Genomic DNA, 144,179 nt, shown 5'->3' with positions numbered 1-144,179 from the left:
ACTTGCTCATTTTCTTTTGTTATTTTGTATGTATGATTTTAGTTACTTTATGTTCTTTGTTGTGTATGTCTGTTTTCCATGTCTGGTCTTTGTCCCTGGATTACATTCTTTTGATTACCGCTATAACCTTGGTTTCCTTGATTACTCTTACATCGTACTATAAATATAATATAAATATAATAATTACACAATAAACAATAAAACATAATTAATCGTGCAATCTCTGTCTATACTTGAAAATTAGATTTTATGCTTCAATTTCTTTGTAACTTAAATAATATGTTGATTATTTCATTTTTTCTGCACAAACTGAACGCAAACTTTGTCAATGCTTAAAACCATTCTCATAATTTAGATGTAGATAAGGCATAACAAAAAGTTTTTAACCGAAATGTCAGTCGTCCATTTGTCAGAAAAATCAATCAAAATTTGGATAATTAAATACTTTGCAACATTTTTTTTCTGTATTTCAGTTAAAATCGTAAGGAAGTTAAATTGGTTGTCGTCATTCCTCAGTTCAAAGGGATAGCACGAGGTTGCATGTAGTGGAGTTTTTCTCTGCTAACGGCCACAGTCGGAAATAGGTCTTGTAGAACATGATTATCTGTTATCTTTCTGCTCTTTTACAATCATTTTGTAAGACTTACAATTTGTTTTGTAGCTGGTATATTTTTTACATATTTAACTGATTCTTCGCGCTTTACTGTGATAAAATCTAATTAAATTGTGATTTTTTTAAAGCTTGTTTATGATGTACATTTTTTCAGTTTGAATACCGTATATTTACAACAGAAAAGTTCTGATCTAGCCTTATTTAAAACATAAAATATTTGTTATTTTCTCACATATGACGAATCATACTTCATTCTTTACTGAAATATGTAACAGTAAAATCTATATATTTATACCCCACAATATTGTATATTATTTCCAGTACGCCGTTTGTTTTTAATTTTAAAACAACTTGTCAAAATTAATTTTAATTAGCTCTATGTTTACAGTGTTATTCATGATTAAAAGTTACGAAAACCAATAATGATTATCTTGAGCATTTGCCGTCATTTGTCCGAACACCATTTGCAATATTTGCAAGGATCTTTTTATCAATGTATTTGTCACATCATGACAAAAACAAGCCAGAGGAATATATTTATAATACATCATTTAAAAAAAACATTGCTTTCTTCATTGATGTATAAAGAACCTATTTTATCCCGCAACTAGGATTTCTACTTTACAAATACAGGGTGTCAAATAACGCAGAGCTTTATTCCGCCACAGCATAACAACATCTCCTGGTTTCCTTTTCAGTTATGAGAAACTTCAAAAACGGGAAACATGTGACAAGTTTTAAGGTGCACGAACCGAAACTACGCCCAGAAGATTGCTGAAAAAAATCAACTATTTTGGGCAAATTTCGCATGTTTTATTTAGAAAATTTGGTTGCAGGATACACACAGTATATTGATATTGAAAAACATATCAATATATTTTATTTGTACTAGCACCGAAACAGTCAGATTAGCTCGAGAAACCCTCAAGATCCTACTGTTAACTAAATCTCGTAAAATAAATTTGATATTTTCCGGCAATATACATGTTTTATATCTTTGCGTAATAGTAAATAGTAATGTTTGTTGATATAAGAACAAGATACAAATATATAGTTCTTGGTAGAGATTCCTCATACTTTGTAAGAAATAATTCAGAGTATAAATATACAGAGGAAGATGTTTACAAAATGCTGGAATTTTTAATCGACAACATATTTGTCCGGTGTGGTGGACGTGTTTTTCAACAAACGGTCGGCATTCCAATGGGAACTAATTAGGCTCCTTTACTTGCTGACCTATTTCTTCACTCTTATGAGGCTAACTTTATAGCTGATCTGATCAGAAAGAAAGAATATCGTTTGGCTATATCCTTCAATCTCAGTTTTCGTTATATTGATGACGTATTATCTTTAAACAATCCTAATTTCGGGGATTTGATACATCGCATCTACCCAAAAGAACTTGAGTTAAAGGATACTACAGACACTGTGAAGTCAGCCTCATATCTTGACTTTGAAATCGATGGTAAAGGAAAACTATTGACCAAACTTTACGACAAACGTGATGACTTTTCATTCAGAATTGTTAACTTTCCTTTCACCTGTGGCAACATCCCTTCGGCTTCTGCGTATGAAGCATATCACAACTCATACGTTATGCCAGAGCTTGCCGAAACTACGCAGACTTTTTGTATCGCGCTAGAACTCTAACAAATAGGCTTCTGGGACAGGGTTATGTTGCTACAAGATTGAAGTCATCACTACAGAAGTTTTATGGTCGTCATCATGAACTCGTGGATCGTTATGGTGTATCCATCAGCACCATGAAAACTGATGTATACAACGGGTCATAGATTTCCTTTCCTCGGTTGTCTACCCCGGACTTGACTTTTTATGAGCAACTCGGCGGGTGTTTCTAAAAAAGCAGAGGACGCTTACCCTACCAGTGCACCTGGTCCATGCTCCCAGTTTTTAGCGGAGTCCGAGTTGCTTATTTACTTTTGTTTTTTTTTGTATGTATGATTTTAGTTACTATATGTTCTTTGTTGTGTCTATGTCTGTTTTCCATGTCTGATCTTTGTCCCTGGATCACATTCTTTTGATTACCGCTATAACCTTGGTTCCCTTGATTACTCTTTCAATATTACATTAATTTGTTAAGGAATCTGTAGTATCCAAAACGATCTCTCTCAAATATTTCTAATTATATAGTAAAGGGTTATTGTATTTATTTTGGTGAAAATTATCTTTTGCAGAGTATTGAGCTAGAAAATTCTTACGATATAAATATCTGCTAAAGTAAAGAATACAGCATAAAGTTTCAGTTATCACACACTTTTCCATCCCCCTCCCCGAAAAAAAAATGTTTGATGTTCAAGCTAGACTAAGATCACAATTAGTTACATTGTTATTGTATCTTTCCATTTCACTACATTACATATAGGCATAAGAGTTAGTGATATCTCATCAGCCTACAGAGAGGACAGTGCCTTTCAGTACAAGGTGTTGGTTTTAGTCCTGTATGTTTACCATTTCTATTATCGTAGTATGAGTATGCAACAGCACATGATTGTGAGGTTTTAGTCAACATTTCATTAATTAAAACAGCTTCTGGTACAGGTGAGTGGTCATGGCCATAGAACCAGTGCTGTCCATCATTCTCTTTATCAGTAAGGGCTTTTATGCCTGAAATAAGTTTAAATTGCAAATTACCTGAGATGAAATGCAAGTGTTTTATGCCGAACTTGATATTTTTTCAATTTGTCACGTACTTTAATGATAATTCCCAAACTCCAACATGCTTTCAGCAAGGTGACGAATTATGTTCTGGTAGTTTTTTAAACCGTATAAATTCTACAATTATTGACTATGTAAAAAGAATATTTATTTGAATGGTATGACCAAATTCCCTAATCCTAATGAACGAACTTTGACATGAGTCCAAGGGAAAAAGTCGTACAAGATTAACATACTCGGATGTAATGCAAAAATCTGTTCGTTGAATAAATGCGTTAAAAAGGAGGGGAAATGGGGAAAAGAATATCAGCTACATTTAATCAGACTTAATATTTTGAAATCGGGACAAAAAACGAACGAAATAAAATATAAAATCAAGAGAATGGTTTTGTAGTGAACAAAGTGCCGATTTTAGGGATTATTTTGGTGTTCCTCGGGACATCTAGGCATTACAAAAGGGTTTAAAGCAGACAAATGTACCACACTTTAATCCTCCATATTTCAAGTGTGAGTTCCTAGTGTCTTCGTTTTGTGAGTCCTTTATTTCCAGATGAATGGTTTGACCGAAGCCATGAACAACAATGACAATCTACATAGACTTAATAATTGTAACAATGTCATCTCAAACCTGACTCTAAACTCAAAGTAATGTGTAATGTTTATGACAATGAATACACGCGGATAACAAAGAAAAATATGGTTTTGTTTAGAATATAGAGAGTAAGTATGTAAAAATACTAGAAATTTTATCCAACATTCATGTTTTGAATCAGATTTCTCCTTAGTTAGAAGCTAAAATCCCTGATTTTTTTGGCAATGAACATTATTTATGTAATTTCACACTTTAAAGTTTAAAAGTAATCAATGGAACAAGATCCTAGCTGAAATCAAAAGAATGATTTGGACAAAGACCAGACATGAAAAACAAACACAACAAAGAACATAAAGTAGCAAAAATGATACACACAACAAAAGTAAATGAGCAACTCGGACTCCGGTAGGTAAACGTCCTCTGCTTTTTCAGAAAAACACGCCGAGTTGCTCATAAAAAATCAAGCCTCGGGGTAGACGAAAGAGGAAAGGAAAACTATGACACCTTGAACAAATCAGTTTTCATTATGCAGATGGATACGCCGTAACCATCCACGAGTTCATGAATACGATCATAACAATTCTGTAGTGATGACTTCAATCTTGTAGCAATATAATCCTGTCCCACAAGACTAATTGTAAGAAGTCTAGCGCGATACAAAAAGTCTGTGTAGTTACTTCAAGCTCTGGCATAACATATGAGTTGTGATATGAAAACCTCGTATGCAGGTGCTGAAGGGATGTTGCCACAGATGAAAGGAAAATTGACAAATCTGAAAGAAAAGTCATTACGTTTGTCGTAAAGTTTGGTCAATAGTTTTCCTTTATCATTGATCTCTTAGTGTGGGTCAAGATATGTGGCTGACTTTACAGTGTCTGTAGTATCATTCATCTCAAGTTCTTTGGGTCAAATCCCCGAAACTATGGTTGTTTAACGAGAATACGTCATTATTATAGTGGAGACTGAAATTAAAAGATCTACCTAAACGATGATCTTTCTTTCGGATCAGATCAGCTATAAAGTCAGCCTCATAAGAGTGAAGGAATATGTCAGGAAATAGAGGAGCTTAATTTGTTCCACTGGAAAGCCGACTGTTTGTTGAAAAACGCGTCCACCACATTGGACAAATTTGTTATCGATCAAATATTCCAGCAGTTTGAAAATTTATATATTGTATATTTTAGTTATTGTTTAACGAAGATCTCTACCAAGAACTATATATTTGTATCTTGGTGTACCATCTTTTTTCGAGAAACAACGATGTATGATGCTTTCGAGTTGGAATTTTAACTGAGCATGTGGAATAGAAGTATACAGTGTTGAAAAAAAAACGTGGGTTTTAATGCCATTATATTCTGACAATAATCTTGAATTGAGGGTCTCAAAAAGTTCTTTCGAATTTTTCAGAATCCACATTTAATTAATACCTCTTCGGGAATAACAAGTGTTGTGGTAAGACTGGAGACCCTATTTGACAACTGTGAGTATAGTTAAATGTTTTGAAAGCGGTTTGGTGGTACATTTTGCAGATCCAGCTATGTAACTTTGTTTGTATGGATTCTTGTGGACTTTAGGAATCCAGTACATAGACGGTAAATCACAATCATCGTCCTTGGTAGAGAGACCAAACAAAGATAGCACAGATCTATATTTCTCCACTATATATTTTTTGCAGAATGTGGTGGAATGTATTGGTCTTATCACTACTATTATTTTCTACGTCTACCTCTGATAATACACATTGGATATAATGGGTTTTACAGACAAAACAATGTTGTTTTGGGCGTTGTCTGCTGGTACGACAACTTATTTGTCATGTATAATAGACAATGTTTTGCTACATCGAAGTATTTGAAAACTGATGTTGCATTGACACTCATTGATCTACTTAAAACTTTCATTTGTTTCAAAATTAAAGACCTCGTGACCTTTACCCACTCTGACAGAGAATGAATGTCTTCTTGCTCTCGCTTTATCCATTTCTTGCGTAGTCCTCCATGGCATCCACAGAAACTTTAAAGTTATAATTCCAATTTATGGAGCGTGGTTCACAATACTTATGACCTTTAGAATGGACTTTACGAAGAGTTCCGTTTTCGTTTATGCTTAAATCTCCCGTAATGATGTGACCGGAAGGGCTTTATTTGAATGGAGAATGGAGTTTTTGCAACAACAGTCAGGTAGTTTTACCTTGAAGTCCTCCATCTCGACGTTCTGCAATAGCCTTTTATAATTGAAAATTTAGAATGCAATAAGTGAAGTAAAGGAATATGAAATAATCGGAATTTATTTATCCTTGATATATAGGGGAATTTTGTTGGTTACATTTTTGTGATGGAGGATGTTAGCGAAATTTTTTAAAAAAATGGTGATCAACGGTAGTTGAAGAAATGATCGGTTTTCTTCATCTTGACCTTTTACATAAACTGGTTTAAAGAAACCAATATACAAAATGATGGCAACAAGCCTGTATAATGATTAGGTAGGTTCAGAAACAAGAGTGTTAGGACTTGTTTTGTTTAATGGAGTGTATTAGGGTGAGAGGTATAGAACACACTTTAGTTCGAATGTGATGAAGTCCAAGAGGTTTTTGTATGAAAGAAAGGAGACCATCTATGGAGACATCATGCATCTTAGGTGACATATAGTGGCGATGGCCATGACTCCTTTCCCGTCTTGGGTTTTTATCAAATAAATTCATCACATTTATGCTATTGTTATATTGGTTTGAAAGGTTTCCTAAACTTTTGATGTTGTCATTGCACCCTTAAGGTATTGTAGCACCTAGTCTGCGTATCCAGTATTCCTCTCTTTCCCTACGATAGTTTTTTTACTTAACACAGAACTGTTCATTGGATGTTAATGTGTTTCAAGAATACTTACTTTCATGTAAACAATTTCATTTGAAGGATTTATGTTATATTAAAACAAAGTTAACTTGTATGCTAGGTAGCAAAGTATATAAACTAGTTTTGTCAACAAAAAGAGTATGAAGATACTGGTTCAACACATAATTCTAAATAATATAACCTCAAGATCCCATGCACCAATTTCGGAACACCTTTTGTGATGATTAAGGAAATGTGTTTTTTAGTAGCAAATACGGTTTAAATAATATTACGTATGTTATAATTTGTTTGATTTTTTTACTTGACATGTTATGTGTGATGATTTTACTCTGAAAAAGATCGAATTACAAAAAACCCGCATACTTTTGTACTTGTACTAAATTTTAAAAATACGTTTCTAATTACTTCGACTGCTCTTGAAAAAAGTATTGACCGGATTTTTGCTTTGGACTGGAAAGACACTAACTCCCCACATTGTTCACGGCAGAAGAGCTAAGCAATAAATCATTTTCAACAATGATCTTCTAAATTATATTAACATATAAATATTATACATCATATAGAAAAAATAATTATAAACTATTACGCATAATTGAATTTTTTCAATGAGTAGATAATCTAAAAAGTTAATGACATCACAGCCACATAATAAGTTAGTGTATGAGATGATAGATTTATTTTTATTTAATCAGAAAGCGTGTTATATATCTGAAATTGAATTACAAACGCCAATATCAGTAATAATCTTTTCAAGGGCTTTTCAGATTATTGCGAAAAAAAAGAGAAATTCAATTGTCAAGTGACATAGAAATCCGAGATAACGAGGACAGAAACAACAGACAGAGTGTAGGCATCGACAACGAAACACAACAAACATCTAGAGAAAACAATTATCTATCAAAAAGTGTAGAACTCTTCTCGTGAACACATTTAGTCATATCACTAGTAAAACAAGTCGAATATCATTTTATATTGGCTTCAATAGGCTTATGCAAAGGGCAAGTAACTCATTAAATATGGTCTCGCTTTCAAATTAAATATGTGCAGCGTTCAAACTTTTACACTTTATTCGGATAATTATTTCTATTCCAAAAAATAGGATTTGTCTACAAAAAAGATAGTTAATCACAAAAACCTATAGTACCTCTGCGCTTGATTTCGTTCTCTCTTGCGTACCATGCATATAACAGTCGTCATAAGCCCACGTATAATATTGAGGAAAGATGCACCCATTGTAATGCCTAATTTTACAGTCTGAAAACAAAATATAATCAATAATAGGACTACATTCTACATTTTCCAAGTTTAGTTACAATGGTGCTAAAATGTTCTGATGGTATTAAAGCCACTGTTATAAATTTCACTAGTTTGTTTGTTGTTACATTACCTTGCATAAAAAGTTATTACAATTAATCAAACTGTTTATCCTTAAAATAACTAGTATTTAACCGATATTTTACATAGATTACCGAACATAAACGAAGAACCAATGTTAGAAAAAGGAACGGATATGGTTAAATTCAACCAATGCAACAGTGTAGTACCTTAATACAGAACAGTTATATCACCAAGAGGTCTTCTATAAGTGTCAAGTAAGCTCTGAAAGATCCGACATATAAACTAATTAAATCCATGGTAACAGAACAATGGGATTCCTTAAAAATTAAACTAAATTAAACTAAATGTCAAATAAAAATAACGAGACACCTCTCATGACTATGGACAGGTACGCGTCTACAGTGAGGGTAAAACAATTTATAAGTCCTTAACCTATCTAGGCTCAATAACATCATTCTTAAAATAAATACAAATTACAGTCTGGAACAGTTGGGTATGGGTCTACAACCGTCGGTGGTCTGGCTGTTGTGGTCGGCGGTATGGGCGTGGTTGTTGGTGCCTGTACTGCTGTCTGTTGGGCCGTTTGTGTTGGCGATGGTGAACTTTTCATCAGTGGATAAGCATTACATCTATCTCCGGTACAACACCCACCATTAAAGGAAAAATAATTATCTCTTCGACCAAGTATGTGGCTTGCAGGAGATTGAAGCATTTTGCAAAGCTGAAATTTGAGTGATGTCTTTTATCATCTTAACAACTTGTGATTTAGACACTTTAAACCAGAGTTAAATTTTAAATATCCGTCATAGACATGAATAAATATGAATAATGACATTTAATATTAAATATAACTTACATTTACATCCATACATCCAAGTTGAACAGCAGGTCTCAAATCGGATCCAAGTTTCTCCATACTATAACAGGTCTATAAAGGAAAAACATACGTGGTAAATATCGAATTTTTGGTTGAATTTTGTTGTAAATTTCTACTTAAGCATTTGATATGTACTTTCACAAAGAGTTTAAGTGAATTTCATGTAGAAATCACGTTAATTCCACGTGAGGTTCGTGTAAATTTCATGAGAAGCTAGATTCAACTGAATTTCACGTGAACAATATTTTGCTGTGTAAAGTTAAAACCTAATTAAGATAACATTAAGATTAACATTGATAAGACTTCCAATAATGATAATAATTACACATCAGATACTCGATGTTACTACCAACCTTGCCGGCACCACATCCTATAGTAGTAGTACAAAGACTTTGGTCTTTTACTTCATGACAATTAAGGCACGTGACTGCAAATAATAAGGTGTAATAACCAATTAGTTCCTTCTCGTATGGCAAGCCATATTGGACGGAAATGAGTATTTTCTAATATTAAAAAATGATTTATTAATATTAAAAATTCATTTTCCTATATTACAAATTTGATTTCCTATATTACAAATTAGATTTATAATATCACAAAACACTTTTTTATATAAAAAAAATCGACTGAATTCTAACATTAAAAAAACAATTTTTTAATATTAGAAATTGATTTTCTAATATTATAAAATTGATTTGTTGTATTCAGTTACGATTTTTCAATATTAGAAAATCATTTTGTAATATTACAAAATGTGACTTTTGCAATATTGCAAAGTGATTTTCTAATATTACAAATTCATTTTCTAATATTACTTCAATTTGTAATATTACAAAATGTGTGATGTTTTATAATATTACTAATTCAGGTTTGCAATATTAGAAAATGAATTTTTAATATTACAAAATGAATTTCTAATATTAAAAAAATCTTTTCTAATATTAAAAAAATCTTTTCTTATATGAAAAAATGATTTTGTAATATTAAAAATTCATTTTCTAATATTATAAAATATTGATTTTTGTCCACTTTGGCTTGCCATATTCTCGTTAATTTACAATAATACAACAATGTATATCGAATAAGATATGTTATGTGATTGCGAAATCAGAATTTCACGAATAAAATATCACTGAAGACATGCTGATCCTTGTATTGCTTATAATGAACTCGGCTTCTGATTTCAATAGTTTGGGTTTTGAATAGTTCTTGTATACAAATAAATCTAGAATATTCCAACATGTTTGATTTTAATGCTGCTGATGAGAGGTTACTCCTTGAAACACGTGTAGCGAAGATAGAAATATGCAATAAATATGATTGGTATTTTTTTGTATTCAAGTACTAGTCCACATAAAGTTAAGACAAAGTCCGGTGTAGAAAAAAAAAACATAGATCTACATGTGCTATGCATTTATGTGACAATAGTCCTTTCTGTACTTAGATCTCTACTTTTGAGAAAAATACACTCTAACTTCAAACTAAAATCAAACAAATCAAACCAAATAAAGAACGATAACTCTTGCAAAGTGCTAAGTTCATCTACAATCTATATAAATTTTATTTCAAAAGCAGAACCCCCAAATGAAAAAGTAAGACTGATTATGTGATCTATAACGGTTTCTGAACAAGAAACAAAACTGAGTTCGGGGGAGGTTTGACATGCATGACGTCTGATTTTAATGAAGACTGGAAAGGCAAGTTTCTGTCAACGATTTTGTGAAAGTTACCAAAATTCTTTTTCATTTCGCAATTATGTGTTAAAAATACTTATTCAATATTAAACAGTCCTGGCTAAAACTGATGTCACTGACTGGGATTATTGTCGAAATTTTCTGGTACTGGTAAACGTTAATTTATAATATTTATAATATAAATTTCTATTTTCATACACCCACTTAATAACTTTACTTATATTTTACAGATTTCAAAAAACAAAAAATAATAATAATAATGTGATAATACAATATGATTTGCATAGATTTGCAAAATATATTCATTCAAACAAAACTTACTACATTTGTTACACATTTTAGGACACAGTTTCGTCGCAATGCACTGATCACTGCAAGGATCTGTCATGTGAAGGGACAGATTATTACAGATTAAATCGTCTCTGTTGCTGCAATCATTACTTCTTCCCCAGCTGTAGGATGCTGTTCCGTGAAGAAAAGTCATAGTAAGCATTCAATCATTACTTCTTCCCCAGCTTGAGGATGCTGTGTAATAAAGGCAAGTCATACTAAGCATTCAATCACTTTAAAATGTACGGGTTTTTTTTCACAACAAATGTATCAGGTTTTATAACGCATAGAAACAATGGTTATAACAATATAGAAAAAAAAAGTAAAAAATGGCTTATTATGGCCCAGGTTAATTACTCAATTCACGTTTTCAATATTTTCCGTGGAAATACAAAACGATTGCCTTTATATAAAGAAGACTTCAGCAATAAAAAGAACCGCAGACGTCCTATTGCTTGTCAAGAAATAAAAATCGAAATCACTAACATTTAAACTACATGTAAATGTCTTACAATATAAATGTATATTATATTAATTAACACAAGTATATTAACCATACAATGACTATAACGGATAATCTGCACTTTTCATTGTGAATGTAGATGAGAAATAGGGATTACCTATGGGGAAAGGTACATGTATTTTAAATGATAAAAGACAGGGAAATATTTGTTTATTTTTAAGTATATTTAATTTGATTACAAACAATAGTTCAAACTATCAATGAAAAAACATTAAAACATATATATAAGTAATGGAGAATGCCTCTCTTCTTGTTGACCTATTCCTTCACTCTTATGAGGCTGACTTTATATTTGTTCTGATCCAAAAGAAGGGACATCGTTTAGATAGATCCTCTAATCTCAGTTTCCGCTATATAGATGAGTATTATCGTTAAACAATCATAGTTTCGGGGATTTGACACAATGCATTTATCCAAAAGAAACTGATATTACAGACACTGCGAAGTCAGCCTCATATCTAGACCTAAATTTATAGATCAATGATAAAGGAAATCTACCGACCAAACTATACGACAAACGCCATGACTTTCCGTTCCGTATTGTCAACTTTACTTTCATCTGTGGCAGCATCTCTACAGCACCTGCCTTTAGAGTTTTCCTATCACAACTCATATGTTATGCCAGAGCTTGCCGAAACTACGCAGACATTTTGTATCGCGCTAGAATTTGGTAACAATCTTATTAACATTAGACATTTCGATTGTTCCTTTCAGTCACCTTTGCTGTGTAATATTATTAGCATTCATTCATTCTAGAGACTATGCCTACTGATTACCTATAATGTTTGTACAAAATAACATTTTTCCTGTTAATGAAAGAGTAATCAAGGGAACCAAGATTCTATCGAAAATCAAAAGAATGTAACCAAGGGACAAAGACCAGACATGGAAAACAGACACACAAAAAGAACATAAAAACCAAAATAGTACATACAAAGTAACAAAAGTAAAAAAGCAACTCAGATTTCTCTAAAAATATGGGAGCATGGACCAGGAGCACCGGTAGGGTAAGCGTCCTTTGTTTTTCTAGAAATATCCACCGAGTTCCTAATAAAAGTCCAGGGTAGACGAAAGAGAAAAGGAAAACTATGACACGATGGACAACACTGTTTTCATGGTACAGATGGATACACCGTAACCATCCACGAGTTTGTGATGACGGCCATAAAACTTCTGTAGTGTTGTCTTCAATCTTGCAGCAACATAACCCTGTTCCAAAAGTCTAATTGTAAGAAATCTAGCGCAGAACAAAAAGTCGGCAAGCTCTGGCATAACGTATGAGTTGTGATATGATAACTCCATAAAGGGATGTTGCCACAGATGACAGGAAAGTTGACAATACAGACTGAAAAGTCATCGCGTTTGTCTTATTTTTGTTTGGTCAATGATTTTCCCTACCATCGATCTCTAAGTATAGGTCAAGATATGAGGCTGACTTCACAAATGTCTGCAGTATCCTTTACCTAAAAGTTCTTTTGGGTAGATGCCAAGAATAAAATCCAGAAACTAGCATCGTTTAACGATGATACGTCATCTATATAGCGCACACGGAGATTAAAATGACAACGGCGAAGAAAAAGGAGCATTAATATTTTGCAATTGTGTTCACTGACAGAATCAGTGCAGTTCAGCAATTGTTGAATTAATACATTACTTACGACATTGTCCACAAGACCGTTTACAGTGTTTAACCAGACAAGAATCAAAACATAACTCTGGAATTTTGTTTATCATCATGCTACACAGAGACTGGTCTATATCATCACACTGTTGAGTTTTAAGTTGTGCAGCAGACAACACTAGAGCAACTTCCAATATGAAAAGATGTATTTAGTATTCAGCTTTAAAACTTTGAAGGATTTAATTAGAAAACTTGTGATTTAAGACAAGCACTTGGTCTGGATGCAGTGATCTTTTTGTAATTTGTTTCGATATGGTTAGTTATCTACCTAATTGTTCTACTGAGTTTGATAAACAAAGTAATTCATCATGATTCATGATTCACCCTATACGAAAGACGCAGTTTTAATCGAGGGTTACACTTTTTCTCCCTTTTTCGTTAAAGTAGACAACAGTTTAATTAAATAAGGAAACGATATTTTTATCAATGTCCGAGAAATGTAAAACTCTTACCCCATAGTACTGCAAAACAAACTTCTACTTTCATATCCATGTTTACTGTCAGTTGATTTGGCACCAGGTAAACTATGGTTATCAGCGTATTGTCAAAATATATTTTTGGAACTAAATAACCCAAATTAAGGCCAAAATCTCGATGTGCAACTCAATGTTATTTACCCCATTGACACGGACGACTGCAATGTATCATTGGTATAGAGTAAAGATCATTATACTATAACGTGCTTCAAAGGTCTTTAGATGTGTTGATAAACATATGCCTAACGTCAAAAACTAATAACAGTCTTATTTCCGACATTATAGATTAGTTTTATTCAATTTTACCGACATCACAATACAATTTTTCTCCATGAAGGTCGTCATTTCGTGCAACACAGAGGCTGCTTCTTTTTAAAAAAAAATAAAAAACCAATAGTACTATTGGAATTGCAATAAATCACGGAAACTTTATTTTATTATTGCTTTACCATGGAGTGGTCATTTATATTTAAACCTCCCTATTGCTCGGAGATAACCCATTACGATATAAATTGCCAGAACGTGATAAAACAATGATACAATTGAACTTCCGTAATTTATTTCTTAAATTACAGGTAGGACTCTTGTGATTTTTTCATTATGAAACAGTTAGTGTTATATATGTAAAACGGCTACTCATGTTGATAAGGATTAATTAAACGTTCCTGATAGATAATTGTAGATGAGAATCTTGCTGATATAAAACAACAAAACACCAACAAAGTACCTGAAAATAACGCTGGGTGGCTAATCACAAAACATAACTTGATATCTTCTTAAAATTAAGTGTTCATAGCTCATATGAGTATTTCAAAATATGTGGAAAAGTAAATATATAAACAAGTCCTATATATTTAGATTCGGGTTACATACAGAAACAATAATGAAAAGCTCTCAAGAGGCTTAATGTCTTCCATACAACACCTAAGACACATTCTACTCAGGCAAAATCTTAAAAATATTGCTTTTAAATATAACGAATGATACAATTTATACCCCAGTGAATTGTTTTAAAAACAAAAATGCCGTTTCAATTTTAAACAACTTGTCATGCTTAATTATTCATGATGAAACATTCTGAAAATTTATACTATCAAGAGGATTTGTCGCAAGCTTTAATCAACCTTAAAACAAAATTACTTATTTGCAATCTTAACAAGGATATTTCTATCAATGTAGTTGTGGCATCACGACGCAAAAAAAGCAGTGGAATTTGTGTATTAAAAAAATCTTTTATATAGATATGTAATTGACCTATTCTCCGTTTTACTGCAAAAAAAAACTGTTTTAGCATGGAACCAATAATAAAGCAGATAACCAGTATATGATGTATGATTTATTATTCATAAGTTATTTTGTTTAACGATGCTTTTAAAAAATCCGACAGGCCTTGTGGTAACAGTAAATCATTCAAGGGTTATAAAGATAAACAATAACGTATCAATTCATTGCCCGGATGTTAGATGTCAATTGTATACTAAGTGAATAATTCTAAGAAAGTTGAATGTTCTGTACGAAATCTTTCTATTTTTACATTTGTTCTACAACAGTATATACCATCTGATCCCTTTAAACAGTCTAAACCAATGTATCTGATCCCTTTATTACAGCCTACACCAGTGTACCAGAACCTTATTGAAGACGATTTACTACCAAATGTAGTTACGATTAATACAATTCAGAAAGTACAAATACAATATTTGCTTATTTATAGCAATGAAAAATTCCGACAAAACGATCGTGCAGTAATGTATTTTTAGGGAAACTACACTATTATAGTAGGAAAAGTACCGACGCATTCCGAAACTGACTATCATATAATTGTACAATTATAACGGATTCCTGACTCACAATGTATCACTCTATTAAGTAATAGGCTCTGCTATGCAGTGTTAAAAATCACGGGGTATGAGCACTATTCATTGCAGAGCAAAGCTGTTTCCCGCCGGTATACTTTGCTAATTTGCATAAAGGGTGGGGTTTTACACTGAGTATGGTGGACGTTTTAATCTTTGGAATAATGTGTAGGAGATTGATAATTGTATAGTAGTAAAATTTAGATGAAAATGGCGATTGCCGGCTATTCAAATGGAAATTTATGTTGCTGAAATTTCAAATTGTATATTATGTAGATGATATTAATGTCGTGATACAAAAATTTCAGAATTATGGGCGGCGTTGAAAAAGAATTTGGAAGGGAGATGTATACTGAATTAACTCCAATAGGAAGTTTTGGTTGTAATAAGAACTTGTTCCATACTATCTAATTTTTTTAAAGAATTTTGTTATCTTTACAAGCACAAAAAGGTGTCTCAAATATTCCTAATTATATAATAAAAGGGTTATTTCATTTATACTGAAGAATGTTATCTTTCGCCGAGTATCGTATTTTTATGAGCAACTCGGCGGGTGTTTCTAGAAAAGTAGAGGACGCCTACCCTACCGGTGCATCTGGTCCATACTCCCAGTTTTTAGGGGAGTCCGAGTTGCTCATCTGCTTGTGTTACTTTGTATGTATGATTTTAGTTACTTTATGATCTTTGTTGTGTATGTCTGCTTCCCATGTCTGGTCTTTGTCCCTGGATTACATTCTTTTGATTACTACTATAACCTTGGTTCCCTTGATTTCTCTTGAACTCAAAGATTCTCATAATATGATATCTGCTATGAACAATACTTACATGTACCAATAAAAATCAAATAACAGCGTCTTCTATCTACGACTTTTAAGATTTAAAGTTTATTTCAATAAATGTAAAGATGAAAGCATAAACAGATTTCCATGTACCCTATTAATTATTAGCATAGTTAGTGATATCTCAGCAGCCTACAGAAAGGACGGTGCCTTTCAGTACAAGGTGTAGTTTTTAGTCCGGAATACTGATAATTTCTATCATCGTAGTATGTGTAGGCTACGACACATGATCGTGACGTTTTAGCCAACATTTCATTGGTTAAAAGAGATGCTGGTACAGGTGAGTGGTCATGGCCATAGAACCAATGTCGTCCATCACTCTCAATATCAGTAAGGGCTTCTACGCCTGAAATTAGTACATATCGAAATCACAGAAATAAAAGAAGCTATTAGTATTTTCTATGCTTTTATTTTTTATGTTTGATTTTATTGTCATCTTCTTTTTTTTATAATACCTAACTTCCCATATACTTTTAGCACGATGACAAATTATGTTCCGGTAGTTAACTTTAAACCATATAAACTCTACAAGTATAGACTATATAAAAATATTCATCAGTATCATATGGCTAAGTATTACTAATAATCTTTGATTTCAGACGTCAGACAAAAAAGTATCACTAAACACCAACACTCATTATCAACTGACACTTTGATGTCTTACGGAATAGCAGTTACATTAATTACTCAGAGTGAAGTGTATAAGAGATTATTAAATATTTGGAATGCTTAACAAAACTAGAAAAACGGTGTATGAAGAATAACGGATACGAGATGGCTACCCCGCGTCCCAACGTTCATACATGACAAAGCCCATATTTTGCTATATGTGAACCCCCAAATTGATTTGTATCAACATATTTTAAAAAAAAGTGCACAATGGAAACATCTAATAATGATTCTGTGAAAGTTTCATTAAATTTTATTCTGTGGTGTAGGAGGAGTAACAAAAAAATAGACCACATCAGCGTAACGGAAGAAAATAAGAAAGGAAGAATACCCTATAACTATATACCATCATTTTACAAGAGGGGATAAAGGAGGATGAAATAAAATATATACTCAGTGGAATACTTTTGAAAGTGAAATAAGTGCCATTTTCAAGGTGTTCCGGATGACGATTAGGCATTACCTCGGGGTTTACATATAAGCTAAAAAGCCACTTCAATCTCCGATATTTCAAGAGGGGTGTCCCTGGTGTACTCCGATCATGTCAAAAAGGCCTTTTATCAAATATACAAGTAGGCCTATGGACTCAATGACTGGATTTCTTTGTCCATATAGTCAATAGAACGAAGCAAACTTGACTCTAAACTCAAAGTAATTACAACTGAAGAAATATATATGACAAAATGCGTGAAAAAAATACCACATGGTTTAGATAAACAGATAAACATTTCCTTTTGAAGGATTTATGTTATATCAAACTAAAGTTGAAAGAAGTTTTATAGAAATGGCTTAATCAATAGAAAGTTTCTTCTAAAATATCTGGAAAGAAAATGGAAGGATATAGATTCAAACATAGTTTCAATAAATATACCACGCACCCATCATTGCATTACTTTAAGAAGTTATTACAGTGAAACAAACTTCTGTTGCTATTCATTTTAGGTTGAAATTTATTTTTTCATTTGACATGTTATATGTGGTGATTTTATTCTGAAAAAAAAATCGAGTTGCAGAAATAAAAAAATGTTTATTGATAAGCCAATACTTACTTCGACTGCTCTTGAAAAAATAAGTAAGTATTGATCGAATTTTGGCATTGGACTGGAAAGATACTAATTCCCCACATTGTTCACGGCAGAAAAGCTACATAATAAATAATCTTCAACAGTGATCTTAGAAATTATATTCACTGTGATAAAATGTATAGAAAAAGAAATTATAAACTATTTGTAAACATAACGTATATACATTGTATGCATTTAGATTTAATTAACGTAGTGCACGCCAAGTTAATCTCAAAGGGACAGAAAACATAACAGTAAGTCCTTGTATTTTAATCATTTTAGATAATCTCAAAAGATCAATCAAATCCCAGTTACAATAATATGGTCTATGTTTGGTTTATTCAGAATACATGTAACTTCTAAACGACATATACAGTAAAACTCTTTATCAGAGGCTATTCATATCATTGCAAAACCAGGAATTCAAATGTCATGTGACAAAGACAAAACAAAGAGAAAAACGAGGACAGATACAAGCACTATATAGGACTCGACAAAGACACAACAAACATCTGGAGAAAAGAGTTATCTATTAAAAGTGTCATTCATTGTCTATATCTTAACTCATATCACTAATAAACAAATTATTTCATATTGACTCCAATTTGGCATTTCGAAAGTGCATGTAACTCATTAAATCTAGCAGCGCTTTCAAATAAATTTGTTGTGTAGTGTAGAAACTTTTACACCTTTTTCATTATATTAGTATTTCAAGTACAAAAACAGGATTTGACAACTAAAAAAATTGTTATTACATAAAATATTTAATAGTACCTCTGCGCTTGTTTTCGTTCTCCCTTGAGTACCAAGCATATAACAGTCGTCATAAGCCCACGTATAATACTGAGGACAGATGTACCCAGAGTAATGTCTTATTTTACAGTCTGAAAACAAAACACAATCCATATTTTTTTTGTATTAACAACTTTTGATGTTTCGCGAGCATAGGTAAAATGGCGCTTTAAACATTCAAGTGTTTTTTAAGTGTTGTTTAGTGTTACCGGTAGTGAGGATTTACATTTGATGTACACTTTGAATTGTAATGTTCAGCATTAATATTAGGAAGTATTGTTCTAGTAATTACACGGTAACATTATAGAAGTGTTTTGATAATGTTAAATCTTCTGTATTACATTTTACTGGTTCGGATATTGTTAAAAAACCTTCCCTAAAAAGCTATCACAGTAAATCATATAGTTTAGATTTTATACTTAAAATCATTAACTGGTATTTTACACGGATTAACAATGTTTTGTATCGAACTTAAGGAACAACCACTGATAGGCTCAGTTACATTTTTCATAAGTTAAATAAAAATTACAATCTGGAACAGTTGGGTATGGGTCTACAACCGTCGGTGGTCTGGCTGTTGTGGTCGGCGGGGAGGGCGTCGTTGTCGGTGCCCGTACTGTTGTCTGTTGGGGCGTCTGCGTTGGTGATGGTGAAATTTTCGTCAGTGGATAAGCATTACATCTATCTCCAGTACAACATCCACCATTAAAGGAAAAATAACTTTCCCTTCGACCAAGTATGTGGCTTGCAGGAGATTGAAGCATTTGACAGAGCTGAAATATGAGTGATGTGTTTTTGTCATTTTGACAACGTTTGAGTTAGACAGTTAAGCTAAAGATTAATTTTTAAATATTTTTCATAAATATGAATCAATACAAATGTAGAAATTAAATATTAAATAATCCTCACATTTTTGTCCATACATCCAAGTTGAATAGCAGGTCTCAAATCGGATCCAAGTTTCTCCATACTATAACAGGTCTATAAAGGAGAAACATACATGTACATGGTAAATATCAAAAACTTTTGTAGAATTTTGTTGTACGTTTGATACTACACAAGAACATTACTTCACATAGTTTTCACACGTTTTTCACATGATTTTTACCCTAACTGAGAAAATGAAATTTGTGACAGTCCACGTGAAATTCGGTTGAATCAAGTTAACCCGTGAAATTCACGTGATTTTTTTCATATAGAGTTCATGTTAAGAGAATTCCATGAGGATCACACGATAATTCCATGTGAAGCTTAAAAAAGTACACATCAGATAATTGATAATGTTACTACCAACCTTGCCGGCATCACATCCTATAGTAGTAGTACAATGACTTTGGTCTTTAACTTCATAACAATTAAGGCACGTGACTGCAAATAATGAAGTTTAATATGAAGATGAAACATTAAATGCTCCCGAAGAAACAACTTTGTCAACCATGCTATTAAAAATAACAATTGTAAAATGTGTTATGGTATACGTTTTTTTTTGTCCTTATCCGTTCTCCTATTGTCAAGGTCTGAAATATGTATGGGCCTAAATGTCCGACTTTGGTAAGGAACTGTGGGTTGTCATGGTTGTCATGGTCCGAAATGTCTTTGGTCGAAATGTCCGGTATCGATAAGCTGATTACGCCATTTTCGTAAACATTCATGTTTTGACCATCCCAATCTTGGAAAAAGCTAAGACTCTATTTGTATCAAATCGTCGAAGTTTGCTAATGTTTCCTAGACTAGTGTTGTTCTCAATTGCATTCACCAAGTACACAATAATGAAGCAGCCATGATGCGGTTTTTAAGCTCCCGAATTTTACACACAGGAACCGGAAATTCACGTTTTTTTTCTGACAATACGTATACACTGAACCCAGTTGGTAATACAACTATTTACTCAGGAGCGTAACAACCAACTGATCATTAGTTAAGATAAATAATATTATTATTTAATTGAACCCCTTCACTGAACGCACTTGAAGTAAAGTAGAAATATATGATACAATGAACATGATACATATATGTGAAAATCTGCATCACATGCAGTATCAACAGTCAACCTATACCATTCCGCGTGCCGGTGACCCTTAGGGTTGAAATAGATGATTCGGGTTTATATCACAACTGAAACAGGTTTTGACGTGTTATATTCAGTATATAAATTTGATAGATTTGCAAAATATATTCATCTGAACAAAACTTACCACACTTGTTACACATTTTAGGACACAGTTTCGTCGCAATGCACTGATCACTGCAAGGATCTGTCATGTGAAGGGACAGATTATTGCATATTAAATCATCTCTGTTGGTGCAATCATTACTTCTTCCCCAGCTTGAGGATGCTGTTCCGTGAAGAAAAGTCATAGTAAGCATTCAATCATTTAAAGCAGTTATTTGTTCTAGACACAACAAATATATAAGGTTTCATGACATGTGGAAACAATGTTCGTAAAATAATAGAACAATAACTAACTAAATGTGTTTTTTTCCTTAAAAGTTGAATATTGAACTTCAGGACCGAGTTTAAATAATAAGTAACGCAATCCATGAATATTTTCAATATTTGTCTGGAATAAAACAAAACGATGTTTCTTAACGATAAAAATGGGATATTGAGGGAACTAAGATTTAAACGCTAATCAAAGAAATATAGCTTAAGGATTACGACAGGGAAACTAGACACTCAAAATAAAGATCACCCTTTAAAAAAGGTTTACGTCTCCAACATTGAATCAAAGGATTTTAAAATTTATTTTTTCATGAAATTCCCAATGAAGTCTACAGAAAGAAAATATTTTTTACGTAATTTCTTAAAATTGAATTTCCATGTTCATGAAAAAAGCAAAAACTTGTAATTGAATTTACACGTAAATGGAAGAATTAAGTGAAACACAAACACCAAAAATATAGCGAATGACAACTCCTCTGCTAAAACCCCTGAAGAGAAAATTGTTGGTTTCAAGAAGAAAACCCAAGGTGAAGCAGAATCTTGTTACCACAGGGAAAAAAACTGTATAATTATTACAGTCGTCAATCAACTTACAACTGCTACTACTACTACTGCTAGAACTACTGGAACTACTAGAACTACTGCAGCTAGAACTGCTACTAGAACTACTGCTACTGGAACTGCCACTGCTAGTTCCAGAACTTGAACTACTGCTACCGGAACTGCCGCTGCTAGTTCCAGAACTTGAACTGCTATTACTACTGCAGCTTGTAATTGTTAGTTTGAGTAATGCTGGTGGTACATTATTGCATCTATCAGAATTACAGCACCCTGCTTCTGTGTGTGATCTCTTCACACCAGAGTACTGGAGACAAGTCTAATCCATGAAAAATGTTTTAATAAATGTAAAAATAAAGGGTGTCACCAGCACAAAAGACCGATTAAAAACATTTGAACAAACTGCACAATATATACATAGAAAATAAAACTGCTTGTTGTATATCAATTTATATAAGTGTAATGTATTGGAAGTATTATAATTGAATTTTTATGCACATTTAAAGTATTGATCATAGGAGTTCACTGATACCAAGCCATTCAAGCCGCTATAAAACTACAAGCAGTACAAACCATCCTCAGCTATACAGAGCCTTTTAGAACCAGATTTTCGGATTAACAAAAATGAAAGCACATAACTTGACATACAACCCGCTTTAGAACCACATAAAACTAAGTGGAAATAACCGCTCTCCAGCCATGTGTATACTGAGCTATACAAAACGCAACAGAACCACGTAATACCAAGCCATACATGGCTACAACACTTCAATTATTGATTCCATGTGGTTCCTAAGTGTGATTAATTTTTCTGCTAATTCCCAAACCCCAAAATAATGCCTATATTTCCTCTGTAACATCAAAATAATCCTTGAAACTGGCACTTGCTTTGCATCTACAATAATTCTTAGGGTATATATTTTATTTCATCCATTCTTTTACAAAGCATTCCAAAGATTTAAAGTCTATAATACGCTCCACTCTGAGTAGTTATTGAAAAAATATTCTTGCACGACATCCAAGTATCGGTTGGAATTTAGTGTCTGTCTAGTTTTACCTTTCGTCTGACTCAGGTCAAAGTTAATTAGACAGAGTAATTAAGGGGACCAAGATTCTAGCGGAAATAAAAAGAATGTTGTCCATGGACGAAGACCAGACATAGAAAACATAAAAAGGGAAAACTGATTTGTTCAAGGTGTCATAGTTTTCCTTTCCTCTTTCGTCTACCCTGGACTTGACTTTTTTTATGAGCAGCTCGGCAGGTAATTCTAGAAAAGTAGATGACGCTTACCCTACCGGTGTACCAGGTCCACGCTCCCAGTTTTTAGTAGAATCCGAGTTGCTCATTTGCTTTTGTTACTTTCCAATGGGAATATTCCAAACGGCATTCCAATGGGAACAAATTGTGCTCCTTTACTTGCTGACCTATTCCTTTACTCTTATGAGGCTGACTTTATAGCTGATCTGATCAGAAAGAAAGAATATCGTTTGGCTACTTCATTCAATCTCAGTTTCCGCTGTATAGATGACGTGTTATCTTTAAACAATCCTAATTTCGGGGATTTGATACATCGCATCTACCCAAAAGAACTTGAGATAAAGGATACTACAGACACTGGGAAGTCAGCCTCATATCTTGTCCTACACTTAGAAATTGATGGTAAAGGAAAACTATTGACCAAACTTTACGACAAACGTGATGATTTTTCATTCAGAATTGTCAACTTTCCTTTCATCTGTGGCAACATCCCTTCAGCATCTGCGTATGGAGTGTTCACATCACAACTCATACTTTATGCCAGAGCTTGTCGAATCTACGCAGACTTTTTGTATCGCGCTAGAACTCTAACAAATAGGCTTCTGGAACAGGGTTATGTTGCTACAAGATTGAAGTCATCACTACAGAAGTTTTATGGTCGTCATCATGAACTCGTGGATCGTTATGGTGTATCCATGTGTACCATGAAATCTGATTTATTCAACGGGTCATAGTTTTCTTTTCCTCGTTTATCTACCCTGGACTTGCCATTTTATGAGCAACTCGGCGGGTGTTTCTAGAAAAGCATAGGACGCTTACCCTACCGGTGCACCTGGTCCATGATCCCAGTTTTTAGTGGAGTCCGAGTTGCTCATTTGCTTTTGTTACTTTGTATGTATGATTTTAGTTACTTTATGTTCTTTGTTGTGTATGTCTGTTTTCCATGTCTGGTCTTTGTCCCTGGATTACATTCTTTTGATTACCGCTATAACTTTGGTTCCCTTGATTACTCTTCCACAAGATCGTTAGAATTTTTCAGGATCTACATTTAATTTAAATTAATACCACTACTGGAGTAACACGTGTCGTGGTAGGACTGGAGACCACCTTATACAGCTGTGAGTATAGAAGTTAAAAGTTTTGGAAGAGGTTGGGTGGTACATTTTGCAGATCCAGGTATGTATCGTTGTCTGTATGGATTCTTGTGGATTTTAGGAATCCAGTACATAGACGGTATATCACAATCATAAAGGGAGTGTAATAGAGTGATAGGTATATAATAGAGTTTAGTTAGATTGTAATGAAGTCCAAAGATTTTTTTTTGATGAAGGGAAGAAGACCATTTATGAAGACATCATTTATCTTAGGAGATGTATACTGGCGATGGCCTTGACTCCTTATCCGTCTTAGATTTTTGTCAAATAAATTCATCACATTTATGTTATTGTTATACTGGCTTGAAAGGTTTCCAATATATTTGATATAATGTCATTACACCCATAAGGCATTGTAGATCTTAGTCTGCGTATCCAGGTATTGAGCCACATGACGCCTTAGAACCACGTGATACCAAGCCATACATGACGTTTTAGAACCACGTGAGACAGAGCAAACGATAACGTTTTAGCACCACGTGAAAACAAGCCATACACGACGTTTATCAGCCACGTGAGACCTAGCAAAAGATAACGTGTTAGCACCACGTGATACAGCATCCTTTAGAACTACATGATACTAAGCAATATATACCGTTTTATAACAACATCGCCAACCATACAACCTGTTACAAAACCATATGATACCCAGCCACACATACCGCTTTTGAACCACATCCTAGTTTATAACCTTCTTTAAAACCATGTGATACAGAGCCGTAGCCCCGTGCAGGTCCGGGTGTTAAAAGAATAGGCCTGCAGCAGCGCTAAGCTTGTCGTAAAAGGCGACTAAATAGTGCTCAGAACCTTAGCTGGGGGCTAGGGCGCTCTGCTCACAGAGCAACTGGGATGTGTGCCCCAAGTGGTGGAATAGGGTACCCCTGGTGTGTTACATGCTGGTATTGTCAGGCTATAATACGGAAAACCTGACCGCAAACCATAGTGGTGCACCGTGTTGGGAAAGATGCCACGTTCCTCGCACGTTAAAGAACCCTACTGTGGTATTCTCCCGGAGTAGGAACCATAGGGCTCCGCCACAGGAGGCTAAATTGCCCGACCCTACCCACCTCTCCCTATTTCCAGTGGCAATCAAAATTTGTCGACCCCATTGTCCTTGTGTCCCATCCCTTTTTCATTTCATCATCATTTCATGTTCATTTTATCATCAATTTCATGTTAATCGTCTGAATATAGCTGAAATATTGCTGCTCGGACGTTAAACCCCAACAAACATGTTCATCGTCTGGATATAGCTGAAATATTGCTGCTCGGACGTTAAACCCCAACAAACAAACAACAAACATACAGAGCCGTACATACCGCTTTTGAACCACATCCTAGTTTATAACCTTCTTCAAAACCATGTGATACTGAGCCGTACATACCGCTTTTGAACCACATCCTAGCTTATAACCTTCTTTAAAACCATGCGATACTGGACCATACATACCGCTTTCGAAGCACATCCTTGTTTATAACCTTCTTGAAAGTGTTCATCAAATGTCTGTACGGCAAAACAGAACTAAAATAAGAAATAAAAAGGTGAAAATCAATTGGATGAATTTTTTGTTTAATGAAAGAAAAGAAAACTATAAATTTAAGCAAATAAAATAAAACCTAAATGATCTTTGCTGTGTGCTATTTGTTGGAGATAAATGAATGGTCAGCCTTTTAGGGTAGGCTTCTTGTAAGTTCCTTTCTTCCATGTTTGTTTATAATGTGTGAAGTGGGGGTACATGTATTTAGTTTCTGTGTGCTATATTTATTTAGTTTCTGTGTGCTATTTTTATTTAGTTTCTGTGTGCTATTTTATTTAGTTTCTGTGTGCTACATGTATTTAGTTTCTGTGTGCTATTTTTATTTAGTTTCTGTGTGCTACATGTATTTAGTTTCTGCGTGCTATTTTTATTTAGTTTCTGTGTGCTACATTTAGTTTCTGTGTGCTATTTTTATTTAGTTTCTGTGTGCTACATGTATTTAGTTTCTGTGTGCTATTTTTATTTAGTTTCTGTGTGCTACATGTATTTAGTTTCTGTGTGCTATTTTTATTTAGTTTCTGTGTGCTATTTTTATTTAGTTTCTGTGTGCTACATGTATTTAGTTTCTGTGTGCTATTTTTATTTAGTTTCTGTGTGCTATTCTCTGACTTTGACTTAATTTAAGTAGCCCGTCATATAGTTTCCCTAAAAATAGATTCGAATATTTTTTTTTCTTTTACAGTCATCTATATTGTTTGTACATTAAGTAAATATAAAAAGCTTCAGAACATTGTCAAAAATTATGATAATAGCGGTAAAAATAAAGAGATCAGCGAAGTTTCCGACATTGTCTGTTGAATATTATTAGTGTTTTACCTAAATGACACATGTTGTTACTGATAAAGAGATGGGTGACACCACCGACACTGATGCATGTCGTTACTGATAAAGAGATGGGTGACCCCACCGACACTGATGCATATCGTTACAGATAGAGAGATTAGCGACATAAAGGATATTGTCTGATGAACTTGATCAGTGTATTACTTAATCGACACTTCTGCATTTTGTTACTGATAAAGAGATGGACAACATTGCAAAATTGTCTAATGAGTATTATAAGGGATTACCTCACCGGCACTGCCTGGTGAGTATTAAGAGCGTGGTTCCTCACCAACAATGCTTCATGTCGTAACTGATCAAGAGATCAGCGACATTACCGAGACTGCCTGATGAATGTTATCAGTGTGTTACCACGCCGACACTATTGCGTGTCGTATTTGTTAAAGAGGTAAGAGACATTACAGAGACTGTATGATGAATGCTACCAGTGTGTTACATCACCGACACTATTGCGTGTCGTAACTGTTAAAGAGGTAAGCGACATTACCGAGACTGTATGATGAATGCTATCAGTGTGTTACCTCACCGACATTATTGCGTGTCGTAACTGTTCAAGCGGTAAGCGACATTACCGAGACTGTCTGATGAATGTTATCATTGTTTTACCTCATCGACACTGCTGCTTGTCGTTACTGATCAAGAGATCAGCGACATAACCGACATTTTCCGATGAATATTCTCAGTGTATTACCTCATCGACACTGCTGCATGTCGTTACTGTACTGCATTGAGATACATCGGCCACGTTACTACATTCATAACATTGAAGAGCTGGAAAATGATGAAAAAAACTTACATGTAAAATTGATTGGAGAAAATGAATATCAAACAGTTGTTACAATACTTAAGTTATATAGGAAGTTTTGTATTATATTGATGTTAAAATGAAAGGCTATATTGACATGGTCAATTATCACAACTAGCCATTCGCTAGAGGTTTAATATTTTCCTAAGTTTTCTAAACAGTTACCGAAGAAACCATTTCTTGATCAATCTCGCGTGTTGAAATTTCTTATTTTTAGTATACCTAATAGTGACATTATTCAAACTCTTTATACTGTAAGAACAAGGCAGGATGTTGTATATTTTGTACATCGAAGACATATGCTTGACGAACAAAAATCGTTTATCATATTAATATCGAGGTATTTAAGTACTAATTCATGTAAAACTCCGACACTGACAATGGAAAAGGTTATACAGAGTACAGAAACCCACCCAACAACAGATGCTTTTTGGTCTACATTCGCCGTATTTTTATTTTACTAAAGTCCTTTTTGTACACAGATATGTACCATTAATAAGTACATATAATGTACATCTCCCTCTTAAGTAAACCAATCAAGACTGATCTCTTGTAAAGTCCAAATCTATATCTTTTTTTTTTATCCCGAAAGTGCAACAACCAAATGATAAATGAACTAAGACTTGTTATGTGGTATATAACTGTTTCTGGATAAGAGTGAAATCTGTGTGTTTTAACATGCATGTGTCCATTCCTGTCTGATAGCCACTTAAACCGGCTCCCCTATTAGTGGAATTTCAAAATTTCTAATTTTCTCATTTCAGAGAATATGAAAACTATTTCATGTGCATTCATCGTGGTAATGTGGCGCATTGTGAACTCCTTGTTTTTTTTTAATATAGGCATTCTAGAGTAAAAGAAAGGCATCGAAAAGGGAAGATAACTCCATTACCAGAAAATTATCAAATATCACAGTTATGGTTTTATTTCAAGTTTTAAAGGATTTTTTGGTCCAACTATTTTTTGGATAGGTGCTTAGTATTAAAATGCAAATACAATTTCCGTATTTGAATTTTAATTCCAATCCATCGATTTGATATGACCGACTATTCAAATTTAGAAAAAGGAGGGTGGCCTGACAATATCCCGCATATTTCTGTAATAGCCAAATGATCCCATATTTTTTTCTCTTCAAAATGTATCAATTTGGTGTCTGTAAAACAATATTTGATGAGTCTTATTAGTATTAATTATTCATGTGTTAATTTTGGCAAAATGGGCCTCAACAACGGGAATTTAAAAAAAAAATTAGTAAATGCAGATTATAGGATATATTCTATTATTTACATGTGAAAAGTAGTTTACGCTAAATAAATTACAACAATAAAGGCGTTTGAGAAGGATTTTAATTCGTATGTATTCTACATATATACATGTATTACACAATCTAAAAGAAATTTATAAAATAAAATTCCCTATTTTTGGGCCCCCTCTATGAGAAAATAAATCTGGTAACCCCTTATTTTTTTCATTTTTGGAATAAGGGTAAAAAGTTGAAAAATATAAATTAAAATAAAAACTAATAATAATAATGTGTGCCCCTTAAATGATGGAGCCACCTTAATACTTATACTTAAATTTACTTACGGCAGACACCACACGACTTTTTACAGTACTTGGCCAGACACGGGTCGGAACAAATATCCGGTAATTTGTTAACCATTAGATAACATAGAGTAACATCTATATCCTGACATACTGATGATACTCCACAAACCAACAGTGATAAAACAAGCCACACTACTAAAACAGAAACCGATAAACATGTATGTAATGGACAGTATCCAATATTATTTGTGGGAATCGTTCATTAAACTTTTAAATTTTTAATTATCAAAAGAAATTTCACAAGATCCTATCACCAACTAAACTGATATTGAAATTATTTAAGTTTATTTCATATTTCATATTTCATACATTGGGCCTGGAGTGCCAGATGCTTATGAAACCAGATTTCATATGGCTGATTAAAATGAACATCGAAAATAATGTTACTGTAGATCTACAAAGGATTCAACAAAATATGTCAACTTAAGTAATATGTAAATTATCTGCATACATGCGAACGCTCTCATTAATATAAACTAGCCAGTTGACGTTTTGAAATACGTCAAATTACGCAAGTATTTGAATATGGCACTTACCCGTAGACATGTTTATGGAAAACTAGTCTTATCTCTACCACAAGGTCATATAGACTGACCAGACTTACTTAGCCGGTCACTATCTTGGACCATACAAAGTTTAAATTCTGGTTGGATGGAATTGACAGAACTATTACTGAAGGTCATAGATTTGGATTGTCCAGTTAAGCAGCACTTTGAAATGTTTGTTCATATATTAATTCTTTTCATGCGATTTTTGTGCGGAATTGCACTTTAATTTCTAGTGAAGGTTCGATTGACATGTAAATGAACTTCACATGTACGTAATTGTCCAATGAAATTCAAAGCAATATTTGTTTCTTCATATCAAATGAAAGTCAAGTAAAATTCCTTATTTTCGATTTTGATGAACTTATGGTCTGTCTGTCATAGAAAACCAACAAAAATTGAAAAAAAAATCTTTTTTGTAAAATAAAAGTTTTATATACTCTCATTCACTTCACTTAAATACATATATAATAAACGCTACCACTGTTTAATTAAATAAATGGTAGAGGACGAAGCACTCGTTACGATATTTAATGCGAAAAAGTCAAGCTTGGTAGCACTGAGAGCCTAATTCTAGTCTTACAGGAAGCCACGTCTTTCGAAGCCTCCCATACAAAGTTCGATGTTTTCGCATCATCTTCACTAAAAAGCGTTCATGATATGGTTTTCAATAAAAAATTTTAATTCAGATCTTTTTTTTTTCGTTTACGGCATGCCATAAGAGTAGGCTTTAACCAGAAAGTCTTGAGTACGAAGACTATTATACCGGTCTCACTACTTAGCGACAAGAAGTGTCAAGAAGTAATACATACATGTAATTAATATAAATTATCTATATTTAATTTCGTCCTCTTTCAGGCTATATCTATGTCATATAATTTAAAGAGTAAATGACCACCTTTGGGAAAACAATTTAACGAAGATAATTCGGTACAGGAAGTGAGGTTACTGATCGGTAGTTAGGTGGAAGTTCAATCATCATAAATTTTCTCTGAAGATATTTCTGACATGCTGATATTGGAGAACTGATTACGCATTACAATCCGGTTCGGAAAAGCGCTTTTTTATATCAAAGCTGGTATCTATGATAAGCAAAGTAAAGAAATTTTATTCCGTGATTACAAGGAAGAAGTCGTAATCATCATTTAGTTTTATCACTTTTTATAATCATTGAAATAATTAAAATATTTATAGTTCGTGATTCTCAAAGAAAAGTATCAGCATTGACATTGTTTTGACATTTAAAGAAGTCTATCGTCTGGTACGTAAAAGTCGATGACATCTTAAAGATGCTTTAAAAAACTTGCGGTGTTTACTGAAGAACAGTGATCAGTTAATATGGGGTGCGGTCTAACAACATTTGAGACAGTTTTTATAACGTTTCAGATAACCATTATGATAATAATTGTTTGCGGTAGTTCATTGGTATTAATCGCCTTTGGAAAATTCAACCATTTACAGACATCATCAGGAAAGTTTGTTGCAAATTTATCGGCCTCGGACTTATGTCTCGGATTATCGTTACCATTTCAGATTTCATTCTTTTTCTTTCCTTCATTGAATCTCAGTAAGGAAGCTTGTCTGTTACGATATGAAGTGATAATATTCACGAGCACCTCGTCTTTGATATCACTCCTGTTTACTGTTATTGACCGCCATATTGCTGTTACCTACCCGCTCCGGTATACCATGATCATGTCCGATAGAACAGCTGATATCCTGATAGGTGTAGTATGGATTTACGCATTAAGCATCTCTTGTCCTCCATTACTGGGATATAATACATTTGACACAGCACCGCTTTGTGCATATGAACTTGTTATGGCCAAACCGTACCGTTTGATAGTGGCGCTACATTTCATTTGTCTACCGACAATAATGTTTATAATTTATTGTAGGATTTTCTACATGGCATGGTCGCACAGGAGAACAATAATGGCACAGCAGACTGGTGGATCGTATGTTGTCAACACTTCCCTCAAACGGGAAACTAAAACAGCCGTTGTGATGGCAACCGTTATGCTGTTTTTCACGCTTTGCTGGTTACCTTTCTCAACAATTCAGGTTGCCCAAGCAGTTGAATTTAGCGTTCATAGAGCGTTTATCTCAAATTTTCTCGTATTTCTTGGTCTTTTCAATTCGATAATGAACCCTTTTATCTATGTATGGAAGAACAAACAATATAAAGAGGCATTTAGAAAGATATTGTGTTTCTGGAGAAATCCAAATGTAGTAACTGATGTGCAAATACATGTAGCATCTACATCGCTGAAACGACCAACAAGATAACCGTCTCCTATAATATTGAGAAACCCTTCTAAACAGGCAGTTGTATTCACTTGTACTATATGTTCAAGTGCATAAAGAATTAAAGCGCTGAAGACATGAATCTGTTATGTTTTCATCTTGTTTCCATAAAACACAGATTATTGAACATATCATACTAGTAGTTCATTCTGATGATTATCGTCTTGATGATATTCATCCTTTAAAGTTTGGATTTTTGTCAAAACAATGATAATTTTTCATATGATTTGTAATATCTCATCCAATAAATTATTTAATAAGCAGAACTGGATTTTTATGATCAACGCCACTGTTAAATGTAGCGTAAGGTAATTTTTTTATGAGCAACTCGGCGGGTGTTTCTAGAAAAGCAGAGGACGCTTACCCTACCGGTGCATCTGGTCCATGCTCCCAGTTTTTAGTGGAGTCCGAGTTGCTCATTTACTTTTTTTTTACTTTGTATGTATGATTTTAGTTTGCCCCGTGCAGGTCCGGGTGTTAAAAGAATAGGCCTGCAGCAGCGCTAAGCTTGTCGTAAAAGGCGATTAAATAGTGCTCAGAAACCTAGCAGGGGGCTAGGGCGCTTTGCCCACAGAGCAACTGGGATGTGTGCCCCAGGTGGTGGAATGGGGTACCCCTGGCGTGTTACATGCTGGGGTTGTCAAGCTATAATACGGGAAACCTGACCGCAAACCATAGTGGTGCACCGTGTTGGGAAAGATGCCACGTTCCTCGCACGTTAAAGAACCTTACTGTGGTATTCTCCCGGAGTGGGAACCATAAAGCTCCGCCACAGGAGGCTAAATTGCCCGACCCTACCCAGTGGCAATCAAAATTTGTCGACCCCATTGTCCTTGTGTCCCATCCCTCTTTCATTTCATCATCATTTCATGTTCATTTTATCATCCATTTCATGTTCATCGTCTGAATATAGCTGAAATATTGCTGCTCGGACGTTAAACCCCAACCAACAACAACATGATTTTAGTTACTTTATGTTCTTTGTTGTGTATGTCTGTTTTCCATGTCTGGTTTTTGTACCTGGATTACATTCTTTTGATTACCGCTATAACCTTGGTTCCCTTGATTACTCTCTCTGTTAAGACTGGCCTCTGTGTGAGGCGGAGCATGTAGCTCGCGTGAAAGTTCTTAACAACTAAAACAAGGAAACATATTGAAATAAACATAACGATAACATAATTAATAACTTTGTGTTTTTTCTTTTACTTCTTTTCATATTCTATCCGTTGACAATGTTAAGATTACAAATGTCTACATAAAGTCCGGTGATATTCAGTACAGCCAACTGATTTGATGTCAAGCGGATGCTGTCCGTTTTCTTTAAATTGGAGGTAGGCTACAGCACATGATCCATAAGAATGTCTGAGCATCCCTGCAGTGAGGATGGATTTAGAGACAGGAGAGTTGTCATGAGTCCATATCCAATGACCTGCACTATTTTTTTCCATGTCAATCCAAATAACTAAATCTATGAATGGTAAAATTCACGTTTCATATATAATAAACAAAGATAGGAAAAATATCCAGGTATGCATAAAATATGTAACGTAAGTACATTGTTTGTGCTTGTATGAGTTATTTGTGTGAATGCATTTTATATAATTGTACTCTGTTCGTCACAAACAATAATGTTAAGGTTGTGTTATTAATTTTGTATATACAATGTATACATGTACATGTGTATCGTTACATTGGTAGATCGACTGAAAATCAAAGAAAACCGGTGGTGTATAATGTGCACTTTTTTCATTAGAATCCGATTTTGGACATCCAGAATAGCCTTAAAGTGAAAGTTGTATGAAGTAACGTATATACCTCCATATATGTAGTAATTAAGAGATTGGAGCATGTGCCTCATTTCATCAAGTGAATCAAAATACAGCAATGTACCACATTGTTTTCTGCATCTTTGCTGAAATATATAATGTTGTGTAAAGAACAATGCAAATTCATATTACCTTTTTTCCAAAGTAACGTCTGACAAAAACTAATATATCACCAAAACAATTACATAATAAAAACTTTAAATAAATAACAAAATAAAAATAATGAAAATTTTAATCGGATATGAATGCATTTATTACTGCAATCATTGGAAACAAGTAATGTCTATATAACCTCACACAAACAAAATAAACGCAGCGCGGGAGAGTTATTACATATTTGATGCAAAAACAATGACTGAAACATCACCATATATTGGTCAAGTCAGACATTGAAAGAAGTGTCAACTATAAACATCTTGACATACTTTTTAAATTATTCGTTAATTTTGTACATACATGGCTAACAATAGCATTAATAGAAATCCATAACTTAAGACCCACTCTTAAGGTAGTCATGACAACACCGTAAAAGATTACCTCAGCTTCTGCCCTTGGCACGTATTCCGTGTCACTGCCTTTATGGTAGCAGGTATTGTTGATGTACTGGTTGTAAAACGGAGGACAATCAGACTGTTGAAACGTTTGCTGCTTACACGCTATCAATACATGTTATACAGGTCACGAATGTTTATTTATCCATTAAAATATCTAATTTCAAAATGTTGAAAGGCAGATTCTTGTTGAGGATGACCTCAATTTTGCAAAAACAAAACTTCACATTGTAAAGTATAAATGCGAAACATTTCGTTATAAAGAAGACAAACAGATAGAACTTAGTACATTTAAATTGTGATGAACACAATTAAATTATTACATTGACTACACAGCAAAATGTGCCACAAATGACAATCATGTGGTGCTCTATTCATATGATAATCATATGGTAATTATATGACAATCATATGCCATTGAACATATGATAGTCATATGATTATCATATGATTCTCATATGGTAATTTTGGCTTAAAACATATGACAATCATATGTTCATGAAAAACATATGATTATCATATGATACTCATACGATAATCATATGTATACCGAAACATATGATTATCATATGGTGCTCGATTTATATGATAATCATATGATGCAAACCATATGATTCTCATGTGTGGCACATTTGCCTGTGTATACTGATAACTGTTGTCTGTTAAAATTTCAGAAAAAAATATTTACATAAGAGTCGTCATTAAGTTAATATCTCTTTGAATTGCATCTTCATATAGTTCTATAATTTATATTTGTTTCATATCCTTATTTTTCGAAATGATCTCTATAACAAAATTTCATAAATAGCGTAGATAAAATATGATATAATTCGGGGTCAAACTAGTCTGACTACTTTGTTGGTGAATACCCTCGGGGACCTCAGGTCCACCAGCAGCGGTATCGACCCCATTGGTTCTTAGTTACAAAATTTACCAGATTTATATATTGAAATTTCGATATGCTGTACGCGTGTTTCAAGGAGTAACCTCTCATCAGCAGCATTCAAATCAAATATGTACGAAGATCAGATTTGGAATTAAGCTTTGTTTTAAACATTCAGAATTGGAAAGAATGATCAGTCGAATCATACATTGGGTATCGTAATATGAAATACTAACATTATCATTATACTGGTGTTACATTAAAATGAAGCCATGTGGGATTTCATTTACATAAAGAGAAAAAGAAACCTCTAAAATTCACAGGTAACAAAAGTCGTTTAGTTTTGTGGATTTTCGCGCCAAGTCTTAACAATAAATATAAGTACTTTAATAAACTTTTCTGATACAGCTCAATTCACAGTGTTATGTTTTTAAATAAAAATTAGAAATTGTATAATGTTTTTCAAAAACGTCAAATGTTGATAACTGATCTCTACTTACAACTTGGTGAAGTTTGAACTCTCGTTGTGGAAAACAACGAGAAAGTTGGTTGGGAAGTAGTTGTCGTTGTTTGCTGAATTGTCGTTTGTTTTGTTTTTGGTTGTAAGGATGTTAAACTACTAACCATTACAGATGTTGTTACACTTCTCTGTACATTACATTTATCACCCTTACAACAGTAACCATTAATGTTGAAATCCCGCTTTCCGAAAGCTGGAGAGGTCCCAAGTCTGACGCATTCCTTATGATAAGTATTGTAAAAATCATACTTCAATAATGAGATAAGTTCTTATCTTTTTAGCACTTGCTTCATAGTATAAAGATTATAATGAAGCATTCGGAAGGTGAAGCATTAATGACATATTACAGGATTAAAAAAAATATCCAAATTGAAATTCAAGGAATATCAGGTCCGGGTATTATAAAAAATTGAAAATTTAAATTTTCACCACATTGAAGACTTGAGGAAAAACTCATGGATTTCAGGAAAATCTCAATATGATATTATTATATAAACGACTTAATATTTTTCTCAGGATAAAAAATTATTAAATAATTTAACATGGTATTAGCAAAAGGCGCTTGATAACTGTCTGGGTTATCGTGGATTCATAAAGGTTATATTTATACAACGTCTCAGAGTGTGACGACTCTATTCGCTGCACTGCTCCATCGGATCAAACTGATACAGGGAAGATAACGTAAACTTATATAAGGGTCTGAAAAATTCCCTACGATGTTAGAACTGTCAAATTTGCGAAGCAAATTTTTGGTCGTTCCCTCCGCTGGACTCGAACTCTTACCGCCGTGACATCTATGGCAACACAGCCTGCACTAAGTCCAGCGCCCTAGACCACTCGGCCAGCTAGGCCATATACAAATATAGCTTTCGCTGGCCGGGTCATTCCTCCTCGTAGGATTAATCTAGGGTTGTAACTTAGTACACGATGTATGGTAATACGAGACAGTTCATCTAGGTGTTATTATGTAGGATAGAGGATGAAATTAATGATTCATGTCATAACAAATCAACATTATACAACGTCTCAAAATGTGACGACTCTATTCGTTACACTGCTCCATCGGATCAAATTGATACAGGGAAGATAACGTAAACTTATAGCAGGGTCTGACAAATTCCCAACGATGTTAGAACTGTCAAATTTGGGGAGATATATATATATATATATATAATCGTCTAAATAATAGTCAACAATCACTCTTACGGGGTGATGGATCGTTAAAAACGATGCGAAACATAACAATAAATCAAATAAACGTCTAAATATGTTTAACAGAAGATGGTAAAATTTAAATTGAATATTTCCTCAGCATAAAACTCATAAAACATATGAGCATTTCAACATATCTCAACAAAATTTACCTCCCCGTGCAGGTCCGGGTGTTAAAAGAATAGGCCTGCAGCAGCGCTAAGCTTGTCGTAAAAGGCGACTAAATAGTGCTCAGAAACCTAGCAGGGGGCTAGGGCGCTCTGCCCACAGAGCAACTGGGATGTGTGCCCCAGGTGGTGGAATGGGGTACCCCTGGCGTGTTACATGCTGGGGTTGTCAAGCTATAATATGGAAAACCTGACCACAAACCATAGTGGTGCCCCGTGTTGGGAAAGATGCCACGTTCCTCGCACGTTAAAGAACCCTACTGTGGTATTCTACCGGCGTAGAAACCATAGGGCTCCGCCACAGAAGGCTAAATTGCCCAACCCTACCCACCTCTCCCTATTTCCAGTGGCAATCAAAATTTGTCGGCCCCATTGTCCTTGTGTCCCATCCCTCTTTCATTTCATCATCATTTCATGTTCATCGTCTGAATATAGCTGAAATATTGCTGCTCGGACGTTAAACCCCAAGAAACAAACAATCAAAATTTACTTAAAAATGCTCGTTCTTTTCTATCTGATCTTAAACTTTGTAATATTCAGAGACGATTAGTCGAAATCCGAGCTATTCAATCCACGAAATTAAGAAACAACTTCACAAATTCACACGAGACGGCGTAAACATCTTTAACAATATAGAAGTACATAATATTTTGTCACAGGACAAAACTACGTCTAAAAAAGCGTCGTAAACGCAGATTTAAGAGAAAATCTAACTTGAAACGAATTTCCACCACGACAATTGTCAACCTTTCATCTTTTACTCTCTCTGAAACTGAAACCAGGATTTTATCTAAAGGTTTGAATTTCTGTCCCACCCCTAACAATATAGATGAAGTTCAACTTGAAGATGACCTGGATAAATTTGCTAGATCCCTCAGGCTCAAAGAACATTTTGCTAACACACATGAAGACCAAGATATGGACCCTGACAGTTCTAACTCCGACCATGAAGACAGTGATATATACACTCGAAAATTCAAAAAGAAAAATCAATGGGCTCCTAAATCAAATAAATGTGCCACGCTAGAAAATGTCATTGACAAAATAAAATCAGATATCAAACACTTTTCCGATAACTACATTCCATCTTTCTTCAACATTACGCCCGATGAGAAAAAAGCAATACAGTTATTGAAAAACCGTGACGATATAGTTATAAAACCAGCAGACAAAGGCAGCGCCATAGTAGTTATGGATAAAAATAACTACATCTCAGAAGCTATGCGTCAACTTTCGGATGAAAGATTTTATAAAAAGCTACCCAGTGACCCTACTAAATCTTTCAGTGAAAAAATCACGTCAGAACTGAACAAAATGTTCAAGGACGGCAGCATTACAGAAGAACAGTTCGAATACTTAAAAACAGAGGTTCCAAGACCCGGACGTTTTTACCTAAAATTCACAGAAAGATATCCCTGGACGACCCATAGTTTCTGCTAATAGTCACCCAACCGAAAAAATTTCTGAATTTGTGGATTACCATCTCCGACCCCTTGTTCAAAAGCTCCCGTCATATTTAAAAGACACCACGGACTATCTGAGGAAAATGGAATCAATGAATCCTTTACCTCCCGAAACACTTCTGGTCCCCCTTGATGTCACTTCACTCTATACTAATATCCCACACGATGACGGTATAGAAGCCTGCAGATAAGCTTGGGAATCACGAGATATTTTGGAACCCCCCCTACCGACTGCCTAGTTAATTTACTCACTTTAGTTTTGAAGTGTAACAAATTCACTTTCAACGACGAACACTACCTCCAAATCAATGGTACAGCTATGGGAACGAAAATGGCTCCTTCGCATGCTAACATCTTCATGGGTAAATTAGAAAATCAAATAATCTCAACATCTTTATCGAAACCCCTCTCTTGGTTTCGATTCATCGATGATGTTGACATGAAATGGACTGAGTCGAAACAAAATTTAGACAATTTTATCACACATGCCAACAATGTTCATCCATCAATCAAATTCACCCATGAAATTTCTGACACTAAAATCACATTTTTGGATACTACTACGTTTGTAAAAGACGGGGAAATGTCCATGGATCTTCACAGCAAACCAACTGATAGTCACCAATACTTATCTCCCAATAGTTGTCATCCAAAACATTGTACTAAAAGCATACCATACAGTCAGGCACTTCGAATTCGGCGTATATGTTCTTCTGACGATACCACCAACAAACGTCTAGATGAACTCCGTGGTCAGTTGTTATCGCGTGGCTATAAATCAACAGATTGAACGTGCTAACAATATCAGCCATAAAGATCTCCTCGAGTACAAACCTAAGAAAAAAGAACAAAAGGGTCCCTTTTGTGCTTACATACCATCCAGCCTTTGGGAAACTCTCGCAGTTACTGCATTCAAATTGAAAAGACATTCAAAAACATCCCAAGCTCTCCAAGCTCTTTCCGGGGGCCCCGGTCCTGGCATTCCGTAGACCTAGGAGCCTAAGAGATGCCCTAGTAACAGCAGAGATTTCATCTCAGCCCAAACAAAATACAACAGGCCAGTGTCGACCATGTGGAGATAAAAGATGTAAGACCTGTACCCAGATGCTGCACACTAAAACTTTTAAAAGCTACTGCACTGGAAAGTTTGCTTGTTAGTTTGTTGGGGTTTAACGTCCGAGCAGCAATATTTCAGCTATATTCAGACGATGAACATGAAATGGATGATAAAATGAACATGAAATGAAAAAAAAGGATGGGTCACAAGGATAATAGGGTCGACAAATTTTGATTGCCACTGGAAAAAGGGGGGATGGGTAAGGTCGGGCAATTTAGCCTCCTGTGGCGGAGCGCAAAGGTTCGTACTCCTATCGAATACCACAGCAGGGTTCTTTAACGTGCGTGGAACGTGGCATCTTTCCCAACACGGTGCACCACTATGGTTTGCTGTCAGGTTTTCCGTATTATAGCCTGACAACCCCAGCATGTAACACGCCAGGGGTACCCCATTCCACCACCTGGGGCACACATCCCAGTTGCTCTGTGGGCAGAGCGCCCAGCCCCCGGCTAGGTTTCTGAGCACTATTTAGTCGCCTTATACGACAAGCTTAGCGCTGCTGCAGGCCTATTCTTTTAACACCCGGACCTGCACTGGAAAGGAATTTGCCATTTTCTGCGACGTACTTTGCAAACATCTAGCTTCTCCAGTGCCGATGTGGTATGCAGTACGTTGGCGAAACAGAACAACCTTTCAACAGGCGTATGAATGGTCATCGCAGTGACTACAAATGCAAACCAGACCTCCCTCTAAGTCGCCATCTTAGATCTGTCGGACACACCCAGGAGGATCTCCACAACATTGTTGTGACGATCATAGAACATAATAAAAACTGGTCAAAATGTAAGAGTATCTCGGGAAAGCTTTTGGATGAAGAAATTGCAAACAACTTCTCCAGATGGAATTAACGAGAAAAAAATAATTCATTTTTAGGTCTTGGTCTAAGGCTGGTGCAGCACTACTTGCCATACATCAATACGCCGTACTACTATATTTGGACTTTTTTTTTTAAATTGTTTTCCACAGTTAATTGTAATTTTGATAAAAAGACCCTCTTTGTTATTTTCATTCAGGCTCCTCATCAGTTGCTTATGTGAGCCTTTGATAAAGGTACAATCACCCACAGCGTACGCGATTCAGCTTCTGAATCTGTTTTGAACTTGAACTTTGTGAGTTTTATGCTCACATAGTTTTTATTTAGACGTTTATATATATAAAGGTCTGAAAAAATTCCCAACGATGTTAGAACTCTCAAATTTGCGATGCAAATTTTTTGTCGTTCTCTCCGCGGGACTCGAACTCCTGTGACGAAGTATATATATATATGATTATTGTTCATGTATACAATATCTGAGATGGACATGTAGTACAATTATAGTAGCTGCAATGTGTTACGTAAATAAATTGTAATTACAGTAGACAAAAACGTTTACCTGTTTATTTATACATCCGAGTTGATACACAGGGAGAAAATCAGAGCCCAACTTCTCGAAACCATAACAAACCTGATGAAATTATACAATAATCAAGTGAAATTACTACAACAACATACGGTTTGGTTGATTATCTTAAGCTCAATGAACATTAGACAAAATAAAGACCATCGAAAGAGCATATTGTAACATTCACATTCAATATTTTTGTCTTTTTGATGCGTGAAGAAAGTAAGATATTAAGAAACAGAAAGGCAATAAATCCCATTGATTATTGATTTATACTTGTAACTCCATACATTTTGTACATGTTGATTATTATCATAATAAAACATATAAACTCAAAAATTATTGCAATGTTCTTATTATTGTAAAAAAAAATGCGACTCAGTCAAAACTGTATTATAAAGTTAATATTAACAAAAGTAATGTTGGATTTCTCTAAAAAAAATCTTCGAATTTGACTTAAACGAAAATAATTTCGAAAACTAATGAACGATAAATTTCCAAATTTACAGTGAATACATGTACAATTTATTGACTTCTCTATTTAGAAGTACATGTAATACTTCAGTCCAATATAAGCAATACCTGTCCTCTGTCACACATGGTCGTTTCCTTACATAAGTCAGGTGATTTAATCTCTGTACAGTTCAGGCATGAGACTACAATAAACAGGACAGTACTATAGTCGTCAATTATTCAATCAGTCAATCAATCAATCCACCAACACATACATACATAGCAAATAATAGAAAAAAATGTCTAAACTATACAAAACGATACATTCAATTTCGCAATATGGACGAAAAACATTTTTTTGTCGATGAGGAAAGAATAAAATCTTTGTTTTTTTGTTTTCAAAGCACGAATAAAGGGTATGTAGTAACCATTAATATAATAAGTACATTTGAACTTGGTTTAGATTGTATATTTTTGTTTTCGTTTGACCGTAATCAATTGTTTGGTTAAAAAGAGTCTGACGTCTGTACTATATATACTTACAACACGTTTGACACATTTTTGGACACAGCTTTGATGCGATACAATCATCAGCACATGGATCAGTAACGTATGATGGCAGGAGTAAGCAGATTGTATCATCTTTGTTCATGCATGTGTTGGCATTAGAGACAATTGAATCTGTAATATTATTATCGTGTAAATCTATAATTTACATGGAACAGTTTCATATGCCTTGAGACTTTTCTGAAATATGTACACAATTGTAAGCGATCTGCCAAATGTACAATACTATTTACAGTAGTTACCTAGGTGTATTCTTTATTTCAATTTGAATTTTAGTGTGGACCCGAACTATAGAATGAAATAGTCAAACAAAACCTATTATGTGTACTGACATTCCGTGATAGGTGTAATAAGCTGAGAGTAACCTATAATTACGTGTACTGACATTCCGTAATAGGTGTAGTAAGCTGAGAATAACCTTCCCGTGCAGGTCCGGGTGTCAAAAGAATAGGCCTGCAGCAGCACCAAGCTTGTCGTAAAAGGCGACTAAATAGTGCTCAGAACCCTAGCCGGGGGCTAAGGCGCTGTGCCCACAGAGCAACTGGGATGTGTGCCCCAGGTGGTGAAATGGGGTATCCCTGGCGTGTGACATGCTGGGGTTGTCAGGCTATAATACGGAAAACCTGACAGCAAACCATAGTGGTGCACCGTGTTGGGAAAGATGCCATGTTCCTCGCACGTTAAAGAACCCTGCTGTGGTATTCGATAGGAGTAGGAACCTTTGCGCTCCGCCACAGGAGGCTAAATTGCCCGACCTTGCTCATCCCCCTTTTTCCAGTGGCAATCAAATATGTCGACCCTATTATCCTTTTTTTTTCATTTCATGTTCATTTGATCATCCATTTCATGTTCATTGTCTGAATATAGCTGAAATATTGCTGCTCGGACGTTAAACCCCAACAAACAAACTGAGAGTAACCTATTGTGTGTACTGACATTCCGTGATAGGTGTAATAAGCTGAGAGTAACCTATAATTATGTGTACTGACATTCCGTGTTAGGTGTAGTAAGTTGGGAGTAATCTATTGTGTGTACTGACATTCCGTGATAGGTGTTAAATAAAATTGAGAGTAACCAACTATGTGTACTGACATTCCGTGATACGTGTAGTAAAGTTGAGAGTAACCTACTATGTGTACTGACATTCCGTGATAGGTGTAGTAAAGACGGGGGTTTATTGTTACATCTGTTTGTATCGCAGCATCCAGCCTCCACGTGTCCACCGTGACGTTGCGAATACTGCATGCATGTCTGTAATTGATATTGTTTTTGGGTTCAGTAAATATCAAACCAAATTTCATTAAAATCCATTTTCCCCTTTATTCAAATAAAAAAGACTAAATTATTACATTGTATCTCACAGGATGCTGAAACCACAAAATGATACGTACCACTGCAGTTAAGAATAATTCTTAAAGTATTTACAAAGTAAACACATTGGTCAAACAAATTAAAAACATTATACAAACCTCTCGAGAGCCACATCCTATCTTATATGTTTCTTGAAAACGGTCAGTAAACGTTTGAGCAGCAAAACAAACCTAAAATTGAATGCACTTAAAGAATCACATCATCGGATGTATCTTAGGAAAATACAATGACAAACTATATCGATACCAATTAGGACTGGTGCTTTTTCAATAGATCAATAATATTAAAGGAATCCTCAATTAAAATAAGTTTGCTTTCGCCCAAAACAAGGACAAAAATACTTCGGGCTTCCAACATACAGGAAAAGTACATTGAAACCTTAGGAAGCCATTTTTTAAGAATCTGTTTTTATAGCAAAATCAATGTATTTTCATAATACGCTACCTATCAACTGGGTCCACTATACTTATGAAAAAAAAACCATCAATATCCGGTTTGCATGTGATATCAGCTAGGAGCTTAAAAATAGCACCCTGACAGCTCCATTTTCGTATACTTCGTAAATGCGATTGAGAACTATACCAGTCTCGAAAAACAATATTTAGTTTGGATGATTTAAATACAAATCGAATCATAGCTTTTTCCAAGAAACGGATGGTCAAGACATGGCGCATTTATTTGTATTCAATCTCTTTTGTTATTTGATAAAATAATATTTTGAAGCTGAACTAAAACATGGCGTCCGTTTTTTTACGAAAATGTAATCAGCATATCAATACCTGAAAATTCGACCCAAAGATATTTTGGACCATGACAATTCATAATTCATAAATGCCCACATTCCGGACCAAAGATTTTTCAAACCATGACAATTTGGAGAATGTATAAAAAAACGTATATCAAAACAATTTGTTTAATTTCGGAACGTAAAAAAAATAAAATATCAAGGCTGACACAGATTATGAAAGGTGTTTAGAATATGTTTAAACTAGGTTTCAACAAACTTTACGACAAATGTGATGACTTTTCATTTAGAATTGTCAACTTTCCTTTCATATGTGGCAATATTCCTTCGGCACCTGCGCATTGAGTTTTTATATCAAAACTCATACTTTATGCCAGAGCTTGCCGATACTACGCAGACTTTTTGTATCGCGCTAGAACTCTAACAAATAGGCTTCTGGAACAGGGTTATGTTGCTACAAGATAGAAGTCATCACTACATAAGTTTTGTGGTCGTGATCATGAACTCGTGGATGTGGATCGTTACGGTGTATCCATCTGTACCATGAAAACTGTTTTGTTCAACGTGTCACGGTTTTCCTTTCCTCTTTCGTCTATCCCGGACTTGAATTTTTATAAGCAACTCGGCGGGTGTTTCTAGAAAAACAGAGGACGTTTAGCCCACCGGTGCAATTGGTCCATATCCCCAGTTTTTAGTGGAGTCCGAGGTACTCATTTACTTTCGTTACTTTGTATGTATTATTTTAGTTACTTTATGTTCTTGTTGTGTTTGCTTGTTTTCCATGTCTGGTTTTTATCTTTGGATTACATTCTTTTGATTTCCGCTAGATCTAGAATCTCGGTTCCCTTGATTACTCTTTTATTATTACATCAAATTTCAATGAAAAAATTAAAATGTCAAATCAGCTATAGGTAGACCTTACAGTAATGAAAGAAAACGTTACGCTGCCATAAAAATGAGAAAGAACAAGACAACATGTATAGAAAAAAGGAAATCCAATAGCCCTTGTTGGCATGACAACAATTGATGACGAACTCATTTTTTTGGAGTGATGAACTAAAAGTGGCATAGTTTTGTTGCTGTAATAAAATTTAATGATTGTGTCATACAATATTATCACATTTACTACTACATAAAGAATAAGCTGAACGTTTTGATACAACTCTACGTAGCTTACATCATTGATATTCGGACAGACAGAAACCGATGAACAGTTAGAGATGTTATCTATACTGCTGCAGGCGTAACATTCCAGAGCTACAACAAATTAATGTAATGATAATGAAACAAACATTTGAAAACAGTTACATATTTAAGGACACTCCAGTTAAACGCACATTTATTTTGATATGTGCTTAGTCCGAATTCTCCATGCTCCGTAGAAGTCCTATCTATCATCCTTTAGATTCCGTTGTATAAATAGGTCACTGCAGATAACTTTATGACAATTTGTGGAAATACAGCTGTATTGAGACACTTAAACAAGCAAATCCAACAGTTTTTTCCTGTAAAAAGTATATATTTTTTCAAAATCTTACATTGTGGAGATCCATGAAAAAAGATATATATTCTTTTCTATTTTGTTATGAAAATCTGTAGCCATGGTAACATAATAAAAAATACATCAGTTTTCATGACAAATTTTGGGTGCCTTCCCAAAATTAATTGTCATTAAACAGGTTTTCTAAAATATCAGGCACTTAAAAACTGCCAGACAAAGTAAGTTGACATGGTATTATTGTTAAAAAAAACAAATAAAACGTGTTCTTCTTAAAGTTCGTGCGAAATTTTGCAGTTTTGAAAAACAGCCAGTTGGGACAGGGAAGAGAACCCAATCAGGTGAGGACCTGAATCTTTCCGGATAGCTTAAAGCATAAATTTTAGACCTCTTTACCTTCCACTGTATCGATTCATGTACGAGTGCTGTACTATCCACAATCAATACTTTCACCAAGTTTCACCTTTTATTACAAAATTAGACCGGGTCAGTTTTGTGTACGAAACAGTGCACATCAATCTCACTTGTATAGTGCAACAATATGTACATGTATGTCTCTTTCAGGAAACAAACCTACATCCGGCTTTACTTTAGACCAGTGGTATCCGAAATTAAGCGATCGCTAAAATTTTGCAATTAGATTTACTTGTACTCTAGCATGTTTTCTGTTTAAAGGTATCCTTTTAAGGACAATATTGAACTACAACACGTACGTACAACAGATTCCACATGATCTTTGACAATATTTTGCCAGACAGAAGTCTCCACACACTTCCGGTATTTTTTTCACAATAGCTGCGCAGAAGATATCGTCAATATCAGTACAGCTATTTGACGAACCATGAACAGACATGGCTACTAGTACGAAGACGCATACTGAAATGAAATACGTATATATAGCTCGCAGGAGAAACTTGGTATTTAAATACTCATGTTGATGATTATACAGACCGCGGAGGGGGTTGCCTCCTCTAAAAAAATGGGTATATATGTGCCGATTATGGTTGTCAAACTAGAACATGTTCATGACCCTGAAATTTGGAAAATCATATCCTGCCAGTGACATTCAATACTCAAAGGTACACAAATGTAACTCGGTTAATGACTTGGTGATAAGTGGGACAATAACAATGGTTATTATAGGCCTGCAGCAGCGCTAAGCTTGTCGTATAAGGCGACTAAATAGTGCTCAGAAACCTAGCCGGGGGCTAGGGCGCTCTGCCCACAGAGCAACTGGGATGTGTGCCCCAGGTGGTGGAATGGGGTACCCATGGCATGTTACATGCTGGGGTTGTCAGGCTATAATACGGAAAACCTGACCGCAAACCATAGTGGTGCACCGTGTTGGGAAAGATGCCACGTTCCTCGCACGTTAAAGAACCCTGCTGTGGTATTCGATAGGAGTAGGAACCTTTGCGCTCCGCCACAGGAGGCTAAATTGCCCGACCTTACCCATCCCTCTTTTTCCAGTGGCAATCAAAATTTGTCGACCCTATTATCCTTGTGACCCATTCCTTTTTTTTTCATTTCATGTTCATTTGATCATCCATTTCATGTTCATCGTCTGAATATAGCTGAAATATTGCTGCTCGGACGTTAAACCCCAACAAACAAACAAACAAACAAACAATGGTTATTGACAAGGGCAAATATTGCAACCCTGATCATGACGTCATTTGTAAAAAAAAATAGGCCTTGTTCTGCGGCAAAAACATATACATTGTACTACCATTTCTAATGGAAGACCTCCCCCACGCCCCGGGATTAAAAGATTTTTGGCATCATGTTTTTAAATTGAGAAACACAAAATGTAGTAGAAAATTTAAACTAATGACGCATTTTTAACATTACTAAATTCAACCAAAATATATCTAAATATTTATATTTATATCTAAAAACAAGAAACAGTACAAAAATAACTTGTTACGTCATAAACTTAAGGTCAGCTTCTGCCACCGTTGATAAAATGTGAACACAAAGGTCTGAACCGATCAATCAAATCTTAACAACCAGTTTATATTATAGATAAACATATAATGCTTACCAACAATCATCACTCTATACAATGTACTGATATTTGGTAAATAGACACACATACATGTACTACACGTCGTCCTTATCTGTCACTCAGTTATCCCCGTGTTGATATAATTTCCAATATTTGTTACATCATCAGTAACAACAAACCAACCATTTCGTAATGTTTAAAAGTTAAAAACGGACATATATCGTTTTTTTTCGTGGGTCTTAAAACGTAGGCACATATAATAATAAGTATGATCTGGCAGATGTTTGACCAAAGGCAATTGAGATTTCTTTGTGTTTACAAAATGAGCAGTTCTAAGAGACTACATGTACGTTCTACTAAACTTTAAAATGTTTTTGTACATATATAGCGTAAAGTGTTAGTTTCCTAGTGTTGGATGGAAATTTATGAGTTAAAATGCACTGAGTAAAAATGACTTTGGTGGTTCCTTTCCGAGAATTCCTGTTGATAATTAAAGCATTTGAAGATATATCAGACAAAGAAAAAAGAGGAGTCATGATATACTTTGGATCTAGCCTGACTTGGTATAGGACATTTGACCTGCACTTAGAGATTGATGGAATAAGAAACTGTTGACCAAACTACACGACAAACGCGATGGCTTTTCATTCCGTATTTTCAACTTCCCTTTCACCTGAAACAACATCCCTTCAGCAGCTGCGTACGGAGTTTTGATATCACAACTCATACGCTACGCCAGATTTTGTCGTAACTTCGCAAAATCTTTGTACCGCGCTAGACTTCTTTTAATTAGGCTTCTAGGACAGGGTTATGTTGATACAAGATTGAAGTATTCACTTCAGAAGTTTTATAATCGTCATCATGTAATGAGCTCGTGGATCCGTACGGTGTATCCATCTACTCCATGGGAACCGATTTGTTCAACGTGTCCATGTTTTCCTCGGCGGTTGTTTCCAGAAAAGCAGAGGACGCTAACCCTACCGGTGCACCTGGTTCATCATTTGCTTCTGTGTGCTTATGTGTGCCTTTGATAAATGTAAATCACCCACAGCGTAATTCTGCTTCAGAATCAATGTTTTGATCTTGAACTTTGTTAGTTTTATGCTGAAGAAGGATATCGGTTTTCCGAAATATTCAATGTAAATATAAATCATTTGGTGAAGTTGAACATATATACGTCTCAGAATCTGACGTCTCTATTCGCTATACTGCTACATTGTACATCGGAGATGCACCAATGAAAACCGATTTAACATAAAATGTCTGTGGAAAGGTAAACAATAATACGAGGTAATGGACGATCCTATATAGTAACTGAACGTTGCATGATGTCACAAATGATGCAATTTGAGCAAAATGACGTTATGATTGTGATATTTGTGAAGCATTCTTCTATAGTATTTTAACTGGCCCGTTTAGCTCGTATTTGTATAAAATAAAATGTAAGAACGTAACAGATTAGGCACCTATAGAATCAATATCACAAACTTCTAAAACATTTGCGTTATATATTGTATGTCTTCAGGAGACATAACAAAACGAAAATACCTCCTGATTGTAGCTGTTTAATAATCTATTGATGTATAACTCTTAGATCAAGGCTACAAACCACTAATGTCACTTCCCATAGGCTCCAATGCCAATTTCGCTATGGCCTTGGTTTCCTTGACTACTCTTTCATTAAGTTCAATGTGTTATGAAGCTTTTACCTTAAGTTTAACCTAAAGAAGACTATACATTGATCACCTAAAAGCTGCATGTGTACACTATTAGCTCTGAAAATATTATGTAGGGTTTACTACCTTGCAGTAGGATACCGGCTCCTAGAAGACAATGAGCTAAAGGTAGAATAGAAATTTCCCTACATTTCATAAAAAGGGATCTTCATGCAGAACTCATCAAAACATATTCAGTAAGTTACAGTGACCATTTTATGTAGAAGTAAAGGAAATGTAATTCCCTGCCAAACACTGGCTCACTTGTGCAGATTTGATTTGCACTTTTTCCGCAGAAACATAACACAAGTGCAAACTTGTGTAGGACTGTTTTGCGTACGTTCTAAAATCTCATTGGTTGAATTCGTGGTATGTAACCTCAATGCGTACGGAAATCTTAGCATTAATATGAGTAGAAGTTGTGTTAAAACACTACACAAAGCAATTGAATAACAGCACACAAACCATGTGAATATAACTACACAAACCACGTGAATGATATCACACAAACCACGTGAATGACATCACACAAAACCATGTGAATATAACTACACAAACCACGTGAGTTATATTCAGACAATGAACATGAAATGATAAAAAAAAGGATGGGTCACAAGGATAATAGGGTCAACAAATTTTGATTGCCACTGGAAAAAGGGGGGTTGGGTAAGGTCGGGCAATTTAGCCTCCTGTGGCGGAGCGCAAAGGTTCCTACTCCTATCGAATACCACAGCAGGGTTCTTTAACGTGCGAGGAACGTGGCATCTTTCCCAACACGGTGCACCACTATGGTTTGCGGTCAGGTTTTCCGTATTATAGCCTGACAACCCCAGCATGTAACATGCCAGGGGTACCCCATTCCACCACCTGAGGCACACATCCCAGTTGCTCTGTGGGCAGAGCGCCTAGCCCCCGGCTAGGTTTCTGAGCACTATTTAGTCGCCTTATACGACAAGCTTAGCGCTGCTGCAGGCCTATTCTTTTGACACCCGGACCTGCACGGGGCACCACGTGAATGACATCACACAAACTATGTGAATATAACTACACAAACCACAGTGTACGTGAACCTTACAGAATCAAAACACAAAATGTAAAAGAACTGTTAAATGACATCAGTTAATAAAGAATTGTCCTAAGTATTGCAAAGAAAATCGACTCAATATGACTCGAAACTAAAACTGATGAAACAACAACTGAAACAAGAAGAAGACTTCGATCTAAATTTATCTGAGGAGAAATTGTGTTAGACTAAGCAACGAGACAGGAAGGATAAGTAAACTTAATTGTACAACACAGAAAGTGTTAAATGAATTGACGGTGCTAGTTAAACCTTCATACGCCTCAACAGTCCCCACTCAAGGTCTCCATTTAAACTCATACAAACTATAACACCCATGACTGAAGTACCAAACTCCAAGGTTAGCTCTATTCAGGTGGGACAGTTAGCTAACGGTACATCAAACGTTAAAGCTGCTTCAGCAGTCATTTTCGTAAATCTTTTATTTCTGTTGAAATATGTCTTAACTTTGAACTATTTCTACTAAATTGTACTTTTCCTGTATAATTTTATTTGATATTCGCAAATAAAATGCATTAAATACATGAAGTAAGTATCGATGCATGTACTGTCTTGCAAGACCAAAAAGTCGACCTAGATAAAATTCGTATGCGTTAACTTCTGGTGTTCTTAATCCGTGCATGTGCTGTAAGGGTCGATTCTTTAAACAAAAAAATCTCTGATAGCAAAGCGGAAGTGGTTAATCGACGGCAAAGAAAATCCGTTTCTTTGACGGTTAAAGAAAAAAAGTTCGAATTTAACGCAATGATCATTTTATAATTTACGTATTGTGATATAATACGGCACAAATGTGGTCAGTAATTGTCTGTAATTGTCATTACTTATTTGATAACTAATCAAGAAATTGATTAAATGAAAACAAGACAGGTATTTTGAACGATTGTCAGATAACAATGTTCATGATGAAACCTACAACGTTATTAAGAGAGACGTATCAAATATACACGAAGTATGCAGAAATGACACGATCAAAGATCTTCCGGGTGGACGCATAACGGATTCTGAAATACCTGCTTTTGTCATGAACCTCAAAGGCGAAAAGCATGCGGTGTTGGCAAAGTGAACTGTTTGACAAAATTGTTCAATATCATAGTCGAGCAAGCTAAAGTCCCAAACAATCTTAGTTTTCTTCGGCACTCGTGACCATATTTTAGTTATTCAATCTTTCTAATTACTTATTCTATTAGTCATTAATCAAACTGTATAAATCCGTAATTCTACCCACCTGTTTATACGTATGTGAAACGTGGTATGATCTAAAAGATCAAGACGATGAATTCTTGAACAAGTTTCAACATTTTGTTACCAGCGGTTTCCGACAAGCATGCTAGGGCTATTTCGACCTATTTTGTGTGAAATCGAAAAGCGCAAGCATCGTGTACTGTTACAGCCCTAGATTAATCATACGAGGAGGAATGATGACCCGGCCAGCAGTGGAAGCTATATTTTTATATAGCCTAGCTGGCCGAGTGGTCTAAGGTGCTGGACTTTGTACAGGCGGTGTTGCCATAGACGTCACAGGGGTACGAGTTCGAGTCCCGCAGAGGGAACGACCAAAAATTTGCATCGCATAAAGAGGAATTAAAGGAATGAATGTGTAATATTATTTTTGTTATTTCTAATTTAACTCCTACATTTTTTAACTGACATATAGGTGTGTTTAATGGTATAATACTTTTCAACTGTGCCAGATTTTAAAGGGTTGGTTGTGACCTCGCCAAAGTACTTTAAACCCGCCACATTTTATTTTGCGTCTGTTTATGATCAGGAATTTCTGGATTTTGTTTGTATTGTTTCGTTTTCGCTTTCGGTTTACTTTTATGTTGCTGGAGTATATAGGGGTAGTTATTTCGCTGTACCTGTGTATATTATTGTTTTGTAACTAGCCGTAACCTGTTATGTGGTGTCAGGGTTTCCATGTCGTTCATTGAGGACCCATGGGTAGCATTGAGCTGACATTTTTCATGGGGTTCTTGTAGCTTTGACATAATCACCATTTCCATTCTCATTACATACTTTATATTATGATCACCAACATTCAGAAAATATATCCATCAATGGTTACTTCTTTATCTTTTTTTATAAATTGCATGCGTTATAGCAATAGTAAAACTACAACTTGATCTACAACTCGGCTACTGTTGCAAACAGCTTTTTTTTTTCAAAAACTTTACTTTCACTAATCGGTTTCTTACAATTTCTTATAAAAAATCGACCACGGTCAAACTACTATCAGGGAACAACGGAGTGAGACTTGTATAGTATGTTATCTTAGGTTTAACACTGGAATTTCCATATCAATTTAGATACATGTACATGACACTTGAACAACAAACAGTAAGTCAATTACAAATCTATACAATGATAAAAATGACAATTATTACAAAATTGTCAAGCTTATTATAGAAAAAAAATGCAAACTCTGGTCACATTTTCTTATTTCTTACAAATATAGGTAATTGGTAAAATCAAATTACGTTTTAAAAATAAAGAAGATAAATGAATACATTTGCTTACGGGGCACCGAATGGGACTTGACCTTTTTGTAATCAAAATCAATCAAGCTAGTAAATACATTAAATATTTTTTTAAATAAAAGTTACAAATGCAAATCTGTTAATACAAATTTAAAAAATTCAAGTGGTTAAAGCATTTAGAAAATTTTGTCGACGTGTTACGGATGTGAATGTTCGTAGAAATTTAATTCATTTGCATGATATACACTATTATTTTTAAAGTATGATTAATAATAAAACAGAAAAGCTGCTTTAAAAACATTTTTTGCCCCGTGCAGGTCCGGGTGTTAAAAGAATAGGCCTACAGCAGCGCTAAGCTTGTCGTAAAAGGCGACTACATAGTGCTCAGAAACCTAGCCGGGGGCTAGGCGCTCTGGCCACAGAGCAACTGGGATGTGTGCCCCAGGTGGTGGAATGGGGTACCCCAGGCGTGTTACATGCTGGGGTTGTCAGGCTATAATACGGAAAACCTGACCGCAAACCATAGTGGTGCGCCGTGTTGGGAAAGATACCACGTTCCTCGCACGTTAAAGAACCCTGCTGTGGTATTCGATAGGAGTAGGAACCTTTGCGCTCCGCCACAGGAGGCTAAATTGCCCGACCTTACCCATCCCCCTTTTTCCAGTGGCAATCAAAATTTGTCGACCCTATTATCCTTGTGACCCATCCTTTTTTTTCATTTCATGTTCATTTTATCATCCATTTCATGTTCATTGTCTGAATATAGCTGAAATATTGCTGCTCGGACGTTAAACCCCAACAAACAAACAAACAAACAAAAAACATTTTCTATTGTAATTGTCTGCAATATTGATAAAAGTTCCTCGCCTTTGTACCAGACAACACTAATCCATGTCAAGTCTGTTATCATCTGACAGAGGGTGTTCCTGTTATGTCGTTACAGGAATGAAGTATTGGAAATCCTTATTTCTACTGTTGATTAGCTTTGCCATATGTGGAGGTAAATCTTTCTTTATTTAAATAACACAAACAAATTAACTGAAATCATGTTATTATACTAAAGTATGTACGGACATGGTGAAACGCAAAAAAGAAATGCACCAGCTTAAAAACTAAACACAGAAAAAAATATATATTTTCAGAGTTCATTTACGAATAAAATGGGTACAAAATTAATACAAAAGTACTAACAAACCAAATGATAAACCAATTTTTTTTTATATTGAGAAAGAAAAAAAGGTTTCTTCGATTTTGAGCTGTTACTATTTTGCTGCTCTGTATCGGGATATGGCATCCTGTCCTTCTTCCCAAAATGTTAATTTCGAATACAGTTTCTATTACAATTGTAGTACTTCCCAATTGGATTTTATTTCCAACGATACAAATGCATTCGTGTTTATGTTTTAGGTTCAATTTCTAACAAGTTTCTATTGATGTTCATGGATAATTTTCTTCAAATACCAAAACATGGTTTGTTCGTTTATATCATGGGTTTAGAATCTAGCGGTATCTGTAATGTCACAACACCAGTGCCTTTTATGAACAAAACTATACATGTGGATACTAACACAACAGCTACTTTTAACTTCTCTCATCAAGTGATGACTACAAACTCTACCAGCATGGAAGGAATTCTTTTAGAGTGCGATGTCACTGTGTATGTTTTTGGGTTCAACTATGAAGAGAACACAAGCGACGGGTTTTATGTACTTCCGGTACAACAGCTTGGTAAAGAGTACGTCGTTCCTTCCTATATTCATCTTAGTATGTTTCGTATCACCGCCTTAAAAAATAAAACCAATGTCTCTATTCATATCAGAACAAGTTTCGGCATTGTGTATTATAATAGCCAACGATTCAACAATTCAGCTTTCATAAATTTTACCATAAATGCCTTGGAAACAGTACAGATCTACGCCCCTTACGGTGACATAAGTGGGACCTACATATCATCATCTCAACCCATTGGTCTTGTTTCTGGGAATCAGTGTGGTGTTGTTAACAACTCGGGATGTAGCCATATGTCAGAAATGGTTGTCCCAACTTCTCACTACAGTCGAAATTTTTTAATACCCTTACTTCCAGCCGCGTACATCGCCAACCTAAGAATATACACGAACAACAAAACAACTATAAAGTTCAATTCGTCTAAAAATCATACAGTTTCAATACCACATTGCGGATATACTGAACATATATATGAAGACATTCGAACGATGGAATCCACATATCCGGTGATGGTACAGTTGTATGGAGAGAATGAGAATGTTGCCACGGATGCCTTTATGATGAGCATACCCGGTGTTGATCAATTCAAACATACCTATACCTTTTATGTTCCAGGTTTTAATTTCTCTAGCTCCTTGTCTTTTGTTGTTAAGGCTGACGAAATACACGGTCTACGTGTTGACGACAAGACAGTGACACCAATGGTGCAAAGACATTGTATATTTTATGGTATCAAGTATACGGCGTTCGTGATAAATATATCTTCTGGTCGACACACTTCAAATCATATCAATGAGATTAACTTTGGTTTATTTGTTTACGGGTATGCTAAAGGTGACAGCTATGGCTTTCCCGCAGGATTGACCTGATCTAGAACAAATGGAATGACGCGTAGCAGGTATAATTTAAAACGTCATTTGTGTGTAGTAATTTGAAAAAAAATATTTTGATAACGACAATTCTAATTTTTATCTAATTTCTTTACTGCGAAATAAGGATCAAATAATGTTCTTCTCACAAAATATGAAATCAAATGCCCATCCTGCTTATCCAAACCTCTATCCAGCTTATCCTAACCTCTATCCCGCTAATCATATCCTATATCTCGCTTATCCTAACCTCTATCCCGCTCATATTCTCTATCGCTAATCATATCCTCTATCCCGCTAATCATATCCTCTATCCCGCTAATTATATCCTCCATCCCGCTTATCATATCCTCTATCCCACTAATCATATCCTCTATCCCGCTAATCATATCCTCTATCCCACTAATTATATCCTCTATCCCGCTAATTATATCCTCTATCCCGTTTATCCTATCATCCTCTACAACTTTTAAATTAATACTGATGGATATGTACGTTATTTAGATGGTCTTCATTAGATGTATCTTCTAGTACATGGAGGTTGATCAATGTTGAAATAACATCTAATAATAAAAACTCAAGAGGAGATTAAAACTTAAACGAGAAACATCTCACAAGAGCCAAATAAATTAGCACTCAACATAATGAGCAATCTGGATTCTACTACTTGAAAAATGACTGTAGAGGCACCCCAATGAATTTGATTAATTTGATTAGCGGCAACCATAATACACTCCTTCCAGCAGTAATTGTACGTGTACAATTAAACAAACACTTTAAAAATACGAAATATGGTATGATTGCCAATGAGACAGTCATCCACCAAAACCCAAGCAACGAACAAGCAAACTTATAACGGTCACCACACGGTCTTCAATGATGGACAAAAATCAATACCACAAAGCAAGCTGTAAAAGGCCCTAAAATAAATGAAGTAAAAATATCCATAAAAGACAAAAAATGACCTAAATGTAAAACGAATAACAATGGACATAAAAAACGATCATTTGACTACATATTCCTTGTTTGAGACATGCACATTTAATATGTGGCGGAGTTGAACATGTTGTGAGCGCTCAACCCTCCCTTAACATGGGACAACGGTGTGAAATGAACGAACTATCACAATCAGTTGAATTCGGATTTAACTCTTGAGATCGATACAGAATACAAATATTTTAACAATACGACAAAAGACAATAAGCTATACCTCGAAAGAGTACTCGCTTAGTAGTAAACTACGAGTTTTAGAAATCGCATTTTTCGGGGGGAGCCGAGAAAGCACTCCAATGCGCATGCAAATGACTTCACATCCAGTGACTGTGGACCGGAAGTGGACTTTGGGTATGACCGGAAGTGGTCCTTTGGTAACCGGAATCGGACTTAGATGGGAACCAATAAAGTGAACATGTGGACCTTTTGTAGGAAGGGTGGGGGCTTACAGGTTGGGAGGGAGGAAACGAGTTCCGTAGGTATCCTCATTAAGTGTCTTAATTGGTGTCATTATATAGAGTGGCGTAAACAGTTAAGAATAAAAAAGGGGGAGGCGTATTATGACTAGAGTTATTTTTCTTTGTTAATATTGCTTTTTTATTTCTACATTTTCATTAACGTCAATTGGTTTTTAATTATTTTTGTAAATTAACTGTCTGTAATTTCATTGTCATTGTGTAATAATGTCAAATTGAATGGACACTTTGAATAAATATTTTCAGCAGATCTTCTATCGGGTTTTTTTCGTAATGTATTGATTTAAGTGGCTTTGTATTGTAGTTAACGAGTACATTTATGTTATTCGTATTTTTGATTTTTTTTGTGATGTTCAATGGATTGTGTAATTCATTTGAAAAGATGTTTCAAGGATAAGACAGATGTTTAAAACTTCCCATTTTAATGGTGATTTCAATAGCCCATATATTGGTTTTTAACTGCTTTTTATAGTGCTTTAATAATACATTACAGTTGTAAGGAGACTATAACGTGTTGTGCAATGTTTACAACAGGGAACTATTTTTTTCTCATTGTTTTAATTATTTGTGTTTCATTATGTTTAATATTTTTTTGTATTCAGTTTGAATAATTAACACTGCTTTTTTATTATTTCTCATGTCGAGATTATACTGTCAGTGGTAAGGTTTACATGTAGTACATGTACAATTGATGTTTTCATTCGGAACGTTAAGAGCTTTTGAATGGTGTATTGCCTTTCATTTTTATTATAATTAGATTTTATATTGCCAGCCATTTCATCACCTATTCAATATGTACAGACGCACTCAACGTTTTCATTTTATTTAGGGCTCTATCGGGCAAACCGATTTCTTTTTTTCAATTTATATTTTCAGTGTCTACATTTCGCATGTATGGAGATTTATTTTCCTCCATATTTTCATTTGTCGTTCGTTTTCTACGTTTTTTTCGTTTTTTTTTTTTTTTTGTTTTTTTTTTGTTTAAATTTGAGCCAGCCTTGTATGTCCGTTTAAGGTTTTTCTTTTATAAGGTTTTGGACTTTTTATTGCTATAGTGTTCTCAATGTTTTCAAGTCACTTACACACAGACGTGTTTTGACCCGTGTTATAAGACTCTATCAGGTAAACGAATATGGGGATATATCTGCTGCTGGAGGTATCTTTGCTGCTGCTTCTGTCCACTGCTGCTCCAATATGGGCAAAATTCTGCTGCTTTTGTTGTAGCTGCTAGTTTGTGTTTCATTCGCGAGGCTCTGTGAGGTTTTCCAGTAACTTGTGTTATTTTTCGAGAGATGTTTTTCAACTGCATTTAGTGTTATATTCAGATGTTCATGTAACTTTTAAAGTAAAATGAATGTTTTCACCGAGTTGTAGATATTCATGCTTTCTTTGTTTTCTCGGATTTTGTTTTCATTGTGCTATGATGTTGAACTTTGTTAGAAGAATGTGTTCATATCTTTTATTACAAATAACATACAACACAAAAAAAAGTTTATGCATGAATTTAATCAGTTTGCATGATGTTAAGAAACAAGAAGAAATATGTGTTCATATCTTTTATTACAAATAACATACAATACAAAAAAAGTTTATGCATAGTCACAAATGTAGTCTACAACAAATCTGTTGTACAAGATGACTTCAATAATACATTATGACCAAAATTGAAGGGTTGGACCTAAAACAAGGACATAAAGTGCAAGATACCCTAATAAAGTTATAAAAGATGATATCGTAAAACTTTCAATTCAATTCAAAACAATTAATTTTCTCATATGAGAAGCCTGATTTGCCTAATAACGACCAAATCCAAGGTTGATCAACATGGATTTCCTCCAATAAAGAACGACAGATACAAGAAGACTTGACCCCTTGGAGCCGGTTATAACTGTCTTACAAAGACGTTTAGAGCTATCGAACATCGATCAAACTTGTGTGTCGTACAAAATAGTTAGCAAAGTATACCAAGGGAAAGACGGCAATCCATAGAGTCCCTGTGACAACCGTGAAAAAAAAACCAAGGTAAATTTTAAGGGAGAAGATACAACAGAAGTATTTTGACGTTGCCGTATCGAAAAAGCAGATACATTGTTGTGCCAGAACTTTAAATGATACAATTCATTTCTCATCCTAAAATACTTACACAGAAATGTACTATAATTTAACAATTAAAGCCGATGGCGGAAGGAACATGTCAATAGAAGTGCCAAGATGTTAGTTACGCATGATTGATTCACAGAACTCCATAAGGGGAACTTTCCTCGCCTATACATAGAAAGGAACACAAAGATATCAAACTACAACAATTAATTCATCAATTATTAAATACGAGAAAAACATTAAAATGTTTATATGTAATCGAAGTAGTTGGGTAATATATGTGTATCCATGACAACAACTGGAGACCGAATACAAATACGTTTGTAATGTAACAGTGTTCTGTGGTTCACATATGGACAAAGGGTTTGTAATCTACTCTACCATAACATCTCCGTGTAATGATTTTACGTTTATTTGCATTGTTCTGGATGGCAAGGTGATGCCCTGATGAATATTCCTCTGGTTCCTGTGAACCAACCGGATGTGCCTCTTTAAGCTGTCTTTCCGACTCAATATTTTAGAACAGCGGGAACAAGGAAACCTTTGGTTTAGAGTCATATTGGATTCACACATGAACACCATTTACTAAATGAACGTTCGCCATGAATTTTGTCTTCATGTCGTTTTCTGTCAATTGCGTGCAAGTCCCATTCCGCATATACGACAGGAATAAGATGGAAGGTGTTGCAAAATTCTGTGGTGATCTCCCTCTTTTTCATTTCAAACACAAGTATAATTGGCAAGCGTCACAAAATAGTTTTGGTTCGATAATCGGACTTGACTTTTTATGAACAACTCGGCGGGTGTTTCTAGAAAAGCAGAGAATGCTTACCCTACCGACAAAAAAGTCGACCTAGATAAAATTCGTATGCGTTAACTTCTGGTGTCCTTAATCCGTGCATGTGCTGTAAAGGTCGATTCTTTAAACCAATCTGATTGCAAAGTGGAAGTGGTTAATCAACGGCAAGGAAAATCCGTTTCTCTGACGGACTCAAGCCGTGAAAGGAAAAAGTTTGAATTTAACGCAATTATCATTTTATAATTTACGCATTGTGATATAATACGGCACAAATGTGGTCTGTAATTGTCATTACTTATTTGATAACTAATCAAGAAATTAATGAAATGAAAACAAGACACGTGTTTACCTGTGAATCCGTTTTTGCTGTTTTTAACCAAGATGAAAGTATTTGTAACCCAGGTGAATGTCCTGTCGGCAATCTTCGGAAGTAATGACGACAAAAAATTAGATTAGAGCTATTGATCTTCTTTGATTAAAAAGGCGTTGAACAAATAGGCTTCTGGAACAGGGTTATGTTGCTACAAGATTGAAGTCATCACTACAGAAATTTTATTGTTGTCATCATGAACTCATGAATTGTTATGGTGTATCCATCTGCACCATGAAAACTGATTTATTCAACGGGTCATAGTTTTCCTTTCCTCGTATGTCTACCCCGGACTTGATTTTATACGTGCAACTCGGCGGGTCTTTCTAGAAAAGCAGAGGACGCTTACCCTACCGGTGCACCTGGTCCATGCTCCCAGTTTTTAGTGGTGTCCGAGTTGCTCCATTGCTTTTGTTACTTTGTATGTATGATTGTAGTTACTCTATGTTCTTTGTTATGTATGTCCGTTCTTGATGTCGGGTCTTTATCCCTGGATTGCATTCTTTTGCCGCGAGCTTACTTCGAGGTTTGGGTTCAACACAAACAAACACTCCAATAGACCCAACCCCCGGAGGAAACCAGGCGCCAAGTTAGTAAAGCTAACTTCTAGATTAAGATTCTTACCTTTTCTCTTCTTGAAGTCTGCATATAATGCCGAGCTGTTTATCCACCGCACCGTCAAACGCAATTTGTCATCGGAAGCCTCAGTTTCATTGGTCGCAATTAAAATCATTTGAATCCATAGGACGACGCTAATAAGGAGGCCGATCCCATCTCAAACTCGTCCGCGTCGAACTAATACACTTTAGCAAGCGGTGGAAAGGGTAAAAACTCAGTGGTTAGAATGGTCAAAGTCCCAAGGGTCGGTGGTCCACTTCCGATTATGGGTGCCCAGATGTGTCTTGGAATAACTGCGAGAACGTAGAACAATGAAATCGTAAATAAAATAGATAAAAATAGGTATATCTAGTTGTATAGTACAATTACACTAAAAAAAGAAAAAGGGACTCCCACCTTACAAATAAGTGGGGGGTTACAAAACCGTTAGCGATAGCATATCAAACATAAACACTTCATAAGCGTTTACCTGCTAGAGCCTTATAACAAGGGTCAAAGCGTCAAATTATGTTTGTGTCTAAGTGACTTGAAAACATTGAGCTGTAAAAAATCCAAAATCCTTATAAAAAAAACCAAAAGACAAACATTAAACGGACATACAAGGCCGGCTCAAATTTTAAACCAAAAAAGGGAGCGTAGATAAAAAATGACAAATGAAAATATGGAGAGAAAAATAAAACTCCGTAGGTCAATGGTTTACTCCCATAACATCGGAACAAGTACATGCGACATGTACACACTGAAATATATATTGTAAAAAAAGAAAAAAGGTTTACCTGATAGAGCCCCATATAAAATGAAAAGGTAGAGTGTGTTGTGTGTTTGTAAACATTGAATAGGTGATGAAATGGTCGACAATAAAAAAATTAATTATAATAAAAATGAAAAGTAATACACCATTCAAAAGCTCTTAACGTTCCAAATGAAAACATCAATTGTACATGTACTACATGTAAATTTTACAATTGTCAGTATAACCTCGACATGAGAAATGATAAAAAAGCATTGTTAATTATTCAAACAGAATACAAAAAAATATTAAATATTATTAAACAAAAATAATTAAGACAATGAGAAAACAAAATTGTTTCCCAGTAATTTACTCATGAAGCACAATAAAGCGGTTAAAAATCAATGCATGGGCAAATCACCAGTAAAATAGGAAATTTTAAACATCTGTCTAATCAGTGAGACACCTATTCAAAAGAATTACACAATCCATTGAACATCACAAAAAATCACAAACAAATAAATAAATTACACAAAAATAATCAAAACAATTAAAAAAAATATCAAAAATCCGAATAACATAAATGTATTCCTTAACTACAAAGCAACTTAAATCTATACGTTAAAAAAAAAACAAAAACATTTATTCAAAGTGCCAATTCAATTTGACATCATTACACAATGACAATGAAATTACGAACAATTAATTTACAAAAAATAATTAAAAACCAATTGATGTTTATGAAAATGTAGAAATAAAAAAATCAATTTAAACAAAGACAGATAACTCTAGTCATAATACGCCTCCCCCTTTTTATACTTAACTGTTTACATCCTACTATATAATGACACAAAGTAAGAACTTAATGAGGATACCTATAGAGCTCGTTTCCTCCTTCCTAACCTGTAAGCCCCCTTCCTACACCAAAAGGTCCCCATTCACTAAATTGGTCCCCATCTAAGTCCACTTCCGGTCATATTTAAGGTCCACTTCCGGCCCCTTCCCCTACCGATCACTTCCGGTCCACGACCACCGGATGTGATGTCATGCACATGCGCTTTGGGGTGCTCCCCCGAAAAGTGCGACTTCTAAAACTCGTAGTATACTACTTAGTAAGTACATCTTGTTTACTCAAACAAAATATCAATAAAAACACGTCCAACAGGATTAAGTGAAATTATTTTATAAAATGTAAGTAAAGCAATCGTAATCGTGCAAATGCCAAGATAAAAAGCGATAACGTTCACATGCACATAATAATGCTACGGGGCATTCGTTAATCTAGAACTTTATAAAAGAGCTATTAAACGCCACCGGCATACTAGAAGAAATGGAATAGAATACCTTTGAAAACTTATTAATTCAATAGATCATACAAAGGATCACGTGAAACTCATGTAAATAATCATCTGAAACAAATTGGCTTGTGTATGGTGGATGTAGCAACTGTCAGTTTACCTTACAAGAGCACATGCACTTATAATAAACGTGCATTAACCGGCACCCCATCCTTTCCTCGGACAGCTGCTCAGTCCACCCCTGTAGGGGTAAATGTGTTGGTAGAATAGGTGTAGCAACTGGTACCCTATCCCTTCCTTGCATAGCTGCTCACAAAAGAAATGTGTAGTATTGTAGAACTTGGTACTCCACTTCTAGAAGCAAATTCATTAGAAAGGTGAGTACAGCAACCGGTACTCCACCCTTTCAAGAGCTCAGCTGCACAGACAGGGTAAGTGTAGCAACCGGTACGTCACAACTCGCACCTAGATGCAGACGCGAGGATAGTAATCCACGCTTCCGAAGTTCAACTGCACAGCTAGGGTAAGATTTTTCTTTGCAGTTTGCAAGAGTGACAGCGTGGATAATCCTTTCGATATAGTTTTGTTTAATTATTTATGGGCCAGTGTAAATCAAACATATACAATGAATTTACACACAAAGGCAGATCCAAGCCCCCCTTAGGTCGGAAGAATTCGCTTGATTATATACGAAATCAATGAGCCATTACAGAGCCGGGTACCTCTATTAGGCTAGTTGAGGGGAAGCTCTTTTGAGAATCTCTGGATCCGCCTCTGACACAGATATTGCTGCAAAGAACTAATATATAGTGAACCACATATCATGATCTATTAAAAATTAAATAAATATATTTGAATATAAGTCCACTTTATGTTTTGAAAGTATTCTAAATATTTTCTTTATATTAATACCAGTATCAACATAGAAAAGAAGTTTAAATCATTCAGGAAGTAGACACATTTCTGGACATGTTTAAATAACAATTTATGATGGATATATTTAGACTGTCAGGTATTTCCAATATATTTATTTTTTCTTCCTTAGTACAAACATCATTTATGTAAGTATTTGTACCTTACTTTACTATTATAAATTTGTACAACTACATATTTGTACAAATTCAATATCTTGGATAACTGAACATGTATCATTTTTACTTATACAATTATACATTTGAATACCAGAAACTATAGGTTGTTATGCTCAGTGCAAGTCAGTATCATTGCTCAAGACAGTTGCGTTATTTTCCGGGTCTATACATTATTGCATAGTATGCATATATTTAATACTTACTACTGTAAAAACAAGTTTATGCTGCAGCCTTTGCATAAATTATATTCAATCTTATTATATGTGTTATTAGAAGGTTGGTTGTAAAACTCTTAAAACTCTTTTCTCTCCAGCACCATTGGAGATCTGCTTCTATGGATCTCATGATCAAATCTAATCGTAGCAAAAACCATGGAATTTAATATATACCTATCAGATGGAGGCGATAACAGAGGAAGAACTAAGTCTAAGAGAATTATCAATCATATAGAAAACTATAACACTAGAATAACCTATGGTGAAAGAGATTTTCTTGCCGATGGAAGCGCCTTGGATAACAAAAGAAAAGCGGTCAGAATGGCAGATTTTATTATTATAGTTTTCACTGATAAATTTCTAGAGTCACCAGAGTACATGTATGATGCTGCATTAGCTATTTGCTACGAGAGAAAAAGTCTACTGATAGATTGTCGGAAGAAAAAGGATATACCCCCGCTACTACGTAGTTTACCAAAACTTTGTGGGAGAAAACATTTCGATAAGGTTTTACTGAAATTATCGTCCAAAATTGAGGAATACATAACGCAAGGTATGGAAAGCTCAAAGTTATCTCACAAATATTTTCAATTGGTCTCCTTGTCGTGAAATTGAATGACTTTTTGGTATATCTGTTTACCACTTGTGTATTACTTCTTTTTTGTTTATGTAGTCTCAAAAACTACGAATTAAAATTTAGGTAATTCGTTGCTTTACTTATGAACTGATCATGCATGACACTTACCGTGGCTACACAACTTTAAAATCTTATTTACCCCGTGCAGGTCCGGGTGTCAAAAGAATAGGCCTGCAGCAGCGCTAAGCTTGTCGTAAAAGGCGACTAAATAGTGCTCAGAAACCTAGCCGGGGGCTAGGCGCTCTGCCCACAGAGCAGCTGGGACGTGTGCCCCAGGTGGTGGAATGGGGTACCCCTGGCATGTTACATGCTGGGGTTGTCAGGCTATAATACGGAAAACCTGACCGCAAACCATAGTGGTGCACCGTGTTGGGAAAGATGCCATGTTCCTCGCACGTTCAAGAACCCTGCTGTGGTATTCGATAGGAGTAGGAATCTTTGCGCTCCGCCACAGGAGGCTAAATTGCCCGACCTTACCCATCCCACCTTTTTCTAGTGGCAATCAAAATTTGTCGACCCTATTATCCTTGTGACCCATCCTTTTTTTATCATTTCATGTTCATTTGATCATCCATTTCATGTTCATTGTCTGAATATAGCTGAAATATTGCTGCTCGGACGTTAAACCCCAACAAACAAAACAAAAACTTAAAATCTTATTTAAGATTCGTAACGTTATTTGTTATTTGTTTTTATGATACCAGAAATCATTTATAAACGTTTGTTTGATCTGCTTAACGCAAGAATCATTATGTTTTTATCTCCACTTTTCATCATATACAATAGTGATTTCTAGTAAATATAGTGTTCCATAATCAAACCAGATCAAGCCAATACACCAATTGTAAGCTATGATTTATACGATATAGCTGGTGCTGCGGGGTCAAAGCGTAAAGACGAAGCCTTGGAATACATCCGGGCGTTAGAGAGAGAGGAAAGTCTTCAACACGAGATCAGTTTACACAACCGATTAAAAAGCGTACAGCAAGAGTTAAGTAGTGCAAATCATGACATGAAAATTGCACGACACATGTACATGATAGAAGGGGAGACTATTTCCAGTAATTTAGAATTTCAGTTTGGTGAAAAGAATAAGTTACAAAGACAACTACGGCAGATAACTGACAAGTATAGGGCACTCAAGAGAAGTTTTCATTTATTGCAAAATACACTTCATACATCAACAGCGCATGGTTACGAGGTGAGTCGTGTATTGCTTATCATTGTGATAAGGGTGTCAAAACTTTACACATAAAACAGATTGTCAACTGGAATTAAATCGTAGTGCAAAACTAAAAGAAAGGGGGCGATAAAGGATTTCATTAGCCAAAAATACAACTGAAAACTAATCATAAAGTGTTGAAAGATTTAATTACAAATTGGAGACTTCTGAACCAGTTCATAAAAAATCAGAAAACATAAAGACTTTTGATAAGTCTTTCATTAAAATGACAAAAGAGTTGCTTCAAGTTGCTAAAATTCAGATATATAGTAAATTTTGTACTTTTTGGTCGACAATTTCAGGTCATATTTTTGGGTAAATAACTCCAAGAAAGTGTTCAACTTCTGGAACAAAGATGCCAGGCCAGTAACTCTGCTTTTTTGAAGTATTGATTATGTGTCAAATAGGTACATTGAAAAATATATATTAATATTTGAAATGATGCCCTCTTTCGCAAATCAAGATCCTTTAAGGCTTTAGATAAAGTATTCAAATTAAAATATGAAAAAAATCTCTGTCACGAGACGGTATGGCTAACCAATACACTGTAACAGTTATATAACTCCTGAACTTTTTAAAGTTAAAAAAAGTGTACTTTTTATAATTCCTTATAAGACTTCAAGTTTCTGTTTTCATTTTGTTGCTTTGTTCAGCGTACGTCTCTATCCAGCATTGAACTATATTTTATAGTATATAAGTTGTCCTTTCGTGCTAAAGTAAGAATATTTGTGTGGCATTAATTTGCAACAGTAGTTGACTCAAGTTGTGCCCGGCAATGCTATTTCATCAATATAAGTCATCATTTGATATTTGGTAACCTGATTGAATATTAACATGATTTGAGCCATAATGCTTAATTTTAAAAAAAAAAAAATAATGCCCTAGCCTACAACCATTAAAACATTTTTTTTAAAAACTACACGGTGAACTTTTCTGAAAATTTGTTTATTGATTTGCATGGATTTTTTGCAAAGTATAGGTTTTTTATTTCAGCAAATAGCTAAACATTACCCCCTTTTTGTTATTTTGGTAAATTAAAGCTTAATATCTCTTCTACAAAATAGATAGAACAAAAATTTCATGTTAAATCTTATATGTTATTTTTTTTAAAGTGAATTTGACTTCATATTCAGTTATCTATTTAAATATAATTTCAAAATGACCCCAAAATACCAGATATGGTTCAGTTTGGCCAATGATTCAGATTTCTAAAAATAGCAATGTTTTAGTCCTCATTGTTCAAAATCTGCATGGTGAATTTTCTTTTTAAAAAATGACAGAAATGTACAAATTTTAATAAAATTGAATCATGGGAAAATTGATTCACCCCAGGTCTACTATTAATGTCACAAAACATTGTTTTATTTAGTATTTATATAAACTGAATTTCTAGTAGGATCTAGAATCGTACTATAAATTTAAGTTAGTAGGGTTCTTGATTGTCCTGTCATTTTAAACTATAAAAATTGTTTGAACATTGAATTCAAACTACATTATAAAATATTTTATTCAATCGATCTATAATATGTGATCAAGTTAAAACAATGAAAAAAAAAATTTTTTTCAATGACAGATATTTTGAATAATTTTCAAATTTTCTTAAGGATCACTTTACTTATTACAACACTTAGTAAGATTCTATTTGTGGTATTTAGTTGAAAATATTAGCTTTGCTTTCCAACACGAACATCTCAAAGTGTTACATGTACATTAGTCGTTAAGATTGCATGTGGATGAAAGTTGACAGTCTCCTCATAGTAAAGATGGCACCAGTAAACGTAATTACTCTATACTTATTCATTTCTTGGTTGATTTTACAATTATTTTTGAGATCTTCCTTTATATTTAATGCTGCTGATGAAAGATGACTCCTTTAAAAATGTGTACAGCATATTGAAATTTTCAATATATATGATTGGTATTTTTTTTGTATTTAAAAACAAAAGTTTCGTTAGTTAACGCATTAAACATATAAACTAACTCAAAACTTGTTTGTTGTGTGATCACTACCAACAACATATAAATTACGTTTTCGTGCAAGTTAATGTCAAGAAGCCTGCGTCTATCATAAAATCAAACGGACTTTGTTTATTTAAAGAATTGTTCAAGTGACGAAAACTCAACGGACAATATTGATCACGGTATGAAGACGAGATCGATAGAAGATCACATTAATAAGATATATATGCTTGTTCTGAATCTAAACAACAAAGTTACCAAGAATAACACAGAACAGCCAGACGCTCAAATGATGCCCTCTGAACTGAAGTCATTCTGTAAAAAGTATACTAAAATGATTGGTATGTTTCTTGCAGTGTTATTTGCTTGGTTACAATGTAGAGTTACTATCCTTTATTGATAATAAAAAATTATGAAAATGTCACGGAAGACTGAAACTGTAAAAAACAATTAAAAATAAAACAACATTCAAAAGCTATTAAAACACATTATTGGAACCAAATTAGTTTTCAATGTAGTTCCAATCATATAAGGTTATTAAGCCCGTGCTTGGATAATCCACCCTTACTTTCTCATGATAACAAGTATATACATGTGTACATGTAGATGGTTTGCTTATTTTGAAGGTCCAAACATTCGTCACTTTGGTCGGACATTGGATTTAACAACAGAGGAGCTGGATGTTGTTGAAGAATACAGAAAACATGGATATGAAGAAATGTTTTGGCAAACTGTCAAATTCTGGCATCCTAAGGCTAGAATGCATGGGACATTTGTTTCATTGTTGAATGCTCTAGAGGACATTGGGGTAGATATTGGAGGTATGAATTAATTATATGGAGGACATTGGGGTAGATATTGGAGGTATGAAGCAATTAAATGGAGGACATTGGGGTAGATATTGGAGGTAAGAGTCAATTATGTGGAGAACATTGGGGTAGATATTGGAGGTATGAGGCAAATAAATGGAGGACATTGGGTAGATATTGGAGGTAAGAATCAATTATATGGAGGACATTGGGGTAGATATTGGAGGTATGAAGCAATGAAATGGAGGATACTGCGGTAGATATTGGAGGTATGAAGCAATTATATGCACTCTAACAAGCATCACACTATTTAATTCAGTCAGATCCGTCATGCATTCCCTAATTTATTATATATCACTGAAAGGGTTTCGCTTGATGTGTGTGCTTACGTTTAAAATTGAAGTCTAAAACTAAAATTTTGAAGTTTTTTCAGCTGACTTATATGCATGTATATAGCACAATAACTGTAGACCATATTCATTTTTAAATTTACGTATATCTATGTACACAGAATGTGTAGTTAAACTAACGAAACTGCAGTTCTGTAGCAGTAACTCCATTACCTAAGCCATATAGAGAGCACCTCAGCTAGACCATCAGTACAACGACTCAACACATAGGAAGCTTAAAAAGATATGTTGCCAAGAGAGAGTCGAGACAACGGTGATCTTAAAGTTTAGCCAAACATATGCAAGGAGAAAAGTTAAAATGGAATCGAATTTGAGACAACGGCGGTCATAAACTTTTGCTTATAGTCCAAAATTTCCCAAGGTTTCATAATCAGGTTATTGATGAACATATATAGTCTTATTATTTCAGGAAAACCTATGTCAAAGTTACAGGTATTGTACTTGCACGAGAAGATTCCATTCCTTTTAGACCACATTTATCGGATTAGTGATCTCGTCCCCTACTTACTGTCGTCACATACCCTGACAGAGACGACCCAAATGTATGTATCAGAAGCTCAGACAGAAGAAGATAAGTTGCTGCGACTCGTCAATGTCCTTGCCACCAGGAGCAATGGTATTTCAGCTCTTTGTGATGCTCTTGATGCTACAAAACAGTCATTTATTGTAACTGAGATCAAAAGTAAGTACATGTAGTATATATGTAACGTTTTCGGCGTGTTTGAATACTTATCAAATTCAAAAAAGTTGAAATGCCGTTCGTATCTGTTTTCACAGAATCTAAGGTGCTTCAATATTTATGACACATATTAAAACTTGATTGTTCTAAATTATCCGAACTTCCAATAAAACAAGAAGCATACACAACGAACGCATATACCAAGCAAATCAACTAACCACTTAGCCCTAATCTAAGTTCCTGGAGCACCTAGCTCCCGGACATCTAGTCTCTGAACACCTTGTTTCCGAGAGACCTAGTGTCGGAGCAACTTCCTCCCCGAACACTTAGTCTCGGAACACATAGCTTCCGAGACACTTAGTCTTTGAAATACAATGTCTCAAGCAAGCCCATAGATAGAGAAATTACAGTATCGAACAACCCGGTAATTTGCAACTATCCTGAAAGCTTCTTGAAACCGCTTGCTTGTAAACCACAAACTTCAAAATTAAATTGGAACTTCTCAGCTTTAGTTTACCAATCTTACTTCTGAACTATCTTTGTCTTTCAATTCTGGCGTCTCTCGGTTTTAATAATTTTAATCTTTCTATGTGGAATTAAACCAACAAACTGAACCAATTTTGCGATGATGATTGGGGGTTTTTACGGTCTTGACTATCCTTACAGATCTCGCACGACCTCCCCTTACGGGGATTCTGTTATTAATGCCAGTTAGTAGTAGAAGGTAACGGAGCCCAGCCTTCGGGATACTTGACCGAAGAACTCGGAGTATGTCCTACAAGCGGCTGGGCTGCTATGTTGACGCTCTTGCCTACTCTCAGACCCCACGTGGGTCCAAGAGCGTTTCCCCACCAATTCTGCATGGAACTGCCGGTTTATATACCAAAAGCGCGTACCTCGCCGAAAACACCCAGAAACTGAGAAAGCGTGTATATTTACTATAACAACCGCAAGTGTGAAGTGATGATTTCCAATAATGTTTCCTACTCTAAACCAAACAAAATTTCAGGCTCGTAGCTGCCGTTAGGCAAAAAAACTTCCGCCTGCACTTAATTTTGCCATTTTTTTTTACGTAAAATATATTCAGGAGAGGAATAAATTATGCTCTAAAACGCTATCTCCGCGGAGCTTTGGAGGGGCTTGGCCCCCAGACCCCCTGCCTACACTTCAATTTGGCCTCAGCTACGCGCCTGCAAATGGATATATTATTATAAATTTGAGAATTTTAACAATCTGCAAATGATTTGTGATAAATAAACTGCATTTTTGTCACATATATACATAAATTATTAATTTGAGATTGAGTTGAGCGATCTCAACAAAGGATTACTGTGTCGAAATCGGCAAATTTTCTGTTTAGGTCATGTGACCAGTGTGAATAGTTTTTCTTATATCCATCAATGTAAGGCCACGTTAACTACAGATTTTGTCCAGCTCCGCCATGTACAAATTTGGCAACTCTACCATATTTTCCAGTTTTACTGACATACTAAATAGTATCATTTGATTAAAAGAAACAACAGTACACAGCAAATACATTTGGGTTAAAGAACTCAATCTTTAAAAGTAGTATCTTGTCTTAGTTTAAAATGAATGAAACTGAACTTACCACCTTTTTGACAGAAACGATGCCATGTACATCGCACGGTTTATCAGCCATCGAGTGCAGTGACTACAGTAGCGATTCAACATACATCTCCGACGATTCCAATCGACAGGTGGCGATCGTCGCACCCACTGCCCATAATATATCTAGACCAGCAACTGAGAATTCCTTCAGTCAAATTGTGCAAGATCATGTTGATGCATTAGAAACTACGGCACGTGGCTTTGATTTACAATATGAGATGAAAGGATTACCAAAGGAATCTTATAAATGTATTGATAAAACAAAATCCTCTGGTCACACCTGGAAATCTGTAAATAACTGTAGCATTCAGTAAACACTGTATTAAGAATTATTTTTCTAAATAATATTTTTATTGACATGAACATGTTTTTTTTTTATTTAAATGACTAGGACCGTAGAAGCATATAAAGAAATGTTCCCCTTTTGTAAACTGAGTCAATTTTAATACATTGCGCGAAAAAACTCACTGTCAACCTCTATAGCTATACTACTCTAGTTGAACAGTGCACATACACTCTAAAACCGTGACGTAGCACTTTCATATATGGTAAGTGGATGAAACTTCCGGTTTTCATTTATGCATATTAATTAGGTCGTCGTGATAACAAAAATAAATCATTCTAACTTTATTTAGCGCTAACCTGATGAGAAAACGTTTGTTATACTCGTATCTAAACATACTATTATAGTTTTTAGGAATTTAAACGTTTAAAAAATGATATTTTGTGTCACGTCTCCTTTAAACTACATGTATTTAGCTTTCTATTTTCCATAATTGATATTTGGTATATTGATAGTGCATATTAGAGTTACCCGTTATATTTGGTATGATACATTATTTTGAGTAGAACAGCTAAGCTGTGTGTTTAATCGTTGTAATGCAGGGGCTCTTTAAGTTTTCTGTGTGTGACATGTCTATTTGTCTTTGTGTATTGTATGTAATTGCAGGGTTGAACCTTTAGACATCTAATAAAGTATAAACATAGTGAACCTGATATCTTGGTATTTACAACCCCTATTATATTTACATGTCCTCATGTTAAAGACCTTTTGGTGATCTCTGAAAGCATTTACTATTTTTTAATTAGGTTATACGCTGGTGAATTTATTGTGTTACGCCATATCGTCCTTTAAAGTAGGTTTGTTTTGTTTATCTTAGAAGATTCGTTCACACATTCAATTGGTTCACACTCCGCGATTCAAACAATCCCAAAACTAACTTCCATTTCGCTTGCGAATCAGTTATTATTATATGGACTATTGTTCATTAAAAATGAAATTATAAGGAATGCTTCGCGGTTTATAACTGTAAACTGCCGAAACCATGTTATTTCGTATAACCTGTTAAAAATTAAAGACATTTATTAATAAAAAAATTCAAACCTTAGTTATTTGAGGTCGGGTATTCCTTAAACCAACAGATTGTCAAATCATTTTACAGCAGAACAAATTTTGGTAATTTTTTTTTATATATATATATATAGTGAAATATAAGAAACCAGGCGTAAACATAGTGAAATAAAAAGGAAACCAGTATTCGAACAAATGAACAAAACATTTTTATTGTATGTTACAACTATGTGTGCCTTTCACTAGATTCAATCAAAAATATTTCAATTGCACACAATCCATCAAAAACTACGTCTGCACCGTCCCTATTGCTATTCAGTACGTGTGACCGACAGTAACCCAGTCGATGAGTCGTGTACCTGGTACTGTTCTACAACACTGAGTGTGAGCTCCTTGTCATTAATAGAGCAGCCAGAAAATCAAAGCCTAGATATTTAAGCCGAAGTGGACAGCCTCACTAAACAACAACAACAAAAAAAAAAAAAGAAAAAAAAAGACATTTCAAAAGTAGATGTACGGTAGGGCAAACTCGATCATGATAAATCAGTAATCCAGAGACTTAAACAAAAATGAAAATTGAATGTATTCCAATGATAAATGGCAATTAAAAAAAATATTCAAAAGCCTACATGCTTGTTTTGCACAGAGAAAAAAGGGAACTGACATAGTGAAACACAACACAGTGTAAAACCAACGTCCTAAATAATAAATATACTTTCATAGATCACCAAACGATCTTCACCAAGTGTGAACACACATAAAATGTAACAAAACTATGACAATTCTTAAAATCAAAGTAAAAGTAGTATAACGACACAAAGACACATTAATGACCAACATCTCCTGATTGTAGACCATGTAGACATAATAAAGTATCCACTTAATGAACGTTAAGTTACTGAAAGTCAGAACATATTAAACAATGGAAATACCATAATTAAACATAGTCGGCCGCTACAATGAACATGATTCAACAACAAGTTATAAATAGGCAATATTTGATGTAGTTAAATACTTTTTACGCAGAATGCAATTAGAGGTCGGACATCTTTTTGTGAAAACAAGGTTCAAATAATAGACAATAATTTGAAAATCGTTTCTTTTACGAATACATCTACTAAGGGCAGTTGATAAATCCATCGGATTTTGTTTGTTAGTATGTGCTTTAAGACAGTATTTCCGTTAAAATATGGGTCAGCAACATTTTTTCATTAAGAAGCTGTAATAACTATCATATGTTTGTATCGTAAATGTGTTAGAAGTTTGTGATAACGATACTCCTAGTGAAATATCATTTCTGTGCAAAATATGTTACTTTGTTTAAAATCTGACACTTTAATACAAATACGAGCAAAACGAAACAGTTTCAGGGCTTCAGGAAAATCACCATTAAGCAATGGAAAATTTACAACAAGAAAATAAAAATCATACCTTTTTAGTAATTTTAGTATTAAGGCCGGCTTTTCCTTATTATAATATTTGAATAAAAAAGTGTGTACTAGTACTATTATTGTTATACTTTGTTAACTTAAGTTTTTTAGTAGATATCTTGAACATAGTTTTCGAAGTTGGGATTATTTACAGCCAAAATCATCAATTTTACATGTATCTGTATCTATAAGTCTTTTAAATTCATGCAACATTTTATGTTTTAAAGGATATTTAAAAAATTCAGCCCTGAACTGTTATTTGTAATAGGAGAGAAATAAATGAAACGGTTATAATAGGAGCACAGTTAGTACCAACTGGAGTGCTAACAATCTATCTGAATAGAGCATTAACAAACAGAATATAAACTTTATCATTTTTATCCTGAGGGGGCATTGGTGTCTGCGATTTTATTTAGGATAAGACTTAGACACGGCCTTTTTTATTCTGAGGGGCATGGTATTTGATGTAGGGTAAGACTTAAAACGCCGACTTTTTTATTCTGAGGGGGCTTGGGTGTCTAGGATTTGTAGTAGAATAAGAATGTTTTAAGAAACGCAACATTTTTATTTGTATTTCAATATTTTTGGAATCTGCCTTGTTATATAGAGTGACTTTTAAAAAAAAAATTTATGAGTAAGGAAAATTATTTTGAACAGTTTTTTATAGATCGCAGCCCTTTCCCGTTCTCTTATGGTCGGTGCCTTACAAATATACTTTATCTAGTACCAATCTTGTCTTTATGCTTCCAAGATCTTTCAGACTTTTCCAGTTTATTGAAGCATTTAAAATCGTTTTAACTATAACTTATTGGTCAAATGTTTCATGATTTATATTTTCATTTATTCATTGATTTTGATGTACATTATTTCTATACCTTCTGTTAATAGTCAGTGTTATAACATTTTACAGTTTCCAAGGAAGCTACTTATTCAGTAATGTAAATTCTGTCTGTCATACCCATCAGTTCATCGTATATTCCATTAAATACTTCATTGCCATTTACACAATAGATAACAATAACCAAAATAAGAGTAAACCATTTTATATCGATTTTTTTAGAAACCATATCCGTGTACACCAGTGATAGTTTAGATTAAACTGTTATGTATGATTTAGTAATTCTTGGTTCTAATCTAAAAGTAATCTTTTTATGTAGCTCATGCTGTTTTGATCTCACACCATTTTGTTGTAGTAAAATGAGTTCCAAAGTACTCACACCATGCTTGTTATAGTAAAATGCCAAAGTATAACAGGTCGTAATTGTTTCAAAGAGTAATCGATGGAACCAAGGTTATAGCGGTAATCAAAAGAATCAGGGACAAAGACCAGACATGGAAAACAGACATTCACAACAAAGAACATAAAGTAACTAAAATCATACATAACAAAAGTAAATGAGCAACTAGGACTCCACTAAAAACTGGGAGCATGGACCAGGTGCACCGGTAGGGTAAGCGTTCTCTGCTTTTCTAGAAACACCCGCCGAGTTGCTCATAAAAAGTCTAGTCCGGGGTAGACACACGAGGAAAAGAAAACTATGACCCGTTGAATAAATCAGTTTTCATGGTGCTGACGGATACACCATAACGATCCACGAGTTCATGATGACGACCATAAAACTTCTGTAGTGATGACTTCAATCTTGTAGCAACATAACCCTGTTCCAGAAGCCTATTTGTTAGAGTTCTAGCGCGATACAAAAAGTCTGCGTAGATTCGACAAGCTCTGGCATAAAGTATGAGTTGTGATATGAACACTCCATACGCAGGAGCCGAAGGGATGTTGCCACAGATGAAAGGAAAGTTGATAATTCTGAATGAAAAGTCATCACGTTTGTCGTAAAGTTTGGTCAATAGTTTTCCTTTATCATCGATTTCTAAGTGTAGGTCAAGATATGACTTTTCAAGATATTGACTTTCGTTCAATGCGACCTGAATACAATAATGTAATTAACTACTGAGTAAATTAAACTCAACTATAAAGGAAAGTAATAATACTCCGACATCGATAAAGACTTTTTGATCAATTCAAAATAATAAATGAAAGATAAATCTATTGTACATACGTTTTTTTTCTGTTCTGACCTTTGTTGTGATCAAAAGATCCCAGATGAATAATCAAATATGAAAATAACAGTTCAACATGCGAAAATCCAATCCATCGATGGTCAAATTTCCAAAAAAACAATTTAATTAACAAAAAACAAATAAAAATGTCTATATAACTAATATCTAACCGTTCGCAACAGAATATCATTAAATTACATTAAATGATTTAATTTGATTTTTAACAAGATTTCTGTTTGGTTGTTTCTCTTTGAGCAACCAGGTTATTTTGTATAAACTGGCTTGGGCTCCGTGCAGGTCCGGGTGTTAACAGAATAGGCCTGCAGCAGCACTAAGCTTGTCGTAAAAGGCGACTAAATAGTGCTCAGAAACCTAGCCGGGGGTTAGGCGCTCTGTCCACAGAGCAACTGGGATGTGTGCCCCAGGTGGAGGAATGGGGTACCCCTGGCGTGTTACATGCTGGGGTTGTCGGGCTATAATACGGAAAATCTTACCGCAAACCATAGTGGTGCATCATGTTGGGAAAGATGCCACGTTCCGCGCACGTTAAATAACCCTGCTGTGATATTCGATAGGAGTAGGAACTTTTGCGCTCCGCCACAGGAGGCTAAATTGCCCGACCCTACCCATCCCCCTTTTTTTAGTGGCAATCGAAGTTTGTCGACCCTATTGTGTTTGTGTCCCATCCATTTTTTTTCATTTTGTCATCATCATCATTCCATGTTCATTTTATCATCAATTTCATGTTCATCGCCTGAATATAGCTGAAATATTGTTGCTCGGGCGTTAAACCCCAACAATCAATCACTCATAAATTGGCTTGGCCCTATTACGTCATTAACGTCGATTGGGCAGCACGCCGCATTTCTAATAATTCCAAACGAAGTAACGTTTTGATTTCGAATTAATTCTTAATACTTGTCCAGTCACACATTAGAAATTAAGATATAGGGAATATTTCTAATTTTTATACTCAATAACCTGGTTTGTACATATACTATGTGGTCTAACATTTCATAGTTGACCTAAACTCTTACCATCTTTTTAGTTAATCGATAAGAACCAGAAGACAATTCTGTCCAATCATCTTTATTTTTCACATCATTGTTATTTTTTTCTAACTTTACACAGCAGATCATAACCTACATTGGCTGAAACAAATCCCCTTCATTCTTTTTTTCTATAACTGTTTTACCTATAAACAAACAAAAAAAATCTACTGAACGAGATATTTCCCATCATAACTTTTTTCACAAACGGAGATTCTATAGTGAGTTTCTTTTAGATGCTACTTATCGATGTAACTTTTTCATTACCCATGGCATATGCTAAATTTTCAAAAGATTAATATGAATAATTCCCTAAAGGAAACTTAGTATCCATCTTTTAGTCTTTCATGAATTTATACATGATATTGAAATGATTTACATTTTACGGAAATCGTATCTGGCTGATGAAAAATACTTCAATCGTTTTTAATCTGTTTAATAAGTTTTCTTGTTCATATCGAAAACGCGTGTCTTAAATATGTCGTTTTATCAAATATTACTGCATTAAAACAAATATCAAGCATACGTCGTCTTTAACAATAACAACATACAAAGCTTTATCTGCCTTATTTCAAAACGCCATCGTGATCTTGTGACCCGACTTTTGAACAAAAGATATAGTCGTAGAGGCTAACGGTGAGTCAGCACCTGTTTCCCGCGCAACACTTACATTGAAACAAATGTTGTTTTTATGGAAGCGAGAGTTTTGGCTAGCTGTTAAAATCTTTTTCAATTTAAAATGCTTGTTCCAGGTTGGGAACTTAGTGGCCAATAGGTATTACCCCATTAATACGACCAGTTTAAACGACTTTTAAGAGAATCCACCTTACTGTAATAATGTTTTTTCTTTCTTTTTTTTTTTGGCGTATAACAATAATAAAACCAATTTCGTTCAATTAAGTGGAAGTCATTTGTGTGTCGCTATAAAAATGGTAGTTGTGATACAAGAAGTTTACAGATCAGAAACTTTCCAGTCGCTGCTCAGGATATGTCATGGTCAGATCCCGCGTTTACATGCTGGTTTTAATCGAACGTAACAATAATATTATTAACATAACTGAAGGTGAATGATGATTAAAATTGAAATACAATTTGATTGCTTTGAGAGTTTGATGGACAAATCCAGTTTTGATCGTACAATTCATTCTTAAACGTGTTTAATATAAGTGTAATCAAGGAAAATGACTTCTAAAAAGAAGTCTTATTATATGAGGTCTAGAGCGGTACATAAAGTCTGCGTAGTTATGACAAGCACTGCCATAACGTACGAGTAGTGATGTGAAAACTCCATACGCATGTGCTGAAGGAATGATCTTTTTATTCACTGCGACAGATCAGTTGATATTAGACTAGGAGAGACATGTTGTAGATATTAATAACCAATGACATTGCAGAAAACGTTAAGATACTTTAAAGAATTAAATACCCGTGCGAGTGCACGATTTTTATTGAAATTAATATTTTAAGAAGAACTTTCGTACACATACCTGTAAAACATGCTTTAGATCTCAGTCATGCGTTGATATTCCCATACACTTCTATAGTAAAGTGCATATTTTTAGGATTTTAAAAAATATATATAAATGTATTCAATAAAACTGTCACTTATGTAGCATGGCTAAGGACATGTGAAACATGAATATTCCGCAAAATAGTAGGGTGACTCCACAAAGATCGGACAGAAAAATAGTCTTGAACTATAAACAGTCATTTTCTCTATTTTCACTTTCGTTTTGCACTCCAACCAACCATTTTCAGAGGAATATTTGTATGTTATAACGTTAATTTTTCTTAACAAAGAGTTTGTCCTCTTATAGAGTTATGTTTGCTTTATTTTATAAGTCGTTGCTCATATCTTTTGACACAACATTAGTTTGCAAAGAAACAAAAGGATAATGTACTATATTTTTTTTTATACCTTCCATGATTTGACACAAACCCGCTCAGGGATATGAAATGCAATACTGGTACCTATATTTAATCGTGATGTGTAAAAGTTTTGACATTAATCGACTTTAATGGCAAGGTTATACACGAAGACCAGTAAAATGGTTATATGTAAATCTATTCCAAACCACTTCAACATTCAGGCATAACGAAACGCTCAGTGCTTTAGTTAACAATCATAATTAAAACTAGAAACAGGAGGAAATCATGTGGAGGAATCCTTCAATGCTGAATAACGCAATAATATTAAGAATATATATTTCAATTGAATAATTTCATTCCAGAGCTTGCCGAAACTACGCAGACTTTTTGTATCGCGCTAGAGCTCTAACAAATAGGCTTCTGGAACAGGGTTATGTTGCTACAAGATTGAAGTCATCACTAAAGAAGTTTTATGGTCGTCATCATGAACTCGTGGATCGTTATGGTGTATCCATCTGCACCATGAAAACTGATTTATTCAACGGGTCATGGTTTTCCTTTCCTCATGTGTCTACCCCGGACTTGACTTTTTATGAGCAACTCGGCGGGTCTTTCTAGAAAAACAGGTCCCGTGCAGGCCCGGGTGTCAAAAGAATAGGCCTGGAGCAGCATTCAGTTTGTCGTAAAAAGGCGACTAAATAGTGCTCAGAAACCTAGCCGAGGTCTAGGCGCTCTGCCCACAGAGGAACTGGGATGTGTGCCCCAGATGGTGGAATGGGGTATCCCTGGCGTGTTACATGCTGGGGTTGTCTGGCTATAATACGGAAAACCTGACCGCATACCATAGTGGTGCTCCGTTTTGGGAAAGATGCCACGTTCCTCGCACGTTAAAGAACCCTGCTGTGATATTCGATAGGAGTAGGAACCTTTGTGCTCCGCCACAGGAGGCTAAATTGTCCGACCCTACCCATCCCCTTTTTTCTAGTGGCAATCGAGATTTGTCGACCCTATTATCCTTGTGTCCCATCTCTTGTTTCATTTCATCATCATTCATGTTCATTTTATCATCCATTTCATGTTCATCGCCTGAATATAGCTGAAATATTGCTGCTCGGGGGTTAAACCCCAACAATCAATCAATCAATCCATCTAAAAAACAGAGGACGCTCACCCTACCTCTGCACCTGGTCCATGCTCCCAGTTTGTAGTTGAGCCTGAGTTGCTCATTTGCTTTTGTTACTTTGTATTTATGATTTTTAGTTACTTTATGTTCTTTGTTGTGTATGTCTGTTTTCCATGTCTGGTCTTTGTCCCTGGATTACATTCTTTTGGTTACCACTATAATCTTGGTTTCCTTGATTACTCTTTCAAATAAAAGTTATTAAAAAAACTGCATTTTAAGGAAATGTTTAATTACTGCTAAATTAATTAAAACAATGTACTTTTTTTAAGGGATTTGAAGGGTCATCATATGACAACAAAGAAAATTGAACCTAATGAATACAGATCTTGTAATATTTTTTTTTGTATCAAATATGTTTGTAGCAGTTCTTTTTTATACTTTGAATGACCTTGAAATCCCGCAGTCCATTAACGAATATGATTAGAAAACAAATCAAAGCAAACAGTAATGTAATGAAATAAAAAAGGTTAACAAGTGACGTTGTATATACATGTACATATGTATAGAAAGAAATAGCTACTGGGAACTATTGTGCATTTCTTCTCGATATTTCTGTCATGCATTTGGATTACATTAATTCTGAACTTTTCTACAACATTTTAGTTCTACTGTGTCTTTCACAGTGAACAGCACGACAGTTTCTGTTACCAGGTAGAACACAAGAACAAAACAAGTGTATTATTTTCTTTCATAATTATAGTTAATTCCGTGGAACCTATGGTTAAAACAGTCATACTACAATCTGATTGCTTTACAAAAAATGTTTAAAATGGCACGGAATATTAATGTAAAACTCAACAGTCTATGGATTAGAATATCTAAGAGCTTTATATACGGTTATTGTAGATATTTAAATGTGACCTAACTCCTTGAATAGTCGAGGATGGTGCAATACGGTAGGAAGTGGACTATTTACATGCTAGTTTACATAACAGGTAATTTCATATATTTTATTGCTATTTAACGAAAAATATTTACTCTTGTAGTCGAATAAATGACAAAGTGTGTCGGTGAGCTACAATATTGAGGTTATACTGGGTCGTACTATGCTCCTGCTTCCACGTCGTAGTTATGTTTTTGAATTTTGATGTCTATGAATACATTCTCTATTTTTCCAACGATGTTTTATTCACTGGTATTTAGATAAGAACATTTTATAACGTTGCATGGGAAATGTCAGAGACTTTTGAGCACAACTGCTTCGCAAAAATCTTTATCAATAGGGGTTTGTGTATTGTTTTATATTTTCTACACAATAACTTATAACTGCTATGTGTTTAAGACATTCATGATTATATACATTTGTAAATGACGTTACGCATACTATTGACGTTACGCACGCTATTGCGGCACATGCGGTAACGTCGGAATTCGACGTTTATCGACACTTTTCGTTTCTTGCTTGCTTGCTTATTGGAACACGTGTACAATATTGCGAAATATACAATATTTATTGGTAGTAACATTTCTTAGAAAATCGAAAATAGTAATTACATTGATTATTAGTACTACCGGTAAATTAAATTTGCACATGCATAATTACTTATATGCACACTCTGTCTGTCTAGAGAGGGAACATTGCAACTTTCTCCCACGATAGGTTAAAATGCGCATTTTGATGTACATTTATGATTTTATGTTACATGTACCAATAGCAGAATTTGGACCTTTCACAAATTAGTATTTCGATTGAAAGAGCTTTCTATTTATCAGAAATTCGGGCTTTCATCAACACCCATTAGATAGCCGCTCTTTGATGAAGAGTTTCATTTCATTTGCTCATTTGCGCTTTCCGAAATAAAAAAATGTTTATGACTCCCTTTTAAAGTTCTGTCAACTATATGTTGCGGTCAGTTATTCCACTCCGATCTAATTCCTCTAAACTAATATATCTTCAATTCTTTTTTGGTTTATTAAAATTCTTTCGTTTGTTAATAACACAAAATAAATATACTTTTTGTCTTTTTGTATCCCATCGATTTCGACTTGGTCTCTTTCAGTTGCATATTCTATACTTGTAATTGTAGAGACGAGTATAAGTGTCTGGTTCTTATTATCTCACGCGGAAATTATTTCCGTTTTATTTCCTCATTTCACGATCGACGGAAAACGTTCCAAACGTTCAAAAAGTTGGACAAATCGCTAGACATTTGTTTTGTTCGTATTTTATCAGTTTAAAACGGTTTAAATTATAAAAATATGAAATACGTGTATTCCTAAGTGTATGTAGTTTCATAGAAGAAATTGCCAGTTGATTGTAGAATTATTTTGGACCATGATATGTTCTCAACGAACCCGGAAAATATTGACATCTGACATTTAGCGTGACATTTTCAAAAGGACGTAACTTTTTTGTTTGTGCTGAAAATTTTATCAAATGCCGACGTAGAATTGCTGAAAGTATGTACATTTTTAGGAAATATTAATCGCATAAGAATATTGTGTAAATAAGTTCTTACATTAATAACAGAATTTGATTACTGAACACTTTTAGAAATCTGACCATTTACCAACACTTTCATTTTTGCATTGAACATTATTTTGCCTAAAATTAACACAATTTCGATAATTATCTCAAAAAGAACATATAAAATTATTCTTCCATGCAAAATTTTACTACGAATTTCGTACCCTCTGCAATATTGCAATTCACTCTTTTAGCTTTTTTGGACCTACAGTTAGTTACACCTGACAGGTTGAATTTCGACATTTTTACGGGTTTTTGGAAAGTGTAATCATAAAGAATTAGAAGTACATTTGTACCATTTGTGACAAATATTCAGAACTGATAATTTGTCCTGTTTCCAGTATTCAGCTTTTTACATATTCACAGTTTTTGTTTACAATAGTCATTTATAGTTTAGATATGTGTGTTTTTTTTTCAACACAGCCGCAATAGGGTGCGCAACGTCAGATTTTATTCAGGTACATGTAACTGATTTTTTCCCTAACATCTTAATTGACATAACTGTTTAATATCAATATAATTCATGTAAATTATGTGCATGAAATGTACATATTGTGCATATCACAGTGCGAAAACATTATTAGATAGTAACGTGTTTAAAAATAAATATTTTACAGCACACCCATTATATAGAAAAATATAAATGTTATATATATTCAAATCAAGGGAACCAAGGTTACTTAGGTTATAACGGTAATCAAAGGAACGTAATCCAGGGACAAAGACCAGACATTGAAAATAAATATACACAACAAAGAACATAAAGTAACTAAAATCATACATACAAAGTAACAAAAACAAATGAGAAACTCGGACTCCACTAAAAACTGGGAGCATGGACCAGGTAGGGTTCGCGTCCTCTGCTTTTCTAGAAATACCAGCCGACATTGAATAAATCAGTTTTCATGGCGCAGATGGATACATCATAAAATGACGACAATAAAACGTCTGTAGTGATGACTTCAATCTTGTAGCAACATAACCCTGTTCCAGAAGCCTATTTATTAGAATTCTAGCGCGATTCAAAAAGTCTTCGTAGTTTCGGCAAGCTCTGGCATAACGTATGAGTTGTGATATGAACACTCCATACGCGGGTGCTGAAGAGATGTTGCCACAGATTAAAGCAACAGCAAAATAACCATAAAAAGGGTTGAATAGGTACCATCATCTGTCACTGACTTACAGAAGTTAAATATATTTTATTTACATGTAGTCTTCTTGGTTCCCTTGAAGACACTTACCCTACCGGTGCACCTGGTCCATGCTCCCAGATTTTAGTGGAGTCCGTGTTGTTCATTTATTTTTGTAACTTTGTATGTATTAATTTGGTTATTCTATGTTCTTTATTATGTGTGCCTTTTCCTTCTCTTTGTCCCTGGATTACATTCCTTCGGTTTCAGCTAGAATCTCGGTTTTCTTGAATACGTCTCAAAAACTGTTTCTCCAATTGGGAGAGATTCTTTTAGATAGAAAGAAATGTTCTTTAATTCCTGTGATGCATGTTCCACACCTACAAGGTAAACATTTATCGACGTCGAACATCAAAACAAAAAACCGCGTAAAAATAAAGTTTATTCAAAGTTTTCTTGGTTTCCTTGTTTACTCTTTAAATATGAAGCATGAGGTGTGCGTTTATTTTGTGGCCTTGGTATAGTAGTGAGAATGATTTTGAGGAAGCGGATAAAGGTTTCCCATGCAAGTGGCGTTTTCTTGCGCTGCTGAATAAAAACTGTAATGAAAAAGAAGTTACACCGTCTGTTGTAAATAATCAGCATTGAACATTTTAAATTTAATGTATGCGCGTTTTGAAACATGTTAGTACGCCCTATTGGTGGACGCTAAAATCGCAATCGAGGGAAATAAAACGTAATTTACTTGTTCACTTTAAACACAATCAAAGTTTCCACTCAACGGAAAGTATTGTTCAAAAAGATTATTGAATGTTATTTTTATCTTATGAAATGTTATCGCTCGGAAATCGCAATTTAGTCTTACCTTTTGTAGCAGTATTCCTAACTTTTGATTTTTCTACCTTGTTCATCACACTTCCTCGTGACATGCTAAAGACAGTTCTACGTGACGTGATCTTATTCGCCGATACAAAGCAGGGAACTAACAGATGTGCTGATCTAGTATAAGGTAGAGAAAAGGCTTAATTTGTGAAAAAAAAAGAAAATGGGAGACATGTGTTCCACCAGACCATAGGAATATCTATGACAACAAATTGTGCGCCACTCTCGGCCAATCTGTTCCTGACTTTGTATGAAATCAGATTTTTACAAGGACTACTATAGTAAAAAGGGAAGCAAGCAGCCCAGTCCTTAAATTTCGGTTTACATTTTATAGATAATGTATTATCTCTCAGACTGAACAATCCTAGCTACAAGGATTACTTAATTGCATCTAATCTAACCAAATGAACTTGAAATAAAAAAGACAACTGATACATCTTCGTCTACCTCATACCTAGACCTTCATTTGTACATTGATAATAAAGACGTTTGAAATTGAAACTTTATGACAAATATGATGCATTTGACTTCCCAATAGTAAACGTTCCTTTTCTCAGTGGCAATATATCAACATTTCCAGCCTTTGGTGTATATATTTCGCAGTTGATCCGTTACTGTCGAACGTGTGGTCTGTACATAGGCTAACTGTGTAAAGCGCGGATATTGTCAAATAAACGTTATAATCAGAGGTACGATCACCCTTTATATGTTTGACCTCATGCTACACATATAATGTGTCAGAGCATTATCAATAAAGTTTACATAGTTAATATCATCACTGCAAATGTTTTTGGTCGGCGTCACAATTTGATTGACCGATATGAAGTTTCTATCTCAAAGAGAAGACTAGATATCTTCATTTAGATCCCACGTCTAACTGGACTGACAGCTGCAGTGTTGTTGCTCCTTTAACTGTATCAGAGCAAGGCAGAGGAGCTAAGTCATGATTCGCTACGGTATTTCCTCAATTATGATTATAAATCACACTACAATCGTGTGAGGGCGTTGAAATTTCACAGAGATAGGTTTCATTTCTCTTAATATTCTAGTGTGAATGTCATTTCGTATAAATGCACGATGTTGATTTTTTTCGCACAATTTATTGCTTTGTTATAGTAAGTTCAAGATCAAACGACGAAGGGAAAACTATGACCCGTTGAATAAATCAGTTTTCATGTAAACGCTGAATTCACAAATTAAAATAAATGTAGTCTTTTTAACTAGAAAGAGTAATCAAGGAAACCAAGATACTAGCGGAAATAAAAGTATGGGACCAAAAAGAATAGCACAGATGTATGGTTTTGTACTACCTCTCCTTTGGAAAGTGTAGTTGCCATATAGGTCTTATTATGATTCTGTGATTATTTTCTGCGTCTACCTCTGATAGTAAGTATTGGATGTAATACGTTTTGCAGACAAAACTAATGTTGTTTTGCGCTTTATCTGCTGGTACGACAACATATTTGTCATTTATAGTGGACAATATTTTGCTTCATCGAGGTCTTTGAAAACTGATATAGGATTGACAGTCATTGACCTAATTAAAACTTTCATACGTTTCAAATTAAAGAGCTCACAGTCTTTACCCATTCTGACAGAGAATCAATGTCGTCTTGTTCTCGTTTTATCCATTTTATTGTGCAGTCATCCACGGCAACCATAAGAACTTTTAAGTTATAATTCCAATATATGGAGATTGGTTCACGGTACTTGGGACCATTAGAAAGGACTTTTCGGAAAGATTCGTTTTCGATGTTGTTTAAATCTCCCGTAATGACGTGACCGGAAAGATCATAATTCATTGGAGAGCTTTTGCAATAAAATTCAAGTGGTTTAGCCTTGAAGTCCTCAATCCCGAGGGTCTGCAATAGCCTTTTATAATTCAAAATTTTGGATGCAATGGGTGAAGTATAGGAATATGAAATAATCAGTACTGATTTACCTTTGAAATACGACGGAATTTTGTTTGTGACGTTTTTGTTAGCCAAATTAATTGTATCTATACCTTTGTTGACAAACGGTAATGGCAGAAATGGTCGTTTTTCTACATCTTAACCTTTTATAAAAACTGTTTTAAAGAGTCTGTGGAAACAAATATCCAATGATGACCACACGTCTGTGATAAAGTAGGTTTAGAAACAGGTGTGTCAGGACTTGTTTTGTAAAGGATGTGTAGGAGAGTGAGATATATAGATTAGAGTTCAGTTCGAATGTGATGAAGTCCAAGAGGTTTTTGTATGAAAGGAAGAAGACCATCTATGGAGACATCACGCATCTAAAGTGATGTGTAATGACCATGACCACGACTCCCTATCCGTTTTGGATTTTTGTCAAATAAATTCATCACATTTATTTTATTGTTTTATTGGCTTAAATTGTTTCCTATACTTTTATTGGTGTCATTGTACCCATCAGGTATTGCAGTTCCTAGTCTGTGTATCCAGTATTACTCTCTTTCCATACGATAGCTTCTACTTAGGATAAAAGTTACGCCATGTACATTTTTATTAGGCCCTTGGTAACACGTTTTAACTAATCGTTACTTATGTAGTTGCATAGCAAGATAATTCAAAAGAAATAGTAACGTAAATCGAAATCAGAATAGATAGTAATAGCGTGATTACAATCTTAAGTAATTCTGTCAAAGCTCATTAATCAATTAATCATCAATTCTATTATAACGATATCAATAAAGGAATTATTAAATTAATGATTATATACTTCTTGAAACGAACAAAAATAACAACATACATATGACATATTGCTTAATTTCTCTTGTACAAATCTTAATATCGACGAAAACACCACTCTAAAAAGAAAATTGGTTAATAAGTTTTTTCTGCATTGATTGTCCATAAGGTTACTCGAACGAATGTTTGTTTTACCTGTAATCAAATCCCCATTTACTTTTTTAAAGTTTGAAAATTTATTAAAAATTCAGAAAAAAAAATGTATACAGCCTTTTATATTCTAAATAACACTAATTATGAGGAAGGTGAAACCTTAAACGCTCCAGAAGAAACATATGAATTCAAACACTTAAGTCCTTTCACAATTTTTGTCAGCCCTGTTATTATTGCATGCAACTTTCAAATTGGTAAAATTTGTTAGCATATACGGGCTTTATTGTCCTTATGCATTCTCGTCTGAATTATGTATGGACCGAAATGTTCAGCTTTGGTAAGAAACTATGGATTGTCTTGGTCCGAAATGTCTTTTGGTCTATTGTCCGGTGTTGATATGCTGATTACGTCATTTTCGTAAACATTCGGGTGCCATGTTTTAACCATCCCTATCTTAGAAAAGCTCAGATTCGCTTTGTATTTAATCATCTAAGCTAGCTAATGTTTCCTAGCCTAGTGTGGTCCTTTTCCATGTATGTGAAAATGAAGCTGCCATTATATTATTTGAAGCTCCTGATTTTACATGCACAAAGCAGATGTTGATGTTTTTCTGTTGGTGAGTGAGTATAGAGGGCCTAGTTGATAATACAACCAGTTATGCAACCGAAAGGAGACAATCATTTTAAATGTTAATGAAAGTATTTATTGCGATTTAAGTCTTAGACTTTGGGATTAATATTTGTTAAAAAGAGTCTTTAAAAATGAAATAAAATAAGATACAGTAAAGTTTAATTTGCAAACTCATATGAAATACTATTTGCTCATTAAAAATTATACATAGTTATCTATAAAGCTGCAAGATGTTAAAAAAGATGGACACTATCATAAGTATGATCTACCTAGATATATACGTGTTGTAGCTAAGGTATGATCTACCTAGATATGTAGGTGTGATAGGTATGATCTTCCTGGATATGTACGTGTAGTAGCTAAAGTATGATCTACCTGGATATGTACGTGTAGTAGCTAGAGTATGATCTACCTGGATATGTACGTGTAGTAGCTAAGGTATGATCTACCTAGATATGTAGGTGTGATAGGTATGATCTACCTGGATATGTAGGTGTGATAGGTATGATCTACCTAGAAATATACTTGTTGTAGCTAAGGTATGATCTACCTAGATATGTAGGTGTGATAGGTATGATCTACCTGGATATGTAGGTGTGATAGGTATGAACTACCTAGATATATACGTGTTGTAGCTAAGGTATGATCTACCTAGATATGTAGGTGTAATAGGTATGATCTACCTGGATATGTAGGTGTTATAGGTATGATCTACCTTGATATGTAGGTGTGATAGGTATGATCTACTTGTATATGTACGTGTTGTAGCTAAGGTATGATCTACCTAGATATGTAGGTGTAATAGGTATGATCTACCTGGATATGTAGGTGTTATAGGTATGATCTACCTTTATATGTAGGTGTGATAGGTATGATCTACTTGGATATGTACGTGTTGTAGCTAAGGTATGATCTACCTAGATATATAGGTGTAATAGGTATGATCTACCTGGATATGTAGGTGTGATAGGTATGATCTACCTGGATATATAGGTGTGATAGGTATGATCTACCTAGATATATACGTGTTGTAGCTAAGGTATGATCTACCTGGATATGTAGGTGTGATAGGTATGATCTACCTAGTTATATACGTGTTGTAGCTAAGGTATGACCTACCTAAATATGTAGGTGTAATAGGTATGATCTACCTTTATATGTAGGTGTGATAGGTATGATCTACCTGGATATGTACGTGTTGTAGCTAAGGTATGATCTACCTAGATATATACGTGTTGTAGCTAAGGTATGATCTACCTGGATATGTACGTGTGATAGGTATGATCTACCTGGATATGTAGGTGTGATAGGTATGATCTACCTAGATATATACGTGTTGTAGCTAATGTGTGATCTACCTAGATATGTAGATGTAATAGGTGTGATCTACCTGGATATGTAGGTGTGATAGGTATGATCTACCTGGATATGAAGGTGTAATAGGTATGATCGACCTAAATATGTAGGTGTGATAGGTATGATCTACCTAGATATATACGTGTTGTAGCTAAGGTATGATCTACCTAGATATATACGTGTTGTAGCTAAGGTATGATCTACCTGGATATGTAGGTGTGATAGGTATGATGTACCTAGATATATACGTGTTGTAGCTAATGTGTGATCTACCTAGATATGTAGATGTAATAGGTATGATCTACCTGGATATGTAGGTGTGATAGGTATGATCTACCTGGATATGTAGGTGTAATAGGTATGATCGACCTAAATATGTAGGTGTGATAGGTATGATCTACCTAGATATATACGTGTTGTAGCTAAGGTATGATCTACCTGGATATGTAGGTGTGATAGGTATGATCTACCTAGATATATACGTGTTGTAGCTAAGGTATGATCTACCTAGATATGTAGATGTAATAGGTATGATCTACCTGGATATGTAGGTGTGATAGGTATGATCTACCTGAATATGTAGGTGTAATAGGTATGATCGACCTAAATATGTAGGTGTGATAGGTATGATCTACCTAGATATATACGTGTTGTAGCTAAGGTATGATCTACCTGAATATGTAGGTGTAATAGGTATGATCTACCTGGATATGTAGGTGTAATAGGTATGATCTACCTGGATATGTAGGTGTAATAGGTATGATCTACCTAGATATGTAGGTGTGATAGGTATGATCTACCTGGATATGTAGGTGTGATATGTATGATATACTTGTATATGTAGGTGTAGTAGGTATGATCGACCTTAATATGTAGGTGTAGTAGGATATATGATCTGCCTAGATATGTGCTTTAGGTGTAATAGGTATGATCTACCTGGAAACGTTCGTGTAATAGGCATGATCTACCTGAATATATAGGTGTAATAGATATGATCTACCTGGATACGTTCATGTAATAGGCATGATTTACCTGGATATGTACGTGATCTACCTATGATACCTTCGTGTCATTATTTGTCTCTTGTTTTTTAAGAAATGTCATCATTCTGTCATCGTGGATTTTATTGCTTTTATTGTCGGGGCCTTCCAGAGCTTACTCAAATGGGTGTTCATACCTTCTGAAGACATTTTGGTAATCTCTGTAAGTATTTACTATTTTTATAAAGGTTATTCGGTGGTGCATTTGTTGGGTTTCACCATATCTATACCTTTTTTTATTTATTGTAATAGGAATGATGTAGCTGAAGTACTTGTAATTGGTATGATCGAGCTGAAAATGAACCTGTTATATGAATAATCTAGATGAAGATATACTTTTAACATGTTTGTTCTAGCTAAAAATGTACATGTGATAGTTGTGATCTAATCGGGGATCTACCTGTAATATGTATTATCTACCCGAAGAATAAAAAATAAATCCTAAAATTTAAGTCTGAAAATATTATGATTTGCGATCTTTGATCTTGAGATTTAATGACATTAAGTAATAAGGAATGTATTCTGACCTTGTTTCATTTTACTTTGTGGCACCCAGTTAGGTGTTTTTCACTTTGGAAAATTAGGATGTGAAGTCAACATGCCTGCCATTTTGCATCTATGTCAAGGTTGTTCGGAGCTCATTTCATGTTACACTTATAAAAATTGTGTTAATTAGAATATCATGTTACAAATTGCACGGTGTAACATGATTAGTATAAGAACTTATTCAGCGTTAACATGAACAATGTCATAGATGGTAATAAGACGTAATTATGAGTAATATAGGTCACAGTTCGGTGAGACATGTACTTAAAATATTAGTTTTTCTTCGAAAGTGTATTTAGAATAAATTCAACTGGTTAAATATATTGACACTTATAAAATATATTACTACCTTTTCGTGAAATGAACACGCTAAGGCACTTTCATTGAAATCGCATAAAAAGGTAAAGAACTAAAGCGTGACATAAACTAATATTGCTATATTACAGTTTTGGGCAAGATGTGAGATAACTTCAAATGATTGAGGACATAACCGTTTTGTGTTTGACTCAATAGCTAAAAGTTAACGCATGTTCACATGCATGAAGCTGTAGATAATATCTTGTCAAATGTCATAGCGTCGTTACACAGGTTTAAATGAAGAAGTGAAGAAATTTTAAGATTATTTTGAAAGATCTATTTAATTATATATTATTATAATAATAATCAATCATAAAACCACATTTGAGTATACATTTATTATAGACATTTACATGTTCTAATTGGTGTTATTCATTCGTAAATTATTGCTTAAACACGATTAGGACTTGAATCAGATATCAGCAACGTTTTTATGTAAACTAAATTATATTTTCAAAGCCTGCAGTGCAGTTGCTATACGTAAATTCATGTTAGAGAGCCTTAGACATTCTCAAATGATTTGGACAAAAGAAGTTCGTTGGAGAATGAAAACTTAAATATCACTGCAGCATGATTTTTTTTTATTATTTTAAAATAAGTATATTTCTATGACATGCACTTCAACAACGTAACCTGAGTGAATAAGCTTTCTTAATAATCTGAATAAGCTTAAAGTTGAAAAGAATACATAGTCAGAAAAGTCATAACATAAATACAGTCAGAAAAGTTCAAACACACGTTACAAAGTATAAAATAAATAGTCAGAAAGGTCAAACGAAACGTTACAAAGTATGAATACATAGTCAGAAAAGTCCAAACAACGTCACAAAGCATAACTACAGTCAGAAAAGTCCAAGCACGCGTAACAAATCATAAATATATAGTCAGAGAAGTCAAACATAAATACATAGTCAGAAAAGTCAAAACAAACGTTACAAAGTATATAAACAAAGTCAGAAAAGTCCAAACAACTTTACACAGTATAAATACATAGTAAAAAAAAAGTCAAAACACACGTTACAAAACATATAGTCAGAAAAGTCAATATAAATGTTACAAAAACAAATATATAGTCAGAAAAGTCCAAACAACGTTACAAAGTACAAATACATAGAAAAGTCCAAACAAACGTTACAAAGTATAAATATTTAGTCAATTAGTCAAAACATTAATGCATAGTCAAGACAACGTTATAAAGTATAAATACATAGAAAGAAGAGTCAAAACAAACGTTACAAAGTATAAATATATAGTCAGAAAAGTCAAAACATAAATACATATTAAGAAAAGTTCAAACAACATTACAAAGTACAAATACATAGTCAGAAAAGTCAAAACACACGTTACAAAGTATAAATACATAGTCAGAAAAGTCAAAACAGACGTTACAAAACGAAAATATATAGTCAGAAAGTCAAAACATAAATACATATTAAGAAAAGTCCAAACAACATTACAAAGTATAAATACATAGTCGGAAAAGTCCGAACAAACGTTACAAAGTATGAATACATAGTCAGAAAAGACAGAACATATATGCACAATAGGAAAATTCATAACAAATATTTACTACTTTTAAGAGAAATGCAAATGAATCCTTAGCATTTTAATTAACAAAAGATTGGAACAAAATTCTTAAAAAAACGAAGGAATTACCGATGTATCTATTTTCAGAGATCGGTAAACGAATCAGCTCTGCGTAGAAACAGCAATCTCCACCTTTGATAAATTCATAACATTGTCCTTTGTTCGTTATCCGTTTGCACTTGGTGTCTCATGTTTACAATAAAGTATTAAAAAATCAAGTACATAGAAAAAACAATGATATTCTTTTCCTCTTTTTACAATATTTCCTTATGAATACAACTTAAAACCAGTTTTATTAGCCGTTTTTTTTATAATAATGCCGCTGTTGAAAATTCTATTTCCTAAAAAAAATGATAAAGTATATATAACCTCTAAGATGTAATCCTCTACTCTGATTAACTAGAATTAAGTTGTACGTGAATAAAATGTATTTGTACCAACGAAAGCCAGAGATCATTTCTTCAGTTCGTTTCTTTTAAGTTCATACTAACAACTGACTTTTCTCTGAGGTCTTTAATTTTGAAACGAATGAAAGTTTTAAGTAGGTCAAAGAGCGCCAAAGCGACATCAGTTCTCAAAGACCCCGATGTAGCAATGTGTAATCAAGGGAACCAAGGTTATAGCGGTAATCAAAAGAATGTAATCCAGGGAAAAAGACCAGACATGGAAAACAGACATACACAACACAGAACATTGTATTTAATTTATAGGAAAAAAGAAAGATTTACACCAAACAAAGAAGTCTGGATGGAATATATGTACTAATGATGTACTGTTTAAAGTATAATGTATTTTAGATCTGACTATGAAGTGAAGTATTTAGAACAAAGAATTCCGCTTTCCGTGCGAAATGACAAGCGTTATTTTGTTTTAAAAATCAATTTTGCAGTTATTTCTTGTTGTGTTTTTCTGTCCATCTCGAAAATAGCGAAAATCAGTACACTGCGGAAGTAGATACATTTACAGTATATCGTCAATGGTTATGAATAAGTTTAAAAAATATTTTATGAGTGAAGACCAATAATCTTTTATTTAATGTTGCCTTGGACTGATCTTCTAACTGCCATGTGTTAATACATATATTGTAGGTATATAAATATAAAATAAATTTAACTGGTTAAATATATTGACACTTATAAAATATATTACTACCTTTTCGTGAAATGAACACGCTAAGGCACTTTCATTGAAATCGCATAAAAAGGTAAAGAACTAAAGCGTGACATAAACTAATATTTCTATATTACAGTTTTGGGCAAGATGTGAGATAACTTCAAATGATTGAGGACATAACCGTTTTGTGTTTGACTCAATAGCTAAAAGGTAACGCATGTTCACATGCATGAAGCTGTAGATAATATCTTGTCAAATGTCATAGCGTCGTTACACAGGTTTAAATGAAGAAGTGAAGAAATTTTAAGATTATTTTGAAAGATCAATATATTATGGGTGAAGACCAATAATCTTTTTTTTAATGTTGCCTTGGACTGATCTTCTAACTGCCATGTACATATATTGTAGGTATATCTGCTATATTTATTATAATACTCATGTCATTGTTTACAGGAAGTGCGTTAGGAGCACCTTGCCCAGCGTCGTCAGAGTTTGAGCCAGGTTATAAGTACTGTATATGGGTAGGGCCTGCTGCTCCGTTCTTTACAGCTGACACGTACTGTAGATCTTTAGGTGGATACTTGTTAGAGATAGACAGTCATATTCACAACTACCTCAAATACAATTCCACTCTAAGGTATTTGTTATTATTAGAAGAGGATACATGTCATACTCATTTATTTCCACTACATGATATGGATAAATTAGAAGATTTTAGTAACATGTATTAAGCAGTCTTTAGTTGTTTAGACCTCGGTTGATGATCTCGGGTGATATTGTATTAAAGTAACATGAACTTAGCAGCTTATGGGTTGGCCTGGGTTGATAATCTCGGGTTATATTTTATTACAGTAACATAGTAATAAGCAGCCTTTAGTTGGTTAGACCTCGGTTGATGATCTTGGGTGATATTGTATTAAAGTAACACGAACTTAGCAGCTTATGGGTTGGCCTGGGTTGATAATCTCGGTGGATATTTTATTACAGTAACATTGTAATAAGCAGCCTTTAGTTGGTTAGACCTCGGTTGATGATCTTGGGTGATATTGTATTACAGTAACATGTACTCAACAGTCCATAATTTTGCATGGGTTGACGGAATCGATGTTGGTAATCCCGGCTTTTACTACAACCGCAATGGGACAGTACTTCAAGGCATTATGTGGGGCTATGGACAACCAGATATGTCATCGACCGACAAACACTGTCTAATGGCCAATATGATGAATGAAATTCTAATCTTCAACGACGACTGTAACACGAACCACAGACCGCTATGTTATCTAGATACAGGTAGTTGATTTTTTTATTTCCCTGGAGGTAACTGCAAAATGGATGTGTCGGGGTAGCATGCTTACTTCGAGTTCGGGAGGTCTTGGTTCCATTCCTGGTCGAGACTCACAATAGAACATGTAACTTGTTGTCATTGCTTTATCCTAGCTACAGGGATTTTATGCATCGCATCTACCCCTAAGAAGTTGAAATAAAGGACACTGCAGATAGTGTGAAATCTTCCCAATTTCATGACCTACTCTAACAGTTCGACGGAATGGGAAAATGCATGACTAAACCATACGACAAAAGCAATGACTTACTGTTCGGTATCGTCAACTTTCCTTTCATCTGTGGCAACATTCCTTCAGCGCATGTGTATAGAGTTTTCATATCACAACTCATACAAAAATGTACGTTATGTCAGAACTTGCCGAAACAAAACGGAATTTTCGTACCTTGCTAACAATTACATGTAGGCTTCTAATATAAGGGCCCCGTGCAGGTCCGGGTGTTAAAAGAATAGGCCTGCAGCAGCGCTAAGCTTGTCGTAAAAGGCGACTAAATAGTGCTCAGAAACCTAGCCGGGGGCTAGGCGCTCTGCCCACAGAGCAACTGGGATGTGTGCCCCAGGTGGTGGAATGGGGTACCCCTGGCATGTTACATGCTGGGGTTGTCAGGCTATAATACGGATAACCTGACCGCAAACCATAGTGGTGCACCATGTTGGGAAAGATGCCACGTTCCTCGCACGTTAAAGAACCCTGCTGTGGTATTCGATAGGAGTAGGAACCTTTGCGCTCCGCCACAGGAGGCTAAATTGCCCTACCTTACCCATCCCCCCTTTTTCCAGTGGCAATCAAAATTTGTCGACCCTATTATCCTTGTGACCCATCCTTTTTTTTCTTCATTTCATGTTCATTTTATCATCCATTTTATGTTCATTGTCTGAATATAGCTGAAATATTGCTGCTCGGACGTTAAACCCCAATAAACAAACAAACAAACTAATACAAGGTATCTTGCAACAATATAAAACTCATCACAACAAAACTTTTGTGGTCGTCATCATGAACTCGTTGATAATTATGGTGTACCTGCACCACGAAAAGCGATTTGTTCACTGTTTCATAGTTTTCCTTTCTCATTCGTCTAACCCGGGATTTGATATTTTATAACCAAATCGGGGAGGGGGAGAGGGGTTTCTAGAATATCAGAGAACACTAACCCTACTGGTGCACCTGGTCCATGTTCCCAGTTTTTAGTGATGTGCGGGTTGTTATTTACTTCGGTTAATTTGTACTTATTATTTTGGTTATTCATGTTATTCGTTGCTTTGTCTAGTCGTTATCCTTGGATTATGCTCTTTTTGATAAACGTTCGAAGCCCGTTTCCTTGATATACCTTTTGCAGACGAGCACGCTGCATGTAAGAACTAGAGTTACATGTACGACGGTATTGTATAGCAGTCAGAATAATGTGTCTGAGTTGGATGACATGCCTACTTACGGGTTGATGTTGCTTCTGTGACCAAAAACAATTTAATGCAAGGTGTGATAAAGGAGGTGACGGGTCAACATCTTAGCCTTAGACTTGCTACTAATTATATGATGAAAAGTATATATATATCCCAGAAATTTATACAGGGAAAATAGCGTAAGTATAGAAAGGTTTGAAAAATTCCCAACGATGTAAGAACTATCAGATGTGTCGTTTCCTCCGCGGGATCGAACTCGTACCGCTGTGACATATATAGAAACATCGCGTGCACAATGCCCAGCGCCCTAGACCACTCGGCCAGCTAGGCTATAAAATATAGGGATAGAAGATCAAGTTAACGATACATGTCACAACAAATCAATATTATACAAACATCTCAGAATTTGATCTGATGGAGCAGTGTAACGAGTAGAATCGTCACATTCTGAGACGTTTGTATAATATTGATTTGTTGTGACATGTTTGGTTAATTTGATCCTCTATCCTACATAACAACACCTAGATGAGCTGCCCGTACTACCATACATCGTGTACATACTAAAAAAGTAGTTACAGTCCTAGAATAATCCTACGAGGAGGAATAACCCGGCCAGCGAAAACTATATTTTATAGCCTAGCTGGCCGAGTGGTCTAGGGCGCTGGACAAATTTGACCCTTCTAACATCGTTGGTAATTTTTCAGACCCTTATATATATAAATAAAGGGAACCAAGATTCTAGTGGAAACAAAAAACATGTACTATGTAATCCAGAGAAAAGACCAGACACGGAAAACAGACACTGAACAAAGATCATGAAATAACCAAAATAACACATACAAAGATACAAAAGTAAATGCGCAACTCGGACTCCATTAAAATTTGGAGCATGGACTAGGTGCGCCGGTAGGGTAAGCGTCCTCTGCTTCTCCATAAACAACAAATATGCTAATTACCAATACGTTAGTAGTACAGTATATTGATACGCGAATATCTGGTTTATATTGATTTTCTTTACAATCATCTCTTATTTATAGAAGTATATTCATTATGTCCAAGCGCCGTTGTATCTACAATATTTTATCCTGCTCAATCGCTGTGGTTTTGGCATGCTAATCAGACTGGAACTAAATGGGCAGATGGCCCATCAGTCTGTAAACAAACTGGAGATATTAATAGCACAATGGCAAAGATAGAAAGTGCTGAAGTCAATAGATTTTTAGAGACGTTCATGAAGCCCTACGTAAGGTTAGTTCTTCTTCCTGTATTTAATACCTAACAAGTTATAGAAATGATGCATTGCACTTTTCAAGATATTTCAAGTTTTGTGCGGGAAATATGCAAAGCAAAATATATCATTCAGTAGTTTTGTTCGACAGCTTTTTCTCTAAAACAAATGACACTTCCGTCTGAGCTAATTTAGCATGCGTTTACTTTGACAACATTATAAAAAATGTACTAGGAATATAGTTTAAACAAAATGGAGCTAATGACAAGACTTACACCCTTTCAATTTAAGTGATGTAGGCAGACTTTGGATAGGATTCAACGATTTTGATGTGGAAGGAGCTTACAAATGGATAGACGGCAGTAATGTGACATACGTAAACTTTGGTGTTCAATTCCCTTACTCCACAAGAGACTGTGGTGCCATCAGTACGATGGACTTTACCTGGATGGAACTTTCATGCCTTACAATTGTCTATAATGACTTCCTATGCTACAAAGATATTAGTGAGTACCTTCATAGCAGTTCAAGGTGATGATTTTTTTCCTCCTGAAAACAATTAATCCACATAAAATGAAAATAATGATGATGACTATACGTTTAAGCACCACTTTTTGCCGAAGAGGACTTTAGGTCTGCACTCTGTCTGTCCGTTAGTCAGTCACGCAAATCAGTTTTTCGTCACGATTCAGGATATACATTTTGTACATTGATTAACCATGTCAAGTTATAGATCAAGTTTTTACCCTTCCTTTGAAAAATTAGTTTCCCCGCACTTTTTTCATCATACTTGCAGATATACGTTTGATATTTGGTACATTTACAACTGATCCTTTGACTTGGACATTCTACACAGACTCAGTTTTTCGCACTTTTCTACCGAACAGTTCTCCTCGACACTACTTCTTCCCGTAGAGGACTGTATTACCTTGCTATACTGTCAGATTTTTTTTTAATTTTAATCACAGTTATTAAGTTTCATTCGAAGTAATATTCAATAGACTGAGAGAGTGTGGATTCATATTGAATAAAAACTTATAATCCATGATTTCAGTTTTGCGAACATTTTCCTAAATTTGCTCATCAATTACAGTCCACTAGTTGAAGAAACACTTTAAAGGTGCATTGGCACGCGTGATACCTTCAACTCCTCTTTAACTATCATAAATCAGAACGCATTTGTAGAAAATATACTGTTCCACATATAATTATTAAATGGGAAAACGGAAAATACATAAATCACAACAAATACGTGTATTTTTGTCCATCCAATTCTTTGTTATGGAAGAATTATTATTTATCTTAGAAGATATGGTTCTGTCGCCTATCACAGCAAGAGCTACCCCTGGTATCTCAACATTTCCCACGACAACAACCATACAACAAACGACAACAAGTACAATTCAAACAACAACCCACATCACAACCGACAGTATAATAGCAACCAACAGTATAGTAACAACCGACAGTATAGTAACAACCGACAGTATAGTGACAACCGACAGTACCACAACAACCGACAGTATAGTAACATCCGACAGTATAGTAACAACCGACAGTATAACAACAACCGACAGTATAGTAACAACAGAAGAAATGACGATCCAGCCCATTGTTACAGACACGATAACGACAAAAAACGTCCCGGCACCAATTTCGTCCATGTCACAACATGGGTATACATTGATTACAACTGTTCCTCAGGCTACACAAGGTGAGTATTTCTATTTTCTTTTTTTTCTTTTTTGCAAGATAAATCACGGTATAGACTACTACAAGAGAACCTATGTAAAAATATGTTTTAATAATAAATTATGATCAATAAAGGATTCCATCCCGTTGTAATATCCGGTCACGTGCAGGCTTCAAACTACTAATGTCAATTCCCATAGGCGCCAACGCTAATTTCACTAAGTTCAATGAGTTATGGAGCTTCTATCTTAAGTTTAACCTGAAGAAGACTATACAACACCTAAAAGCTGCATGTTTACAATAATAGCCCTGAAAATATGTTGTGAGCTTTACTACCTTGCAGAGAAACACCAGCTAAAAATAGAATGAGAATTCCCCTACATTTCATAAAAAGTGGTCTTTATGCAGAACTCATGAAAATATTTAAATCACTAAGTAACAGTGCACTTGTGCAGATTTGATGTGCACTTTTTTCACAGCAACATAATTCAACTGCACTAAAACTTATGTAGGACTATTTTTGTGTTGAATTAGTGGTATGTAACCCGCATAATGACGTTGATGAAACCCGGCTTCTTTATGTTCTGACATTAATTATGTTTGTTCAAATAGCTGTTTAACAATTGATATTTTCAATGCGTTTTTGTAAAAGGCAATATTTATTACAAACGATGGGATGAAAACTACATTGAGTTAAATTATCTTTCACATGAGAGTTTTGATACTATATATTATGTTGATTATAAAGTAACTTAAATTGCTGGTCAGAAATTAAATACGTGTATGAATGTATGTTTCAGGCGGGTGTTTATGTTCATGTAACTACACAGGTGTGACCCTGACCAAGGACCAGTTGGATGTCAGGATTAAGGAACTGCATGATCTGTTGTTTATAGATAAGACAGAAATTACATGTATGTTAATCGCAATCAATATCCTCGTCATCATCGTCATCAGTATCATAATACGTTCTCGTCGTCTACAATTAAAAAAAAAAAGAAATATGCGAATAGAAAATTAAATTTTTTAAATCAATAAACTGTTCCACACAATCAATTAGATAACGCGGATGTTAAAAAATCTAAATTAACTGAAAAGTTTTATTATAATAAAAGCATCAAATTTAATTGTCAAGTTTTTATTTTTTTTCTACAGGTCTTTCTACGACTTAAACGCTCCGACTATCAGATATACTGTAGTAAGGGAGGCAATTCTACACTAACATTACTTGAGTAAGAACAAATATGTTGAAAGTGTTAAAGTAAAGAAAAGATAGTGTGAATGAAGGGTGATAACAAAATTGGCCACTGATATAACATGGGATGACACAGCGATTTTAATTCAATATTAAATTGAATATGATATGGCTAATGATTTGGTTCATATTTATTAAAATTCTGTCTCTCTTTCACGTTTCTTTGACTATTTTTTCAGCTTACAAAAGAACGAAGATAAGTGTTTACGACGACAGGGTTTCCTCTAAAAGCATCGGTTTTATCGGAGTAGCCATACTGGTAATAATATTTTCGTCTGTTGTGTTGGTTGATGTTCCTACATTATTGTCACAGTGCAGGGAATGTCGTAGACCGGGAAATAAAGGTCCTGATATGTCAGGTGTTAGGCAAAACAACTAATGGTAGTTAAAACGATGTAGTATGCATGTCTTGAATACGACGTTACATTTTCCGGTAAAAAGATGATTTTATAATATAATTTTGATATTCGAACTAGTATACGGTTGAATGTATCCAAGGGAGCCTATTTTACCCATTTCCAGACTTTTTTATGACAAAACTATATTATGGTCATGAACATACAACAGTGCTCTGTAGCCATATTGATACCTGCATGCACATACACGTTCATAATTATGGACATAAGTTACAGTTCATTGTCTGCATATTTACATGTACATTTGTTTATATATCTTGCAATCAATTTGTGGACCTGATGACCTTTTTTATTACATGCATTCGACTACTGGAAGCCTGTTGCAGCCTAAATCCCTATCTGTATATGTTGTTTACCCACTTGGTAATACAGTTGAAAATTATAGGGCAGCGATTGGTACTTTCAACTGTCGAATGAGGAAACTTACTGGTTACATAACTATATGAACACATACTCTGATATATTTCTTAACAACTTACTTTTTTGTGTATAGTTGCATCACTTAATGTACTTCTTCAATCGTTAAATCCAAATGTGAATGCACTGTTTGTACTTTTCATTTAATTCTTTTAATAGGAAATATCGAAAGTAATCCTGGCCCATTAAAAGATTCAACCTCGACACAAAACACCAGAACATCTTGCAAATACTTCTTTTTACTGTGTAATCTAAACACCCGCAAGCATAAGAAATAAAATAGAATTCCTAGATAACTTTGCTGATGAATTTGATATTTTGATTCCAACTGAAACACACTTGAATGAACACATCCAAGACCATGATATTCTAATTGATACTTTGAAGAATAACCCACTTCGCAAAGATAGGCCTTACGCAGGAGGTGGTATCCTAATATATTCGAAAGAAAATATAGGTATTTCGAGAAAAATCGAACTTGAAAATCCAATTGATGAAATAATCTGGGCAAAAGTTCATGCGCATGGTCAATCATCTCTGTTCTGTGCAACCTATAGGCCACCAGGTAGAGACAATGATTACTGGTTGCGTCTCCAATACTCAAAAGAGTTGGCCCTTGAATTAAATGAGAACATCGTGCTAGCTGGTGATTTCAATTCAAACCTATTTTGTAACTCAAAAAATAAGCTTCTAGATATCATAAACTCTAACAACCAAAATAATGTGATAAATGAACCCACCCGGGTAGCTAATGATAGTAGAACATTAATAGGTCCAATAATTATTTCGCTTTGATAGCAGTACTCGAGTGTTTTACCTAGACAGATCAGTGATCACGACGCGGCGATTACGTTTATTGTATTTACAAAATCAGTATCGAATACTTTTGAACGTGAAGTGTGGATGTATGATCAAACTGATCGTGTTAACTTTGCTAATGAACTTTTTGAAATAGAATGGGAAAATAAATTGAACGAACTTAACGATGTAGATGAAATGTGCCATGAATTTGAAAGCACATTTATCACAATAGCAAGAAAAGGCATACCGACTAAAATGATAACCATACGTGCACATGACAGACCGTGGTATAAAAATAATAATAGGGGAGAAATTCGTATTCGTGACAGAATTAGGAAAAAAAGCTCTCTGGACAAAACTCGATAAAGATATCCTCACGTATAAAAAAACCAAAAAAAATAAAGTAAACAACATGAAAAAAGTTGCCAAAGAAAACTTTGAGAAAAATATTGACAATTATATAACGGAAAATTTAAAGAATTAAAAAATGTACTGGAAAATAACGAAAATGCTTATTAAATCCAACAGAGGTATGAATATTATACCCCATCTCATTAATACCTTGAATAACGACACAGTTGTGAAATTATAGATATAATTATAATACCAAATCCAAATAAGGCTACAGGACCAGACAAGATAAGTCATCGTCTGCTTAAAATATCTCCTGAGGTAATAGCTAAGCCCCTTGCTTTAATATTTAATAAGTCTCTTGAAACTCACAGATATCCAACTGCATGGAAGGTGGATCATGTTATACCTATATTTAAAAAGGGGGATACTGCATTACCTTCAAATTATCGTCCTATTTCGCTTATAAGCTGTTTGGGAAAGGTAATGCAAAAAGTGGTGTACAAGCATGTATATAATCACCTAATTGATAATAGTTTACTTTATCCTTACCAATCGCAATCGGGGTTCTTATCAAAACTATCAACAGTGCATCAACTAATTGAACTATATAATATTGTTTGGAATTCTCTTGAAAATAAAGAAATTAGCTTCTTCGTATTTTGTGATTTTTCAACAGCTTGTGACAGATTTGGCATAAAGGTTTGATACATAAACTCAAATCGTACGGAATAAACGGAAATCTCATAGGCTTGTTTAAGGGTTATCTTACTGATAGAAAACAGATAGTTGTGCTTAAAAACAGGTGCTCATCTCTTCTACCAATCCAAGCAGGTGTACTGCAAGGGTCAGTCCAGGGTCCTTTACTGTTTTTGATCTACTTAAATGATATTGGAGAACGACTCCAACCCTTAACCCGCCTTTTTGCTGATGATACATCTTTAGGTTACTCAAGTAATAGTACTGAAAATATCAAAACAGTAATAGGAAATGATTTGGAGGAACTTGCAGACTGGTCAAATAAGTGGTTAATGAATTTTAACCCAGATAAAACCGAAATAATGATTTCCTCAAACGTTAAAACACCAGATGACCTATCCTTTTCACAAAATGATAATATCATACCGATAACACACAGTCGCAGACATCTTGGAATAACTTTTTTCGCAAGATTGTAAATGGAATAACAAAATAGATTATATTATTAAAAGTGTTAATCGACATTTAAACATTTTGAGAAAGTTCAATAGGGATACACTTTCCAAACTCTATGCAGTATACATATGCCAGCTTTTTTGAATATGGTTGTGAAGTTTGGGATAATTGTGGAATACTAAATGCATATAACCTTAAAAACTACAACTTGATGCTGCTAAAATCATTACAGGGTTACTGATATTTACAAAAACAGAACTTTTGTACTCTGATTCAAGCTGGGAGCCACTCTCAGAAAGAAGAAAGCGTAGAAAACTGCATTTATTTTATAACATTGTCAATGATAAAGCTCCGAAATACCTCAATAACCTTGTACCCCCTGATGTCCAAAGTTTAACTTTGTATCCCTTGAGAAACGGCAATGATTAATACAGCCATTCTGTAGGCTGTCGTCAACGTCTGAATATTTCATTCCTTCTGTTATTGAAGCATGGAATAAACTCGACCCATCCGTTTGCGATCTAGGCTCTCTTTCAAAATTCAAGGCAGCACTAAAAGAAAAATCCTCAAAAATAACTACCCCTTCATATTATTCTTATGGCCCACGAAAACTTAACGTAATACTCTCGCAACTCCGTTGTTCGGCTTCGTTTCTAAATGGAGATCTTGGTAAAACTAACATAGTGTCTAGCCCAGCGTGTAATTGTGGTACTAAAATGAGGATGTAAATCATTTCTTCTTTGTCTGTCCTTTCTACAATGATATCCGAAACGACCTTATACATTAACTTAATTGGCTACCCATGGAAATAGAAAGTAGTATCCTCTTAAGTGGGCATCAAGATCTTACAAACGAAATGGCAATTGTAGAAGAAGTTCTAACATTTATCAAGAAATCGAAACGTTTCCTCGTTGTTTAAAATACTTGGAGGCGTCGGTTCCACTCACAAACTATATGTATTTGCTAATCTTTTGTTGTTATTTTATTTACCCAACTGATACATGTATTAGTTGTTTTCTTCTTCTATTTTTGTCTTGTGCACGTCATTACTGTATATCCTTGTAGTATGCTCCGTGTAATATTGTAAGAAATGTAATTCATGGGAAAAGACTTTATAAGTTTGACTAACTTGTGTCCTATCCCATTTGTTCTAATTGAGCAAATAAAATTGTAACAAACTATAAACTATTTTATAATAGGGTGTCATTCCGTGTTTGTGAATTATATTTTGTCAATTATTTTTATTCTTTTGTTCGGAACTACATGCTGATGATACAAAACTATTATTATTTTATGTATTTATCCATTTTTTTCAACAGTTCATCGTCATCATCAACTATAATACAAAAAAAATATTATTTACGATAAACACATGGCGATGACATTTTTAAAAAACGTCATATAAAACAATCAATACCAGGAATAGATCCAGGATTTTAGGCTAGGAAGCGTATAAAGAAAAGTAGTCCAAGCAAAGACTATTTCTGGGGAAGAATTTGTGAAAAATCCAGATTTCATGATAAAAATATTGTATCCCAATTTTAGGGGGTGATATTGTACGTTCGCACTCTATGAATCCGCGAAATTCTTCTTTCGCAGGAAACGACTGTTCAGCGGGTCCTTGCTTTACAAAGAGTCAATGTACATGAAATTATGCGTGAAAAAGCATGACATATACATGATCACGTCACTTATTACATATGCTGATCATTATTAGAGTTCGACCCACAACGTAAAAGTAAATATTTTGCAGTTTTTCTTTATTGCCACATTTTCTATACATGTTTTATAAGTTATACTAGAAATATGATATGAATTTTTCAATTTTATACCTTAATTTGCATAATTGAGTAAAAACAGTCCCATTTGGCCTAATGAAATATAACTGTTGTCTCATAACAGACGTTTTTCGTTTAAGTTTAAAGATTTTTAAAAACCCTGAGTAAGTCAATACCTTTACTTATCCTCAATAACCGATGTTCTATCTGCATATACATAACTTGGGTATACTTGGAATGTAAGGACGAGTAAAGCGAATAGTTAATGAGCGAATTGCTTTAGCAATTGTTTCTAAACTTGTGACAATTAAGTAAATCCCAAAGGGAGAACGTAATGTTATCTAGTAAAAAAAGTCCACTTCTCAGCATAACCTCATATCAGTAATATTTGTATTTCTTTATATCAAGTCAACATTGGTATATCCGAACATTTCTACCAATCATAACAAAACAAAATGAAACATATAAATACAGCAAATAGAACAAACAAAAAATAATTTAGAAAAAAACAATAAAAATACAACAGTATAAAGTTTCCATAGCAGTTTAGTTCAATCATTCGGTTACATTTTCTTCCTTTCTAGCCTTTACTATGAGTTAACATGCTCACAAAATACGCGTATACCTGACATGCACCGTTATGTAAATAATAAAATGAACAGTGCGTAAAGACATAATAATGTTGGTTTGATAGTTAAATAAAGATATCAGTCTCGCTGTATGTGGCATGTAATTACCTTCAAATTTTATGTAAAATATTTTATAAAACCTATACTTTATGCATCATATTAAACTCGTTTGAAGCGGTATTTTTTTCTTAGCTTGGTCGCAGTGATTTAAATTTGTATTGTACATGCTATCCATGTGTAATATACAAAAAAAAAGAAAAAAGAAAGAAAAAAAGAAAATCAACATTAGCGGTTCCATTTTGAGAGTGCAAAATTCCGACCTCACAAACAACCCATACACCCAAGAGGCCGACTGAAAACAACATGGTGAATGACTGTTGAAAATGGCATGGGGTGAATCAAAAGTAACTGGCTGAGTAGAAAGACTTTCTGTTAAACTTAAGATTCGACTGGAGTGAAAGTGGAAAAATAGAAATGGAAGTATTTGGTTAAAAAATCAGCAATAAGCATTGCAAGTTAATTGTTTGTTGCAATAATTTCATTTTAGATGATATTAGTAACTTTAATTTCACCTCGACATTTGAGAAATTAATGATATATTTGTTTCTGTCTTTGAAAGAGTAATCAAGGGAACCAAGGTTATAGCGGTAATCAAAAGAATGTAATCCAGGGACAAAGACCAGACATGGAAAACAGACATACACAACAAAGAACATAAAGTAACTAAAATCATACATACAAAGTAACAAAAGTAAATGAGCAACTCGGACTCCACTAAAAACTGGGAGCATGGGCCAGGTGCACCGGTATGGTAAGCGTCCTCTGCTTTTCTAGAAACACCCGCTGAGTTGCTCATAAAAAGTCAAGTCCGCGGTAGACAAACGAGGAATGGAAAACCATGACCTGTTGAATAAATCAGTTTTCATGGTGTTGATGGATACACCATAACGATCCATGAGTAAAATAACAAAAAAAAACAAAATAACCAAGTTTTAAGGAAGTTATTCCAATTTTGCACGACGGGAAATTGAAGTTACCTTGAATCAGGAAAACAATATAATATTCATTCCATACAATTAAATTATAGCATCAATACGTGTTACCCCCCTCTATGGAAAAAAACAGAACTGTGGGACACCTTAAATCACTGGATAAATGTCCTATATTGTTTCCATCTTTTATGTATATAAAACGAATATGGACAAAATTACCGAACTGATGACATATAGGCAGTAGCCCAAATGAATAGTCAAAGGGGAAAGTCTGTATAACAAATAGGCAGGATCGTGGTGAAAACCGGAATGTTGGAAAAGTTGGTCAAATCGAAGGTGTGGTCGTCTTAGTATTTTATGAACGCACCGTAACGGCTTAGCCTCCTTGTGTATGTGGAGGGAAGTCGATCTATTTGAAAAAAGAAAGGAAAAAGAGGCTTACTGTACACAGGCAAAATTATTTCACATAATTTTCACACGAATTTTACGTGATTTTCACCTAAATTTCCAACAATTAAAATTTGTTACAAAGTTCACGAGAAATTCATGTGAACTCTACACATGAAGTTAATATTGAATAAATGCCGCCTGTATAAATCACATAAATTTCGTGTGAAGTTATTCTTAAGGATAATACGACGTCGTGTAGTTTTAAAAACTAGTGCAATGTCATTTCGTCAAAATAATAGGACAAGGTCAGGTAGTTTAAGAAATAATTGACATGTCATGCAGTCTAAAGAAATTGGGCATTAAAAATATCCCCTGTATGATTCTTAGAAAACGGTAATATTACACCGATACCAGACTGGCGATGTGCTAATTAACTTCCGAAAGTTGATACTTGAACTTGATATTTTGGTAAATCCGAAGTATGTAATAATGTGCAAGTAAAAAGATAAAATCACTGAATAAGATAATTATTCTATATTACTAGTACAGAACAGTTAGTTATAGCGTCTGAGACTATGAATAAATAATGGATGTGATGCACATGACATACCCTCTTTATCACGCATCAAGGGCTTAGTTGACAGCGCCATCAAATATTTATGAGTTTATTGACTTTTATTAATATGAACCTTATTAAGTTAATGATTAAAAAGTAACATTTCACTGATCAATGTAACTATAGAGACACTTGTGTTTCGGACTTTCCTGTATTTGGTGAAAAGTTAAACTTGACACCCACCACTTTAGTAAAATGGCAGACGTACTTCCACCAGTTATGTCTAACACGAATACTGGAGTATTAATTAGAAAGAGGACATTATATCCAGAAGAAATATCAGCAGATTTTGAAACAGATTTAGAGGAAGAAGTACCACCCAAGGACGGTACAGAAATTTTCTTTTTCTTTTTTTTTTTAAAGTCTGAAAGCAATTAAACGTAAATATAATTTCATGTGTAAATTAAAACTTTCTGACTGTAAAATGTTTGTGAATTGGTACTGAATTTCGTTTCTTCTATTTTTTTTTTTTTTTCTTTTTTAATTTTATTTTGTTGTTGTTTTTGGTTTTGGTTTTACGTTTGTATTTGCTGTTGTCAATATTCCTCGAAGTCTTTGATGAAACAAATGCAAGCAACTACAACGCTGAACATTATGATATTTGGAACATATTGAAATTGTCTTGGGAAATTTACACGAAAACAGGTACATGTAGTTTAGGAACTGTGAAGTCCGAATTACTTGCTTTAAATATATAGAATGTACAATTTTTTCCGGAACTAAAAAAAAACATCGCATCGCAGTAGTCATGCTTTCCGTTTTTGTTTTCACATTTTAGAGGAAACGAATATTAATGCTAGTAGGAGAACCTACAAATTGACATGTTCAGTTCTGGGAAACTTGCCTCCACATCAGAGGATCCTAGATACGTTGGGTAAACCGGTCCTGGTTTTATCTTCCAGGTCGATGGGACCAGCGGCTATACAGCCTCTGTGTATTGCACTTAAGGTAAGCACATTTACTAATAGTCAGGAAAAACGTTGTACTTCTTTGTATCCAAAAAATGTGTTCCGCTGTCCGGCTTCCGACAAAATCTTACAACATTTTGATGCCTTACTCTAAGGCGCCTTCATGAGTCCGTGGATCTTAAATTGTTTTACAAATACTAATATCCATTCCCGGGGAGTGATGTATCTTTTCTTGATAATTTACATCACGCATCAGTTTCATGTTGTTTCCTGTTTTTTCTTATTTTATTTTTTGTTTTTGTTTTTTTTTTGTCTTGCATATACCCACCATATTTTGACTAAAGATATTTTTCCAATTTTGATTTTAACTAGCTCGTATGTAATAATTGTAATAATTTAAAACATAAAGTAAAAGCTATATAGTTACACATATAATTTAAATTTAATAGATGATTAATATTCCTTTTGCTGTTATGCATTCATTTAAATTGCTTTAAGTTAGTTTGTCATAACATTATCATATATATTCCCGCGGAGGGAACGACCAAAAATTAGCATCGTAAATTTGACAGTTCTTACATCGTTGGGAATTTTTCAGACCTTTTTCGGCACTGCCGGACACACCCAGGAGAATCTCCACAACATTGTTGTGACGATCATAGAACATAATAAAAACTGGTCAAAATGTAAAAGAGTATCTCGGGAAAGCTTTTGGATGAAGAAATTGCAAACAACTTCTCCTGATGGAATTAACGAGAAAAAATTCATTTTTAGGTCTTGGTCTAAGGCTGGTACAGCACTACTTGCTATACATCAATACGCCGAACTATTATATTTGGACTTTTTATTGTTTTAAATTGTTTTCCACAGTTAATTGTAACTTTGATAAAAAGACCCTCTTTGTTATTTTCATTCAGGCTCCTCATCAGTTGCTTATGTGAGCCTTTGATAAAGGTACAATCACCCACAGCGTACGCGATTCAGCTTCTGAATCTGTTTTGATCTTGAACTTTGTGAGTTTTATGCTCATTAAGTTTTGTGACTTTTATGCTCATATAGTTTTATGAGTTTTATGCTGAGGAAGGATAGCTGTTGTCCGAAATATTCAATTTAAATTTTACCATCTTCTGGTGATGTTTAACATATTTAGACGTTTATTTAATTTATTGTTATGTTTCGCATCGTTTTTAACGATCCATCAGGGAAGACAACGTAAACTTATAGAAGGGTCTGAAAAATTCCCAACGATGTTAGTACTGTCAAACTTTTGGTCGTTCCCTCCGCGGGACTCATCTGTTAATAAAAATCCAACACGACCAGATTTTCACGATATATTTATGTAAGGTGATGTGAATACATAAATATATCGTGAAAATGTGATCGTGTTGGATTTTTATTGACAGAGGAGTCCCGCGGAGGGAACGACCAAAAGTTTGCATCGCAAATTTGACAGTTCTAACATCGTTGGGAATTTTTCAGACCTTTCTATACGTTTATATATCTTCCCTGTATCAATTTGATCCGATGGAGCAGTGTAGCAAATAGAGTCGTCACATTCTGAGACGTTATATAATATTGATTTTTTGTGACATGCATCATTAATTTGATCCTCTATCCTATATATTAACATCTAAATGAACTGTCCCGTACCACCCATACATCGTGTATTAAGTTACAGCCCTAGATTAATCCTACGAGGAGGAATGACCCGGCCAGCGAAAGCTATATTTTTATATAGCCTAGCTGGCCGAGTGGTCTAGGGCGCTGGACTTTGTGCAGGCGGTGTTGCCATAGATTTCACAGCAGTAAGAGTTCGAGTCCCGCGGAGGGAACGACCAAAAGTTTGCATCGCAAATTTGACTGTTCTAACATCGTTGGGAATTTTTCAGACCTTTCTATATAAATATATATGTGTGTGTGTGTCTAATATTTCTTCTCTTGAATTGCAAGTTTCTGAACTTGTTTACTTCGGTTTTGTTTTCTGTGTAATTATCCTCCGTGTCATTAAGTTTTATGTACGATTCACGTTAAAAGTGATAGATGTTTTATTTCATAATTTTTAAACAGGAAAATAGTAAAGTAGAAACACTTAACCTAGATGCAGTTGATCTACAGGACGAGGGTTGTAGACACGTTTCTGAAATGCTTCTCGAAAATGACATGATATCTAGAGTGGTAAGTCACATCCAACACAATTAATAAAAAAAATAAAAACAAAGCACTCACACAGAGAACAATCAAGTGATAGTTAAAAAAAAACAATAGAATTACTATTCCATATCGTTGTAAAACAAATTTGAATATCATCCAATATTATAATAGCAAATGTTTGATAAATTCTTCTTTTTTTACCATATGTCATTTTTGAAAGGAACATTGTCACATTAATTAAGCATGTTCATACAAAGTCAATTATGCCTTAATTGCTAATTGATTAATTATCATAGTTAACATTCTTCAATACATTATTAATGATTCAACACCGAGGACACCAGTGAAGACAAAAAGATACATACATGTAACTACTTTATACATCCTTTTACTTGCATTCTAACATTATATTTTCAGAACTTATCTAAAAATAGCCTCGGACCAATCGGTGCCAAATACATATCAGTGGCTCTTTCTCAGAGTCGGTATCTGACCCAAGTCAACCTTTCTGGTAGGTACAATGTAGATATGCATGCCTAGTGATCACTGTCAGGAAACATTCCGCGGAGCATGACATCTTCAAATCAAATCACTCGGGGTAAAGCTACGTAGACTCACCCTAGATAGCGTAAAATAATAACACGTAAGAAACAGTTTTTGATCCTTTTCAAACGAAATTGTATATTGAATTTAGAATATTAGATTATTGTGAAATTCCAATTCAGATATAGACTTAAACTTTCCTCTGTAACATACCTTTACATCTGAACCACCTTTTTTCTCTTTTAGATAACCATTTTGAATATGAATCTGCAGTATCGATAGCGAGAGCTCTTGTGGTACGTTTTTCACCAAACAAATAAAAAACCCAAACAAAACACAAATACACAAACAAACTTGAATAAAGGCTGGAGTTACACATGTCACAAAGAACACTTACACAAAAATGAAACACTGTGAAAGACAATGTCATATTCTTATGGTTCCTACATGGTGTTCTGCGATGCCAAAGAAAACTGTTTCAGCAAAATCTTAATTCGGAATACGTTTGGGAGGATATGATTTTATCATAAATTATCATTTACTATATGGTTAAATGTATTCACTTATATAACGACCGAAACAGAAATTACCAGACTTACCAGTACAAATACAAAAAATGACTTAACTCACCAGTTCAAACACAGAAATTACTAGACTCACCAATTAAAAACACAGAAATGACTGAACTCATAATTACAAAAACATATGACTAGAATCACTAGCAAAAACAACGAAATGAACAGACTTACCGGTACAAGCACAGATATAAATGGACTCACCAATTAAACACAAAAATGACTAGACTCACCAATACAACCACAACAATATAGACTCACCGGTGTAAACACAGAAATGACTAGATTCACCAATACAAACACAGCAATATAGACTCACCGGTGTAAACACAGAAATGACTAGATTCACCAATACAAACAGCAATATAGACTCACCGGTGTAAACACAGAAATGACTAGATTCACCAATACAAACAGCTATATAGACTCACCGGTGTAAACACAGAAATGACTAGATTCACCAATACAAACACAGCAATATAGACTCACCGGTGTAAACACAGAAATGACTAGTTTCACAAGTTTGATACTTAAACAACCAATCTTAATATAAACATGAAGTTAAAGGGTCTTTTAATATTGATGAATAACTTGTTTGCTTTGTATATAACGAAAGATGCGAGAGGTTTGTTCGTCTGTCGGCTTTGTTTCATTCCAGTATAAGATACACACTAATTAGTAAGTTTTATATCATTGTTACCATGGATTTTATTACTTTTGTTGTCGGTTTTTTTTTCAGATCTTACTTAAATGTGTGTTTACTTTTGCCGAAGACCTTTAGGTGACCTCTAAAAGTACATGTATTTACTATTTTGTATTTAAGTTATATGTTGGTGCATTTTTACGTTTCACCATATCCGTTCTGTTTTATATAGATCAACCGAAAACTCATCCTATACTTGTGCTAATGTACATAAAAATGTACAGTAAATGTATTAGTGTATTGAACTCTCTGTGCACCAGAAAAAAAACATAGATGTCGTAATTTTTTATATTACAGAAGAGTAACACTATAACCAGCCTTGATCTAAGTAGAAACAGATTCTGTATCAGGAGTGGTAAAGTCTTAGGAACAGCTATAGGTAATAAGTAGGTGTATACACCTGTGGTGAGCTTGATTCTTTACACCAGTTAAAAAGTACATTTGCACATTATCACTATACTGCTTGTCTGCGAGCTTTAAACCTAACGACCAACCTGAAGTCGTGTCTGTGGTAAAATGCTAATACATGTAACAGGCAGATGAAAAAAAATGCATTGTTCAAATATTATGTATAGAAATATACACGATATCTGAGGTATCTTACAAATTAGATCTTGCGCCATCGAACGAATAATACGCGCCCGAAGGTTTTATTATCAACAATAAAATGCAAGAAAAAGCATCAAAATCCGGTTAGTACCTTCATTTTCAGGAGCTCAAAAACAGCATAATGGCAGCTTCATTTGCGTATACTTGTATATAGATGTATGGGATTGAGAGCCAAACCAGTCTCGCAAAATATTCGCTAGTTTCGATAATTAAATACAAATCGAATCATAGCTTTTCCAAGATAGGGTTGGCCATAATAGTCTGCAGTATGGCTCCCAGATGTTTACGAAAATTACGTAATCAATATCATCCATAATTCTCGGGTCATAAAAATTGCGAAACGAAAAGAAAATAATTCGATAAAATAAATCAAATCTTTATTAAAAACATAATTAAACGATACAAATCGAAACAGAATGAAGCGAAACTAAATTGAACAAAAGAAATCTTCTAAGACGTTTAGCAAATTATAAGTCATATGTTTACCAGTGCCGGAAAATTCGACCCAACGACATTTCGGACCATGACAACCAATTATTATAATTCCCTATGAATTTCGGACGTTTTAGCCAATAGACAAATCAGACCATGACAATTAGTATGATGCTTTAGGACATATATCATTACAAAAATTACCATATTTAAAGGTTATAAGAATAATAAATCAAATCAGAGCCGACAAAAATTATCCTTCATCATATTAATTGCCTTTACGTGCGGACTTTGCTTCTATGTACTTGCACAGTTAAAACCGGTTCAGCGTACCGGACTGGTACGGAGCAGTGTCTGTTCGATTGACTTGATTCTGATATGCATGTTGAGTCTGCCGTAGGACATAGTATTACCATTAGTCAATCAAATTAAGTGTTTCGTTTTATTTTATCTTGGAATGACTAATTGTGCATTTCCAAATGAATAATCGGTTTTCAGCCGAAGACACAACAGTTCTCAAGTTAAATCTCAGCTGGAACGAAATACGAGGAAAAGGTGCTGTAGCTATCTTTAAAGGAATAAAGGTATGTTTTATTGATCGATCTGTTTAATGTAACATACACTTGTTGGAAACGAAGTAAATCTTATTTCATATTAAATGAGTTTCGTGTAGGATCTTACCAAAGACCAAGATAGTACTCAGTAAATGTTCGCATTGTTATACATGTTTCAGTCTTTGTATACGTCTAATTGTTTTCATAGGTTAATCAAAGTTTAAAACAGATAGACTTGTCGTGGAATGGACTTGGTTATGAAGGAGTCCTGGCGCTGTGTGAAGCCTTGAAATTTAATGTTACCCTGGAACAGTTAGATATATCGAATAATAGGGTTAGCTGGAAGAGTGCAGAGATACTTGGAAGGGCACTATCAAAGAACTCTACGTTACGGATATTGAAGGTACGTATACATGATCAGGACATTTCATGAATCGATCAAAATTATATAAAGTATATTTCTACTTATACATCTGGGTCTCCCCTATAAACCTATCATATACAAGAAGCTAAATGAATTCTCGCATAGCTAAGCAATCAGGAATTCCATCACAGTAATTACATCACTAAATTTTAGCAAAAAAACGATAGTTTGACCTATTTTGAATATTGAGATTTGATTGTTTTGCCAGAAATACTGAAAAATGGTCACCATAGCAACCAAGTGTGTATGCAATGCTTTTAATATATTTTTTTTGTTTCTTTGATGCAATTTAACATATGCGCAAAAAATAAATAAAATTTAAATCCATGTGTGTCATGCCCTTGTTCTAATACAGTCGAACCTCGATGTGTGAACTCGGATTAGTCGAAATCTCGGATAACTCGAACTAATTACAAAGTCCCAGCAAAACTCCCCTTATTCCAATACAATTTTACCTCGGATGACTCGAAATCGGATGAATCGAACCCTCGGATAACTCCAGGTAATCAATTAGTCCCCTCGATAGGACTTCGATGTTAATTAACCCTGATGTCTCGAAGTTAACTAATTAGTCGGAAAACTGATTGCTTTATTACAAACCATGATCGAAGTATGTTTTAACAACAATTAGCGTGGCTTTTAAAATTGATTTGTTGACACTCTTTTTAGTTCGATTAGTTTATTTAATTAATTAAAAATTGCTGGTGTTTTTAAAAGAAACGAATTTTTAAATTATTAATAACACATCGGGATTTACACTAATAGTGATATCGGATATTTTGATATTTTGAAATTAAAGAAAAATACAGATGAATTGTAATGGTATCTGACTATTTAATGAAACATCAAACAGACGATAGTAAGGGTATTTCAACGACTACATTCGTTTCACTAGTGAATTTGAAATTTTATCATAATATTGTAGAGCACATTGTTTGACGATACTCCTGATTGTGAATCAAACAACGCAGCATGTTATATGAACTATGACGTTTTTGATATAGAAAAAATATAAAAAATCACTAAAACACTTGGTGCCGTTCAGTATTTCAAAATTGATATTCAAAAACATACAAAAAAATATCTTCCGATATAAAACGCATGACATTACGAAGTACCGTGTAAAGTGAAGTACATGTACAAGTACAACAAATGATTAAATACAGAAAAAATCATGGACCAAACTACTAGTATTTACAGTTTATCCTCGATCTCGGATTACTCGAACCTCCGATATCTCGAACATTTGTGCATGGTCCCTACGACTTCGACTTAACGAGGTTCTACTGTATTCTGTTTCTTACAAGATTTCAAGATTTCTCAAGATTTTATTTTGAAACTCAGGCACATTACAGTGCAAGATAAGCATGTTATACAATACTAATCAAATATATAAAGACAATACAATATACATAGAATTACAATTAATGAATTCAAAAACATGGGGGATAGTGAGTTGACAGGTTTAAAATAATGGACATATTTGTTTAACAAAAGATGCTAAATTAAAAAGAAGTTTGTTATGACAATATTTTAATAAACCAATCATTTTGGTTTCACTGGGATTGTTGATATAGTATCGAGGAATGTGCTTCAACCGTTTTTCAAGTATATCAGGGTACTATAGATTTTTCACCTATAGATTTTATTGATACACTCAGACACAATTAAGGTAACATGAGGTCAATAATAAATATATAAATACACAATGACAGGAAGAATAAGTTGACAGAAAGTAATACAATAATCATAGAAAATATTTGTTAAGTTTGCTTACAAAAGTTGCAATATAAGATAACAATTTTACATAACAAAAAGTTAACATTCCTTTCATCTTATAAACACTGGGATTCACATAATAGTACCTTGGTATGTATGTTTGCCTAAGCTGAACAATAGATTCATTATCACAGATAAATAGATAGTGGTACTCATCTCCTATACCATTCCTACACAGAGGACATATCCTCTCATGTCGAGGGGTCTTATTCCATCTACCCGTTTCGATTGGTAGTTTTAGATTACATGTTCTTAATTTCGTAATATATTTTCTTTTTGACTCCGGCAGCCGTAAGAGGTAATTCTCGATGCCAAAATCTGTTTTAAAAGTTTCATAAAAATCCCTTTTAGATGAATTCACTATATTCGAAAACCAACTCTGAATAAACTGATCCCTAAAGCGGTTACACAAAACAGGCTTTAGAGTATTCCATTCAATGTGTAGTTGATTTGCAAATATGTATCCAAGACCAGTATTGTCAAATAAGGATCTGATGTGGGCAATCCATCTAAAGTTCATGCCTTCGTTAATGTTTAAAGCTAGCATCAACTTGTAAAGAATGCTACTAAGTTTTGTCTCATTCTTTAAAAGTCTACACCAGAACGAGACTATTCTCATATTTGCTCGAACATGTAATGGGTGACGTCCAAGTTCTCCATACACCATGAAGTTTGGGGTCGAAGGTCTGAGATTGAGTATCCTTTTACAAAACTGTAGGTGCACTCTTTCAATTATCTCAAGATTCTCGTAACCCCAGACCTCAGATCCATAGAGTAAAATAGGTTCATCCAAGGAGTCAAATAGCTTAAGTTGCACATCTACAGGTATACTATGGTTTCTAATTTTTTTGAATATAGAAAACAAAGATTTTTGTGATTGCTCGACAAGTTTTTTTCTTGCATCGCTAAAATTGCCGTTAAATTTAAAAACAATACCAAGGTATGTCAGCGAATCAACAATATCTAACTCTATACCATTTAGTTTAAATACAGGATTATTTCTGGATTTACGTTTGCTAAAAATAATAACTTTAGTTTTTGATACATTTACCGAAAGCTTCCATTTAGTACAAAATTCTTGAAAAATATCAAGTGCTTTCTGCATTCCTTCTTCAGATTCAGAAAAAATAACTGTATCATCAGCATATAACAATACAAAAATTTTAATTAAATGGTGAAGTGTGTTTTCAATTTTCTCTTTAATGACTGTCAATGGTAGAACATTAAGATCATCAAAGTACTTTTCTAAGTCATTTAGAAATATTGAAAAAAGAAAAGGTGAAAGGTTTTCACCTTGTCTAACACCATTCAGACACAGAAAAAAATCAGAAATCTGGTTGTTAAATGACACACAAGATTTAATATTATCATACATGTTGTAGATTATTCGGAAACATTTTCCCTTGATACCATAATTTTGTAACTTTTTCCAAAGACCAACTCGCCATACAGTGTCGAAAGCTTTGCGAAAATCGACAAATGTGCAATATAATTTTTTACCATAAGTCAAATATAATGAAATCAGGGCATGCATAATAAAAATATTATCTGTGGTTGAGTAACCCTTCCTGAAGCCGGATTGACATTTAGAAATAATATCAAACTCACTAGAAAGAAAGTTTAATCTACTGTTGATAATTGATGTAAATAATTTACCTAAGCAGCTAATTAGTGTAATAGCTCGGTAATTATCTGGATCATTTGGATCACCTTTATTCTTGTATATCGGACGAATAATTCCATTTAACCAGGTATCTGGCACAATACCAGAATCAAACACAATATTAAAAAGTTTACAAAAAATAGAGACGAGATGCGGCGGGGAACTTTTAAAATATTCATTTACAAATTCGTCGATACCTGAAGCTTTTCCATTCTTTAACCCTTTAATTGCTTCATTTACTTCATCTTCAGTTATCACCCCATTAATAATTACATCATAAAGATCATTGTCGCATATGTTATCAAGGAAAGCGTCCGAATCATCTTCATCAATAACATCTTCACTGGTATCATTTAATTTCTTAAAGTATTCATATAATTTATCAATATCAATATTAGCATCTGTCTTATTTGAAAAGTTCATATTATTAAGTATTTTCCACATTTCTTTGGGATCAGATTTAGAGGTTTGTCTAAGTTTTATTGCATTCTGCTCTTGAAAAAGTTCAAAACTTTTGTTCATAGCATTTCGAAACTCTTTTGCTTTTAGATTTAATTCATTTTTGACTTGATCTGATTTATCATGTTTATATTTATCTCTGAGTTTATTAAATTCTTTGCGTTTTTCAGCACAAGTTTTATTAAACCATGGTTTTGACTTATTATGATCATTTAATCTCTTTTTAGGAGTGTGTGTCCCAAATGTATTTTTTGCATTATCAACAAAAATATTTTGAAGATCTAAAAACAAATCATCTATAACACCTTTGGTAATGGTTTCTATACAAACGGAGTTGACCTTTTCATCTAATTCTCTAATGCAATCATTTTCATCTGAATTAAGATTATTCACAAACTCTTGACTCTTCACCTGATTCCATTTAATAATTTTTTCCCCTTCACTAACTTTAGCACGATTATCATGCTTGTCATTTTTGGACAAGATAGTAAAGTGTATTCTATTGTGTATGTCAGAGAACATGGGATTAAAATCACATATTTCAAACTCTATAATATATTGGATTAACAATGGAAACATAATTAGATAATCAACAGTGCTAATGTTTTTGCTAGTTGTTTTACCACAAAGTTTATCAGCATGTAATCTACCATTAACTATAAATAAAGAACACCGTTTACAAAGATCTAATAATTTGTGTCCATATGGATTAATTCTACCTTCATCCTTGTTAAATCTTTCAAGAGGAATACCTATATTTTCTAAAATTTTGTGAGTATACATGTTTTCAGTTAAATCATCATCTACAATATGGAGTATTTCTTCTAACAAATTTTCATCAGGTGTAACATAATCTGGAAGTCGGGCGGTTCTTGCATTAAAGTCGCCAACTAGTGACACATACTTCGATTTTTGTGAAAAATTAATGATGTCATTTTCTAGTTCAATAAAAGAATTTTCAGACGAATAGACCGAATTTTCTGGAGGTATATAAACACAACCAAGATAAACTTTACTCTCCAGGTTTAGATTTAATTCTACCCATTGAACAACATCTGATTCTGAATCAATAAACTTAATAAGGTTAGATAAACACTTTTTGTAAATAATAATAATACCCCCAGATTTACGTTTACACCCTTTCCGATTTTTACAATAAAAAAGATAATCGTTTGGTAAATCTATAGTATCAAGTTCGTCTAGTTTTGTTTCAACAAAAATAAGTACATCATATTTTAGTATGAGTTCTGAAAAGTCAGGATTTAACAATTTCGATTTTAATCCACATACATTAAGATATGTAACATTTAGTTTTTTATCGTAACAGTTTAATTCATTGGAATTTAAATGTCCAGTGTTATTGTTTACAGATGTTTCGTTGGTATTGATTGTGTCCGAGTGACTGTCCTATTTACTCAAGTCGACGTGGGGTCCCTCAGGGGTTGCGCTTTCATATGGTTTACCATTTATCAAGATTTTGTCATACACCATTTTAGCGTTTATGCCTTGCCTTTTAAGTTGTTTGAGTTCTGGTAATAACGCTTTGCGTCTATTTGCAATTTCTGTTGGGTACTGCTGATTTACGGTGTAGCCTCTTTTTCCTTTAAGGGCCCTTAGTACAGCTCTTAAAACTCGTTCATGATCACTATATTTTGTAAATCTAGCTATGATGTTCCTTGGTTTGTCATCGTTTCGCTGACCCAATCTATGAACATTTTGGAATTGTATGCCTTCCACGTTTTCAATATGAAGTTGTCTTTCTAGAAACTCACGAATTACCACCTCAGTATTTTCATCTTCATTGGTTTGTCTAATTCCACCAAATATCAGGTTATACTTCATAGAGTGACTTTGAAGTTTCAAAAAGTCTTCTCTCAAGTTATAGTTTTCAGCCTCAAGATATTGGTTTTGTCGTTCCAGCTCTTGAGTTCTGTCTTCTATTTCATGATGATGCTTTTCCTGTCTTGTAGTAATTTCACCTTGATTTTTCTGAGCCTGCTTTATATTGTCAATCTCACCTCTCATGTTGATGATATTTTCTTCCAGTGCATCAAATCTCCTGGAGATTGAGTCTAGAACATCAAGCTTCTGTAATTTTTCATGTAGGATAGATTCAAGATGTTGCATCTTTTGTGAGATTATATGAATATCTTTAACAATGTTTACAGATTGCATATTATCTAAAGTTGGTGGTGCACATACAGAGTATGTTTTGTTTGGATTCAATGATGTCATTTGAGGGATGTATTCTTTGTTCACAGTGTTTAGAGGAGGAGGTGGCGCTGGCTGTTGAGTATAATTATACTGTGGTGGTTGTATAATGTTTTGATTTGGTACAGGTGTACTATGTTGAATATGTGGTTGGACTGGTGTAGATTGAAACACAAGTTGCTGTGGCTGGACAGGGGATCCTGTTATGTTCAAATTAGGAGCTTTATATAAGGTCTCATGAGCTTGGGCTATAACATTTGAGGTCTCATTTTGTTGTTGTTGTTGTTGTATGGAGGCCGCCATATTTGACTTGAATGGTGGTGTCTCCCCTGAGTGGCTAAGATCGTTTTTCTTTCGCTTCTGGTTAGTTTTCGTACTCATTTAAATGTTCAGTTGATATTCAAATGTTTAAAATACATCAATATCACTCTAAGCACTTATAACTCTTCATAAAACACACAAGAATAGTCTTTTTTTGTACAGTGTATACTTCTGTCAACTCACTCATCCGCCATTTTTTTCCTCCCTTTATTTGCAAATAAATAGATAATGAAATTCACTGCCAACCTCTCCGGAATTACATTTAGTGCATATTCGATTGTCTCTTTGGACATTCCTCCATCGTCCTGTCTCTACGGGGAATTTAATGTTTGATAATCGAAGTTTTGTAATATATAATCTTTGAGTAGGGTTTAGGCGAAGTAAATATGGTTCCAACACGAACTCATTTTTAAACTTAAGATAAAATTGCCCTCTCGATGTATTAGTAAGTTCAGCATACCACTTTTGACTGTACTGTATCGTCAGCATAAAGAAGTAGAAAGATTCTTAAATAAAATTCTAACATATCATTACTTAAATCGTCAATTAAACCTAGTGATACCACATCATTATTTTCTAAATACTTCTCTATATCATTTATGAAAAGTGAGAAAAGGAAAGGAGATAAATTTTCTCCCTGACGAACCCCAATATTACAAGCAAAAAAATCCGAGTTAATTCCATTTTTAGTTACACAAGATTTTACATTCTGATAGAGGTTGTAAATTACATTATAACATTTTCCGCTTATATTATTTTTGTGTAATTTCTGCCATAAGCCGGCTCTCCAGACAGTATCAAATGCTCGGCTAAAATCTACAAATGTACAAAAGATTTTTTTATTCTTTGAGAGATATAAGCTAATTAGTGAATGTAAAATAAAAATATTATCAACTGTCGAGTGAAATTTTCGAAACCCTGCTTGTGACTGTGATATAAGATTAACTTCGTCTGAAAACAGAGATAACCTATTATTCAAAATACCAGTGAATACCTTCCCTAGACAGCTCATCAAAGTAATCCCTCTGCAATTTTTGGGTTCTTTCTGACTCCCTTTATTTTTAAATACAGGGGTAATAATTCCTACTGACGAACTATCCGGGACAATTCCCGTATCAAAAATAAAATTGAACAATTTTTCATATATAGGAATCATAACATGTAATGAGTATTTTATGTATTCGGTAGTTACACAATCCAGGCCACTTGCCTTTTCATTATGAAGATTCAATATAACATTTTCTATTTCAGCACGGGATATAGGAGAATTAAGAATCTCATTGCTTTCAAAGTTTACTTCATTATCTATATCTATATCGACATCCTCGTCATCAAACTCGTTCATTTCTTAAAAATAATCATATAAATCTTCCAAAGAGACTTCAATCGAACTGCTCTTATTTTCAGAAAAACGATTCAGCAGTTTCCAAATTTTTTTGGGATTTGACTACGAGGATGTTCGAATTTCAGCAGTTATATTATTTTGATATTTTTGAAAACTCCTGTTCATAGCGAGCTTGTATTCTTTACTCGTGTCCGCTAATATTAATCGATTTACTTCAGTTTTCGATTTATTATATTGCTTTCTCGCTATATTAAACTCGCGCCTCTTCACTTTACAAATTTCGTCAAACCACGGACGAAGTTTCGTCGTACTCTTGCCGACCGACGACTTTTGTTTAATAGTACCGAAAGTGGCCTTAGCTGTTCGGTTAAAAAGATTATGTATGCCATCGACTATCTCGTTAATATTCTCCATGTTAATTTCACTACTCGCATCCTCTAGATTAGAAAGCTCATCGACCATAACATTTAATTCAGTGAACTCTTCATCTTCGAGGATACGATCGATGAAATCATCATGCTTTTCGTTATCCCAACGTTTCGCCTTTTCTCCATGATCATTTCGCTTATCATCGTCATAACTTTCCGTTTCTATATTTCTGATAATATCTAAAGTTAAAGAAATCGGCTTATGTACGTCCGAGAACATGGGGAAAACTCTCCTATCTCAAATGCAGATATATAAAACAGTAAATTGGATGTACATAGACAATAATCAACTATAGTTAAATCTTTACAAGTACGCTCACCTTTGAACCGGTCATTACCTACTCTACCATTTATTATATAAACATTATTTTTTCTACACAGATCTAAAAGTTTGTGACCATATGTATTTGGCTTGCCTGTACAAGTACTTTTCCTTTCTAGAGGAAGGCCAGCCCGTAATAAGTTTTCATAGTCATACATAAAAGTTATAAGATCTGGATCATCAAACAAATCAAAAATATCCAATAAAGAACTATCTGGTTGAACAAAATCTGGTAAATTACTTGTTTTGGCATTAAAATCACCTAAAAGGCATATTTTTTCACCCGTTCTATAAAAATCAAACATTTCAGATTCTATCTCAGTAAAAGCTTCATCCGATGCATACCTTGTGTTTTCTGGTGGAATATAAATACACCCTAATAATAAGTCATATTTTAACCTTTCACTTTTCATTCTCATCCATGATACAAAGTCTGACTCTGAATCTATAAATTCAATTATTTCTTTAAATAATGTTTTATTAAAAATAATAAGACCACCTGATTTTTTTGTACATTTTTTTCTATGTTTTGCTTTAAATGAATATCCATTAGGTTGTTCTAAATTGTCATACATATCAGTTTTAGTTTCTTGAAAAATGAGAATATCATAATCTTTTATAAATAATAAAAAATCTGGGTTCAAAAACTTTGACTTAAGTCCACATACATTCAGACAACCTATTTTTAATTTATGTAAGTTACAGAAATTGTTGTTTATATTAGGGTTTCTCTCTCTATCCCGCCTGTCCTACTTGAATCTGACATGCTGATTTCCTGGCAAATTTCTGTCTCGGCCCCGGCTGTTTGCTGGCCTGGCACAAAGCGTTGTCCATCTACATACAGTTTGTCCACGACTATAGATGCGCGTTTCCCTTGATCTCTAAATTCTTTCATTATCGGTACAAGTTCCTTACGTCGATTGCTGATTTCCGGTGGATACTGTGAGTAAACTTTTTGCGGTTTCCCCCTTAGATTTTCTTGTGCTGCTTTTATAACCGATTCTTTGTCCCTAAAATGAACGAACCTAGCAACTATTCCTCGTGTTTTTCTACGATCATTATTTCTTTTGAGCCGATGTACATTTTGGAAGTCTATGTTGCCATCCAATTTCAGCTCATGGACTAGAAAGTATCGTAATACCGCCTCCGTATCTTCTTTCACATTTGGATCTTGATTAAATGTTTCAGTAATATTTTCAAACATTAAATTATATTTCATAGATCTCGTTTATTGATCCAACAGTGTTTCATGAAGATCGTTCGTGTGTGATTCTAACTCCCTACGGGAAAACTCTAATTCTGATATTCTATTATGAAACTGTGCCATATCGGTTTCGTTAACATTTAATTTTCTATCTTGATCCTGTACCGCCTGTTTTAACTGGTGTATATCTTTGTCAACAGCATCAAATTTACGCTCTATAACCGACAACCTTTCACACACGCTATCGAGCAGATCAAGTTTATTTAATTTCAATTGAATGTCTTGTAATACAACTTGCAAATTCGGTTGCAAAGGATACCCTTGTTGTACCTCATTTTCACTTGTCAATTGATTTGTTGATATTGTTGGTAAGGGATAACCTTGACCTTGTCCCGGAACAATTTGAGGTGCGTTCGTTTGTACTAAATTGTGTATTGACGTAGACGTATACACATTTTGTATCGGTGGCAGCAAGGTGTGAAATGTTTGCATAGAACCGGGTGGAGATATGACTGGTGGTGGTCCATATAAGGCTTGATGGGCATTGTGGACTGCATTATAAGCTAAATTGTTTTGGGGTGTAGAGGGTGTACTCGACTGCATACTTAACTCGCTTAAATTCAGTCGCTTTCTCGTCGATCTTTTACCCATAATAATATCTTCAGGAGATTAAAGTCTGTATTTGCAAACTTCTTCGTCAAATCAACACTAATCATTGTTTCTATATAATGAAAGACTTCTCCAGACTATGCAAATCCAATCTTATTTCTCCGGTTTGAACACACCTGCCCTTCACTATCCGCCATGTTTGTTCACTCCTACAGAGAATTGGTGATAATCCTTAGCTACTGTAATGGTTTTGTGAATACTGATTGTTGCCTTTAAACATGTTACAGATAGGCCATAATCCTTTGACAACTACTGGAGCAATGGATTTGGTTGAGGGAGTCGAAACGAAAACATCAGGCATCTACATTCTCGATTTATCGGTAAGACCATAATCAAACCTTTACTTTCTTATGGGTTAAAATAATACAAAACAAATGATAAATTAAAAAATATATATTACACTTTGTCTAATAATTGTATGCATGTAATCGATGGTTTTTTTATCGGTTCGCTTTTTAAATTGTGCTGTCTTTAAATTCCGGACGAACTTGATTGCAAGCTTGTTTTACAGGCAGTCCCGGTGTTAAGCGACACAGCATTGCTAGCAGTCGTTATCAATCGCCAGCGACCATTTCAGTTTTTACATGGAGACATAGTCCATACACCCGATGTTCTGGGACAACGATTTAGTAAGCCTTTTTTCATTCATGTTGATTATACATGTACAACTGTATTGCACTTACAGCTTGAGTTAATGATGTACAACTATTTAAATGTGTTGGCGTGACTTACGGAAACTAATACCAGAAACGGAGCATAGAAGAATATCACCAAGATTAAAAAATAATAGTCGATGAGCTTGAAACCACCAAGCGAACATGGACTAATGTAAATAAAGAGTCATACCAGAAATAACACATATAACTTTTCTGAATAATAATCAACATTTATTAACGGTAAAAATTAATTCTTTCCAAAATAAAATTGATCATAAACCATTATGAATTCAAAGGTTTTGGTATAAGTAATAATCTATTCTTGTCAGAACATATTTAATTCATACATCGTTTGTTGCTCACATCAGTACTACAGGCCACAGCCATGCAAAGATTGATGGCCTACATGAAGCGTCTCGGGATACGACCAGTAGAACTACTTCGAGGTTTTGATAAATCTGTGTCGTTTAATATTACAAAGGCAGAATTCAAGCAAAGACTTAAGGTAATGAATGTACATGTATATAGTCAAAGGTGAATGTATGGATACCGGTACAACAAAAACTGATTGTTTGTTGACCATTCTGGTATTATGTGCATACACGGACGAAAACGTATTTCATAAAATATGAAATCTTCTGCTAAGGTCTAAATACTTAAGAAGATGAAACCCTCACACTTGTCTATTTGAAATAATACACACACTCGTAGTTCTTTTTTTCTAAAAATCAGATTGGTCCCTATTATCTACCTACATATGGTATTTTACTATTGATTGACTATAATTCTTATTCCTTTCACTTTTTACCGAGATCAAGTGCGTTTAATATTCGGTGTTAAAATTTAATGTTGGAAATTCAGTTTGATATTGTAAGTTTGAGTATTGAATATTAAGCTTGGAATAGCAAACGTACTTGGTCTCGGTTCACTTTTTACATTTGTAAAATTAGAAACACTTTAAATGCAAAAATTTATTTAAGAAAGCGAAATATTAGAAAATCGAGAATTTCTGTACGAGCAAGTTCTTTTTTCATTTTTTTAAGAAGTGTAATGTTCAGCTGTTTAATTTCGAAATGGATGCTTTGGCCGACGCCATAGCAGTTCACGGAGAAATAGATTACAAGTAAGTGAACTTTTTTTTTTACATACAACTCAAATGAAAATATGACATTTTACAGGAAGATGATTGCGAATTTTTGATACATGTAGGTATACCCCACTTGTACAGGAATTGATTTCAAGTATTTTACAGCCATTAACATAGTAAACAACGTATGCCCAATCTTTATAAAGCCACACACCAAATTTGTAATCAATCCAAAGCGAAGATAATTACTACGGAAGTAAGTACAAAATCCGATACCTCATAATGTTCTATAGATTTGACACGTTTAAGGTATTTCTTTATAGGTGAGTACATCAGTACAAAATGGTCATTCATTTTCATTTATTTTTTTGAATAGCAATATCGACATATTGAATTGAATGAATGAACTTTTTTTTCTCTGTAACTATATACATGTAGACATAAAAACAGAGAAAGAGAACATTAAATAAATATACGTAATAGTTAAGCATGTGTAGGATGACAATATAAACAGGATTGCCGAATAAATAAATACTACCCACGAAGATTGACTTCACATGAACAATTTTTGTAAATCTACATATTTTCTCTTAAAATACAATGCTTTCACTGTATAAAAATGTTCCAATCATATAAAGACAAAACGATGTTTTACAAAAAAAAAATGAGGCAAAGCCCATCTAATCCGTTCAATCACTTACAACAAAAAAAAAACCCAAACCAAAACAAAACTAAACAAAACTCAACATGTGATGGTGTTAACCCTTCCATCGGTGGTTGGTAATAACCAATTGTAAATTTACATTAATAACAACAAAAACACGATAGTATAGATAAACCTGGTTCATAAGCCATTTCTAATTCTGCTTCTTACTGTCTAAGTACATTACCTTTAACGTGGTTGAAATGCCGATGGTGAAAATAGACATGCACACGACTGAACTCGGCAAGTTCATGATAGCGGCCGTAGAACTCGCTTTTGAAGTGTTGACCTACATCTAAGATTAACAATTTTTGTTTGTATTTATCCTTGACCTTGAATGATGTCTGCTAATTTTTTTCATTATTTTCAAATTTAGAAAATTGGTAGAAGCTGTTAGAGAGGAAATTTACGGAGAAAGACGAATGAAAATAAAAGAAAGAGAGAAAAAGAAGAAAATACAGGAACATCACAGACGAATATTGGATTTGAACTTGCAAACGGAAGTGGTTTCCACGGATGACGAAGAACTTGTAGTGATAACTTCACAGAGAGGTGGGAGTCAAATAAAAAAACTTCCTCCATTAAGACCAAACAGTGTGACGTCAATCTCTAGTAAACTTTCTGTGATAGAAAAAGTTCCAAAAACATCCGGCATTTCATATTCTGCTCCTCTTGGTTGCGAAAAGAAAACTGAACCCAAACGAAAAAAGAAACGGCGCCTGAAGAAAAAACCAGTAGTAAAAAGTTGGATGTCATCAAACATGGATTGATACGCTCAATGAAACTTCAAATATTGTACAACGGCACTATAAACTATGTAATGTACATTTTGTTAAAGTCAGTATGTTACAGGTTAATGAATAACATTCTGTTTTTGAAATACTCGTATATTTTTTCTTGTGCGCAGTTTTCATATTGTCTTATAAGGTTGTGATATTTTGTTATCGACTGATTTTTTATTAAAACTCAATAGTAAAAGAGATCAAAACAGTTTTTTTTACAAACACGATGCTCACAGTCAGAGTACTCTTCTGGCTTAGTCAAGATAAATTACATACAAAAAAGAAAAGTCAAAAGAGAAACGGAATGCAGAATAAGATTTTTTAAAACTTTTATACAAAACAAAAATATGACTTTTATGGTTTAGTTTAGTTTAAACATATTTTATTGCTAAAATTTACAGGCAATTGGATTGGACATAAGTAATACCAACTTACAAAGGTCCTTTCCACATAATCAATGACGAATATTTTGTGAACATACGTCAGCAATAGAACAGAATATACAATGTAAACAACTAATTGTGACAAAACTGAATCAAGGACAGTATATATGTGATCATATGTGATGAACTTGTCATTTCAATATATGTGGCAATAGTTATCTGAACTAAATAAAAAGAGTATAAAAGAGAGAAAATATGGGAATATTAACAGGATGAAGTTAAAATGCTTGCTGTGATCATCCGATGTCAAAATGCTTTGACTGTTTGATGAATAATTGAATTGATTTAAATATATCTTTGTTTAAATCATCAGATAAGGTTTCATTTCCAAAAAGCAAAGTTTCGATTGTTAATTCTGATAAAAAAGGAGTATTATTTTTCAATTGTTCTCGTGTCTCTAAATATAATGAGCATTCCAAAATGTAATGTATGGCATCTTCAACCATCCAGCCGCAGACACAACCCGGATCATTTACAAAATTAACACGGAATAGATCTGCATTCAGGGCACTGCACCTATGTCTTTATGGTTTCTTAATGCAAAACAAGTACTTTGCCATTAGTAGTATACATGTGGGAAACCATAAGTATTTTTCAGGTGGATTACAGATGGATTAGCCCAAAATGCGCATGCGCATGACGTCATGTCCGGTGGCCGTGGATCGGAAGTGGCCGGTAGAGGGAGGGGGACCTTTGGTATAACCGGAAGTGGATCTTGGGTGACCGGAAGTAGACTTAAATGGGGGACCAATAAAGGGAACATGGGGACCTTTTGATGTAGGAAGGGAGGAAACGACTTCCATAGGTATCCTCATTAAGTGTCTTAATTAGTGTCATTATATAGTATGGCGTAAGTAGGTAAGTATAAAATAGGGGATATTATGACTAGAGTTATCTTTCTTTGTTTATATTGCCTTTTTAATTCTACATTTTCATAAACGTTAATTGTTTTTTTAATTTCTTTTGTGTAAATTATTTGTTTGTAATTTCATTGTCTTTGTGTAATAATGCCAAATTGAATGGGCACTTTGAATAGATTTTAAATTTTGATTTGAATTTCGTTGTGTTCAATGGATTGTGTAATTTGGATAGATGTCTCACGTACTAGACAGATGTTTGAAACTTTCTATTTTACTGGTGATTTCAATAGCCCGTGTATTGATTTTTAACCGCTTTTTATTGTACTGTATGACTACATTTCAGATGTAAGGACATGTTGTATAATGTTTACCTCTCGGTCATTAATTTTTATCGTTGTTTTAATTATTTTTGTTGAATTGTTTTATATTTTTTGTATTCAATTTGAAATTTTGACTAACCACTAATGATGATCCTGGCAATTGTAAGGTTAACAATTGATGTTTACATTTGGAACATTAATATCTTCTGAATGGTGTATTGCCTTTCATTTTTATTATAATTAGATACTATAGTCGACCATTTCATCACCTATTTCAGAAACACTCAACCTTTTCAGCGATTTTATCCCTGTTATGGGGCTCTATCGGATAAACCGATTTCTTTTCATACTTTCAATGTTTACATGTCGCGTTGACTTGATTTGACTCGTTATGGGGTTCTATTGGGTAAACCATTGATTTGTTGATTTTTTTTCTCTCTCCATATTTTCATTCATAGTTTCTTTCCTACGCCCTCATTTGTTTAAGTTTGAGACTTGTGTACTCGTTTAATGTTTTTCTTTTGTTATTATAAGGAGAGTGAACTTTTAAGTGCTATAGTATTTTCGATATTTACATGTCTCGTACACCCAAAATTGCTTTGAACGTGTTACGAGGATCTATCGGGTAAACTTTTTTTTTCATACTTTCAGTGTTTTGATGTCGCGTGCACTAGATTTGACCTGTTATGGGGTAAACCATTGAACTGTATACGGAATTTTATGTTTCTCTCCATGTGTTCATTTGTGGTTTATTTCCTTTCCCCTTTTTTGTTTCATTATTGTATGATGGTTTTTTATAAGGACATTGAACTTTTTACTGCTATAGTTTGTTTTCAAGTTACTTACACTCAAACTTTGACCCGTGTTATGAGGCTCTAATAGTAAATATATTTGTTATGCTGAGGTTAACGGTTTTAATAGGTGTTATCGGTTTCGAGCTATCTTGTTTTGTAAGGCCTTTCATTAGTATAGAACAAGATTTATTTTTCTTTTATATTTTATTTACATTTTATATTCATTGTTCCATTCGTCCGGGTGTCGTCTGTTATTTCAAATCCGAGTCCTGTTCAATTGTCTGTTCCATCAAGTGTTATTCTTCCCCATTAAGTAATTTCACGATCCCATGTCATTAAGATTCCGCCTTAATATGAATATTCTTGCCGTTTGAGTATCATTGGCGTTAAGGTGTTTTTTCCACTCTATTTAACCTTCTCTTCCTTTCGTTCCTCTGTAACATGACTTCTGATGGTGTTCGTTGTATTTCCCATATAGCTCCTCCTTTTTCTTGATGAACTATCCTCTCAGGTTCTGGCATCGTAGATCAATATGATTCATCTAGTTGAACTTTTGTAACTTTCTTGATTTCTTAAAGGGCGTTGTTTCTTATACAAGGATGCACGATATTCCGCTCTGGTTTCCATTAGTATTTGATATTCTGACGTTGTACGTTTTACGTTCTTAATACAGCTACACGATCTTTGTTCCAAAATCCTCTCTATACAGTTCAATTTATAAGTGTCACATCTGTTTTTCCTTTCCTCCAGCTGGTCTACCACGAGGTCTTTTTGGGGCCTCACTTTCTTTTGACAGTTCAGTCTTTGGTTTGCATTGTGCCTTTCCGGTCGTCAATTGCACGTGTATGGCATCACGACTGGTGACCTCTTCTAAATAAATCCCTCGATTTGTAAATCTTTATTGCTCCGAGTGCGTCCATCTCCTTTGCGAGTCGGCCACGAAGTGACCACATATCTCTTTCTATACTTTTCTTCAACTAAGAACACATCCTGAATTTCCCATGGGAAAATGTTGCTTCTCAATCTCAAGTTGTCGGGAGTGCCCTGTTTCATGTCGATCAATAATTATCCGTGGGGTTTTGTGGTGGCATACTCGTACGATTTCATAAAGTAGTTTGTCTTTTTGGGAAACATTTGTTGGGCCATGATCATGGCCTGTGATACGTCTCTGGGATTTTTAAACAGACCTAGGTAATGAGCATTCAGACTGATGGTTCTGTGATACTTGTTTTTGTTGAACAGATTCTGAACCAGCAGCATGACACTAATATTTTTATGGTGAGAATATTTCGTGAAGAGATGCGAAATAGATTCGGTGACCGAATTAATCATATCGTCTAAAACAAGCAGGTGTCTCTCTCTCTGGGATCCAAGGTGTCAAGGTCGGGGAGTCCTTGTACAAAGTCGACATTCTTCATGGTTCCATAAATGGTCTGGTACACATGGTAGCACCACGTTATTTGATTGGGTCTTGGCATCATCATGTGCTTCACGTTTTGTACGAATCGACGTACAAACATCGTTTTTCCACTTCCGGTGGGTCCTGCTATGACGCTGGTAAAGGGATGGGCCCACGGCATGAAATGGTCGTCCAAGTATCCTTTGGGTACGTCGAAAGCAAGGGGATCATCTGTCGGATGTATGAAAAAATTTTCGCCAACTGGGTCATTGGGCAAGCTTTCTTGATTTTCATCCTGGATCGATTGGCGAAGTCCATTCATCAAAGTATCTTGGTTTTCTTTCCTCAAAGCATATTGGTGTAGTTCTGTCATCAAAGTATCGTAGTCCGATGAACCAGTTTGCATTGATTCTCTCTTTCTAAGGTTGTGTGTTGCTGGACAGGATGCGTATGTGGACTGTATTGGTCTGTTTGCATGGTGCTCGTGGCGTGATAGACGCAGTGATCCTTACGATGGTCTAGAATAAGGAGAACACGTTGTTCCACTCCGATGGGGTAGATCAATTGAAGCTTGGTATCCATGAGTTTTCCTAAAATGACGTTTCATATTATACCTTCTTGTAAAGATCATCTTGCATTCTGGACAGGTCGTGGTTATCTTGTAAACGACGACCTTCTTCTTCGACAACTGAGAACAAATGATAACAATTCTTATTTACTTTTACTTTTAAGACTATTTTTTGCAAGTCTTCTCGCTGATATTCCTTCCATATTCTAACCCCACCTTTTGAGGCTATATTTGGTTCTTTATCCCCTTTCTTTCTATTGACCCCTTAATATTGACTCTTGACTCTTACTCCCGACTCCTGACTCTGACTCCGACTCCTGACTCTGACTCTTAACTCTAACGACTCTTTACGCCGACTCTTGACTCTTACGTCCGACTCTAACGACTCTTGGCTCCGACTCTTGACTCCCACCACAACTCTAACGACTCTTGATTCCTACTCCGACTCTTCACGACTCTTGACTCCGGCTCTTGACTCCTACCCCGACTCTAACGACTCTTGACTCGGACTTTACTCCGATTTTACTCCGACTCTTTACTTAACGACTCTTTACTCCGGCTCTTGACTCCCCTCCCGACTCTTACGACTCTTTTCTCCGGCTCTTGACTCCCCAACTCGACTCTAACGACTCTTGACTCCGAATCGACTCCGACTCTTGACTTTTAATCCCGACTCTAACGATTCTTGACTCTTACCCCTGACTTAACGACTCTTGTCTCTACTCTACTGATTCTAATCACCTACTATTTTCCGTTCACTCCTCCTAACCTTAACTATTTCTATTTTAACTCTTAACCTTAACCTGACATGAGGTTAAACACTATACTCGGCGTCACATAAATAACATACTGTTAAAATTTGAATAAAAATATTTTCTACGACTTTATTGACACCAACCGTCGTTTAAATTGTCTTAAATGACTTGCTCATTCGTTTAGCCAAACAGCTTCTCAAAAACAAGTCGCTTATTAGCTTAAATCATGCGTAACAAATCCTTACGGAAAAGTCCCATACTAATATCCGCCATGTTGGTTTTTACGGGACGATTTGTTTACAAACGAAGTTCGTAAGTTCCCGTCGAACTCCGGTGACAATCGTCTGCTTGATCAACTTCTCGGTATTGTACGTTGTTCGCATAAAATAAATCCGAGATATCCGAAATAACGCCGAAGTGCATTCTGGGTTCTTCGGTTTTTGGACAAACCATTTAAACGTAAACAACATCTCCTAGCAACCCGATCACTGTAAACATGGCCGACTTTTTACAATGTAAATATTGGCACCTAGAATTAAAATCTGACCGGAATTTAACAATTCAATGTTTAGGGAGAAGCCGTTTGGCTAAACGAATGAGCAAGTCATTTAAGACAATTTAAACGAGGTAGGTGTCAATAAAGTCGTAGAAAATATTTTTATTCAAATTCTCTAAGTTTATTACAAACATTAACCCTAAACATAACCCAGAACTGAAACAAGTACATGTATCTTACCCTTACCCGATAAGTAACTCTAGATATAACTTTAATCAAAGGCCTCAAGCTAGACCATCAAGACCAACACCATACACAAGACCTAAGTCTAGATCTAACTTAAACCGAAACATAACCTAGACCTATCTCTAGACTTAATCCTAACCCTAACCCTAACTTAACCATAACCATAGACAAACATCAGCATCTGATCCCGACCTTAAACATAACCCTAAGCCTAACCCAACACTTTACCATAAACTTAACCCTTGTCATTGACCTGAGCCTATAACTAACGGTTGACTCTAACCCTTACCACTAACCCTAACCCGAACATAATCATAACCCTGGACAAACATCAACATCTTACCCCAACCATAAACATAACCCTAAGCCTAACCCAACACTTTACCATAAACTAAACCCTTGTCATAGACCTAAGTCTAGATCTAACTTTAACCGAAACATAACCTAGACCTATCTCTAGACCTAATCCTAACCATAGACATTACCTTATCCCTAGACAAATACTAAGACCTGGTCCCAACCCTACACTTAATCATAAGCGTAGACATAACCCTATACCGAACTGTAGATTTAAGTGTAATCAACTGAAGACCTAGCCCAAGATCTAACCGTATCCAGGACGAAGAACTTACCCTAGATCTAACCGTATCCAGGACGAAGAACTTACCCTAGATCTAACCGTATCCAAGACGAAGACCTAACCCTAGACATAACCTTATCCCTAGACAAATACTAAGACCTGGTCCCAACCCTACACTTAATCATAAGCGTAGACATAACCCTATACCGAACTGTAGATTTAAGTGTAATCAACTGAAGACCTAACCCTAGATCTAACTGTATCTAAGACGAAGAACTTACCCAAGATCTAACACTACATCTGACCCTAACCCGTGACTTAAAACCCTCCCTAAAACACTTATCCCAGCTTTTACTCTAACTCTCTTTAGCCCGGTCTTTTCTATGTTTACTCAACACTAACTTTACCAGTCGAGGGATTTATTTAGAAGAGGTCACCAGTCGTGATGCCATACACGTGCAATGGACGACAGGAAGGGCACAATGCAAACCAAAGAATGAACTGACAAAAGAAAGTGAGGCCCCAAAAAGACCTCGTGGTAGACCAGCTAGAGGAAAGAAAAAAGTCGACCAGAAAACAGATGTGACACTTATAAATTGAACTGTACAGAGAGGATTTCGGAACAAAGATCGTGTAGCTGTAAAACGTACAACGTCAGAATATCAAATACTAATGGAAACCAGAGCAGAATATCGTGCATCCTTGTATAAGAAACAACGCCCTTTAAGAAATCAAGAAAGTTACAAAAGTTCAATTAGATGAATCATATTCATCTGCGATGCCAGAACCTGAGAGGATAGTTCATCAAGAAAAAGGAGGAGCTATATGGGAAATACAACGAACACCACCAGAAGTCATGTTACCGAGGAACGAAAGGAAGAGAAGGTTAGATAGAGTGGAAAAAACAACCTTAACGCCAATGATATTCGGACGGCAAGAATACTCATATTAAAGCGGAATCTTAAGGACATGGGATCGTGAAATTACTTAATGGGGAAGAATAACACTTGATGGAACAGACAATTGAGCAGGACCCGGATTTGAAAAACAGACGACACCCGGACGAATGAAACAATGAATATGAATTGTAAATAAAATATAAAAGAAAGAACATCTTGTTGTGTAATAAATCTATACTAAAGAAAAACCTTACAAAAGAGGATAGCTCGAAACCTCAGCATAACAAACATTTACTATTAGAGCCTCATAACACGGGTCAAAGTTTGAGTGTAAGTAACTTGAAAACATCCCATAGCAGTAAAAAGTTCAATGTCCTTATAAAAAACATCATACAATACTTAAACGTTCCAAATGTAAACACCAATTGTACACCTTACCATTGCCAGGATCATCAATAGTGGTTAGTCAAAATTTCAAACTGAATACAAAAAATATTAAACATAATTGAACGAAAATAATTGAAACAACGATAAAAAATAATGTAAGAGAGGTAAACATTACACAACATATCCTTACACCTGAAATATAGTCATAAAGCACGATAAAAAGCGGTTAAAAATCAATACACGGGCTATTGAAATCACCAGTAAAATGGGAAGTTTGACATGAAACATCTATTCAAATAAAAGAAATTCAAATCAAAATTTAAAATCTATTCAAAGTGCCCATTCAATTTGGCATTATTACACAAAGACATGAAATTACAAACAAATAATTTACACACAAAAAAATGAAAAAAAAAAAAATAAATAAAAAAAATAAAAAAACATTGAACGTTAATGCAAATGTAGAATTAAAAAAAGCAATATAAACAAAAAAAGATAACTCTAGTCATCAGATTCCTCCCTTTCTTATACTTACCTATTTACACCATACTATGTAATGACACGAGTCGTTTCCTCCCTCCTTACCATTAAGGCCCCTTCCTACACCAAAAGATCCCATGTTCCCTTTATTGGTCCCCCATTCAAGTTCACTTTCGGTCACCCAAGGTCCACTTCCCGTCATAACCACGGTCCCTCCTTCTGGTCCCCCTCCCTCTACCGGTCACTTTTGGTCCACGGCCACCGGATGTGACGTCATGCACATGCGCATTGGAACTAATCCACCTGTTATCCACCTGAACAATACTAATCGTTTCCCACATGTATACTACTGCCATTAGTCGATAAGTAGCATCATTATCCACAACTCATAGAATGTGGTTAAAACATTGATTTAGTATTTTGTTAATAATATCTGTTTTCAGTTACGAAAATTCTTTTTTTTTTTTTAGATTTTCCGAACCGAATAATTTATAAATGTATTTTGTTAAATTTTATTTGGCATAAGTTATCATTCTATTTGTTATATGCCAGTTTGGGTAGTAATTCTATGCTGTCGGCGAACACTCAGAAATATTTTCGTTTTTGTACTATTGTGCTATTGGCTATATACCATAATTTAAGGACCGTCATATAGTGATTCCGCTTCATGTACCTTTCCTATCCTAATCAAGAAAGCTTGCAGATATTCAGCTGATTATTAGTTTGTTGATGTCCAATTCATCAATTGGTTGTATATCGTTTTATTCAAATACAAAAACAATAACGGACCATGGATTTTGAAATATTTTTTTTTCAGAACTTTTCTTAACTGGTCCATGCTCCTAGTTTTTAGTGGAGTCCGAGTTGCTCATTTACTTTTGTTACTTTGTATGTATGATTTTAGTTACTTTATGTTCTTTGTTGTGTATGTCTGTTTTCCGCTATAACCTTGGTTCCCTTGATTACTCCTTAACTCTTGTATATATAAATTAGTACAATCCCATCCACAAATAGGGCTTGAAGATACTACATGTATTAGACCTCCATTACGCCCTGAAATGATCTTAATCAATATAAATCCTCGCTTAAAACAATAAAGATATTTTCAATCTTAAAATCGTAGGAGAAATTCCTGTAAAAATGGCCATTTTGGTATTTTTGTTTAGTAGTAACACGAATTTCGGATTTTTATGGCGTGAGACACAATTTATCGAATATTGCTTAAATCCGATTTTTTTACCATTAAGAGTGCCAAAACAGTTTCACTATAAGATCTGCATGCTGAAGAATGTCAAATTTAGTGTTATTTATTTTTCAACTAGTTTGTCACAGAGACAGAAATTCTACCAAAGGCAGTCAATGGACCCTAAATAATGATAAGAAAATTCCCACATCCGGGATTTTCGACTGGCCTCTGAAACGACAAATGTAAAGATTCAGTGAAATGGGCATCATAGTATACACATAACACTTAACAAACAAAATAAAAAAAATAATATCAATGAATAGGACAATAACATAAAGGGTTACCAGGTTAAATCGTAACTGCCAAGGGGCCCCTTTCCCCTAATCAATTTGTAAAATTTATTTAAATAGCTGTTTTTTCTGCATATATTAAAATGTGTTTATCAAGGATTTATTGTAGTCCCCCACCCTGGTGCCCCCCTTGGGTGATTCTCCGGATCCGCCAATATAGAAGTTGTAGGCAACAAAACTCAAAATAACACGCGATTACACTCAAATATAAAGTTCAATATGAAAATAACACAAACATAAAACAATAAACACAGGACTACTTACTGTCACTCAATGATAATAAACACAGGACTACTTACTGTCACTCAATGATAATAAACACAGGACTACTTACTGTCACGCAATGATAATAAACACAGGGCTATTTACTGTCACGCAATGATAATAAACACAGGACTACTTACTGTCACTGAATGATAATAAACACAGGACTACTTACTGTCACTGAATGATAATAAACACAGGACTACTTACTGTCACGCAATGATAATAAACACAGGACTACTTACTGTCACTGAATGATAATAAACACAGGACTACTTACTGTCACTGAATGATAATAAACACAGGACTACTTACTGTCACGCAATGATAATAAACACAGGACTACTTACTGTCACGCAATGATAATAAACACAGGGTTATTTACTGTCACTGAATGATAATAAACACAGGGTTACTTACTGTCACTGAATGATAATAAACACAGGACTACTTACTGTCACTGAATGATAATAAACACAGGACTACTTACTGTCACTGAATGATAATAAACACAGGGCTACTTACTGTCACGCAATGATAATAAACACAGGACTACTTAATGTCAGGCAATGATAATAAACACAGGACTACTTACTGTCACTCAATGATAATAAACACAGGACTACTTACTGTCACTGAATGATAATAAACACAGGACTACTTACTGTCACTGAATGATAATAAACACAGGACTACTTACTGTCACGCAATGATAATAAACACAGGACTACTTACTGTCACTGAATGATAATAAACACAGGACTACTTACTGTCACGCAATGATAATAAACACAGGGCTACTTACTGTCACTGAATGATAATAAACACAGGGTTACTTACTGTCACTGAATGATAATAAACATAGGACTACTTACTGTCACTGAATGATAATAAACACAGGGCTACTTACTGTCACTGAATGATAATAAACACAGGGCTACTTACTGTCACTGAATGATAATAAACACAGGGCTACTTACTGTCACTCAATGATAATAAACACAGGACTACTTACTGTCACTCAATGATAATAAACACAGGACTACCTACTGTCACTGAATGATAATAAACACAGGACTACCTACTGTCACTGAATGATAATAAACACAGGACTACCTACTGTAACTGAATGATAATAAACACAGGACTACCTACTGTCACTCAATGATAATAAACACAGGACTACTTACTGTCACTGAATGATAATAAACACAGGACTACTTACTGTCACTGAATGATAATAAACACAGGGCTACTTACTGTCACTGAATGATAATAAACACAGGGCTACTTACTGTCACTGAATGATAATAAACACAGGACTACTTACTGTCACTGAATGATAATAAACACAGGACTACCTACTGTCACTGAATGATAATAAACACAGGGCTACTTACTGTCACTGAATGATAATAAACACAGGACTACTTACTGTCACGCAATGATAATAAACACAGGACTACTTACTGTCACGCAATGATAATAAACACAGGGTTATTTACTGTCACTGAATGATAATAAACACAGGGTTACTTACTGTCACTGAATGATAATAAACACAGGACTACTTACTGTCACTGAATGATAATAAACACAGGACTACTTACTGTCACTGAATGATAATAAACACAGGACTACTTACTGTCACTGAATGATAATAAACCCAGGACTACTTACTGTCACGCAATGATAATAAACACAGGACTACTTACTGTCACTGAATGATAATAAACACAGGACTACTTACTGTCACGCAATGATAATAAACACAGGACTACTTAATGTCACGCAATGATAATAAACACAGGACTACTTACTGTCACGCAATGATAATAAACACAGGACTACTTACTGTCACTGAATGATAATAAACACAGGACTACTTACTGTCACGCAATGATAATAAACACAGGACTACTTACTGTCACTCAATGATAATAAACACAGGACTACTTACTGTCACTGAATGATAATAAACACAGGACTACTTACTGTCACGCAATGATAATAAACACAGGATTACTTACTGTCACTGAATGATAATAAACACAGGACTACTTACTGTCACTGAATGATAATAAACACAGGACTACTTACTGTCACTGAATGATAATAAACACAGGACTACTTACTGTCACTGAATGATAATAAACACAGGGTTACTTACTGTCACTGAATGATAATAAACACAGGACTACTTACTGTCACTGAATGATAATAAACACAGGACTACTTACTGTCACTGAATGATAATAAACACAGGACTACTTACTGTCACTGAATGATAATAAACACAGGGTTACTTACTGTCACTGAATGATAATAAACACAGGACTACTTACTGTCACGCAATGATAATAAACACAGGACTACTTACTGTCACGCAATGATAATAAACACAGGGTTACTTACTGTCACTGAATGATAATAAACACAGGGCTACTTACTGTCACTGAATGATAATAAACACAGGACTACTTACTGTTAAATCATCATTTAACACATGTGCATGGTATTTGAGTACTTCTCCGTCTAAGAATCAGGCAAAATGTGTATATGAGGTGTGGCACACGAAGAAAAAAACCACAGATTTTATTGTATTAACCAAGTATTTATACCCGATAACCTACAGAAATAGCCATCAAAGTTTTTGTTAAGTTTGTCTTTTTAAGATATAGATAGGTAAGATTTAGTTGAAATGCACCATGGAAAAAAGGTGGGAAAATTTTCCCGCACTTTTCCCCAATATAAGCAGTCAAAGTCACATATTCTTCAGGATAAATTTTGATAGCTTTTCAGTTGTTTTTCTATATGTATTGAATACAATGTATATTTGAGGCAACAAATACCAAATTGAGAATTATGATGTACCACTCATTGCCTGATTCATATACTAAATGGTACTTTTAAGAGGTACATTTTGATCTCGTATTAAGCTAGAATGGACCTATAAAGCTATAGCACCCATCTGCAACAAAAGGTGTTTCAGTAATCTAGCCCTTTAAGCTTGTTTATCATAAATAATGAAGGAAGTCTTAGTGTTTTTTTAAAGTAATGAACTGTACATTTACTGCAAAATTATAAACTCAGTACTAGGATAATGTAATCTATAGGAGACGTAACTTGGCCAGGTTCAGTAAAAACGTAAATATCAATCATATTCTTATTACAAATCCCGGTATGCTGTACACGTGTTTTTAGGACAAACTTCTCATTAGTAGCATTAGACCCAAAGGTAGATGGAGCCCAAAATTATCTTCGATATTCTTTAAAAAAAGTAGCTATGTTTATTATTTTAAACTACATAACGAAAATATACAATTAACGTATCTATACATATCTTGGGTTACTCTTCAACTATACAAGTAGTTTTTGTACAGGTATAAACAAGGTTGAACAGGCTAAAAAAACACTGTATGATCAATAATTTAATATTTCCAGTTGATCACCAACTTAAACTGTTTGGTGCCAAAATCTGTCCATATTCGACGCATTCTCCTTGAAATTTTGGGGGCTCGAAAAAAATAAAGCATATATGGAAAAAATCATTTACATTTTTGAAAAATTTCTTTGGTGTGAGAACGTCAACACTACATTTTATGGTTACAGTTAGTTAGGTAGATTTAGACTTGATATTCAGGTGAAGATGAAACTGATTTGTTTTTGGCATTAACAAGTTACTAACGACAATAAGTTTCGGGGAAATTGTATTTGCTATAACTGAATATGTTTAACGATGGGGCCGTTCTTGTAATTGGATTACATGTATTAAAAAGAAAATGACAAATCAAGAAATATTTAAATTTCAAGACCATACAGAAACAGTTTGCCTCAAGTGTGGTTGAGGTTTTAGAAACACTAAAAATCAAATATATATACATAGACTATTTTCAAATCATGCAGGGTATGTATATAAATGTTTTGATTTGTTGAATCTACAAGAAACTAAAAACACACATTAATTTTAACACAAACACTCCATTAATTGTTTTTGTACATTTTCTCCGTTGATAAGTAAGACGACACTATTGTTAATTACGTTCATAATGTTTGTAAGCTGTTTAATAAGGTCCTACTGTCATCATGAACATGATAAGAACAATTATTAAGAATTCATCGTTGGATTTGGTTGTTGTGTAATTGTGTTGCCTTGTCTATGATACCTGATTGATCGAAAGAATCATACTTTGAAATAAAAATTGCCCAGATATTAACACTTAGATTTTGGTTATGTTCTACTACAGAATAAGTACAGAAATCTTACCGCTAGAAGTTTTACACTACAACCAGTCAAAAAATATTTCACGATAAGTAGCAAACATGAACATAGGAAGAGTTGTTTTTAGGGCCCAACAAATGTATTTATACAGTTTCAGTGATTATCTTATGATATGACGAATCATTCACTGTCTGGATTTTAGACAGAACCGAACCATACTGGTTGTACATGTACTCCAATTACAACTAGTGACATCATAGGTGGACACATTCTAGAATATCTGTCACGGACAGGGAAGCCGAATGTCAAACACTCAAATATTCCAACGAAATCAAAGGTAAACTTATCTTATAACCAAAGAAACATATCGCAAACATTTTACTCCATTTATTTGATTAAACTCGCCGAAGCATAAAACCTATAAATATCTTAATTCA

At 34.5% G+C, this 144,179-nt stretch overlaps 6 protein-coding genes across 7 annotated transcripts; 5 read left to right on the top strand and 1 right to left on the bottom strand.

The window, feature by feature from the left end:
- The first annotated feature begins 30,959 nt into the window (after nucleotides 1–30,959).
- LOC148615366 (adenosine receptor A2b-like) lies at nucleotides 30,960–31,910 on the top strand. Its single transcript, XM_088590497.1, has one exon. It carries the CDS (start codon nucleotides 30,960–30,962, stop codon nucleotides 31,908–31,910), a length of 951 nt encoding a protein of 316 aa, XP_088446623.1.
- Nucleotides 31,911–33,122: 1,212 nt separating this feature from the next.
- Nucleotides 33,123–47,818, bottom strand: LOC148615365 (uncharacterized). Its single transcript, XM_088590279.1, has 12 exons — nucleotides 47,728–47,818; nucleotides 46,401–46,559; nucleotides 45,363–45,442; nucleotides 43,539–43,610; nucleotides 43,200–43,320; nucleotides 42,046–42,183; nucleotides 41,632–41,705; nucleotides 41,041–41,112; nucleotides 35,689–35,929; nucleotides 34,292–34,410; nucleotides 33,744–33,840; nucleotides 33,123–33,396 (listed from the first exon to the last, which is right to left on the bottom strand). Exons 1-12 carry the CDS (start codon nucleotides 47,777–47,779, stop codon nucleotides 33,170–33,172), a joined length of 1,452 nt encoding a protein of 483 aa, XP_088446405.1. The 5' UTR covers nucleotides 47,780–47,818; the 3' UTR covers nucleotides 33,123–33,169.
- Nucleotides 47,819–52,752: 4,934 nt separating this feature from the next.
- On the top strand, nucleotides 52,753–58,397 carry LOC148615364 (IgGFc-binding protein-like). The gene is made up of 3 exons (XM_088590278.1): nucleotides 52,753–52,824; nucleotides 53,908–53,964; nucleotides 54,372–58,397. Exons 2-3 carry the CDS (start codon nucleotides 53,910–53,912, stop codon nucleotides 55,559–55,561), a joined length of 1,245 nt encoding a protein of 414 aa, XP_088446404.1. The 5' UTR covers nucleotides 52,753–52,824; nucleotides 53,908–53,909; the 3' UTR covers nucleotides 55,562–58,397.
- A 5,049-nt stretch (nucleotides 58,398–63,446) lies between these two features.
- On the top strand, nucleotides 63,447–72,587 carry LOC148615363 (uncharacterized). Of its 2 annotated transcripts, XM_088590276.1 has the most exons (8): nucleotides 63,447–63,468; nucleotides 63,991–64,006; nucleotides 64,350–64,804; nucleotides 65,758–66,089; nucleotides 68,209–68,410; nucleotides 68,696–68,890; nucleotides 69,698–69,970; nucleotides 71,591–72,587. In XM_088590276.1, the coding sequence occupies exons 3-8, from the start codon at nucleotides 64,408–64,410 to the stop codon at nucleotides 71,908–71,910; spliced, it is 1,719 nt and encodes a 572-aa protein (XP_088446402.1). In that variant the 5' UTR covers nucleotides 63,447–63,468; nucleotides 63,991–64,006; nucleotides 64,350–64,407; the 3' UTR covers nucleotides 71,911–72,587. The 2 variants fall into 2 exon arrangements, with proteins under 2 accessions (XP_088446402.1, XP_088446403.1); XM_088590277.1 differs by lacking the exons at nucleotides 63,447–63,468; nucleotides 63,991–64,006 and adding an exon at nucleotides 63,879–63,957.
- An 8,826-nt stretch (nucleotides 72,588–81,413) lies between these two features.
- On the top strand, nucleotides 81,414–103,991 carry LOC148615362 (uncharacterized). The gene is made up of 8 exons (XM_088590274.1): nucleotides 81,414–81,480; nucleotides 94,950–95,133; nucleotides 95,554–95,789; nucleotides 98,283–98,493; nucleotides 98,765–98,979; nucleotides 99,780–100,187; nucleotides 100,966–101,079; nucleotides 101,600–103,991. The coding sequence occupies exons 1-8, from the start codon at nucleotides 81,429–81,431 to the stop codon at nucleotides 101,797–101,799; spliced, it is 1,620 nt and encodes a 539-aa protein (XP_088446400.1). The 5' UTR covers nucleotides 81,414–81,428; the 3' UTR covers nucleotides 101,800–103,991.
- A 5,079-nt stretch (nucleotides 103,992–109,070) lies between these two features.
- Nucleotides 109,071–129,986, top strand: LOC148615361 (uncharacterized). Its single transcript, XM_088586235.1, has 13 exons — nucleotides 109,071–109,293; nucleotides 109,744–109,913; nucleotides 111,941–112,048; nucleotides 112,442–112,535; nucleotides 112,814–112,863; nucleotides 114,143–114,224; nucleotides 115,385–115,470; nucleotides 115,649–115,843; nucleotides 126,493–126,585; nucleotides 126,777–126,894; nucleotides 127,290–127,426; nucleotides 127,965–128,044; nucleotides 129,088–129,986. The coding sequence occupies exons 1-13, from the start codon at nucleotides 109,161–109,163 to the stop codon at nucleotides 129,479–129,481; spliced, it is 1,740 nt and encodes a 579-aa protein (XP_088442361.1). The 5' UTR covers nucleotides 109,071–109,160; the 3' UTR covers nucleotides 129,482–129,986.
- Nucleotides 129,987–144,179: the final 14,193 nt, after the last annotated feature.

This window comes from Perna viridis, chromosome 6 (assembly GCF_037379345.1).
Source record: "Perna viridis isolate PV_CMFRI_1.1 ecotype Kerala chromosome 6, ASM3737934v1, whole genome shotgun sequence".
Taxonomy (NCBI): Eukaryota; Metazoa; Mollusca; class Bivalvia; order Mytilida; family Mytilidae; genus Perna; species Perna viridis.
This window is presented reverse-complemented; position numbering and strand designations above follow the sequence as displayed.

Excerpts from the sequence above, each read along its gene's own strand:
- LOC148615365 (XM_088590279.1), bottom strand. The coding sequence starts at position 47,779 with ATGTGTGTCTATTTACCAAATATCAGTACATTGTATAGAGTGATGATT. Across the intron at positions 41,706-42,045 it reads AAAAATGTGTCAAACGTGTT|TCTCATGCCTGAACTGTACA; the intron begins GTAAGTATATAT and ends TGTTTATTGTAG. Across the intron at positions 33,397-33,743 it reads TAATTACTACATATATGGAG|ATTTAGTTATTTGGATTGAC; the intron begins GTATATACGTTA and ends TACCATTCATAG.
- LOC148615366 (XM_088590497.1), top strand. The coding sequence starts at position 30,960 with ATGGGGTGCGGTCTAACAACATTTGAGACAGTTTTTATAACGTTTCAG.
- LOC148615362 (XM_088590274.1), top strand. The coding sequence starts at position 81,429 with ATGGTGCAATACGGTAGGAAGTGGACTATTTACATGCTAGTTTACATA. Across the intron at positions 95,790-98,282 it reads GCTATGTTATCTAGATACAG|AAGTATATTCATTATGTCCA; the intron begins GTAGTTGATTTT and ends TCTTATTTATAG. Across the intron at positions 98,494-98,764 it reads TTCATGAAGCCCTACGTAAG|TGATGTAGGCAGACTTTGGA; the intron begins GTTAGTTCTTCT and ends TTTCAATTTAAG.
- LOC148615363 (XM_088590276.1), top strand. The coding sequence starts at position 64,408 with ATGGAATTTAATATATACCTATCAGATGGAGGCGATAACAGAGGAAGA. Across the intron at positions 68,411-68,695 it reads AAAGTATACTAAAATGATTG|GTCCAAACATTCGTCACTTT; the intron begins GTATGTTTCTTG and ends CTTATTTTGAAG. Across the intron at positions 69,971-71,590 it reads TATTGTAACTGAGATCAAAA|AAACGATGCCATGTACATCG; the intron begins GTAAGTACATGT and ends CCTTTTTGACAG.
- LOC148615364 (XM_088590278.1), top strand. The coding sequence starts at position 53,910 with ATGAAGTATTGGAAATCCTTATTTCTACTGTTGATTAGCTTTGCCATA. Across the intron at positions 53,965-54,371 it reads TAGCTTTGCCATATGTGGAG|GTTCAATTTCTAACAAGTTT; the intron begins GTAAATCTTTCT and ends TTTATGTTTTAG.
- LOC148615361 (XM_088586235.1), top strand. The coding sequence starts at position 109,161 with ATGGCAGACGTACTTCCACCAGTTATGTCTAACACGAATACTGGAGTA. Across the intron at positions 112,049-112,441 it reads ATGACATGATATCTAGAGTG|AACTTATCTAAAAATAGCCT; the intron begins GTAAGTCACATC and ends TTATATTTTCAG. Across the intron at positions 114,225-115,384 it reads AGTCTTAGGAACAGCTATAG|CCGAAGACACAACAGTTCTC; the intron begins GTAATAAGTAGG and ends ATCGGTTTTCAG.